Source organism: Microplitis mediator, chromosome 8 (assembly GCF_029852145.1).
Source record: "Microplitis mediator isolate UGA2020A chromosome 8, iyMicMedi2.1, whole genome shotgun sequence".
NCBI lineage: Eukaryota > Metazoa > Arthropoda > Insecta > Hymenoptera > Braconidae > Microplitis > Microplitis mediator.
Window position 1 is genome coordinate 22,186,415 of NC_079976.1, and position 144,179 is coordinate 22,330,593.

General features: G+C 31.2%; 8 protein-coding genes across 12 annotated transcripts; 4 read left to right on the forward strand and 4 right to left on the reverse strand.

Annotated features, from left to right (window-relative positions):
• Positions 1-12,470: 12,470 nt before the first annotated feature.
• LOC130673121 (serine/threonine-protein phosphatase 6 regulatory ankyrin repeat subunit C-like) lies at positions 12,471-52,572 on the forward strand. Of its 3 annotated transcripts, none has more exons than XR_008990833.1 (2): positions 12,471-12,652; positions 19,761-21,313. XR_008990833.1 is itself a non-coding variant. In XM_057478053.1 (2 exons), the coding sequence occupies exon 2, from the start codon at positions 50,974-50,976 to the stop codon at positions 52,372-52,374; it is 1,401 nt and encodes a 466-aa protein (XP_057334036.1). In that variant the 5' UTR covers positions 12,471-12,652; positions 50,615-50,973; the 3' UTR covers positions 52,375-52,572. The 3 variants fall into 3 exon arrangements, 1 of the variants encoding a protein (XP_057334036.1); XR_008990834.1 differs by lacking the exon at positions 19,761-21,313 and adding an exon at positions 19,510-19,752; XM_057478053.1 differs by lacking the exon at positions 19,761-21,313 and adding an exon at positions 50,615-52,572.
• On the reverse strand, positions 25,068-27,083 carry LOC130673120 (mucin-2-like). Its single transcript, XM_057478052.1, has 2 exons — positions 26,671-27,083; positions 25,068-26,578 (listed from the first exon to the last, which is right to left on the reverse strand). The coding sequence occupies exons 1-2, from the start codon at positions 26,713-26,715 to the stop codon at positions 25,106-25,108; spliced, it is 1,518 nt and encodes a 505-aa protein (XP_057334035.1). The 5' UTR covers positions 26,716-27,083; the 3' UTR covers positions 25,068-25,105.
• LOC130673122 (uncharacterized) lies at positions 29,665-37,877 on the reverse strand. 2 transcript variants are annotated; one of them, XM_057478054.1, is made up of 2 exons: positions 37,785-37,867; positions 29,665-31,723 (listed from the first exon to the last, which is right to left on the reverse strand). In XM_057478054.1, the coding sequence occupies exons 1-2, from the start codon at positions 37,805-37,807 to the stop codon at positions 30,943-30,945; spliced, it is 804 nt and encodes a 267-aa protein (XP_057334037.1). In that variant the 5' UTR covers positions 37,808-37,867; the 3' UTR covers positions 29,665-30,942. The 2 variants fall into 2 exon arrangements, with proteins under 2 accessions (XP_057334037.1, XP_057334038.1); XM_057478055.1 differs by having other exon boundaries at positions 29,668-31,723; positions 37,628-37,877.
• A 3,454-nt stretch (positions 52,573-56,026) lies between the features above and the next one.
• LOC130673935 (neprilysin-2-like) lies at positions 56,027-66,684 on the reverse strand. The gene is made up of 7 exons (XM_057479151.1): positions 66,591-66,684; positions 66,471-66,521; positions 63,487-63,744; positions 63,195-63,409; positions 58,399-59,365; positions 58,124-58,329; positions 56,027-56,353 (listed from the first exon to the last, which is right to left on the reverse strand). Exons 1-7 carry the CDS (start codon positions 66,682-66,684, stop codon positions 56,033-56,035), a joined length of 2,112 nt encoding a protein of 703 aa, XP_057335134.1. The 3' UTR covers positions 56,027-56,032.
• An 8,803-nt stretch (positions 66,685-75,487) lies between these two features.
• Positions 75,488-76,203, forward strand: LOC130673559 (uncharacterized). Its single transcript, XM_057478600.1, has 2 exons — positions 75,488-75,636; positions 75,723-76,203. The coding sequence occupies exons 1-2, from the start codon at positions 75,538-75,540 to the stop codon at positions 76,176-76,178; spliced, it is 555 nt and encodes a 184-aa protein (XP_057334583.1). The 5' UTR covers positions 75,488-75,537; the 3' UTR covers positions 76,179-76,203.
• Positions 76,204-78,913: 2,710 nt separating this feature from the next.
• On the forward strand, positions 78,914-82,658 carry LOC130673229 (uncharacterized). Of its 2 annotated transcripts, none has more exons than XM_057478184.1 (4): positions 78,914-79,073; positions 81,861-82,010; positions 82,073-82,222; positions 82,300-82,658. In XM_057478184.1, the coding sequence occupies exons 1-4, from the start codon at positions 79,005-79,007 to the stop codon at positions 82,450-82,452; spliced, it is 522 nt and encodes a 173-aa protein (XP_057334167.1). In that variant the 5' UTR covers positions 78,914-79,004; the 3' UTR covers positions 82,453-82,658. The 2 variants fall into 2 exon arrangements, with proteins under 2 accessions (XP_057334167.1, XP_057334168.1); XM_057478185.1 differs by having other exon boundaries at positions 78,931-79,073; positions 81,864-82,010.
• A 3,557-nt stretch (positions 82,659-86,215) lies between these two features.
• LOC130672950 (uncharacterized) lies at positions 86,216-88,074 on the reverse strand. Its single transcript, XM_057477767.1, has 2 exons — positions 87,925-88,074; positions 86,216-87,827 (listed from the first exon to the last, which is right to left on the reverse strand). Exons 1-2 carry the CDS (start codon positions 88,021-88,023, stop codon positions 86,754-86,756), a joined length of 1,173 nt encoding a protein of 390 aa, XP_057333750.1. The 5' UTR covers positions 88,024-88,074; the 3' UTR covers positions 86,216-86,753.
• A 2,305-nt stretch (positions 88,075-90,379) lies between these two features.
• On the forward strand, positions 90,380-92,673 carry LOC130673500 (uncharacterized). Its single transcript, XM_057478522.1, has 2 exons — positions 90,380-90,556; positions 90,651-92,673. The coding sequence occupies exons 1-2, from the start codon at positions 90,464-90,466 to the stop codon at positions 92,550-92,552; spliced, it is 1,995 nt and encodes a 664-aa protein (XP_057334505.1). The 5' UTR covers positions 90,380-90,463; the 3' UTR covers positions 92,553-92,673.
• Positions 92,674-144,179: the final 51,506 nt, after the last annotated feature.

Genomic DNA, 144,179 nt, shown 5'->3' on the forward strand with positions numbered 1-144,179 from the left:
TGTTATATATACAAGGATAATTACCATCTGATCAAATATTAAATTAAGAAAAAATTAATAATTAAAATAATTTTGAATTAAACATTTATTTTTAATTAATCAATTTTATCGATAATGCATTTAAAAAAAATGCATTCTTTGCAATCCTGCTCGTCATGCATGATTGAAAATAACTTTGCATGATCATGCAAGAAGATTTTTTCCCGGATTATTATTTTTTCCTTTTATCTCTCCATCAACTACTGGCAGCAGTACACTGAAAAAATGAAATATTTGTCCCAAATAAATTAATTTATTTGTGGCTTTTTTTTAAATATTTCTTAATGACAAATAAATATATTTGGTACAACAAAATATGACAGTTGATTCAAATAATTTTATAATTTGACGGAAATATATAATTTATTTGTGGTAAGTAATTGATATATTTGTGGTAAAGATATTAAATTTGTGACAAATAACCTAAAATTTGGCGATACTATACAGATATTTGAAGCCCTTATTTATTTGTAGCAATTGGATCATTTCTTTACCACAATTAAATCACTTATTTCACGCAATTAAACTACTCAAATATATTATATCTTTCTCACAATTAAATATTTATTTGGCCATATCCAATTATACGATATCTTTGGCTCAAATAAATCTTTTTTTCAGTGTACTAACCTAGCACTAGGATGAAAAAAAGAGACATCGACGACAAAAATGCGGAATATTTAAAAAAATAGTTTAATAAATAAAATTTCAACTGAAAATAAAAAATAAATAAATCAAATGAATAATTTAAAAGTCGAATAAAAATTCGTGAGAAAAAAAAATAATAATAATAAAAATAATTATTAAAAAATAAAATGAGCGGTTTAGGCGCGCACTTTTGGATTTTTCAACTTTATTAATTTTTCGAACAGTGCATGATTCTCATAATATAATATTAAAAATTATGAAACTCAATAAATTGCGTAGTAACATATTTGACTTGAAATAAAACTAATCTTTCATGTAATTTTTTCAGTTTCAAAACTCATCAGGTGGAAAAAAATGCTGTTTCTATCGTGAAAAGGATAATAACGACACGCTTTACAAATACGAAAATCGAGAATGAGAATATCAAAAATACGACAATCAAGAATGCGAACATCAAGAAAGTGCAGATCAAGACAACGACAAAATCAAACCAGAGAATTACGTAATCTCATGATGGGTATATCATTTGGAGATGAAAATTACATATATAATTTAAGAACCCACATATAAATATTAATCACGTATCGGACGTCTCTTCTCTACACATGGCTGTGGTGCTTGGGAATTATCAAATATTTCAACAGTTGATAGCAGAAAGCGGTGCTGATATACCCACAGATATACGTAAAATTAAAAATATAGTCTTACATGCTGCCATGATATCCTCCAATTACGATATCGTCAAGTACTTGATAGAAAATGGCATTGATGTTAATGCTGTGATGAAAAATTTTAGTTGGAGGACTGGAGAAACTGCACTGAGAAAAGAATTTATCAAATATTAATAAAATTTATCAATATTTGATAAACAGCTTACTTAGATTGTTCCCAAGTCGGTCATTATCAAATATTAATACAGTTTATTAAATATTAATAAACAGCTTATTAAATATTAGTAAATGTGTTTATTAAATATTAATAAACAGTTTATCAATTATTGATCGGTGGTTTATCAAATATTAATAAATACAGACTGATCTACACGGAGAAAAATGAAGGTTAAAATTCCATGAAATTTTATGTGAAAATCCATAAATTTTTATTATGCTAGCCGACTAAACTTGAAACCGTATGATATTCCAATATTTTATGTTATGCGTGTTGTTACTAATTGTATTGAAGCATAATAAAATTTCGGTGCGGCCGACAAAAATTTCTTTCTTGAACATAATGCATTTCGTATTGAGCATAATAAAAATTATGAAGTATTTTATAGTTATAATAACTGACACGACAAAAACTGTGTCGCTAGGATGCAATATTCACCGTCTTGTGATAACAAAATGTACCACTAGCATAATAAAAATTGTTTTAATTATTTTACTTATACGATCAAAATTATTTAAAAATTTATTGAAAAAAATAATAATTTTCATTTTTGATCTTTTACTCTTTAAATTAACTTTTATAAAAATTATATTACTAATCTAAAAAATTTATATAGACTCATTGTAAAATTTATGACACTAACATAATAAATTTAACGAGACTTTTCTTTACTTTGTAAATTCAATATTGCACGAATCATGAAATTAATTTTTGAACTACATTGTCAACTAATTTTACCAATACCAATGTTGCTAAATAAATATAAAATAAAAAATAGAATGTTTTGTGTTGATATTCTCATATGTTTCTATCAATTATCTTTAATAGTCTTATGTGTATATACAAAAACGTACAGTATAAATATTAAATGAAATTGATAGAAATATATGAGAATATCAACACAAAACACTCTATTTTTTATTTTATATTTATTTAGCAACATTGGTATTGGTAAAATTAGTTGACAATATAGTTCAAAAATTAATTTAACGATTCGTACAATATTGAATTTACAAAGTAAAGAAAAGTCTCGTTCAAATTATTATATTAATATTATAAATTTTACAAAAAGTCTCATAACTACTCATCTAACTTAATAAACATTTATAAGGATGAAATAAAATAAATAAAAATACATCTAATTTTCCATAAAATTAAAATCCATGCGGTTTACATTTATTACTGTTACGTTCTGGCTTCAATTAAATTTAAATAAAAATTTTTAGAAATTTTTTTTTTGAAGTCTCGAATTATTTATTCGCCGCAGTGGGCGAATAAACGGTTCGACACTTCTTATAATCATAATTAATTAATAAATTAATAAATCGTTACTTTGTTGGCGATATTATTTTTATTCACCGCCAACAATGTAACGGAAATCTCTTGCGATAAGAGAGTCGCCGTGGCTCGCGGATAGTCTAAACAGATGACGATGCATGAGACTCGGGCCACGACGATTCTCTCATAGAAAACCTGAGATGCAACGTTAACATTTTGAAAATGTATAATACCAAGGAGTGACAGAATCAAGTCAGTCGTTAACAGTCAGTCGTTTACAAGGGAGTTGATCACAAGATCTGGTAGAGCCCAGAACTCTACACAAACCTGCTGGCTTGATCCTGTCACTCGGACTTGAAGCAAAATATATATCCGTATTTTATTTAAATACGCACTCCTTATTTAAACTTTGGGCGCCGCTACTGGCAGCCCAATACTCTCACCTGTTCCGGGCGCCGATACTGGCAGCCTGAACGCCTCCTTTCCAAACCCGAAATTCATGCTTCGAGGCCGATGACGCAGGAGGTCAGGATGTGCGGTACAGCTCGGTCGCGGGAGTCGAGGTGTTATCGCGGACCTCACCGAAGGTCGTCCGAGAATCAAGTCGGAGGAAGTTTTTGTTGAGCTTTCGAGCTCATGTGTTGTTGAGCTTTCGAGCTCGTGTGTTGTTGAGCTTTCAAGCTCTTGTGTTGTTGAGCCTTCATGCTCTGGTGGTTTGATCGACGAATTAAAATTGCTTTCCTCTACGAAGGAACCGAGTCTTCGGGGCTCATCTTGTTCGCGTTCAAAGGAGGCATCAAAGGAATTACTTGGGGCGAGCTATAGGGCCCATAATCGTCATCATGGTAAGTCAATAAACTTTTTTTTGCATAAAATAAAAGAAGGTTTACATTACATACATACATTACATACAATGATACATCAAATAGTTTTTTATTTTATTAAAACAAAAAAAAATATAATTTATTCTTATTCGTAAGTGTGTAATTTATTATCAAACGTAAAAATAGTTATGCAAACAAATCTCATAAGCATAATAATATTAAAATCAATAAGAATAAAGATTTTCACAATCACACAACCCCATAAAACTCAACTGAATAATTGACACTTGCTAAATAAAATGGATGCTTCTTGAATGAATTCCCGCGGAGTACTGATCAGGAAAATAACCAAATAAATCCGAACATTCAGAACAAAAGATTATTTTGTTTAAACACCGTTGTAAAAATTACTCAAAGACAAACAAAAATTATTGTCAAAAAATTATAAATAGCTGTATTTCAATTAAATTTTATTAAATGGGTGTAAAGACTGTTATTAATTTTTTAAACTTTAATGATTTTCTAGAAGTGTTGTTCCTCAACTGAGTGAATATCAGTTTAAATTTCACAAATTTTATTATGCTGGCACGAGAAATTTTGCATTACTGATAAAGTAGAATTTCTACTGATCATATAATGAAACTTATCAACTGACAAAACTAAAACTTTTAAAATTTTAAGAATTTTTATTGTGCTAGCTTTAGAATTTTTAAATGAATCAATGTTCGAGAATTTATACCCAGTAAATAATAACAAAAATTGAAGTAAATATAAATATCATAACAAAATCTGTAAATTTTGTTATTCTATTGTGGCAATTATTATTTTTAGTTCTTATTAATTCTTGTGTGATCAAAAATTGTAAAATTTATATAATATAAAACAAAAAAACCATTTTTTCGTAGAAAAAATTTTACTCAGGAGTTTAAAATGTAACGAATTTATTTTGAATTTAATACTGTTTGAAATAAATTTTTTCATGCTGAATATAATTTTTGATACAAAATTATAAAAAATTTACAAATCCATAATTAAAAAACTATAATATATAACACATAATAATTTTTATTTACATTTCAATTAATAGCAAACGTTTATCAAAACTTTATTCTCAATTTATAAAATTTCAAGATTTATTTTGATATTACTTTCATAGCATAACATATTTTATATTTGTTGGTTATTAAAAATCAAAGACTTCAAAAATCATTATGCTACTCTATAATTTTTTTTGCGTACCTATTACTTTCTACTAATTTTTCATAAAAATTATCATAATTTATGATTTTCTAAACAGATCTAGTAGAAATCGAAAATCAGACAGTATTTTTTCGTTTATATTGAGCTTCATTTCTCTCCGTGTATAGTTTACGTTTCTACATATCTTATATACTATCGTGATGTGTAAGCAGTTTGTTTAGTTAATATAGGTTAGGTCGAATTTAGCAAGCCCCACTCTTTTAATCATTTTTCTATAACACTTTATTTTATTTTTTTTTTATTATTTCAACAAGCATAAAAACAATTTATTAGTTGTAACGCATGTATAAGGCAATATGTTAGGTTAGAGGGTACAACGCCACCACACTCATTAATACTATATACAAATCTCACATATCAATAGTTGATAAAAGTTTATTAAATATTAATAAATTCCTACTAAATATTGATCAGCGACCTATCAAATGTTAATATCAATTTATTAATATTTAGTCGATGGAAAGATCGATATTTGATATGTGTAGGATAGTATTTAATAAATACAGTTGAATATTTGATAAATCAATTTATCAAACATTAGTAAATTTTTCTCTCAGTGTGCATTGCACATTGCCGCCGAGAGAGGAACAAAGGAAGTTATAAAATTATTATTAGATAACAATACTAATATTAATGCTAAATCTGAATTAGGAATCACTCCTATTCTCAGAGCTATTCAAGCTAAAAATCATGGTTCCATGGATGTATTAATAAAATATGCGCCTGATCTCTTTTGCACACGGAAAAAAATGTGTAGTTAAATTTACTACAAATGGAGTTCCATTTACTACACTGACTAGTAATATATAGGATAACTACACGTTTAGTAACAGTTACTAGTACACTGTGGTACACAACCTGTAGTACCATTTACTACAGTAAGTAGTAATAAAAAGTAGCATTAAATAACCACTGTGGTTCATTTTACTCCACAACATAGTCCCAGTAAACACATTGACGTAAATTTGACGTCAGAGTGACGTTACGCTATGTCATCATTTACGTAAGATATAAGTCACGAATGAGTCAGGTGTGACTCATTATTTCCCACTTTTTTACGTAAGATTATGATGTAAAACTAATGACGTATGCATGATGTAAATGTGATGTCTGTGTGACCTTCTATGACGTCAATATGACATATGGGTTATGTCAAAATTATCAATTCGGAAAAAATATTTTGAAAAATAAAAAAATAAAATGTAATACCGAATTTTTGATTTGATTATTACCGCGCGAACGCATTGTGAATTCTGAAACAAGATTAGATAACGTTAAATGATGAAAAAATCCTGGGCGTCTGCTGGGTTCGAACACGGCTCCTCTTGGCTGGTAGTCCTGAACGTTGCTCACTGGTCCACATCACGAGAGTTCAAATCTCGTGCTTAATTGATGTATTTAGAGTAAAATGCCGGAAAAGACAGAGTTAATAAGTTTTCGTGATGGATTTTTACAAAATTTAAAAAACTCCATGAACTTATATGAAATTTTATAGAAGCAATATTTGTCGGCCTCGATGATAATTGTATAAAATTTCACTAAGTTCATAAAAGTTTTTAATTTTTTGTTGTGATGTGAAATTTAAAAAATCTTGTATAAAATTTTGCGAAACATTAAATAATTTCACAAAATCGTATGAAATTTAATCGATTGAAAAATTGTGATACTAAACTTTAAAATCATAATAGCAAAAGAGTTCAAACTGTCGTGACATTTTCTTTGTCATCCTAAATGATATTTTCGATATATCATTTAAAAAAATAAAGTTAATTTTTTTATGCTCACGCTAATGTTTTAATCTAAAACGTCTGAATGATCTATTATCGAGTTTATCGATTACTTTGACCCCAAAAATGTTCGACGTTTAGTTGTTATTTTTACACATTTACACATATTTGAAAATTCATTCTATGATTGTTTAATTTCAATAAATAGATGATAAAAAACTATGACTCGGAAATTACATCAGCATTGCGTAAAATACTGACTTGTCACTGATGTAAAGATATGATTTAAGAGTGACATCCATATTACGTATAACCTTGACTTTGCTACTGACATAAATGTATGATTTCAAAATTACGTCATTATGATATACGGATAATGACTTTATTACTACATAACAATGTGATGTAGATTCTATGTCAAACGTACGTAATACACAAGTCATAACTGTGACGTCGTACAAGAGTCATGCTTACATCAATATGATGTCACAAGCTTTACATCATATTAAAGTCATGTAGATTGACATCAAATTTACATCAGATGTCGTGACATTGCTATGACCTACGTATGACGTCAAAATAAGGTCATGTGTTCACTGGGGTAGAATATATTTTATTCGTAATGTATTAATTAAATATCTGTTAGTTAACGATCATTAGTTTTTATGATATTGAAAACGTTATAAAAATATAAAAATTAATCTTAGATTCTTCGGACTTACAGTATATCAAATTAAAATGATATAAAAATGAATTTATTAATGAATAACTTAAAATAATAAGGACTCAAACGTATTTTCGAGCTCGAAGAGCTTGAAAATGTATTCACAATAATGTTTTCGAGGTTCTTGAGCTCGAAAATAGCGGGAAGTTTTGGGGCTGGCCCGCAGGGTCAACTGACAGACCGATTTTTTTGTATTATATTTTTTATATATATATTTATTTTAAATTATATATATTATAATTGCACGCCTCGATTTTTATTATTATTTATAATGTTTTATAATATTATTTATAATATTAAATACACTGACACAAGTTGAGGATACCCACAGAATGGAGTACAAAAGTTGTAGGTGGCGCTGTTATTTTCTTCTTTCGATCATTCTACCACACATTGGAGTAGATTGTACAAGTAATCTGGTATTGTATACTCCAAAAATAGTAACAGATACCAATTCATATAAAATTGTGTGGTTCCCAAAACCACAAAATAAGTATTTTATACTACATTGAGTAGTTGTGGAAACTATAAAGTTTTACCACATTACAGTAGTAAGCAGAACTCCTATAGTAGTAAAATATCACGCACACTGTGGCTTATGTTACTACGGTCGTCATTGCGGCGACCACAAACTGTAGTAAAATTTTTACTAGTTTGGTGTGGTAAATTCTACTCCAGCATTTTTTCCCGTGTGAGTACATAGATTGCTAGATAGATCTAAAAAAGTCATTAAGTTAATAATTGAATGTAAAAAAATAATTAAACTTGATTAAAAACTCCACTTGAATCCTATTGGAACTAAATTGGATTCAATCAAGACATAATAATTTTTATCGATCATTTTTCTGAGTGAAACCAATCGATAGTCAATCGAAAATTTTTGATTGAATCCAATTAGAATTTTTCAATCAGTGTTTTTAGTTAGGGATCAGTTCAAAATCTTTACCTTTCTACAAATACCACCAGAAAATATAAGATGCTGATAAGGATTCAGATATTTACGGCGAAAATTTGGTTCAAATCTGAACGTACCATCGACATTCATTTGTGATGAATTGTCGAAGTACTTTGTAAATTTAGGACTAAAAAAAGCCAAACATTCATTAAAGTTGGTCCCAAAGCTTTCCGTTTTAATGATAAATTTTATGATTTCATTTTTTTATTTTCGATTTGATATCGAAGATGTGGTTGGGCTAGCGGTGACATCAGAAAATGTTTATATGCTAAAAAGCTCACAAAATTATTTGGCAAATTTTTTCGAAAATCCCGACCCATCTGACCTCTCACAGAGGGGTAAGGGACTAATGTTGCAGCTAAAGAAATTCTGTTGATAAACAAAAAAAAACCATTGATAACTCTCTTTAAAAACTTTCATAATATATAATAGATTCTTGTTAATTCTCATAGAAGTTTTATGAAAATGAATAATGAGTTTAGTGAGATAGTACTATAGCCAAATATAGATCTTAAATATAGAGTCCTCGGAATCTATTGTTTTTCTTTAAGCGGGAAAAAAATTAAACATAAGAAGACTAACAACATGTTAAAATATAAGGAGACTATTCCTATCCAAAAGTTCACATAGAATCTATTCAAATTAGTCAAAAATCGCATAGAAACCAATACGTCTATTGGTTTTTATGCAGTTTTTTTACCCATTTAAGTGGATTCTATGGGAAGTTGTGGATGGGGATCAAGGGTTGTGTCGATTACTTACCTTGAAATGAGTGCGTCGTATTCTGCTGATAGTGCACTTAAAAGTGGCATCGTTTTCGCGCGATTTTTTTTGTCCACTTTAAATGCGTGAATCGGTAGAACGCGTTCTTCACGTGGACATTCTTGTCTGTGGACTTCTGACACGACGATTTCCTCCCTTCCATCAGGGAAAATTGTCAGTTTCCCACGTCCAGCACATCCGTAACCAGGACTGTTTTTATTGGACCTCTGATTGCATCTGACATACCTACAATATAACAATAAAAATTACTGTTGTGAGAGAGATGAAAATGACATTGCTATTTAAATAAAAAAAAAATTTAACTTACTTTTAATTATAAAATTGTTATTATTTTTTTAAGAAAATGTATTATAATATCATATACATACCAGCAGTTAGGCCCAGCAGAAGAATGGATATTATATGTATTTCCAACAAAATTTTTTGAATTTCCTGCTCGGATTTTACGTTTAAATACCATAATTATTATAACTTAATACTTTTATCATTAAAATTAAAATTGGTTTTTAAGACATTTCAAAAAGCAAATTAAATTGCACTACAATAATCACGTTCAGTTAGTTAGTAAAATCCAAGACGCTGAATAAAAAAACAATGATTGTATTTTGTTTATAAAACAAAAACCAATTGAAATTTTAAAAAACAAATGAATCTAAAAATCTCGTTCACAAGAAAGTATGTTAATTAAAAAGAGATATAATTACCTTTTCCAATATTGTACTTTTGTTATAAATATTTTCCACAGTTAAAATCCGAAAACGAACTTTCACTCATTTTAACAGAGAAAATCACCTCACAAAACTAATAATTTAAATAATATTATTATTGGATAATTTGTATGGTGCGAATTGCCCAAAATGTTGATTTGCGCAATATTATTATTGGGTAATTTGAGTGATGCAAATTGCCTAACGGAGCTAATTGGTGTAATATCTGATTGGGTAATTTGAATGGTGCAAATTACCCAACGAAGTTAAATGGTGTAGTATTCTTATTGGGTCATTTAAATGGAGCAAATTGCCGAGAATTCTGTAGATCGGCTTGCAGGCAAAATCCCCACATCACATTCTGACCAGTGCATATTTCGCCTAAACGTTTCCACGAAGGAACAAAATGCCCAAATCATAAATAGTCAAAGTGACAAAATGTTCAAGTCAAAAAATGCAAATATTCCAATACGTTGGAATAAAAACGCGCCTAAGTAACAATTTGACCAATTGAAAAAATGTCAAAGTTAAAAAATCCTGAAATCATACTTCGCAGAATTCACGATTCGTCCAAGTGACAATTCGTCAAAGTTATAAAATGCCAAAAAAAAAAAAAGGGAGAGATAACTTCAGTCAATAAATTAGAATTCTATAGTAAAATTAGGATTATCATAACAGTGACCAGATGATAGATAAAAAAAATCAGCGGTAAATTTAAAAACAAGATAATTGTATATCATAATAATAAATAGTGCTTTTTGGAATTGAACAAGAAGTAAATTTATCATCTTTTATATTTAATAAAAAATAAACTAATTACAGTAATTTAAGTAAAAAATAATTATTGAAAAAACAAAAAAAAATTTTTTTTGGAAATTTGAAACGAATTACTGAAAGTAATTACCAAGTCCAAATAAGACATAAATATACAAATAATTACAACTTGACTCATTTCTATACATTATTTTTACACGTACCTTTAAATTTTCAAGTCATAAATATATCGTTAAATTTTTTTTTTACTCTCTGTGAATCAAAACAATTTTTTTAAATATTAATTTTTAAGATAACAATTATTTAGAAAACTTTATTTTGAACTAAAAATTATTTTATTTTATATACGATTAATTTCCAAATAGTAGAAATTTCACAATTAAAGAACTAATTGAGATTATTACAAAAAAATTTACACTTCAAACTTCAAATCTTTATTAATCAAATGAGTAAATTTATAACAATTATTTTAGAAAATCGAAAAAATGGTTAACAGTGAATTTGTCAATAAAGATTTGAAGTTTGACTCTAATTTATAAAATGTGTAGAATACACTTCAAATTTTTTGTAAAAATCTCAATCAGTTTTTGAAAAGTTAGTAAAAAAAAAATTTAACGATATATATATGGCTTGAAAATTTAAAGGTACGTGTAAAAATAATGTATAGAAATGAGTCAAGTTGTAATTATATGTATATTTTATATTTATGTCTTATTTGGACTTGGTAATTACTTTCAGTAATTCGTTTTAAATTTCCAAGAAAAATTTTTTTTTGTTTTTTCAATAATTATTTTTTACTTAAATTACTGTAATTAGTTTATTTTTTATTAAATATAAGAGATGATAAATTTACTTCTTGTTCAATTCCAAAAAGCACTATTTATTATTATAATATACAATTATCTTGTTTTTAAATTTACCGCTGATTTTTTTTATCTATCATCTGGTCACTGTTATGATAATCCTAATTTTACTATAGAATTCTAATTTATTGACTGAAGTTATCTCTCCCTTTTTTTTTTTTTGGGCATTTTATAACTTTGACGAATTGTCACTTGGACGAATCGTGAATTCTGCGAAGTATGATTTCAGGATTTTTTAACTTTGACATTTTTTCAATTGGTCAAATTGTTACTTAGGCGCGTTTTTATTCCAACGTATTGAAATATTTGCATTTTGTGACTTGAACATTTTGTCACTTTGACTATTTATGATTTGGGCATTTTGTTCCTTCGTGGAAACGTATTTAGGCGAAATATACACTGGTCAGAATGTGATGTGGGGATTTTGCCTGCAAGCCTGTAGATCTAATACAAATCTAACCCATTTTTTGAGTAATTTGAATGGTGCAAACTGCCCAAAGTATTGTAGATCTATGAATAAGTATATTTAATGTTGAGTAATTTGAATAGAGCAAATTGCCCAGAGTATAGTAGATCTATCGCTAAATATATCTAATGTTGGGTAATTTGGAGTGATCATATTGCCCAATTATTTTTATTTTAAATTCAAATCATTTCCGAGTAGTGGGAATGAGTTCGCATGATAAAACAGATTTTCTATTTTGCTCTGACGCTAGTGATCCCAGCTCATTTTAGTTTTGGGCAATATGCACACTGGGTAATTTGCGCCATACCGGTAAATAAACATAAAACAAAATAAAATTAGTTTGGTGAGAGATAGTTTAAAGTTACTTATATAGATGGCATTACTTCCAACAAAAAGTTGTGATAACTCGGGTATCCCAGGCATTGCTGCCAGAACGCGGACGAAAAGTTCCCCTTCCCAAGCATCGTTTAGGATGTATGTGATGCTAAAGTGATGCTTGGGAAGGGGAACTTTTCATCCGCGTTTTGGCAGCAGGGATCCCAGGTAGAATTCCATGAAGCGATCTATCCGCTTTATTTGGCCAGCAAAATCTGAACAGTTACTCGTCTCCCGTCTATTGGAAGTTCATCTAGTGTAACACGTATTTTAAAATTTTATTTTAAACTATAAATTTTCACATTCAATATTTTAAACAATTATTAATCTACACTTCTGAGGTAAATGAATTTTTTTATTGAATATTTTTATTAATTAAAAGTTTTATAATTGTTTCTTCAACTTATGCGCGCTATTCACGTTTTATTATGTCTAAAATTCGAACCATGGATAATAGAGACTTCATATTGTCTATATAGAATACATACATATATAGAGAATAGAGACTTTATATGTCTTTATTCTTCATGATCCTAACCCTCAATGGCCGTTTACCGACTGGTGACGAATTATTTGTCAGAACGCATTGAAGTTGCTACAGTCTCAGCCATTGTGACGTAATAAAAATAAACGTAACTATTTTTCGAGCTCTAACGAAATATTAGGTAATTATAACTCCCTGTTGTTACTCATTGAGTGGTCAAGATTGTGGTGCCGAATGTTTTTAACGTAGAGTTAAAACTTTGACTTATAGAATTTGAATTCCCGTTCAATTAAATCTACATCTCTACCCTAGTTGCAATATCGATCAATTCTAGAGTGAATCTTGAGCAAATCAAGGAGAATACAGCAAAATATTATATCTATACCCGTATGAAAAAGCGATATATGAGCTTCAGTATAATTCAAAAAAAAGGCCATTCGGCAGCCGAAATGGAAGTAGATTTTTCATTAATTAATTTTTTTCACTGTTCAAATAAAAGTTGATAATGAAATAAAATTTTTTTTGACATTTTCTTGAAAATTCTCGAGATGATAAAACAAAAAAATCAAAAAATTATAAGTATAATGCCAAAAATTGAAGCTAACTAAATGAGCTTCAGAAGAATTTTTGATGATAATGCACTATATGTTTTGATTTGACGTTATTTAAAGATACCTATGCATATATTCAAACTATCGGACCAATGGTATTCCGGACCCTATTCGAAAAATTATGATAGATTATGGTTTTAATGCTCGAAAATTCTAGCAAAAGGACAAAGGCGATAATTTGCTTTCAATAAAATCTACTAATAAAATATTCTAAGATTAAAATTTGATTGTGATATATCACAGTGTCATGCTTGAAATTAGTACTAATATTTGAAATAAAAAGCCTATTACAATATCAAACGACGAGTAGATATGGAAAATATTATCATCATAACTAATGTTAATCTTGTTATTGATATATCATATCATTTATACACTGTCGGTAAAACAAAATTGTATATACCCATTGAATTGAGATGTTTGGATTTTATAAGTGTCACACTGCGATAATATGAATTTAAGTAGCTCCATGAATTTACTAAGAAGTAGGAGAACTAATGCAATAGCAAAATTTCATTAAATGAATGGTAAAATAAGTAATTTCAGTAATCCAGGCATATGTATAGGCATGAAAATTAAAGCTTATTTGAAGAGCTTTCAGATGAATTTAATATAAAGTCGATAAGTTATCACATTCAAAAGATATTGAAGGAAGAATAAGTAAAAATATGAATTTTTGACATTTTGAAAATTTTGAAATGCTATAACTTCTAAACAAATCGACCGATTGAGCTCATTTTCAAACTCGAACATGGTAGTCACGCACAAAATACGTATACTAAGTTTTAAGGTGATCGGTTCGAAATTGTGGCTATAATCAAAGTGAAAACCTGCATAAAATTAGCTTTTATAATATTTTGTAAATGTTCAAAACCATTTATCTATTATAAAAAATGGTCCAATCAATGAGCTGTATAGTCAAAATTGTAGGCAATCGAACGAGCTTTTACATAGAACAAACGAAAATAAGCTATCTCTTTCCGTTTAGAAGTTACATCCAGTTAAAGCGGCAAACAAATTTTTTTTGAAAATTTTACAAAATTTCAATTGACCATAACTTCTAAACTTATTGGCCGAATCAGCTCATCTTCGAACTCATCCAAGGTAATCGTCCATAGAATAAGTTTACTCAGTTTCATTAAGATCGGTGTAGAATTGCGGACGCTATCGTTGGAGAACGGCGCGTTATATTGTATATATATATATATATATTGTATATATATATATATATGTATATATATATATATATAAATACATATATAAACTTTTGAAGTGAATGTATTTCCTGACTCAGCTCGCCGAGCTGAGTTTAGGGGTAGCAAAATTTTTCGAAAATTCCATCATGAGGACAAATACAATAGTTAGATTTTTATGAAATCTACTAATATATGATAAATTATATGGAATTATAAGAAGTCATATATGGAGCCATATACAAAATTTTGCCGAAATATTATATGATTTTATAATTTGCAACATATATATCGGTAATATATTTTTTTTACATGCTAACTTATAAATATTGCTTATAATATTTTATACTATACTTTAAGTTATATGATAAGATATATGATTTAATTATATGACTGACATATAAAATTTATACATGTAAATATATAATTGTATAAACATATGTTCACATATATTTGTAGAAATGTATGTAAATATATATTTATATAAATATATATTTATATATATTTGCACAAATATAAAACTAGAGATTTCAAGCTATAAAATGCTTTTTTTTAAATCTCGATACGATTATTTTTCATGAAGTTACAGTCTTGCAAAAATCACTAAAAAATTTCTAAAATTTTTTTGTTCCTTTAATTTTTGGTATGAGTGTATTTTTTAAATTATTTATGCATAATAATATCGAAATTATTATAATATTGAAATTATAAGTTTATATATAAAATGAGAATGTAATTTGAGATGCAATATCATATGTATACAATTACATGTATTCTAAATTATATGGACTATAATAATATTAAAATAATAAATTAATTTATAAGATGAAACATATATTTTACGTTATAAATTAATATATAAAGCGGACATATAATTTTTGATACAATATCACATGTATATAATCACATATATTATGAATGATATGGATTATTATAATATTAAACGTATAAATTATTATATATGATAAATCATATATTAATCAATATTAATAATTTTGCCACCATATATGTTCAGTTATTTACCATATATTTTTTTATATATTATCGACAGTGTATGGTTTTTTCATACGGGTATATACTAGGGTGGCGCAAAAAAACCGGCTATTTTTTTTTTTCGATCTAGCATGGAAATTTGTTGGTTTACGATGTTTTGAGAACCCTCTCCAAAAATCAGCTCGACAAAAAATTTTCAAGAGGTCGCTCACGAATTTTAAAAATTTCAAAAATAATCGAAATCGGATTTTTATTTTTAAATTTTTTTCTTTCTCGTGGCAGCAATAGTTTACTTTTGTAAAATCATGACTACGCTGAGAATTTCAGCCCAAAATTGAAATATTTAAACGTTCAAGAATTTTGAATGCTTTCAAGTGCTGTCTTTTGGACGTTTTTGAGCGACCCTTAAATATTAATAATGAAGCTTCTCGATTTTTTCACCATCAATTTGCATGACAATGAATGAAAATATAACCCGAGAAATAGAAATAATAAGTTTTTTACATACTTTTTTATTTTTTAGTTCAATATGTAGGTTTTTTCGCTTATTCAAAACTTACCAAATTTTATTGTTTAAGACTGTCCTGTATATTTTTGGTTATGCAAAAGTTATATTTAAGTGAAATGACAATAATTGAGTTATAAAAAAATATAAAAACTAATTCAAACTATCAGTTAATATTCAAAATTCTTGAGCGCCGTTTAAATATTTAAATTTTGGGCTGAAATTTTCAGCATAGTCATGATTTTACAAATATAAACTATTGCTGCCGCGAGAAAGAAAACAATTTAGAAATAAAAATCCGAATTTCCATCATTTTTGATATTTTCAAAATTCGTGAGCGACCTCTGGAAAATTTTTTATCGAGCTGATTTTTGGAGAGGCTTCTTAAAACATCGTAAACCAACAAATTTTCATGCGAGATCAAAAAAAAAAAAGTAGTCGGTTTTTTTGCGCCACCCTAATATATAGTGTGATTTCAAGATCGTAACTAAGATAGGTACTAGGGCATAATTTTGACATATTCTTAGTATTATAAGTTTTTTTTTTAACGTGTCGCTAAACAACTATTAAGACTTCGCTTTTTGGACAGTTAATAAAACATGATTAGCGCACATGAGTTAAATAAAATTTTGGGTGCAACATGTAGGCTAAGTCGTAATCCGTCACCCACAATGTGTTTAGCACTCGACTCCGTTGCGCAGTATGCACTTGCTTCGCTCGTGCCTGCTCACCTACGACTCGTGCTAACCACATCGTGCTGACACATTATCCCGACTAGAATTTTTCATGAGGGCCTGACGAGGTCCTTATCGGGTTAGCCTTATTTCAAATAAGGTCCCGATTAGGGTATCCTGACGAGGATCCTGATATGGATGTAACGCTTAAGACCCATGAGGTCCTTATCGGGATTGCCTTATCAGGACCTTACCAGGATATCCTCATCAAATCCTTATCAGGATTACCTTATTAGTAATTATTTTCAAAAAAATATTAAATTGCAAAAAAAAAAATAAGAGAATTTTAATTCGATCGAGAATGTTATCTATCGTATTGAAAGCATTAATTAGAGGAAGTAAACATATTTTTTATTGATAAAAAAATCCCGATGACTGCTGGGCTCGAACCTGCGTCCTTCCTATTCAAAGTCCTCGATGCTATTCACTGTGCTGACATACACATGTGATCTTGAAAGTGTAAATATAATATTCATTATGATGTCAAAGAATAACTGATGAAGAAGTAAAAAATCTGTGCTGCAATGATTGACGTGATTTTTATATAATGTTCTTTTGTACTTTGTTTAATTTTTAGCCTGTAAATGGAATATTCGAAGGGATGGGATAACTTTTTTTTGAATAAGGATATCCTGACGAGGTCCTGATCAGGAACTCGTCAGGTTGACCCGATGGCCAATAACTTTTTTTTGAATAGAGATATCCTGATGAGGTCCTGACAAGGAACTTGTCAGGTTTGCCTTTTTATGGCAAACCTTATATTAACCTGATAAGGTCCTTATGGTACTTCAGGCAAATCAGGAAGAAATTCTAGTCGGGATGAATAACTTACCCTAGTAGTTACGCCAATTACTATTCATGCACTGGTCACAAAAATTAAAAGATTTCCGTTTGAAAAGTCGTAAATATTTTTTAGTTATACATGTTTTTTAACCATATGTTGTATTATATATTAGTATTGCACTGCGATCATTTGTTAATGAATTACAGCTTTTTAAAAATGTCACATACAAATTTATGGGTTTTTTTTTTATTCAAGTCCTTCAATTCTTTCGACTAAAATGATTCAAATCAAATAAAATTTAAAACTACACTGTCAAAAAAATTGTTTGAATTTTCAAAACATTGTATAGAACGCAATAAACACATACATTTGTGCTTGAAATTTCATTACTAATTTCATATAGAATTTAAAATACATGTTTTTGAATTTTCAAAGTAACACTTTGAATTTTCAAATACTTTTTTTTTAATATTCAAATACTTTTTTTATAATATTCAAATACTTTTTTTTGAATTTTCAAATACTCTTTTTTTAATTTTTAAATAAATGTACACTTATCCAATAAATTAAAGGAACAAAAAAATTTTATAAATTTTTTAGTGATTTTTGAAGGCTGTATTTTCGTTAAAAATGATCGTATCGGAAAAACAAAAAAAGCAAATTGAAGCTTGAAATCTGTAGTTTGAAGATCTTCCAGCAAAATATTCTTTCGAGCCATGGTTTTTGCGGAATCATAAGAAAATGGTCGGGACAAAATTTTTCTAAATTTTTTGGTTTTGTTTTTAAGGTCTACGGGGCCGGGAAAAATTTTTTCAAAAAAACGAATTCATGGCTTGCTTAGAAAATTTATTGAGCTACAATTTGCTTTTTTTGTTTCTCTGTACTTCAATTTGCTGCTGAGATATCAGCCTTCAGATGAAAAAGGATCCTTTTGTCTTTGATTATTGATATCTCAGCAAATAATGGCCGCACAGTAATTTAAAGGGTACACGGTGAAAAATTTCCACTAAATTTTACTATGGGCGCATCGTAACGCTGGACTATAAGAAACTGGTACAAAATTTACAAGTGTTCCATAGTAAACGTAGGCGCAGATTACACGATTCTGGCCTATGCGCATACGTTTACTATGGGCCACTTGTAAATTTTGTACCAGTTTCTTATAGTCCAGCGTTAAGATGCGCCCATAGTAAAATTTAGTGGAAATTTTTCACCGTGTAGTTTAAGGAACTTGAATAAATTTCTTACAGGCTCCATTTTCGATTTTTTCAAAAAAAAAATTTTTTTCATCCTTGATATCCGTTTGAAAAACCCTTAGAAAATGGCCATTTTCTGGGTTTTTAGTCGACTCATGGCTACTCTGCAAATATTGATAAAAAAAATTATGTTGCCAGGTAATTTTACAGCTTAATGTACCCTCAAAAACCCTGGAAATTTTCAGATTGATCCATTGAACCGTTTGTCCGGGCCGATTGCTCAAAGTTTTACAAAACAATTAAAGGAACAAGTTTTGCTCCTTAATTTGTGTAATCGTTATCAAAATAAAAAAATTAATTTTTTTCGGATTTTCTTTCATTTTTGCGTTAGTTATTCAGTAAATGTAAGGTAAAGAGAAAAAAAAAATTTTCCGAAAAACGAAAAAAAAAAAAAACTGAACAAAACGTGAAAAAAAAGTAAAAAAATTCTTGTTTTATCTCGTTTTAAATTTTTTTTTTTTTCTCTTTACCTTACATTTACTGAATGTACATGAAAAAAATTTTTTTTTGAAAAAATCGAAAATGGAGCTTGTAGGGAATTTATTCAAGTTTCTTAAACTGCCATTTAAATTACTGTGCGGCCATTATTTGCTGAGATATCAATAATCAAAGACAAAAGGATCCTTTTTTATTTGAAGGCTGATATCTCAGCAGCAAATTGAGGCTTGCAGGCAAAATCCCCACATCACATTCTGACCAGTGTATATTTCGCCAAAATACGTTTCCATGAAGCAACAAAATGCCTAAATCACATATAGCCAAAGTGACAAAATGTTGAAGTCACAAAAAGCAAATGTTTCAATACGCTGGAATAAAAACACGCCCAAGTAACAATTCGACCAATTGAAAAAATGTCATAGTTAAAAAATGCTGAAATCATACTTCGCAGAATTCACGATTCGTCCAAGTGACAATTCGTCAAAGTTATAAAATGCCCAGAGTGAGCGGAATTCTACCTAAAAAAAAATGCAAGTGAAATAAGGAATGATTGCGAACCACTGGGATCTCGGAAGAAAATATGTGGCGCCGTCACGACAAACTAATATCTATGTCGATGAAATAAAATAAGATTGGTACGAAATATAGTTCTACATAAGCGAATAGATGGCTGCTATTCTACACGTCAAATTCGAATTTCGATGAAATGCTACAATAAGCGAGCTTTCGATTTGTACATATAAATATTATAAAAAAATTACAACGCCAAAAATTTGATTATTTTATTGCCTACAATAGATTTGTACATGTACATTTAATTAATAAAAAAAACTCTTGTCTCATTACCGGTTGATTTTTTTTTAATATGTATTCTGTATTTACTTCGTACTTGTACATTTATTCGATAGACAACACTCGCCTAATTGCCTAGTGATTTTTTATTGAATAAATTGTTATCAATTGCCTCGTACATGTACATCTATTCGATAGACAGCTCTTGTCCCAATACCCGGTACTTTTCATTGAATACATTGCTATCGATTAGTTTAGATATTTAGATACATATGAAAGACACATCTTAGCTAATAACGAGGTCATATATTATTGAATTAATTACAATCAATCAGTTCGTACATGTACATTCATTAAGCTGTTGACTAATAACTGGTAATTTTTTATTTATTAAATTACTATTAATGATTTCGTACATGGAAAATTTTTTATTGATAGCACTGGTCTAATTGCCTCGTACATGTACATCAGTTCGATAGACAGCTCTTGTCTAATTACCTGGTGATTTTTTATATATTGAATAAATTGCTATCAATTGCCTCGTACGTGTACAGCTATTCGATAGACAGCTCTTGTCCAAATACCCGGTACTTTTCATTGAATACATTGCTATCGATTAGTTTAGATATTTAGATACATATGAAAGACACATCTAAGCTAATAACGAGGTCTTATATTATTGAATTAATTACAATCAATTAGTTCGTACATGTACATTCATTAAACTCTTGACTAATAACTGGTAATTTTTTATTGAATAAATTACTATTAATCATTTCGTACATGGAAATTATTTTATTGATAGCACTGGTCTAATTGCCTCGTACATGTACATCAGTTCGATAGACAGCTCTTGTCTAATTACCTGTCACCATTCACTAAACTCTTGACTAATAACTGGTAATTTTTTATTGATTACATTACTATTAACCATTCCTTACATGGAAATTTATTTTATTGATAGCACTGGTCTAATTGCTTCGTACATGTACATCAGTTCGATAGACAGCTCTTGTCTAATTACCTGGTACTTTTCATTGAATACATTGCTATCGATTAGTTTAGATATTTAGATTCATCTGAAAGACACATCTTAGCTAATAACGAGGTCATATATTATTGAATTAATTACAATCAATTAGTTCGTACATGTACATTCATTAAGCTGTTGACTAATTACTGGTAATTTTTTATTTATTAAATTACTATTAATGATTTCGTACATAGAAAATTTTTTATTGATAGCACTGGTCTAATTGCCTCGTACATGTACATCAGTTCGATAGACAGCTCTTGTCTAATTACCTGTCACCATTCACTAAACTCTTGACTAATAACTGGTAATTTTTTATTGATTACATTACTATTAACCATTCCTTACATGGAAATTTATTTTATTGATAGCACTGGTCTAATTGCTTCGTACATGTACATCAGTTCGATAGACAGCTCTTGTCTAATTACCTGGTACTTTTCATTGAATACATTGTTATCGATTAGTTTAGATATTTAGATTCATCTGAAAGACACATCTTAGCTAATAACGAGGTCATATATTATTGAATTAATTACAATCAATTAGTTCGTACATGTACATTCATTAAACTCTTGACTAATAACTGGTAATTTTTTATTGAATAAATTACTATTAATCATTTCGTACATGGAAATTATTTTATTGATAGCACTGGTCTAATTGCCTCGTACATGTACATCAGTTCGATAGACAGCTCTTATCTAATTACCTGATGATTTTTTATTGAATAAATTGCTATCAATTGCCTCGTACGTGTACAGCTATTCGATAGACAGCTCTTGTCCAAATACCCGGTACTTTTCATTGAATACATTGCTATCGATTAGTTTAGATATTTAGATTCATCTGAAAGACACATCTTAACTAATAACGAGGTCTTATATTATTGAATTAATTACAATCAATTAGTTCGTACATGTACATTCATTAAGCTGTTGACTAATAACTGGTAATTTTTTATTTATTAAATTACTATTAATGATTTCGTACATGGAAATTTATTTTATTGATAGCACTGGTCTAATTGTCTCGTACATATACATCAGTTCGATAGACAGCTCTTGTCTAATTACCTGGTGATTTTTTATATATTGAATAAATTGCTATCAATTGCCTCGTACATGTACAGCTATTCGATAGACAGCTCTTGTCCAAATACCCGGTACTTTTCATTGAATACATTGCTATCGATTAGTTTAGATATTTAGATACATATGAAAGACACATCTTAGCTAATAACGAGGTCATATATTATTGAATTAATTACAATCAATTAGTTCGTACATGTACATTCATTAAACTCTTGACTAATAACTGGTAGTTTTTATTTATTAAATTAGTATTAATGATTTCGTACATGTACACTTTACTGTACAGACGGCTCAGTTGAAGTATCCACCATTTTCCATTGATTAATTAGACATCTATTTATTCGAACATGTAAATATAAATAATAAAAAAAAAATTGGTGCAATTTTCTTAGCGGAAAGTTAAAAATTAGTAATTATTTAAAAAATGTTGTTAGATATAAAGCATGCAATTAAATTGCATGTATACATCTGATTTAAACAGCGTTAGAGTCTGATTACCTGAGAATTTGTATTACATAATTAGCTTGAATTTAATTCGTGCATGTACATTCGGTTCAAGAGACGGCCCAAGTCTAATTATTTGCTATTTTCTATTAATTAATTAGCTGCTAATAAATTCGTTCATGTACATTTGATTTAATAAATGACTCTAGTCTAATTAAATACCATTTTCCATTGACTAAATAGCTATCAAGAAATTCGTACATGTACATTTAATTATATAGGCGGCTCTAGTTTGTGTCCACCATTTTCTATTGGCTAGTTAGCTATCGAATAATTCATACATATTTATTTGACTTACTATACCGCTTTTTTCTATTTATTTACGATTTTTATTTTACTAAATAGATCCCAATTTATTCGTACGTGTACATTTGACTTAAGAAACGGCTTTTGTCTAATTTAATACCATTTTCAATTGATTAATCAACTATCCATCCATTCGTACATGTACATTGGACTTAAGAAACGGCTCTAGTCTACCATTTTCAATTGACTAAAAAGCTATCAATAAGTTCTTAATTGTATATCTTATTTAATTGGCGTTTCTGGTATCATTACGTAGTAGATTCTTCAAAATTAGTGGCTATTTATCAAATCGTACATGTACATTTATACGATAGACCTGGTATAATTTTGAGCAAGTAAATTAACTACTTACATTACGGACATGTACATTTGACTCGAGAGACAGCTCTAGTCGAATTATCGGTGATGATTATATGTGTATAGAGTATGTAAAAGCAATGAAGAAGTAATTAATTGTTTGCTATTATGAAATATCTATGTTTGGATTGGTTGTATAAATAAAGGAGGTCTCCGTTTACTCTAAGTTTATAATTATTTTATGTATTTTTGTCAAGAGCAATTATATAATAATAATACTTATATCAATAATAAATATAATAATAATTATTACAGTAATAATTGTAGTAATAAGAATTATAGTAATAATAATAATAAAAATTATAATACAGTAGAACCTCGATAACTCGAACCTCACCGGAGGGAAAAAAAATTTCGAGTTAACGAGTTTTCGACTTATCAAGTATTTTGAGAGATAAAGGTTGTAATGAATGAAATTTCGAACTGTAAAGGCATTTAAATCAAGTTGAGTAAATATTATTTGTTTTAATATAAAAAAATTTATAAATTTATATAATCAGTTATATTTTTCTGGGTTAAAGAATTTAAATATTGCTTGTCTATAGTATTTTCAAGTATGAACAAGGCATCAAATACTCGATCATCGACATTATTACATCTTTCGATGTAGATCCGTAGGTTCTTGATTGCCCCTTGAGCCTGTGTATTTGATACAGTTAGTTCAGTACTCAAATCTTCATCATCGCCGTCATCGTCATCGAGGTCCTGGTTTTGATTAAGCAAATTAACAATTTCATCGTCAGTCAAGGTTCCAGTCGTAGCGATATCAGCATCACATGATACATAATCTTCAAATTGGACGTCTGCAATCGGTAGTTTATTCCACTCTTCTAATGTTGTATCATCGGGTGTCGTTTTCAGGGTTGATTGTGTCAGTTCCTCTCTTTGTGTCGTTGTAAATCCACATGTTCTGAAGCAATTAACTATCGTACTTTCTGATACGTTTCTCCAAGCTTTATCAATCATCCTAATGGCATGCAAGACGTTTATGGCGGGCACAGTTTTTTGTTCCATATCAGCAATAATCCATATCTACTTTTTCACGAAGAGTTAACGTTTTTAATTTTCTAGTGGTCATTTTACAGAAAATGTTATGAGACGACTAATATACTTCTAAACACGAAACTATTCTGATAATAAATTTCTTTCAAGCTATGCATTAAAGAAAAAGTAGGGAAAAAATAAGCCAATGTCAAGGACAACATACCTTCAATTTGCGATAAGGAAAACATAAATTGACAAGATGACATCATCAAAATTACTTACTTCGACATATCGAGTCTTTCTTTGGAACTTCGAGTTATAGAGTCAAAATTAATATAAATTACACGTCACGGGGTAGAATACATTGTTCGAGTTACAGAGTCAAGAAAGTTCGAGATATCGCGTATTTTGGGTCTGAACGGAAGGGAATCGTATTTTTCTTCAACTTACTGAGGATTACGACTTAACGAGGTTCGAGTTATCGAGGTTCTACTGTATTAATAATACTAATTATCATGTCAGTTTAGAGTGGAAATAATAAAAATAATTTTTTTTAAATTTGAAATAGATCACCATATACAAATGTTTCCACAGAATTCATTTACAGGGGTCAAAAACGTCATAGAATCAACTAGATGTATTGGATTCTATAAGGTTCTTGACTAATTATAATAGATTCAATGGAAACTTTTACATACGGCAGTATTATTATTAACTATTATATTATTATTTTTTTTTATTCTTCTTGCATATGGTAGTATGCAGTGGATCGCTCGTTTTTTTGTTTTTGATTATACACTTTGAGTGATACCAAGTATTGCACTTGTCACACATTTGCATTTGGATTGCGCTATTTTTATTACAGAGCGCACATGTCCAATTTTGACTCTTATATTTTTTATGTGTAAAAGTTGATTTTTTACATTTTCTGGTTCTTTTTCGGGTCAAAACTTCTCTGCCATGAATAAGTGAAGCTAGTGGAGTCTCATCACTATGATTATCAGGTACATGTGAAACTGCTGGCGTAATCTTAACGGGTGTTTGATTTGTTTCAGGTGTAGCTGCTGGAGTTTCATCACTATGATTATCAAGTACATGTGAAACTGCTGGCGTAATCTTAACGGGTGTTTGATTTGTTTCAGGTGTAGCTGCTGGAGTTTCATCACTATGATTATCAAGTACATGTGAAACTGCTGGCGTAATCTTAACGGGTGTTTGATTTGTTTCAGGTGTAGCTGCTGGAGTTTCATCACTATGATTATCAAGTACATGTGAAACTGCTGGCGTAATCTTAACGGGTGTTTGATTTGTTTCAGGTGTAGCTGCTGGAGTTTCATCACTATGGTTATCAGGTACGTGTGAAGCTGCTGGCGTACTCTTAACAGGTGTTTGATTTGTTTCAGGTGTAGCTGCTGGAGTTTCATCACTATGATTATCAAGTACATGTGAAACTGCTGGCGTAATTTTAACGGGTGTTTGATTTGTTTCAGGTGTAGCTGCTGGAGTTTCATCACTATGATTATCAAGTACATGTGAAACTGCTGGCGTAATCTTAACGGGTGTTTGATTTGTTTCAGGTGTAGCTGCTGGAGTTTCATCACTATGATTATCAAGTACATGTGAAACTGCTGGCGTAATCTTAACGGGTGTTTGATTTGTTTCAGGTGTAGCTGCTGGAGTTTCATCACTATGTTTATCAAGTACATGTGAAACTGCTGGCGTAATCTTAACGGGTGTTTGATTTGTTTCAGGTGTAGCTGCTGGAGTTTCATCACTATGATTATCAAGTACATGTGAAACTGCTGGCGTAATCTTAACGGGTGTTTGATTTGTTTCAGGTGTAGCTGCTGGAGTTTCATCACTATGGTTATCAGGTACGTGTGAAGCTGCTGGCGTAATCTTAACGGGTGTTTGATTTGTTTCAGGTGTAGCTGCTGGAGTTTCATCACTATGATTATCAAGTACATGTGAAACTGCTGGCGTAATTTTAACGGGTGTTTGATTTGTTTCAGGTGTAGCTGCTGGAGTTTCATCACTATGATTATCAAGTACATGTGAAACTGCTGGCGTAATCTTAACGGGTGTTTGATTTGTTTCAGGTGTAGCTGCTGGAGTTTCATACTCTTTCAACAGATTTTTTAGTTTTACCATGTCTGTCACTTTTTTGTTCATGGTATCATAAATAATTTTGATCGGAGTCTGGAATTATAATAATAATAATAATAATAATATTATTAATAATAACAAGAATAATAATAATAATAATAATAATGCTGGTGATGATTACTTACATAATCCGGATCGTGATTGTGTCTATCCTCAAATTTATTAATCATCAACGTGGAAGCATCGACAGCTTCGATGATAATTTCCGCTGCGCAATTGATTTTGTCGCTTCTGGAACGTTAAATATAATAAAAATCATTTAACTTAATTCATGCTTTTAAAGTATTTTTTTTTTTTAATGATAATTTTCAACAATAAACTTACTTGAAATTACTGCCCGGTTGTACCCGTGGAGGCCCACCCCTCTCGCATTGCAACCATATTTTTTTAAAAACAAGATTGGTGTTGTAGTCTTTCAACTTAGAAATGGGTTCCGTACGCTTTTTATTAAAACTACGTCCCGTTTCTATTTCATACAGTCGTTGTTTATCGCGTAATTCTTTATAAGAATTAAATGTCGCACCAGGCCCAAAGTATGACGCCATTATCACTCAATTTTAATATAATTTTTATTTAAATTTCTTCACACTTAGCACATTACGAAGGTAAATAAAAAATGGCGCCGAGCGTTGTAGAGGAGAAGACCAAAATCACTCCGGTATAGAGTCGCGGTTGTCTCGCGTCGCTCATGGACACATATGTGTTTGGAAGTGTTTTGGCGCGAAACATTTCCGTGTCTCAGAACATAAATGTGCGATTTGGTACCTTTAAGCCGTATACGCAACAATAAATTTTTCAACGATATAGAACGAACGATACGACGGAAAGGTTCTGGCGCGAATCAGATAGCATTTTTATAAATTTAAATATACGACTGTAAAATACATAGTTTGAAAATATACCCAATTTTTAAAAATGTACCTAAACATGAATTTTTCTTAATAACAAAAAATTAATTACTTCTTAATCATTTTTACATACTCGACAGATATAATAATAATTTATTACACTTAACTTAATAAAAGTTGATAAAAAATAGCGTATAATTTGACTATAAAAAAATTTTTAATAGTTTTTATCATAATACAAAAGTCATTAACATTTTTTGACTGATACTCGATTTTTGGAAAAGTTCAACGATAAAAATTCAAAATAATACTCAATTATATTTACAAAAGTAATTTTGGAATGGTTAAAATACATTTAAAAAATAAAATTTTTTGAGTGTCGAAGCATCGACAGCTTCAACCGTGATGTCTGCCGGGTAATAGGTTTTGTCCCTTCTCAAACAACAAATAAAACAAGTAAAAACAGTACCCCATAATTAGACATGAGCTGTCTATTGAGTAAATGACATTTACGATCTAATTGATAGCAATTAATCGATAAAAAATTAACAATTTATTAGTTAAGAGCTGTCTATCGAAAAATGTACATGTACAAGTTAATTAAGAGCAATTTATTTACTGAAAATTACCTGGTAATGAGTCGAGTGCTATCGATTCAATAAATGTACATGTACGAACTAATTGATAGTAAGCTCTTAATTAATAGCGAGGTCATTTATTATTGAATTAATTGTTATCAATAACTTTGTACATGTACATTTATTCGATAAACAGCTCTTATAAAAAGCAGATATAATGAGATCTGATCATCATGTCTAAATATTTGATCTGATCAGATATAAATAGATCTGCTAAGAGATAATTTTTTCTGATCAGATCATTTTATCTTTATCATTATTCCCGGGTACATGCACATTCATTTGATAGGCAGCTCTTAATAGATAGCACTATTCATTGATACGAACATTGCATTTATGTAACAAATAGCTCTTAAATAATTACTAGGTAATTTGTTATTAAAATAATTGCAATCAATTAGTTCGTACATGTGCATTTATTTGATAAGCAGCTCTTAACTAATAGCAAGGTTTTGACTAATAGTGATATGATAGACAGCTCTTAATAGATAGCATTCGTCTAATTAGCAAGTAAGTTTTCATTGAATCAATTGCTATTCGTTAGTACGCATATGTACATTAGGGTTAATGTACATTTATATAATAGACAGCTTTTCAATAATTACCAGGTTATTTTTTATTGAATCATTAGCTATCAGTTAGTTTGTACATGTACGTGTATTCGATAGACTTGGTATTTTAAAGGTAATAAACTACCTACTTATACTACGTACATGTGAATTTGACTTAGCAGACAGCTCTGGTCTATTTATTCGCTATTTTAAATTAAGTATAAGTAGTTAGTCAAATAATTCGTTCGTACACATATTTAATTTACAAGACATCCCTAGTCTAACTTACCTGGTAATTTTAAGCAAATAAATTACCTACATACATTTCGTACATGTACATTCGACTTGAGATAAACCCTAGTCCAATTATCCGCTATTTTTTATCAACTTTTATTAAGCGAGTAGCTTTTCAATTCCTTCGTACGTATACATTCAGTTCAAGAGACGGCTCTTATCTTATTACCTGTTAATCTCAATCGAATAAAAAGGTATAAAGTTGTTTATACATTTACGTATAATTCAATAGACATCCTTTTTTAATTACTTGATATTTTTTATTACGAAAAATTGTAGACACAGCTACGTTTAAGATGCTGTTAATTTTTGTTAGATATAAACCCTGCAATAAATTATTATATCTGTTGAGTATGTAAAAACAATTGAGAAGTAATTTATTTTTTGTTATTATGAAAAACTTATGTTTGGATTGGTTGTTTCAATAAAGAAGAAGGTTCCTATCGACTCCGAGTTCATGCTCATTTTATGTATTGAAACGTAGGGTATTCGTTCAACTGCACTTATGGTGTAGGCGTGCAGGTTTCGTGAGTCAATTGCCAGGCTACTTTCCAAAATGAGACTCTGATTAAATTTAATTACCCGAACTGGCCGTATAAAACTAAACTACTACTAGTACTTAGCCTAATTTTAGTATTCGGTATAGTTGTCCTCGATGTTGATGGACTTGGCGATTGGTTTGGCCCTTGGAAATCGCCTCCTTGGACCTGACTCCTCTCTCAGATGCTGCTACTTCTATTATTCACAATAGGAGGTGGATGAAGCAGGGTGAATTCACTCAAACACTGGTTCAAGTACTTATTTACTGATAATTATATTTTATTGAGTAATTATCAATAATGCCACAACGCACACAATCTGATTACAAAGTCATTGTATCACACAACTAACTGCATGTGATACTGTCGTTACTGCGATTCACACTCGCATAGCTCCATTACCCAATAATTCAAGTATAGTATTTTATGAATTATTGATTCGATACTGTTATTAGAATTATTAACTAATTGCAATAATTATAATTAGTTATTCGCCGAGTTAACTAACTGTAACTCAGTTTAACGCGATATACTATTCACAGCCCGAATAACTAATCTGGTTATACTCTGGTATCGTCTGATTGAAAACGCGATCCAGGTTCTACTCTGGTTTTAGCTGGTAATAACGACTGAGAAGCTATGAGCTAAAGCTGGTAATATACAAGCTACTATACAAGGTGCTGATGCTAACAAAAGTAAAAACTAAAGCTAGAGCTATGCACGTGCTTATATAGGCCGAAGCACCATGCTGGAGCACGTGACAACCCCACCCTAGATCATTTGGAGGCGAACGATGCCCACATCGTAACACCACCCCCCTTAACTTTAACCCAGGTGAGTTTAAATCGCAAAAAAATAGACCGGTTGAAGTTAAATCTTACCGCGCCGACAGTAACAACATTACCACATGATTCACTCAATCGTTCACACTGTGGCTAATTTCTGGTAATACTGCTGTACAATGTAATAGCTAGTATTCCAGCATAAAAAGAAATATCATTATATAAACATTTTTTTATAAAGAGATAAATATTAAATATAAACAGTATACATTTCTATGTCTCTATTGAATACTGACTGGTTCAGTTTTGGACTCATCAATGTCCTTCTACGCTATTCTATATCTTTACAGGCACACACTTCTGGTAGCAATAAAGTACAAAAATAAAAATAATAATCATATACCAATACAAATGTGTATAAAAATAAAAAAATAAAAAATGAAAACAAAACTAAGAACTGACCAGTTTTTCCATAACTCAAAAATAATAATTTGCAATTTTTTTTTTTTTTTTTTTTCACCAATTATATGGTTGCATGTGTCTAAATCGAGAATATTGAATTTATGCACAATAATAAAAAAATAAAAATAACTTTTGACCAAAATAAAAAATAAAAATGAAAAATAAACAAAAAACCGGTTTACAAATGAAATCACTATTGTTGGATGTCACACTGGTTGTCTTGAGCAAATCTTGGTCCATCTCTGGTTGAGCTGTGCATAAATCCTGGTCTTCATCTGGATATTTACGGAGGCAATATCAGATATGCTCCCCGTGCTGCTTTCGTCACCTGACTTCTCAGCCTGCAGTCTACACAGGAGTCGTTCTCGAACGGGTACTGCGTTGAGCAGCGACGGCAGTACCCTCTCATAGCTTCGTACCCCTCGGTACGCCATCTCTGGTAGGGACAGTCATTATTGGTGTGTCCTAAACGTCTGCAGTTAGTGCAGTAACAGTCACCTTGCAGCTCGTTAGGGCATTTGTCGAAGGAGTGCCCTGTTTGTTTGCACTTTAGACACCCTGGGTGAGGAGCTGATGTCAATCTGGTCTCCACGGTTTGTGTTGCTACCGTGCGCCTTGTCTTTGGGCCTAGTTCGGCTGCCATCTTCTGTACTGCTGCCTGCCACTCTTCGTTGGTCAGAATGATGTCTAGTCTCGTGTCAACACGCTGCATGTGTTGACCCACTGCCACATGGACGCTGATTGGAACCTCAGGTACCGCTGTCATTAGTACTTGAGTTGGTACCTCCTCTGGTTTCTCCGGTACTACTAGCACTGAGTCCTTTTCTGCGTATAACAATACTTTGCTCAATCGTCTATGAAATCCAGACAACAATGTAATGCTGGTTGTCACTGGTATATCAAAGCCTAAGTATCCTGCTGGCGTAGCAAATACTGGATGTTTCCAATATGACTGTTTATCACCCACATTACCGTGGTACCGCTGCTTCTTCAGTAACTGGTGCGCATCCTGTTGTTCGGACGGGATCTTCGCTTTTGACCACAAAAGTTGACTGAGGTCCATTCTGTAAGAATACCGTAATTAGACTACGCACAGTACTAGTATTCGCGTTTCCAATTTTTGATGTACGAGTTGTCCCTGACCTACGACTCATTGTTCGACTTTAACTACATGTCTATTCGACCTACGAGGTATTTTAAGATCACTAATACTAAATGTACCTACTAATACATTATTCTGATCACAAATGTTTACTAAGCTGTTTGAATAAAAACTATGTACATAAAATGGCCCTTTTCTGGGTGCCGCAAGCTTACCTGCGAATCCATCAGCCTTTTTACTCAACTGTTTATTTTTAATAAATACCTCTGCTCCAATTTTTAAGTCTATATTTGGTTCTGGTACCAACTCGTCCTGTCTATTCTGGGCTCTAATCATAAACGACTCTACATAATGTCTTAATTCGTCGATCAGTGCTAAGACCGTACTACGATGACTCTGGTCTTGGAGCTCTGATAAAACTTTCCCTCCACGATGTAAGTCTAAATACCTCGGATCACGGCCAAAATTTAAGTATGCTGGACTGACTGTCAGCGAGCTGTGAACAGATGTATTATAAGCATAAACGAGTTCTGGGAGATTCTGGTCCCATTTGGAATGTTTATCTGTAAGAAAAGTGCGAATTAGGGATTTTAAATTTCTGTTTATTCTTTCCACAGGGTTTGCCTGCGGATGATAAGTAGGAGTCAATTCATGTATTACGTCATTACCCTGTAAATATTCTGATACTACCTTATTCACAAATTCTGTTCCATTATCTGTAACTACCACTCGTGGGTAACCCCAACGATTGAAAACAGAACGTAAAAAGAATACTATCTTACTACCTGTTGGTTCCGAGATTGGCTGGACCTCCAAGTATCTTGAGTACATGTCACACAGAACAATTAGGTGAGTCTTCTGGTGTACCGTTCTGGGCAATGGTCCCACTGTGTCTACTGATACACTTTCCCACAATTCGGTGATAGGTCGATGTCCTGGTATGACTTGAGGTGGATTAGTATCTGGTTTGTGCAATTTACAGGTTTCACAATTATTCACGTAGTTCACTACGTCGTGATAAAGATTTGGCCAATAATAATGATTTGCCACGTGGCTGTACGTCTTGCTGATACCACCATGTCCGGATACGAGCTCATCATGCGCCTTGCGAATTATTGATCGACGCTGGTCTGGATGCGCTACCAGTTTCCAGTGCTCTGGCGCATTCTCAAATAACTGAGTAGGATGCCGCGGTCGATAGTAATATAGGTTACTATCAAGGAATTTCCATTGAGGAAACCGTGTTGGAGTAGCCTTGACCTCTTCTATTTTCCTCTCGTACCACTGCTGTCTGATGTCATTCACCCGGCAAATCTTATCTGTCTCTGGTTCAACGCCCTCGTAAACTCTCGAGAGAGCGTCAGCCGCTTCGTTGTTTATTCCTGGTCGATGGACTATAGTTATTGTCCAGAGTGAGTACTCTGCAATCCATCGGGCTAGTCTTCCTCTGGGATTCTTGACGTTCTGGAGCCACTTTAAACTCGCATGATCGGTTACTACTGTCACAGGATACTCGTCATAGTACCCTCTTAGCTTCTGGTATGACCAAATGACGGCCAAGCACTCTTTCTCCGTCGTCGTGTAGTTCTTTTCATGCTTATTTAGTGCTCTACTGATAGCGGTGATATGATATTCTCGCTCTAGTCCTTTCTGAGTGAGAACTGCTCCAATCCCTGAGTCACAAGCGTCTGTGTAAAGTATGAATGGCAGATTATAATCTGGTACTGTTAACGCTGGAGCATTGATGAGCATCTCTTTGATCTGGTTGAATGCCCGAGTCTGGTCTGGACCCCAAGTCCATACTGCCTTTTCGCTGACCAATGATGTGAGTGGTCCTTGGATCTTGGCAACCATTTTCATATGTCTCCTGTACCAATTTACCATTCCTAAGAAACGTCTTAACTGTTTCTTACTAGTCGGTTCTGGATATTCTTCTACTGCGCGCAGCTTCTCTGGGTCAGGATGTAATTCGTTCCCCTTGATGACGAATCCTAAATACTTCATTTCTGCAACACAGAATTTACATTTCTCGCGTTTGATTAATAAACCCACCTCTCTGAATACTTTAAACAATATTTCGAGGACTTGTACGTGGATTTCAAACGTAGGTGTTGCTACTACCCAGTCATCCATGTACGGATGGACATAATTAATCCAATAAGCTGGTAGATTTAGCTGGCGTAGTACTGGTTTCATTGTCTGGATTATCAGATCCATCTTCCTCTGGAACGTCCCTGGTGCTGTTGATAGTCCAAACGGCATCCGTATAAATTCGAACGATCCCATACCTTCTACAGCAAACGCTGTAAACTGCCGATGTTCTGGTTTGATCACGATCTGATAATATGCATTCGTGCAATCGATTACGCTTCTATAAGCGCCTTCTCTGATGACTTCCAATGAAGTGTCGATACGCCTCATCGGGTAGTTGACCATCTTCATGACCTTATTGAGTGGTCTATAGTCGATGCACATTCGCCATGCTTTAATATCGTCTGCGTCTTGGCCTGGTAACAGTTTCTTCTTAACCATTACTGGTTGGAAGCTCCATTCGCTTGTACTGGGCTGGATAGTTTTCTGGTCCAGCAGCTGCTCTATGATTTTATGCAACGCTTCTGTTACCTTAGGTGATCGTCTATATGGCTTGACGCGTATCGGTGTATAATTGTTTAACTCAATTTCGTACTCAACTCCTTTTAGTGTACCAAGGTCGGCTTGGTCCATCAAGTTGAATTCAGCATCTAGAAATCTATTTAATGTCTCTGTCTCGCTCGCATTTAACTGTATTGTACATAACTGATTACCTGGTTTACCTGGTTCACATCTTCTGCGTTCTTGATCATGTTTCCATGTCCAAGTCATATCATCAGCATGTAAATGTACCCCATGGTCTGTCAAAAATCTCATTCCGAGTATGATGTCATCCGGCATCTGGTCAAACACTTCAAACCATGCGTTTATCTCGACTTCGTAGATTTCGAATGCGACGAATACCCTGTAAAGGCTCTGTATTGCTGAATTGTCTGCTAGAATAAACGAACTTTTAATTGAGTCATATTTTATTTTAATTATATTGTCCGGTATTTTCTCTGCAATTAATTGTGTCATAAAATTTCTGTTCGCACCTGAGTCGAACAGCGCCGTGCATCTGGTATTATTTATGTCTACGGGACACGTAAAGTATTTACTTACAGCAATCGTTGTCTGTTGTGTCCATGTTGCCCCAGATGGTATAACTATGACGTTGACTTTTCCTGCTCTATCTACTGGTTCACGTCTCTTATTCGTTGTCTTGTCTGTGTGCTCTGGTGGTGGCTCGAGATAATCATTTCCACAACTCGTTGCGATACAATTCCCGAATCTAACACAGCAATTACCCATTTTATCACTACAATTAATTTTATTTACTTCCGGTGTGTAATTGTCCGCGCTCACGTCTGTGTCGGATGAAGTCGCGTTATCATCTGAAATGCTATCTGTGTTATATTCATAGCGGACGCTCGCCTCACCCACCCCTTGTGAGCAACGTGGTGCGGGAATATCTATATCGAGTACTAGCTCCCGCTGCTGTTCTCGTCTTACTAGTTTTTTTCACAATTACATTTAGTTGCTGTTTCACCTATTTTGAAACATCGCACACAAATATCAACTCTTTCTTCTTTGCACTCTCTTGTTTTGTGCTCTCCTTTTTTCCCACAGTTCAAGCAGGTGTAGGTGCCACCCACTGATCTACCTGATGATCTTGATGTCGCTGAGCCTGATCTTGTACTGCGATCGTTTGACTTTGACCTGTCTCTGTAATTGTGTCTGTCGTTTTTATTCAATACGATATTTAATTTTTTATCGTTCTTATTCTCAGTCAATTTACTTTGCTTGACTGGTTCTTTCTCTATTATTTTTTTCTGGTATCTCTTAATTTTCTTTTGTATCCTTCTCACTCTTTCATTTTCTTCCTCCGTGTCGGAATCTGTTTCTGACCCTGCTACTGAGTTTTTTGTTGACTGCAGCCTACGTACCATTGATCGTCTATTCTCTCTCGATCTTCTTACGTCCGCAACTCTGTTCTCTGCCTCTGCCAATGCCTCTGTTAATTTTTTGTATGATGTTATCGGCATTAATATATGCAGTTCCCTTTGGATCTCTGCATCCAACTTTGGAATTATTATTTCCAACTGCTTTTCCATTTCCATTGGGCTTCGCAGCTCGTCAAACTTTGACCTCATTTTTTTTATAAATTGTTGCGAGTCTTCATTCTTTCTCTGGTACGTTGAGAATATTTCCTGCAGTATATCTGCATCTTTTGTTGCTTTACAGAACGTTGTTCTAAATCCTTTTTCCACATCGTTCCAGCTTTCCCATTGATCCATATTTTGTTTTATCCATTCCCTTTCCATATTTAACGCCATTTTGAATAATTCCAATCTGTCGTTAAAGTCGAGTGCTTGTTCCTGACACACTTCTGTTATCGTCTGGATCCATTCTTTGGGTTGACTGTCTCTCGTGTACTTGAGTCCTTTAACTCTTATTAATGTTTCCATTAGATGAATTTTGTCTGCTGTTCTTCGCATTGATTCTTCTCTGTAGCTTGTTGTTAAATTTGGTCTGCTAACATACGTCGGTTGATAATGGTTTGGATACTGGTGACCTTGATTATACTGGTTCACCATATCACTTTCCGGTATATTGTATGGTGTTGGTAGATAATGCGCCGATGGTCTACCCGTGCTTCTCTGCTGTTCATATTGCGGCACGTTTGCGTGCGTTCGTGCTCTGTTGTCAGATTGCTTCTGTTGAACTTGCGTTGAATTTTGTATTCTGTCCAGATCTACTGTTTCGTCGAATAATTGCATCCCTCTGGTGATGTAATTTACTATATCATTTTCCCAGTTTCCTTCTATTTCCTCTCCTATACTTAATTCAGTCTTCAGAGATTCCATCTGGTCTTTGTCTTTTATATGGGGTATCGACTCGACTAGTTCGATGCGCTTTTGTAGATTTTTTTCTCTTCTCACTATTTCCCTGGACCATTGGATAAACCTTGCGGTAGTTTTGCACCATCTTTGTATTTTATCATTCATTTCCCTATTTTTTTCCATATTTTCCATGAATATTGCTCTTTTATAGTCATCCAACATCCATATTTTCTCTTCTTTTGTGAGGAAAGTTTCATCCCCTCTCATTTGTTTTTCATATTGGGTTGGACACTGATGTATTACAACATCTCCTTCTTCTTCGACGTCTTGTTCGAAGTTGAAATTCTCCGCTGATTTCCAGTTTTTTTGGTTTTTGTCGTTTCTTCTTAGTTTCAGCCGTTTTTCTAGTACTTTATTTTCCACAATTACCGGTATTGATTTTTTTCCTGGTACTGTTTCTGGTGCTGATTTTATACTTTCATTTTCTTGTTTCTTGCTTTTAGCCAACTCTTCTTTTAATTTGACCATCGACTCGTTTAACTCTTGCACGTGGCGTTGTAAGTTTCCTACTTGCTTCCTGGTTTTAACCATTTTGATTTATTATGCCCGTAGGGAAAGAATAAACAGAACATGAAATAACTCGAAAAAAAAATAAAAATTTCGACAAAAAAAAAAATGAAAAAATAAAAGTTGTATAAGTTTTCTGGTAACCAAAATCTCCGTTGTCTCTGCTTTATACACCTGTTGACTTACAATAAATTTATATTAGTATCACGGTCACGTTTCAGTCTTAACCCAAAAAAAATCAATTTACTTTTTTTTGATTCAAAATTTTAAATATTAATTTACTATTTTTTTTTGAAATATTTTAATTTATTTGAGAATAAAAATGCTGATTTTAATTTTAAATATTTCTGATTTTAATAAAGAGAATTAATTTTAAAATTTAATACCTGAATTTTTCTGCACGTGGATAACCTTGGAATGTAATTGTATATCTGTATATTTTTAATATTTGTTTTTAAGCTTTATTAGCTTTTGCTTGATTTTTATATGTTGTGCTTTTAGTTTTATTTTATAAAGAGAATATTTTTATTAAAATATATTTACTTTAGACTTTTTCTATTTTGCATAAGATCGTGATGCGTAACAAATTTATACTGTAACTGACTATACTTGTGTCTCTTTTTTGTTTATCTGGTTTGCTATTCTATAGATGGCAGTAATTTGTTCTATGGTAACTTATCCTGTTAATTTCTGTGTTACCGACGGTAAGGCTGATGAATTCCTAGGCAGACTTCTGTAACAAACAATTCAAATTTTAAAATTTTGCCGCCTTTGCGGATTATCGCCTATTCTGTTTTTCTGTCTTATTCGTGTATATAATAATAATAAATCTAACGCGACAATGAGTCTTCCTGGCTGTTCGGGTATTTGTCGTGTTTTATTTTATTTTATCCTCTGTTGCTATGTAATTTATTATTATTATTTTATTCTTTTACTCTAAAACTTAAGTTTTTTTTTTCTCTCTAAACCTCTGTTACTAAGCAAACTGTCATTATTATTTCTTTCTCTTTATGGATTTATAGTCCTTACTGCTTTTAGTTTCTCACAAAGATTTTATTTAAGTTTTCAATCTGTTATTTCCGGTTTTCAATAATCTTATTATCAATTTTTTTGTAATCTTATAAATCTATTTATAATTCAAATATACTTAATTACTAATTATATATCCAATTATTACTCAAATTAATTTTACAAAATTATTTATACAAACTTAATTACTAAATTAACAATTTTAATCTAATTTTCCTGGTATTTCTTTTAATTCTTTTACCAACAGAATGCGAGTTTTACACACAAATTTTTTTAAATTTTATTTTTACGGTGCCCGGGCAAAAAGAAACCCTTAGAAAAATTAATCCCGGGCAATTTTTCTTGTGTAATTTCTAATTTTTAGAAATTTTAAACGAAAAAATGAAATGAAAAATTAGTTTTTTTCAAAAACTAATTCCAAAATGCAAATTAACTAATAATTTTAATAAAAAAATATAACTTTTACGTTCCAAATAAAAACGTTGAGTGCGCGTTTTCTTTCTGATAAAACGCGTAAAAGTCAAGGCTTTAGGAATTTTCCCAGGAACAATTTTATTGTAATTGAACCCGCTTGATAACTGATAAGTTTTTATCCGATGTTTTTCTTTTATTTCGCAGACTCTACTCGAAATTTACTGGTTTTATGTCTGATAGAATCTAATTATACAGTGATTATTCGAATTTATATAATTGAATGATGTTAATTGTTGGCTTAATTAATTAACTAACTAATTAAAACCCGTTGGGCGCCATTGAAACGTAGGGTATTCGTTCAACTGCACTTATGGTGTAGGCGTGCAGGTTTCGTGAGTCAATTGCCAGGCTACTTTCCAAAATGAGACTCTGATTAAATTTAATTACCCGAACTGGCCGTATAAAACTAAACTACTACTAGTACTTAGCCTAATTTTAGTATTCGGTATAGTTGTCCTCGATGTTGATGGACTTGGCGATTGGTTTGGCCCTTGGAAATCGCCTCCTTGGACCTGACTCCTCTCTCAGATGCTGCTACTTCTATTATTCACAATAGGAGGTGGATGAAGCAGGGTGAATTCACTCAAACACTGGTTCAAGTACTTATTTACTGATAATTATATTTTATTGAGTAATTATCAATAATGCCACAACGCACACAATCTGATTACAAAGTCATTGTATCACACAACTAACTGCATGTGATACTGTCGTTACTGCGATTCACACTCGCATAGCTCCATTACCCAATAATTCAAGTATAGTATTTTATGAATTATTGATTCGATACTGTTATTAGAATTATTAACTAATTGCAATAATTATAATTAGTTATTCGCCGAGTTAACTAACTGTAACTCAGTTTAACGCGATATACTATTCACAGCCCGAATAACTAATCTGGTTATACTCTGGTATCGTCTGATTGAAAACGCGATCCAGGTTCTACTCTGGTTTTAGCTGGTAATAACGACTGAGAAGCTATGAGCTAAAGCTGGTAATATACAAGCTACTATACAAGGTGCTGATGCTAACAAAAGTAAAAACTAAAGCTAGAGCTATGCACGTGCTTATATAGGCCGAAGCACCATGCTGGAGCACGTGACAACCCCACCCTAGATCATTTGGAGGCGAACGATGCCCACATCGTAACAGTATATTTGTTTATAGTAATTATAATAATACTCATATCAAAAATAATAATAATAGTAGTTGTAGTAATAACAATAATAATAATAATAATAATAATAATAATAATAATAATAATAATAATAATAATAACCATAATGATTTTTTTTTCAAAAGTTTAAAAAAAGTCGTTTGAAAAAAAATCACCTTATCCTAAAGTTTCTATAGAATTTCCAAAAATAAGTCAAAAATCGCATAGAATTCCACAAACGTATTGGTTTCTTTGCAGTTTTTTACCTTTGAAAGTAGATTCTTTGGGAATTTTTACATAGGGCATTAATATTAATCAATATTACATTATTTATTTATTTTAGGATTTTGTCCATCTCTGTTATCATTATTTCCTGTTCGAGAAGTTGAAGATGTTGGATCGAACTTAGTCCATTGATTAATTCTAACCCGTTGACATTATCTTCACCTACATTTTCAATCTTTTCGTCTAACATGTCCCAAAAATCTTCCATCTCCAACATTTTTTCCGTCCTTTGTGCAACAGGTTTTCTTGCCATGTATTTATTTAGCTTTACTGAGTTTTTAATTACTCTGGCATCCAATGCCAAGTACTTGATTACTTCTATCATAAAAATTTAAATATATTAGTGCAATTATTTAAATTTGGCTATACTTCGCGATTATTTACATCTTAGATTGGTGAAAACGATTCAAAATGATTTACTTAAATCGGAAGCAGTATGTACCCTGCTTAAAAAATCCGATAGATTCTTATAGCTATATGTGTAGGGCCTATACTTAATCATAGCACTTCTCATTGGATCATTTCTCATAAAAAGCATAAAAATTCATGAGAATATATTGGATTCTTTTGGATTTTTTAATCAGGTATTAGTTTTGGATCGTTTTCATTTTTTATTTTTTTTTATGAGAAGTTATTTTTACCTATAAATTGATTAGGATGCGGGTTTTTTTTCAGTAAATCATTTAAATTCCTGTTGTATGATTCTTCATAATTGTCAGTTTTATCATCTCTTAAATTATATACTGAAAACCCTGAAGGTTTAATTGTTTTCATCCAATATCGCTCATAATAATCGAATAAACGATCAAATCGATGTCCGAAATCACGCGTTACCACCTCTTTCAAGTTATTCAAAGTTGAAATAATCAATTTTGGTGGTAACAAAGCCAATGCAATTATCTGCTTTACAACCACATAGATTTCGGGGTGTGTCGTTGGTTTAATGGTTGTTTTATTTATTAAACCTAAGTCCCTTGCATTTTTGTTGATCGCCTAGAATTAAAAATGAATAAAAATGAATCTTTATAGCGACGATGAAATTAATCAGCAGATTATCGCTCTTACTACCAAAGTGGCAATATTGATCAATTCTGGAAGAAAACCTTAAGCAAGTCAAGGAGAATACAGCGAATTATTATATTTATATATACTGTGATTTCAAAATCTTGATTAAGATAGCTACTAGGGTACTATCGATACTTTCTGGCAATAACAACAATTGGAGCTAATTATTTTATAAAATTATGAAATTTTTTTTAAAGTAAATTTAATTACTTACTTGAGCATAATGGAAAAAACAGTGATTAGCATCAATATTTGGAAATGCAGTTTCCACAGCATTATGCATGCCAATCTCAAAATCAGACATGTAGAACTTAGGATTAAAAGATGGGAAGTTTGCTTTGATGAAATTAAAGACTCTTAGATAACATTCCTCACCCTTATTCGTCATAATAGACCAAAATATCGGTACAGCCTGAAAAAATTATACTGATGGTTATATATATAGCATAGAATATAATCGAGAATAATTCGTACACGTAGATTTAATGTATGTATGCAGCTCTTGTCTACTTGTCTAGTACTTTCTTATAGAATAAATAGCTATCAATTAGATCGTACATGTACACTTCATGAGTAGACAGCTCTTAACTAATGACCTGGTAATTTTTTGTCAATTGATTGCTATCAATGAGTTCGTACATGTACATTTGCTCAATAGAAAGTTCCTGTCTAATTATCAGGTACTTTTTAATGAATAAATAAATAGCCTACAATTATTTAATTAAAAATAAGTAGCATCAGATACTGATAGTTTTATTCTGGAATGAAGCTTGAAATGGATTCGTACATGTACGTTCATTTTGATAGACAGCTACATAGTCGATGATCTGATAATACGATTATAAATGTATGCTTCCATTGAACCTAGAGAAACATTTCTGTAACACAAAATTTTATAATACTTACAGCACTTTTACTTTTGCATTGCCCTTCAACTTTGGCCATTACTGTCAATAATTGTAAATTTTTTTTCAGAAAGTGTGGTACAGCTTTAAAAGTTGCATCAATAAAAATATTTTCAACAGAATCACTTATTTCTGTTAAAAAATCAGCATCAAATAGGTAAACATTTTGAGCATCCTTGTGTGTATTGTTAGTGATAAAAGTGAATTTTTCATATCTGGCAGAAATCTTCCACCGGTTATCTCTCCCATATGATAATTCACTTTTATTTATGTCTAACATTAAAGATTGTGCAAAAGCTTCGATGTCATTTGCTTTATCACAATAAATTCGAGTCGCTAAAGGCTGCTCATTTTTTTTATATTTCTGAATCAAACTTCTACATTTTTGAAAAGGATTTCTAGATGCAGCATCTGGATCTCTGAAATATTATTATGGCAATATTAGACAACCATCTTTAATTTACATGTATAATTATAAATAATATAATAATTACAGAAGATGATATTGAGAAATACAATTTAAGTTTAGAAAAATAAAATTAAAGATATTTACTGGATTTCTGAGGTAATATAGATCCGTTTTGTAGATAAACCAAAATGTTTACTTGCATCTTTTAGATTTTTACGAAAATCTTTATCACCTTTCAAATAAGGATCTGAGTCATGATTATGCTTATTATTAGTTGGGCTTGGGATGAACTCACCGTCCACGAATTTTCCCGATGCCGTACATCTACACGAAAGGTCACTATTTTTAGGCATAACATATTTAATGCATCGAACATATCTAAAACAATAAATGGATACCCTTTTAGGAAATTCATGTGGGATTACATGGGAACTCATAGGAGTAATAATCTATAAGAATTAATGTAGGAGTGTATGAATTTACTAAGAATCCATGTAGGAAACGATGAGTATCTGGATTCTTATATGGGATGTCCACTTTGGAACTTGTATATTCTATTGGCAGGATATTTTTTAACAGAAAACTAATTAATTGATGCTCTTTATATTAGTATTTGTAATAAATTAAGTTATTAATTAACTCAAGGAGTATTACATCTGTATAGAAATTACAAATCATTTAGATAAAACACTAAAATAGGAATCTCACAAAGGTACTGTACTCCAAGTAAGTTTATGAAAACTCATACGCTTTTAGGGTATTTGTATCATACAAGATTTTTGTATAGATTTTGGTATGGTGCAGGTTCTCATAGGAAATCATCGTATAAATTCACATAGGAATCCATGCTATATTTTTATATGGATTTGACATGGTGTGAATTTCCATAAGAATCCTTGTGAAAATCTACATCGGGATGTATGCTGAATTCATGTAGAAAATCACATGGGAATCCATCCGAAAAAGCCATGTAGGAACCCGCATAGAATCTAGGCTGGATTTCCATCTGGATTTTTTTGCCAGGGTAAGAACATAATATTAACTTAAACATATCTATTTTTTTTCAGGCAATCGGTACCGGGAATTATTTGTAAATGTTTATAGACTATAAAACTAGCGCTAAATTCGTACAAGTACATATAGTACAAAAAGCAATAATTTTTCGACTATCTAATAATTTTATTTGGATATAAAGCCTGCAAATAATTTGTTCATGTAGATTGAGTTTTAGATAAAATCATTTTTAAATTATCTCATTTATTAAATTAGGTATACAGCTATCAATTATATTGCACATATACATCTACTAAAAAAAATCTGCGATCCAGCAATTGTTTTATGATTTTTATAAGATACATAATTTGTACGGAGCTCGTATAAGTGCATTCCTTCCGAAATATTGCAGCTGAGATTATCTCATTATTGAAATGCCTATAAAGCCTGCCATTAGTTCGTGCATGCACGGTTGTACAATAATCAGCGGTTTAGCTATCATTTAATATGTTTAATTAGGAATGAGATCTACAATTGATTCATACATGTATGGTGCTGCAAAAATCTACGACTTACCCATAATTACAATTTTTTTAAATTAAATATGACATGCAACTGACTCACTTGTACTTATATGTACGGTTCTTCGAGAAACAACGACCTAACAATTAGAAATAAGACCTGTAATCAAATTAGACTCGGCGACATTAATTTGTACCGGTTCGTGTTGCCCTCGGCTAGATGGTTCTAAAGGAGATGTATTGAAATATCGAACCGAGAGCAACACGTCCCAGTACAAATTAATGATGCTGAACAGCGTACATGTACAGTTCTGCAAGGACCGGTGTTCTGGCCATCATTTAATTTTTTTTTTTTTAATAAATATGACTTACAATAAACTCATGCATGTACGGTTCTGCAAAACACAGTGACTTCGCCATCATTTGATTTTCTTATAATTAAGTACAAGCCAGCAATTATTTTATTATTTCATCATTTTCATTGTATACGAAATCGATAATCACTTGGTAAATATCCATTGTGTTTATAAAATTTGTGATACTAATTGTCCGAAAATGTGAATAAATCAGATTTTGCAGTTAGATCAGAAATGAGACCTTAGTCAAAAAATTTACAACATTAAGAATCCGATGATTTCAATTAGATAGAAAATCTGTAATAATTCCGTACATGAACGGATGTGTAAATGCCTTCGTTTGATAGATACCTGTACATGCACTTAACATCTTAAGTAAATACAGTCAGACCACGTTATAAGCCTATCATTCTGTCTTTTTCATAAACCAGGTATCACGATAATTTGAAAGAAAAACTAATAATCTTATAAGAAGGCCCTACTGCATTCCAACTAAGCGAAAATTATACTAATATTCTCTCAAGAACTTGAATATATAATATAAATTAAATAATAAAAAAAACTAAGTTGCCTAATTTTTGTTGTATTAATGGAAGCGATAACTTACACGACAAGCTGTCCATGTTTATTAAATGTAGGAGTATTTATTTGATAATAGGAAAACCCATTAGCTACCCATTTTCGATCCCATGCTTCACCTGAACGGGTCCTTTTTAATTTTCGCGGTGTTTCTGAATCCATAATTTTTTTGATTAATCACGGCACTCGATTAAATTATATTTGATGCAAACACGAAAAAAGCATTAACAATCTCTACCTATTTAGATCTATCGTGAATAAAATGAAAAATTATTTGACTGTCATTTGTTTTAAATCAAACAAAAAGACAGTGCCGTATATTTTATCAAGGCCATTCTCAAACAATGTTCCCTTTTTTCAGTAAAAGTTTCCATTTTTTTAATTAATTAATCAAATCTTAATACAGTTATAACAAGTAAAAAGCTTTTTATATTTTAAAAAATTGAGTATATTTTTAAAGATTGGGTATATTTTCAAACTATGTACTTTATAATTGTATATTTAAATTTATAGAAACGCTCTCTGATTCGCGCCAAAACCTTTCCGTCGTATCATTCGTTCTGTATGATTGAAAAATTTATTGTTCCGTATAAGACTTAAAGGTGCCGAATCACATTTTTATACAGACATGGAAATGTTTCGCGCTAAAACACTTTCAAACGCACATTATTAGTTAAGAGCTGCCTTTCAAATGAATCTACATATCTGAACTAATTGATAGCAATGTATTCAATGAAAAGTACCAGGTCATTAAACAAGAGATGTCTATCGAATAGATGTACATGTACGAGGCAATTAGATCGGTGCTATCTATAAAAAAAATGTCCATGTACGGAATGATTAATAGCAATTTATTCAATAAAAAATTACCAGTTATTAGTCAAGAGTTTAATGAATGTACATGTACGAACTAATTGATTGTAATTAATTCAATAATATAAGACCTCGTTATTAGCTTAGATGTGTCTTTCATATGCATCTAAATATCTAAACTAATCGATAGCAATGTATTCAATGAAAAGTACCGGGTATTTGGACAAGAGATGTCTATCGAATAGCTGTACATGTACGAGACAATTAGATCGGTGCTATCTATAAAAAAAATGTCCATGTACGGAATGATTAATAGCAATTTATTCAATAAAAAATTACCAGTTATTAGTCAACAGCTCAATGAATGTACATGTACGAACTAATTGATTGTAATTAATTCAATAATATATGACCTCATTATTAGCTAAGATGTGTCTTTCATATGTATCTAAATATCTAAACTAATCGATAGCAATGTATTCAATGAAAAGTACCGGGTATTTGGACAAGAGCTGTCTATCGAATAGCTGTACATGTACGAGGCAATTGATAGCAATTTATTCAATATATAAAAAATCACCAGGTAATTAGACAAGAGCTGTCTATCGAACTGATGTACATGTACGAGGCAATTAGACCAGTGCTATCAATAAAATAATTTCCATGTACGAAATGATTAATAGTAATTTATTCAATAAAAAATTACCAGTTATTAGTCAACAGCTTAATGAATGTACATGTACGAATTAATTGATTGTAATTAATTCAATAATATATGACCTCGTTATTAGTTAAGATGTGTCTTTCAGATGAATCTAAATATCTAAACTAATCGATAGCAATGTATTCAATGAAAAGTACCAGGTAATTAGACAAGAGCTGTCTATCGAACTGATGTACATGTACGAGGCAATTAGACCAGTGCTATCAATAAAATAATTTCCATGTACGAAATGATTAATAGTAATTTATTCAATGAAAAATTACCAGTTATTAGTCAAGAGTTTAATGAATGTACATGTACGAACTAATTGATTGATTGTAATTAATTCAATAATATAAGACCTCGTTATTAGCTTAGATGTGTCTTTCATATGTATCTAAATATCTAAACTAATCGATAGCAATGTATTCAATGAAAAGTACCGGGTATTTGGACAAGAGCTGTCTATCGAATAGCTGTACACGTACGAGGCAATTGATAGCAATTTATTCAATAAAAAATCACCAGGTAATTAGACAAGAGCTGTCTATCGAACTGATGTACATGTACGAGGCAATTAGACCAGTGCTATCAATAAAAAATTTTCTATGTACGAAATCATTAATAGTAATTTAATAAATAAAAAATTACCAGTTATTAGTCAACAGCTTAATGAATGTACATGTACGAACTAATTGATTGTAATTAATTCAATAATATATGACCTCGTTATTAGCTAAGATGTGTCTTTCAGATGAATCTAAATATCTAAACTAATCGATAGCAATGTATTCAATGAAAATCACCAGGTAATTAGACAAGAGCTGTCTATCGAACTGATGTACATGTACGAGGCAATTAGACCAGTGCTATCAATAAAAAATTTTCTATGTACGAAATCATTAATAGTAATTTAATAAATAAAAAATTACCAGTTATTAGTCAACAGCTTAATGAATGTACATGTACGAACTAATTGATTGTAATTAATTCAATAATATATGACCTCGTTATTAGCTAAGATGTGTCTTTCAGATGAATCTAAATATCCAAACTAATCGATAGCAATGTATTCAATGAAAAGTACCAGGTAATTAGACAAGAGCTGTCTATCGAACTGATGTACATGTACGAAGCAATTAGACCAGTGCTATCAATAAAATAAATTTCCATGTAAGGAATGGTTAATAGTAATGTAATCAATAAAAAATTACCAGTTATTAGTCAAGAGTTTAGTGAATGGTGACAGGTAATTAAACAAGAGCTGTCTATCGAACTGATGTACATGTACGAAGCAATTAGACCAGTGCTATCAATAAAATAAATTTCCATGTAAGGAATGGTTAATAGTAATGTAATCAATAAAAAATTACCAGTTATTAGTCAAGAGTTTAGTGAATGGTGACAGGTAATTAGACAAGAGCTGTCTATCGAACTGATGTACATGTACGAGGCAATTAGACCAGTGCTATCAATAAAATAATTTCCATGTACGAAATGATTAATAGTAATTTATTCAATAAAAAATTACCAGTTATTAGTCAAGAGTTTAATGAATGTACATGTACGAACTAATTGATTGTAATTAATTCAATAATATAAGACCTCGTTATTAGCTTAGATGTGTCTTTCATATGTATCTAAATATCTAAACTAATCGATAGCAATGTATTCAATGAAAAGTACCGGGTATTTGGACAAGAGCTGTCTATCGAATAGCTGTACACGTACGAGGCAATTGATAGCAATTTATTCAATATATAAAAAATCACCAGGTAATTAGACAAGAGCTGTCTATCGAACTGATGTACATGTACGAGGCAATTAGACCAGTGCTATCAATAAAAAATTTTCCATGTACGAAATCATTAATAGTAATTTAATAAATAAAAAATTACCAGTTATTAGTCAACAGCTTAATGAATGTACATGTACGAACTAATTGATTGTAATTATTTCAATAATATATGACCTCGTTATTAGCTAAGATGTGTCTTTCATATGTATCTAAATATCTAAACTAATCGATAGCAATGTATTCAATGAAAAGTACCGGGTATTGGGACAAGAGCTGTCTATCGAATAGATGTACATGTACGAGGCAATTGATAACAATTTATTCAATAAAAAATCACTAGGCAATTAGGCGAGTGTTGTCTATCGAATAAATGTACAAGTACGAAGTAAATACAGAATACATATTAAAAAAAAATCAACCGGTAATGAGACAAGAGTTTTTTTTATTAATTAAATGTACATGTACAAATCTATTGTAGGCAATAAAATAATCAAATTTTTGGCGTTGTAATTTTTTTATAATATTTATATGTACAAATCGAAAGCTCGCTTATTGTAGCATTTCATCGAAATTCGAATTTGACGTGTAGAATAGCAGCCATCTATTCGCTTATGTAGAACTATATTTCGTACCAATCTTATTTTATTTCATCGACATAGATATTAGTTTGTCGTGACGGCGCCACATATTTTCTTCCGAGATCCCAGTGGTTCGCAATCATTCCTTATTTCACTTGCATTTTTTTTTTAGGTAGAATTCCGCTCACTCAATGCCCAGAAAAAAAAGGGAGGATAACTTCAGTCAATAATCTAGAATTCTACAGTAAAATTAGTATTATCATAACAGTTTTATTATCTGGTTACTGTTATGATAATACTAATTTTACTGTAGAATTCTAGATTATTGACTGAAGTTATCCTCCCTTTTTTTTCTGGGCATTTTATAACTTTGACGAATTGTCACTTGGACGAATCGTGAATTCTGCGAAGTATGATTTCAGCATTTTTTAACTTTGACATTTTTTCAATTGGTCGAATTGTTACTTGGGCGTGTTTTTATTCCAACGTATTGAAACATTTGCATTTTGTGACTTCAACATTTTGTCACTTCGGCTATATGTGATTTAGGCATTTTGTTGCTTCATGGAAACGTATTTTGGCGAAATATACACTGGTCAGAATGTGATGTGGGGATTTTGCCTGCAACCCCAAATTGACGTACAGAGAAACAAAAAAAAAGCAAATTGTAGCTGAATAAGTTTCCTAAGCGAGCCATCAATTTGTTTTTTTTTAATTTTTCCCGGCCCCGTAAACCTTAAAAACAAAACCAAAAAATTTAGAAAAATTTTGTCTCGACCTTCTTCTTATGATTTCGCAAAAACCATGGCTCAATAAAATATTTTGCTTAAAGATCTTCAAACTAGAGATTTCAAGCTTCAATTTGCTTTTTTTGTTTTTTCAATACGATCATTTTTAACGAAAATACAGCCTTCCAAAAATCACTAAAAAATTTATAAAATTTTTTTGTTCCTTTAATTTTTTGGATAAGTGTATTTGAAAATCTGAAGCGTTTATTTGAAAATTCAAAAGCGTGTATTTTAAATTCTATACGATCGTTACAATGAAATTTCAAACACAATTGTATGTGTTTATTGCGTTATATACAATGTTTTGAAAATTCAAACAATTATTTTAACAGTGTATATCACATTTAATACTGTATCATTTTATCATTTATTATACTGTCAATGATGTTCAGTTCAGTCACAAGTTTTATTTACTTTATATTATTGAGGAAATAAAAACTTAACAATAATAAAGTCTGATGTACACCTCTCACATTACTCACACAGATATTATATATTCCACTACACAATCCTTGATTACTGAACGCGCAGCACGTCACGCGCGGAAATTTCATATACAAGCATTTGAATTTTCAAATAAGTATTATGAAATTTCAATTGGAATTATTAAAAGTCAATATGTCTTAGAATTTTCAATACTTGCTTTGAAAATTAAAAAAACAAGTATAAATTTTAAGTGCGTATATTAAAATTCATATTTTTTATCTTAATTTTCAATACCAGCTTGATTATTAAATAACGTATATTAAATTTGAAGCTTTTTTATTGAAAATACAATTCAAATATCTAGTTATGAAAATTTAATTCCTTTTGTATTGTAATTTTCAAATTATTTTTAACAGTGTATTAAACTTAATAAATTACACAATAAAATTTTGGACTTGAAATAAAACTTTGATCCTTTTTTTTCTGTTTTAGATCCCAACAAGTGCCAAAACTTCTCGTTTCTATTGTGAAAACAATAATAAAAACCCGAGTCGAACATTTTTTTTTGTATTTTGATTCATAAAAAATTGGTAATTTCATGAGTTATGATTTTACTTTAACATAACATTGATTAATTAACTTCGATATTTGTAATCACAATTGTTAGAACTTCGATATGATAAAATATATGAACAGATATAAATATATAGTGTTAAAGATATGTTGAATAAGTTAAAACCGGTCAAATTAAGTTTTTAATGTCCAAAACGGTAAGAACATTCAATTTACGTCTATTGTTTTGACTCGGGAGTACGTGTCACAAGTCTACATCAGAAATACAAAAATAGAAAATGCGAAAATCAAGAAAGCAAAGGTCAAGAATACGACAATCAAGAAAACAAAAACTGAAAATGAGAAAAACAAGCATAGGAAAATCAAAATGCGGAGATTCAGCCAGACTATTCCAGAATCTCATCTCCTTTATAGAATTTCGAAAAGTCGAAAATGTAACAAATATTAAGATCAATGGCACTTACCGACATTACGGAACTCCTCTACATATGGCCGCGCAAATCGGGAGTTATTATGTATTTAAAAAGTTGATAAAAATCGGTGGTGATATACACAAACGGATACCAAAAACTCAAAAAACGATATTACATAGCGCTTTGCGATCCTCCAATTACAAGATCATCAAGTATTTGATAGAAAATGGCATAGATGTTAATGTTGCGTTGGAAAACCATGGTGACACTACTGGAGAAACTGCATTGCACCTTGCTGCTACGACAGGAACAAAGGAAGTTATAAAATTATTATTAGATAACAATGCTGATATCAATGCTAAAAATATAAAAGGAATCACTCCAATTATCAGAGCTGTTCAAGCTCACAACTACGGTGCCATGGATACATTAATAAAATATTCACCTGATCTTTTTTGCACATATGAAGAAAATGGTGTTACTAAAACAATTTTTCATGCAGCTGTTGATTTTAATAACTTGAAAGTGTTATTTGATTGGTTATATTTATTCGCTGACACGGTTGATGTTAGTAATAGCTATAATAATTTTTTTTCATTTTTTGAATCTCAACGGTTACTTCATTACGCTCTCATCAGGTCTATCGAGGCCGATGAACTAATTATTTCACTTCTGCTTGGTGTCTGTGTTGATGTTAATGCTCTGGATTCTAAGGATAAGTTAGCTATCGAGTATGAATCCACATCAGAATGTAATTTACGTTGTATTTCAGCTATTAAGAAACACATTGTAGAATTAATTGCAGCGGGTTTTTATGTCTGTGATCGAAATATTACAGCCGTTAGTAATATGAAACGATTTGATCGTTATTTAGTTGAGTGTCAATTAGAAGTTGAACGAATGAAAAAAAATTATATAGAAGGCAGTAATATTACATTTATAGAGGTTTTACAAAAAAATGAGCGATACTTGGCACCGCGTTTGAAGTCTGTTAATTTGAAAAATATAGTCGAATGTGAAATTCTATTTTTAGAGTATCCATTATATGAATTTAAAATTTTCCAGAAATTGCGGAAAACTATGAAAAGAGTAACTTACATAAAAGATTCTGAGGAAGTTATTCTAAATATTTTTCATGAATTACATCTTCCAGATACTTTTATCGAAGAATTGTATTTCTACTTGTCAAATAATGATTTAGAAAATATAATTCCACCCTCTACACGGAAAAAATATGGGCTAATTATAGAAGAAATGTATATATAGAATAAAGTTTATATATAATCAATAACCACAGTATTAAATGCCCGATAGAAAATAATTTTGTATAATTACATATGATTTTACAGATAATCAGGTCTAAAAATTTGCCAGATCTGATCATATATAATTATATATAATCATGCATGAATGAATATAATAATTTATAAAATTTCATTTAAGTGTGTTGATCGTAAGATACAAGCAGCTAAACTTTTTACAATAAAAAAATTTTGTACCATGTCAAGCTTGCAAATTTTTTTTTTACTGTAATATGTTCAACTGCGCGTATCTTAGGGGAGACCGGGGCAAGACGGCCCACCTAAGCCGGTTATTATTCTTTGTGGCTTTTAACCATCAAGTCGATTTACTCTTGTCCAACTTGAACTCAATTCACCAAAATGTTGGTGAAGCTCCTGAAAAAAATTTTTTTTTTTTGGGGCAAGACGGCCCCCTCCGAAAAAAAATGAAAAAAAAATTTTTTTTTTTTTAATTGTGAAAAAATTTCCCGCGTAACAAATGTTTATATTTTTCTCTTTAACAACTGTATTTACTTTAATATTACTCGAAATAACCTTTTTTGATATAATACGAGTCATTTTTTCACTTCTGTAGAAAATTGATTATTGGTTTTTTTAACTTTTTCAAATGTTCTATTTTAATCCAAATCCATATAATTAACCAAAAAATGATATTTCTATTAAATTAATCATGACTAGTTTATAATACTATGAAATACATTTTCTTTTAGAATTTTTGAGTGGTTCATTTTGCCCCAAGTTTCACGTATCGGGCTAAAAATGAGTAAATAATCTAAATTTGTGATAATCAAAAAAAAAACAAGAAAAAAAATTTTTTGGTTAATTTTTGAGGTGGGCCTTCTTGCCCCAGGTGGGCCGTCTTGCCCCGGTCTCCCCTATGACCAATTTAGCAATATTCACTTTAGCAATATAAAAGCAATAAAAAATTTAATAGAGAACAAATTTTCCTAAAAGATTGGTTCTATGCATGTTTTTTGCAAGATGAATCGTGCTTATTCACCATTAACAAAAATTTGTGAAAAAGGTTAAAAAAATTGCTTTTAGAAGCTAATACAATCTACATTAGACTGGGCCAAAAAAATTGACTATTTTTTTTTCTTAGCTACATCAAGAATATTATTCAGAATGACAAAAAAAAATTTCATGAAAGTTTGAGCCTTTAATATTCATTTTAAGAGGTCTATCATCGCTATTTTTAATTTTAATTCATAATTTGATGTTTTAAGTCAGAAATGCTAAAACATTGAAGTAAAAAAAATTTATTTCCACTTATTCTTATGTAAAATTAAATTCCCTACAAAAAAGGTCTGACTAAAAATTTTTGTCAGACAAGCCGTTTTCGATTAATTAAGCTTAATAAATTGATATGATTTTTCGATTTAACATTTGTACTTTCGAATTTTGTAACTGACGAATCAATAAATATCTAAAAAAGTCCATGACAGATTTTTAAAGGAAATTTAATGCTCTACAAAAAAGGTCTCTTAAAATTTTTTGTTAAATTCACTTCTTTTTTAATGTCCCGCTAAGAAAATTGACGATTTTCGAAAAATTCGGGAAGTTATTGTTTTCATTCCGATTTTCGAAAGTCAAGTTTTCATCAGATGTCGACGTTTTGAGGTCCTAGGAAGCTATTCTGACTATTTTCAGAATGATGTCCGAGTGTATGTATGTGTGTGTGTGTGTGTGTGTGTGTGTGTGTGTGTGTGTGTGTGTGTGTGTGTGTGTGTAAACTCTTTGTAACTTTTGTCCTATTGGTATACTCTTTTTCTCACCTCCGGGCGGAAAGCGTCAACTTTCGTCCCGCTGTGCAAAACGAAGTTGTCGCTTTCCGCCTCCGTCGAGGAGAAAAATAGTATACACTCCTCGGGAAGTAAATAAGAAAGCCTCAGATCACATGTTTGTTGACCTCGGCTTCGCCTCGGCCAACAATTACATGTGATCTGAGACATTTCTGACTTTACTTCCCTAGGTGTGTAATATACTATTTTAATGAATTGGTATTGCGGATATAATATAAAAAGTTTAAGTATTATCGAAATACTCTGTTTAAGTGAGTGACTTATATTTTCCGTACGATACTGTAGCAAGTCCAGAGAGTATAGTAAGAAAAGTAAGACTCAGCGCGTATGTCGCATCTTTTTTCCCCGTGTTTATATTATACCTTTAACCTGCTTTAACCTATACATCGTTCTTAAGAGCATTCAAAAGATTAATTACATGATTGGAATTAAACATAATCATTTATGGATTCCTTTCTGATTTTGATTCTGATAAATCATTTATAATTGTACGATCTAACCATTATTAAAATTATTATTTCATCTTTAAATATTTTAAAAACTAATTATATGAGTATTAATATACCTTGTCACATCTAGGGTTAATACTCTGTGACTTATATTATAATTATAATTATTATTAATTATTTATTAATTTTTAAATAAATTTCATTTTTAAATAAATATAGCGATATTTATTTCCATAACCTTTCTTTTCTAATTCTGTCAATTTATAAGTGTAAGCATTAGAGTGTAGTGCTTATATGAGTTTTGCGGTGGCGCTAAAACTCGGTTTAAGCGTATGACTTAAACTCGTTTAAGTCATACGCTTAAAAATATTGCGTTGAGACTTATATTTGGTATGAGTATATTCGCAATTCCAAGTATTGCGATATCACTTAAATTTATAAGCGTGGGACTTATACTTTTTTTTCAGTGTAGTTTTAAACATATTGTCAGCAAAAAATTGAAAAAACCCAGTCTTTAATGTTTTTCTCGGATATTCCATATATTATTGCTTTGACTTAAGTCAAAACTCATTCAAATCTTGATTTTGATCACTAACATTGATTTCTGAATCAATACATGTACTTCAGAGAACATAATCGAGAATAAAAATTTAAAAGCCGCTTCTTCATTAACGATTTTTGATTCTTAACTTTTAAACTCTAGCATAAAACGTTACTTGTTAGATCTTGAAAAGCTCATAAAAAAATGATTGCATGTAATAGCATTTTCGAGCTCGAAGAGCTCGAAAATACATTCACAGTGATGTTTTCAAGCTCCTTGAGCTCTAAAACAGCGGGAAGTTTTGGGGCTGGCCAACAGGGTCAACCGATAGACAGATTTTTTCTTTATTATATGCCCCTGCTGCGGGCGCTATGGACTCACTCCAGTTTCTCAACGACCCGCCTGGACATGATGTTTCAAGGTCAAGCGCTAAAAGGCTAGAGTACAAAGGGTCAGAAAATTCTAGGCCACTTCGATGTCTACGTATTATTGCTACGCTCCAACGAATCGTAATACTCTAGTTTCAATTTTTCCTAAGACCTTAAAAGAATGGTATCTGCTGGAAATTAGAATTCTGGAAATTGAACCGTCATCGATATCGTCTGTTTTATAGGAGTTTTTTTCGTCGCAATGAGCAAATGTAATTAAATGATTAATTACAAATCTAGGGTTTATTATTGAAAACATTATAAACAAGAATCTGACGTGTAGGTTTAATAAATAAGATTTAAGCTTCAAGATGAAATAATAATTGAATCATTTTACATAATTTTTTATTGAATAAAAAAATATTTTGTAATGACATGTGAGTTTGATACTATGTAGAATTTTTTATAACAAAATAATGCACTTGTTTTTGGGATTCATTGGAGATTTTAAGGAACAATTGAAATCTTTTGAGAACTCTGGGATATTCGAAAGTGGCCAATTCACACGCTTATCATAAGATGTCTGGCTAGAAGTATAGGTCCAAGATTTCGGTGAGCAATTTATATTCCCGTACGCCAACCAGAATAATTGATTGGATGTATACAGTCGAGCTAAGTTCGGTTCTTCTCCATGTTCTTTAGCCCACTCCTGATATGCTGAATAAGCCAATTCAACACCCATTTGTTGAGTGATGGTGCCCTTCAAGTTAACTATACCGTATGCCTAAAAAATAATAATTTTAGTTTCTCGACCCTACACGGAACGAAAATTATGGAAAGTTTAGCTATGCATTATGGGAATAGTTCCCATAATGATTTGGGAATTGTACCCATTCTACTATAGGGATGGTTCCCATATATTATGGGAACCATCCCTATAATAGTATGGCAACCAATCCCATAATATTATGGGAACCGTTCCCATACCACTATGGGGACCATTCCCATAATGGTATGGGAACTATTCCCATACTATTATGAGAACTATTTCCATAATGGTACGGAAACTATTCCTATAATATTATAGGAACCATTCTCATAATATCATAAAAATTTTTTTTCTTGATCCCCGACCCGAAAGTACGGACTTTCTGGCTGCTTCTTGCTCCAGAAAGAACGACTTTTGTGGCTTACACGAATTACAGCGCGCTCTGGTGGACTACGTTTATTTTCTGGCTCAGTCCTGCAACTATATTCATAAGCGCGCTTGTGTCAGTATACTCACACTATGAGTTATACACTTAAAGTGTATAGTATACAGTGCCGGCGTACTGACAGCTCAACATAACCAACAACATAACCAACACTGATCATTTTAAATCATGATAATTATTATAATTATTAAGAGTTAATGGCTTTCAACGATTATAACCGTATGAAAATTTTATTAATTAATTAAAAAAATTAAAACTTCAATTGAAAAAAGGAGAACGTAGTTGTAATTTCACCGAAGTATATAATTTTAATAAAATTACTTGCAATTGATATCAATCAGGAGTTAAACGAAATTTGTTGAATAAATTTTAGCCTATAAAATTTGAAAATTGGAATTATAAAATTGACATGAAGATTATACTGAAATTTATTTTACAAATTTCGTTCAGCTTCCAATTGAAATCAACTGTAAATAATATTTTTTTAAATCTATATCTTAGCGAAATTACGACTACGTATTTCCTCTTTTACTTAAGGTTTTAATTTTTTTTTAATTAATTAATATAATTTTGATACGGTTAAGACAATTGAAAATTTTTAAAAATTGGGGACACTATCTGAGCTCCAGGATGGCCTGCAGGGTCAACTATTTTTCAGATTATTTTTTTTTTTAGCCCGCCCCGACCAGCAAAACCTCGGATTTGCAAAAGTCGGGCAAGCCGCCCCCTCCCCCCACCTTTGTCTGTATTTCCGTACTATCGGTTGGAAATCAAGAAAAATAGTATACTACCCACGGTCAAAAATTTGGATGCTCTGACGCAAGGAATATAGATGCCTCGGTTTCGCCTCGGCATCTATATTCCATGCGCCAGAAAATCCAACTTTCTGGCCTAGGGTAGTAATATACTATTTGCCAAATAGTGTAGAAATTTCCCTCATGATATGGAGAGATTCAAATGAAGCTTCTTCGACGCTAAATTTGATGAAAAAAAAAAAATTTTGTTAAAAATTTTAATGTTTTTGCCGAATACAAATTTTTTTTTCAATGTTTGAATTTTAGTTTTTATATTTGATAATATTTCTGTGTATTGTAAAAGTGATTACCACACTTTTCTTTAAATTAATTTTTTCATGATAGTATGGGTATCATTCCCATAATTATAGGAACTATTCCTATAATTATGTGGAAACATTCCTATAATTATAGGAACTACTCCCATAATTTATAGTCGTCATTCCTATGATGGTATAGGAAAAAATTTCACAAAATTATGAGAACAGTTTCCATAATTTTCTTTCCGTGTACGTGGATTCTCCACAAATTTTCACCAAATCGTACTTGGGTTCCGTATCCTCCAGTGTAGTTGCTGTACTTTTCAACGATACACTTCTCCGTTTCATTATTCAGATACTTTTCTTCGAAATCAACTGAAAAATCAACAGCTCGACCAACTTCATAACCAATAAGGGCTCCAATCGCACCGTAGTTCGTGTAGTTATAACGATTTGTGTTGATCAAAAATTTGCTCAGCCAATCTGTTATGACTGCAATATAAAAGTTAAGAATATAGTTTGTGAGCCTGGTTGAAAAGAATAATTAAATAACACAATTACCAAGAATATTTTCACGTCGACAATAGTAAGATTCTTGAGCTGTACCCATGGTCATGATTGTAAAAATATCTTTCCAGTCATACAAATTATTTGGCTTACCAAATGCTGTTAGTTTCCGGTTCATTGTAAATGATTGAATACTCAAAAGATTACCCAAATAATTATCCTTAGTGATTTTAAGATCTTCGAAATATTTATCTAATTTTTCATCGTCCAATACTTCCTCAGGATAACCCACAACAGCCATTAAATTTTCAATTTTTTTAATCATTTTTTCTTTAGTGTGAGCGTCCAAATTTTTCGATTTTAGAGTATCCAGCAATTTTCGTTTAATGTTTGAAAAAATAAGGCCAACATTTTGTTTAACCTCTTGATTTACTGGATAATTGCGTGCATAGTGAGCTCGTGCGATACTCGGTAAGTAGGTTTTGGCTTCTGCGAAACAGTCATGGGATCCGATGAGTTGCTGTTTGAAGAATCCGTAAGTTTGAGCAAAGTTATACAGAGTCACGGATTTAATGAAAGGTATCGAAAATTGAATTGTTTTCCAAATTGCGTAGTTTGCTTGTACCCTTTTCGAAGTTTCATTCATCAACTTTTCAAAGTTTGTTATGTATTTTTTATTCCAAACAGCTACAAGGGTTTTGTCGTCATGAGAAAAGTATGGGAGCAAGTGATTATTAAAATATTCAGCCCAATTTATACTGGGCCATGTTTGTTTTATTTCGCCAAGTGACATTGAGGTGAAAGTTATGTTAACTGACGAGTAGCTGGTTGCTTGGTTGGTTCCATAAATAAGTTGCTTTTCGAATTCAAATGCTGCCCTAAGATCTTCTTTAGCTCGTGTTGCGTGAGCTCCCAAAAATTTAGCAACATTGATCATATAGTTGTAGTAATAGCTCATTAAACCGAAATTCTGGACGTTTTTCACATATTCATAGGAAAATTCTAGCTGTGGTGGATACAACTATTTGAACCAAAAATAAAATTATTTTTATGAGAACAGAAATAATGGCAATGGTTTCGAATCATCTTTAAATAAACAAGTATTTCCGCATGAAAAAACTTTATACGTGAAAACATATATGATAGAATATATGAATATCATAATGTGATATATTGTACAATATATAAAATAATATTTATATTTTTGCCGTATTAATATATGATAATATATTGAAAAAAAATATATATTGCTAGAATATATTATCAATATATTTATCAATATATGACTTTTTATGTATGTTTTATATATATATTTTAATATATCTTTTTTATATTGATATATTATATTGAAAGTAGTATATTAATTAATATATAGTATTTTTTATATTTTTTATATATGTTTTCCAATATATTGCAAAATATATGGTTTCCAATATATTGTAAAATATATGTCACTTTTTTTACTTTTTTTAGGTTATTGCCAGTAAATATAAGGTCAATGAAAAGAAGGAAAAAAAATAATAAATTTGACTTTTTTTGTGGAATTGTGTAGAAATTGAAAAAGTATATTGAAAAAATAAAATTTTCAATATATTGCGAAAAATATAAGTTTTAATATACTGGAAAAATATAATTCCAATATACCGCGAACCATATATTTAATCATACAAATTCGTTCATATATAATCAATTATATAGAGACCACACTGAAAAAAAAGTTTTTTTCCTCCCAGGATACAAAATATTTTTATCCGAGTATTTTAATATCCAGTATAAGTTTCTTAATATTAAAAAACTGGTATTTTTCCCCTGAGAATACCTAAGTTTTTTCTAGAGCTAAACCTTAATGCTGCGTTACCATCCCTGTGGAAAAGGTCTTATAAAATCTCATAAAAAAAATTGGCTATGAGAAAACGATCAGTATTTGTCCGCGAAAAATCTCAAAAATTCTGATACAATTATTTTCTCATAGATGGTGCATCAAAAAAAATTTTTTCTCAAAATTCTCATATAAATTATCAGAATCTATAAGAAACAGAAGGTGTAATATTGTGATTATAAGTACTTATAAGTTTTCGAAAAATGTAAAGTCTACAATTGAGTAGATTTTGGAAATGAATAAGATTATATGAGACGATTTCTGAAGTAATCATACAAGATTTGATACTGATTAATCAATGTGAGTACAGTGATTTTCCATATAGTAACGAAAAAATTTATGAGATTGATTAAGTTATAGTTTCTTTAGTATTGATTGAGGTTTATATGCTAAATTATTGAATTTTTTTGCATGAATTCAAAAAGTTTTTATTATGTATACTCAAGAATATTTGTATGAGTATTTATGCGGAAAATCCTTAGCAATCTATTCACGAAAAATCTATGAAATTGAGTCAGTTTATTTATTCATCAAAAATTACTCAAGTAAACATTAATATTAAATATTAAAGTCATGATGTGTTATGGGATATACCATAGTACAACCCAAACAGGTACCTGTTGGTCTGTCAAATGACAGATGATTACTCAAATAAAATCGTATTGAAATTTGGAATATAACACTTCTGAAATAAATGTCTTACCAGGGACACTACAAATCGTAGGCGCGATCTCGTGGCGAGCACCGAACTACTCCCGCTGCTGCTGCCTAGCACCGGTGACTTTCCCCTTTTCCATATCGATCTTTTCTCCCGAGAAATTTTTTCTCTTGGCTTAAGCAACTTTTGTTATTTTGGTCGGAGTATACAAAAATACTTGCTTGAAAAGAATAGTACTTGTTCCGAGAAATTTTATTCTGTTTAACCAAAAAAATGCAATATTGCTACAAAAAAATAAATGTATCTTGCACCAAAAAAAAAAAATGGGGTAAGATACATTTCTGGGTTTGTAAAAAATCACATAAAAACTTATATTTTCACTCATCTCCGAACAGTTAAATTATTCAAAGTGCAAAAAAAAGTGATAATATTAGTATTTTTGGTGTAAATTCTTATAAAAAAAAATGAAGTTAAGCAATTATTTTTGAATGTATCTGATAAAATTAATATTTTATGTGAATGGAAATTATTTATAAAATCTCATAAGTACTCCATAATATTTTATAAGTAATAGCCTTCTAACTAAAACTTACAAGAACTCATAAATCACATAGCTTTTAAATTAAAATTAAATCTTTTAAGTTTTCACAAGTTAATTCGATTATAGATTTTCTTACTAATTCTCATAAAATTTTTATGAGAAAAAAATCTGCATTTGTCCATGTGATTTCTGATTCAGTCTCATAAAATTTCGAAGAAATACATGTTAAATATTTTCTCATAAAATATGACAAATATTTTATGATATTCAATAAGATATTATCTCCTAGGATAACTCTTACTAAAACTTATAAATTCTGAAAATTTCGTATAAAAAATTAATCTTATTGAGATTTTGTAAGTATTATAACATCGGAATTCGCCTGATCAATTCTTATTGAAAATACATTAGAATAAACTGTAACAATCTTATAGAAGTGAAAGAACTTATTCAATCTCATAATCGTTGGCGGAATTCGAGTCACAAAATTTCATAAATTAAAAAATCTTACTTATTCTTTTGAAAATCTAGTACGGAAATCATGATAGGAAAACATCAAAAGCTTTGACTCATAGATTCTTATAAAAATTCATATGAGAATTTTTTTAAATCTTATAGATATTTTCGAAGCTCATAGATTCTCATAAAAAATATTCAATATCTTATCAGAATTTATGAGAGCTTTTCCACAGGGTATAGCAACCGCAGTAATTATAATTACATCCTAATCACTACATTTTATAGAAATTAAATTTTCCAGTAATTTTATTATAAATACAACTTTTAAAATTAGAAGTTAATTTAATATTATTAAAAAAAGGCTCGTAGTAAAATAAACATTACTTAAATGTGTCAACTGAATGAGGTTAAGTCAGCCATATTTTTTATTTTGGTATTTTGCTGAGAAGGAAACCGAGTTTTTTAGCAATCAGAATACTTATTAGTGTGGGAAAAAAACTTTGGTATTTTAAAAACTAGAATACCAGGTTCTTTACGGGAGGGAAAAATTTTCTAGGTGGAAAAAAACTTTTTTTCAGTGCATATACCACTAATTATATGAGTCAAAATATATGGATATATACATCAAGTTTATTATATTATACTTATAAATTATATATATACTATCCATATATGACAAGAATATATTGAGCATTATATGAGATAATATATATAGAAAAATACAAAATATTTTATACAAGTAAATATATTATGATAAATATATAATTCAATATATGTAAAAAACATATATTTTTCAATATAGATATTTTTGCCGCTATATATTTATCACATATTCACCATATATTTTTTTATATACTTTTAACAATATGTAGCTTTTCCATGCGGGTTAACTTGCCGGTACTTAAATATTTCAATAAAAAAAATCAAAAATAAAATCTGAAGACCGCTCTACTCTGCGTGCAAACCCCCAACGTTCCGCTTCAGGCTCGCAAAAAGTTACATTTCACATTAAGATTTAAAATTTTAATAAATCGAAAATCCAAAGTAAACGAGCGTTATTTAAATTCTTGTTTATAATTATCTAGACTCGATTTTCGAAAATTGGACTAAAACCAATGACTTAAGTCAATTGATTGTTTTTTTGAAAATTTTCAATTTTCTTAGAGGAACGTTAAAAAAAGTTAGGTTAAACATCCAAATATATTTATTTCATAAAATAGATATTAGAAAAAACTCAAATTATTATTTGTACTGATAAAAATTTCGTTGAATTTCCAGTCCTAAAAAGAAATTTAAGACATTATGTGACTTACATTGAATGATACTGCGCCATCAGACATTGACGGCAAAACAATAAAATACATAAAACTTTGGCCAGACACATAACCGATATTTTCTGCTTGGCTAACGAATTTAATCCAATCAAAATCTTTTTCATTCCATTTATCACCTTCAACAACTGGCCACCCACCTAATTTTGAAATGACTTCTTTCAGAAATTCTAATCTATCCTCTTTTGCACCCGATTCTAAACAAAATTTGTATTCATAAATAAACAAATTAATTAATCATATTGTTTGTTTAAACTTCGAAGTAAAAATTTACTTGAATAATCATTATTTTGGTTAAGATTTTGACAGGAATCCATAAAATCTCTCAGAAAATTCAAAGGCTTCAATTTATGAGATGAACTTGAATAGAGTGTTAATGCGTCCAATGCCCCGTTCGCAGATGTTATAGATTCGAAAACACGATTCGTTAATTTTGGAGCATAAGGTAAATCATCAAAGTTACCACAGGCGAATTCGTAGAAATTTTCACAGGGATCAACACTCTCTTTTATATTTTTAACAACATCATATTCTAAAAACTTTTTCGATTAATAAATCATTCTCTGTAGAAGATTTTATCATTATGGAAAAAAACTAATGAAAACTATTGGAAATTCATCAGTATTAATAAGTTTTTATTGGTGACTATTAGTACTCCCGAGTCAAAATTAAAAAGGTGATTTGAGCTTCCAAATCATACATGATGGTAAAGAGGTTCAAATCATCTTTTTAGAATATGAACATCCATGCATTAAAAAGGTAATTTGAACCTAAACGTGGTAACTTTGTCCGCTTTTACCAAGTTTAGGTTAAAATCATCTTGTTAAAAAGGTAAAATAAGCCTCCAGAGCCTAAATTTATAAATCGAGTAAGAGTCTCATCGGATCGCGTACAATTGGTAAAGAAACAGAATGGAAAAGGGGGCCACTAATTAGAAATTGCTGCCATGATCGAAAAAAATTTGAAATTTAAAAATTCAAAAAATAATTTCTTAGCAATAAATGTTTTGTTGTGAGTTAAAAAATAACAAAATTTAAAATATTAATAATAAAAGCTAAACTTATATGAGTATGCGTTCAAATAGAATAGTACTATGTCATTCGAAATTCGAATTGAATAATTAGAGCCTTTGACTTATTAGTATATGATCAATTAATTATTTTATGTGAACAATAAATACAAACGAAGTACTGGAAAACGGAAACTGCCGAAGAATTTGAAAAAAACTGCTGAAACATAATCTGCTGCCGCCGGGATTTGAAACCACGACCTTACGAATATGAAGCACAACCACTGCCGCACTGCTACTCGGACGCTCACGATTAGTTGGAAATATCTTTATGTATAACAATAATATCATGCTAAAGAATTGAGCTCATTCGAAGTTACAGATTAAAAGTATGGTAGGCCATGGAGGGCTAAAATACCATTTTAAAAAGTGATTTACTCCCCCATACGCTAATTTTAGGACATCGAGGACTTAAATAATATATTACATTCAGCGGCAAGTGCAACATCAAAAGAACTGAGGCTTTGGAGGCTCAAACTACTGTTTTAATTTTGACTCGGGCTCCGACTAGCGAATCTTGAAACATTATTGGAAATGACATAGCATTGAATAGTATTTCATAAGTGATCACTAGTAATTCGATTAGTCTACTATATGGCATCACTATTGAAAGTATAATATCAGTGTTGATCATGTTACAAATAAAAAAACTCTAACCTCAAATTTTTAGATTTAACATATCTCTATATAAATACGTTAAAAAATTATAAATTGCTCATTCATCACGATTAATATCATTTGCATTATTAAGATCATTGAGATTTCTATGATAAATATGTAGATGTTCAAAATATTTCTAACTATTGAGTTCATGGTGTTGGCAGAATGTTACAAGCTTCAACTGATATGCATAAGGATTCAGGTTCGAGCCCCAGTAATGACGAATAATTTTTCATCGATAAAATAAATAATAAACATCAATAAATCAGTACAAATAGTAATCATAAATATATATGATTCGATCCAATTTTTTTTTTTATCGGGTTACACCATCGATCCTAAGAAATAAGTGCCATACGATTATGACAGTAAAAAATCGAGAACACTAACTAAGGACACTAATTATAATAAAGCATTCCCTGATTAAAAGAAACGATTCAAAACAATTCGAAACGGCTAATCTTTACTTCTACATAGACCCGGGAAAAAATGATCAGACCTGATGCAACATGAACAGGCATAAGTCTTCAGGCCTGATCAGACATGAAAAATGACCATGCCTGACCAGGCCTGATCAGGCATGTTCAGGTCTGATCATGTCTGTTCATGCCCATCCGGATAAAAAAATTATATATAAAAAATGGCCCTATATAATTATATATAATTATGTATAACTATATTCAATTATACATGTATATAATTATTGCTATAAAAATAAAAAAAATAAAAAATTCGGGCGTGTGCAGGATTTGAACCGTGGACCTTGCACTCGAAAGTGTAACTCGCTACCCACTGACCTAAGAGATTTAGTTGGAAAGTAAGTTTCGTATGAACTTCAAGTAATAAAAATCTTATACGTGATAGATTCTTGGTCAACAAAATTTTAGATCTATGAGCAGACATGAACAGCCATGAACAGACATGAACATATATGACCAGGCATGAACAGGCATGGGCAGGTATGATCAGGCCTGAGCGTATTTAACGCTTCAGACATGAACAGGCATGAACAGACATGGACAGGTATGATCAGGCCTGATCATGTCTAATTTCAGACCTAATCATACATGGACAGGCATGGACAGGTATGAACAGGCATGATCAGACCTGACTGTATTTAACGCTTCAGACATGAACAGGCATGATCAGGCCTGAGTGTATTCAACGCTTCAGACATGAACAGACATGAACAGGCATGGACAGGTATGATCAGGCATGATCAGACCTGACTGTATTTAACGCTTCAGACATGAACAGGCATGAACAGGCATGGACAGGTATGATCAGGCATGATCATGTCTAATTTCAGACCTAATCATACATGAACAGGCATGATCAGGTCTAATTTCAGGCCTGATCATACATGAACAGGCATGGTCAGGTCTGATCATTTTTTCCCGGGGACATACATTCATCAGTGAGTGAGGCGTTTTGGTAATCGAGGTTACTGCGCGAAAATACTAGATCATTAGTTTTTTTCAATAGCGCTCATTAGTATTTTTCCGAAAGGGTAAACCTTCAAGACTTACCGTATTTTATATTATCTATCAAGCATTCACGCGTCCTACAATTATATGTTCCTGTAAATATAAATGATATAAATTTTAACAAATAAGTAGATTTTCTAAACGATTATAGTTAAGGATTACCTTTATTATCAGGAAAATTAGGTATATTGGTTACGTTTTCTGTCACCACCAACGCTGGAAAAAATATTGCCAGCAAAATTGACCATATACTCATCCTGTAAAATTATTTAAATATTTCAGAGGGAAAGAAAAAAATCGTATACTAGATTGTAACTCATGATGCCGTGATCTTTACTAAAATTTGCTAAATTACTTTTAATACTTTTATTTATTTTATAATTGCTATAGTCAAAGTCTCAAATTAATTAGTTCATAAAACGAAGTTTCTGTCATAATTTCGACTAAGAATCACTTGTTAACATGCCTTTTTTTTCAGCAGTGGACAAAAAATAATTGTATTTAATAAAAAAAAAATCCTCGCAAGATTAAAAGTTTTTAGCTCAATTTTGCAAGTTTAGCTAACACAAAGGCAGAATCTATGTATAGAAAGCTAACAGAACCCTTTTGATCGAGATTATTTCTTCACGAACGTATAGAAAAATTATTACCTTGTACATGGAAAGAAAATTATGGGAAGTTTTGCTATGCATTATGGGAACCATTCCCATAATAGTATGAGAATAGTTCCCATACCATTATGGGAATGGTTCCCATAATGATATGGGAATGGTTCCCATAATGATATGGGAATGGTTCCCATAATGGTATGGGAATGGTTCCCATATTGGTATAGGAACTATTCTTATAATATTATGGGAACTATTCCCATAATAGTATGGGAACCATCCCTATAATATCATAAAATTTTTTTTTTGCACAATAGTGTAGAAATTTCCCAAAATTTGAATTTTCTCGAATGTTTTGTGCTGACAAAAAATTCTTGTTAAAAATTTTAATGTTTTTTTGCCAAATACGATTTTTTTTTTCAATGTTTGAATTTTTGTTTTTATGTTTAATAATATTTCTGTGTATTGTAGAAGTGATTACCACACTTCTTTAAAATAATTTTTTCATGATAATATGGGAACCATTCCCATAATATTATAGGAATGGTTCCTATAATAGTATGGGAACTATTCCCATAATATTATGGGAATGATTCCCATAATGGTATACGAACCATTCCAATTGCATTATGGGAACCATTCCAATTGCATTATGGGAATCATTCCCATAATATTATGGGAATAGTTCCCATACTATTATAGGAACCATTCCCATAATATTATGGGAATGATTCATATAATATTATAGAAAGTATTCCTATAAATTATAGGAACTATTCCTATAATAGTATGGGAACTATTCCCAGATTATGGGAATGATTCCCATAATGGTATAGGAACCATTCCAATTGCATTATGGGAACCATTCCAATTGCATTATGGGAATCATTCCCATAATATTATGGGAATAGTTCCCATACTATTATAGGAACCATTCCCATAATATTATGGGAATGATTCATATAATATTATAGAAAGTATTCCTATAAATTATAGGAACTATTCCTATAATTATAGGAATCATTCCTATAGTGTTATGGGTATCATTCCCATACTTATAGCAACTATTCCTATAATTATGGGAAACATTCCTATAATTATAGGAACCGCTCCCATAATTTATGGTCCATCCCAACCACTGCCATAATTTTCTTTCCGTGTATAATAAAGTTCAAAGTCGCAAATTTGTAAACGAGAATTTGGATCAAGTAGAAGCATTAAATACTTTCAAAAAGCTATTGCAAACATTAACTGTACTTGCAACAAACTAATTTATTAATTCTTACTACAATTTGTCGCTGCCCATCGTAAGCAATTTCCAGATTGCTTCCAATAGGTTCTTCTGACAAATCATCAACTCTTAAAAACTAGTAACAGAATTGAAAGAAAATTTTCTGTACAATTAGAACATCACTTTTTCCTTTAAGAACCGTTTTCAGATAATTTTGTCCAAGCTTTTCTCTGAGATAAAAACTCTAAACGCTAAATAAAGACACAGACCCGATGCTTTACTCTATGAACTAGCGAAGTGCACTTCAATTTTTTGACAACTTCCATTTGTTTACGAGAAAAGCTTGGACAAAGTTTCCATTTACTGTACAAGTGCAACAAAGATAGTACCGTTTATCCACTTGAGTGCAAATAGAGAAACAAATGAAAACGCGTCTTAATTGAATTTTTATGGGTATTTTATTATTACACTGTAAAAAATCACCGGGGTAAGTCCAAGCGGTATAGGTGTTAAAATTCTCGGTGTTAAATTCACCCCCGAAAGCGGTGTTAAAATAACACCCCAATTAGTGTAAATATTCTAGACCGGTGTTAAAATAACACCGCCATTGGTGTAAATATTCTAGACCGGTGTTAAAATAACACCGCCATTGGTGTAAATATTCTAGACCGGTGTTAAAATAACACCGCCATTGGTGTAAATATTCTAGACCGGTGTTAAAATAACACCGCCATTGGTGTAAATATTCTAGACCGGTGTTAAAATAACACCGCCATTGGTGTAAATATTCTAGACCGGTGTTAAAATAACACAGCCATTGGTGTAAATATTCTAGACCGGTGTTAAAATAACGCTGCAACCGGTGTAAATATTCTTTACCAGTGTTAAAATATTTTACTTTGTGAATAGTTTTACTTACTCGATCACTATACTCGTTAATAAATGATATTTTTTATTAATTTTCATAAAGAACTGACATTTTTTGTGTTTTATAATCTTTAATGTTAATACTCCAAGCGGACGCAATTTACCCCGCTTTTACAACGGTATTACTCCGCGTTTACACCGGTTACCCCGCTTTTACACCGGTTTTACTCCACTTTTACACTGGTTACCCCAATTTAACACCAGCATTTTTAATACCGGTGTATTACTCCTCCTACACCGGTGTAATTTCATTTTTACACCGGGCAGAGTTAAAACGAGTCCATTTTTAACACCGCTCTTTTTACAGTGTATAAACAATGTATATTTTTATCAATAAAGTAATAATTTATCGTAATAAGCCATATGAGAATCTTAAAATTACAATTATGAACGATATTCTATTACAGATAAAAATTAATAAAAAGATTAAATGCGAAAAGGGTCACAACGAAGAAAAAATTTGTTAGAAATATCGTTAATACCAATAGTTTAATGTTAGTTTCATTCCTTCAAGTATGAAAACTATTTTTGTAGATCATAAAGGTTCCTAGAAAACTTGAATTCAATGAGTTTCATGCATAGTAAAACTGTTTTGTAAGCGTTTAATAATAAATAAAAATGTATATTTTGAAAAAAAATTAGGTTCAAATGACTGCAGAAGAAAAGTGGCTGATTTTCTTTGTTCGATCAAAAGTTACTTTTGTAGAGAATTTAATCCCCTACAAAATTGCACCTTGGCCATTTTTAAATCAGTTATATTTAATGAGTTATAGAACATTAAGATGGGACAAAAATTTGTTTTCGGAAAATTCTTATTCGCGCGAGCGCTATGTGAAAAACGGTCATATCAAGCTGAAATTTGAACAGGATTTTTTTTTCGTGAGAGACAACCTAATTTTCGCATGAGACCGAAAAAAATATCTCGATTTTATTTGGCACACTCTAATATGAACACCCAGGTAGAAAATTGTCTTAGTCGGACAAGTTTGAAACTTCAAAATTGCTTTATTTTAGCTTAACATCTAAGTCTTGTTTTGTAAGTTTTATTCTAGGCTGGTATTAGAATGAATTCTACGACAAGTCTTTGAGTGTAACTAACTTTCAAATATTGGCAGGGAGCCTAGTATATGGTGGGGACAACTGAAACGATCGCAGCGCTCGCTGTGGATACAATTTCGTTAAATCATGCTCTCTTTGAATATAAACACATGAAAATTAAGTTTAAAAATAGTTCATAATAGTTATTGTGTCGTTAATGTTTGCCTTTGCTCATCGTTTGAGGTTGAAACAATATTTTATAATTTATTGATTCAAATCCGGTTTGGATAATGATTTTTATCATTGCCTAAAAATTATTTTTTAACCCTTCGTTACTCGCGCTTTACGGTGATTTCCTGTACAACACTACTCAAGCTAATAGAGTTGGCGTGAATATGAGTGAGACACTAGAGAAAGCGCGTGTAACGGAAGGTTAAAAAAACATTATGTTTTTTTAGTTACGATTTACAAGCAAATTATCATGAATTAAAATAAAATTATTTTCTTCAATTTTGTTAAAAAACTCAATTGACTATTCTACTATTTTTTAAACCATTATCATTGTAGTTGTCATATATTATTTGTTTTGATTTTATCGGTTAACCTTATTCTATTCTAAAATAATAGTGTTTATTATTTATTAAAATTTTTTATACTTAATTTTTTTATCGAAATATATTCAATTTAATTTTCTCTATCAAAAATACAATTACACTTTTTTATTTATATCATTATAAATTTTTATATTTTGATTTTATAACGAATTTTTATTTTTTACACTGATTTTATTTATCTTTTATAATTCTCGAGCATGATTTTTTGTAGCCATCAGATGTCGTTTTCGTCGCGCTCCCTGCCAATACCTTTCTGTTAGCTTTTTTTCCACGCGTATGATAAGATTCGTTCTAAGCTTGGATTCTAAACTTAAAACTACCTTATCTGCTAAAATTACTCCAAGAGTATTGAAAACTGAAGTTTGAGGTTAATTAGGAGTTTGTGTTATTGTTTATAAGTGATAAATGAGTTTAATTTTATTTGCAACATATATAAAGAAAAATATTTACTAAGTAAGTAAATTTTAATTTTTTAATTTATTGAATCTCAAGTTTTTAATGCTCATAATAAAAAAATTTGAATTTTTTAGAACGTCGTTACATTACAAGCATAAAACTGATTGCGTTATAAATTACTGTTAAAACCATGAATGACAACCATAGAAGAACATTTACTGTTTTATATTTCTAAAATATATATAACACTATACATTTAATGCCCAATATCTGATGTTTGTGTACAGAAAAAAAAACAATAAAAAATTTTTCTCTGTAAACATGTTTTCAAACTTAAATTACAAAATCTATTTTAGCTAAAAATAAAGTATATCTTTAACCTTATGGTAAGCTGAATTGTCACGGTGTATGCAAGCTAAATCTGCACACTGATAAAAAATTTATATTGACTCAAGAAATATTTTCTTGAGCCAAGAATTTATTTCTGAAGAAAACCAATTGTCTTGCTTCAAAAAATTCTTGTCTTGATTTAGATTTTCTTGGCTCTATAGATTTTGTATCTTCGATGGATAACTCTCGTGTCTTGACCCGAAACTATATTATCTTCAATCGATACTATCGAATTTTTCAAGCAAGACCACTTGTCTTCAACTAAAAATGTCGTATTATTATTTTAAGAACTTTACATTTTTGGTTCAAGTAATAATTCCTTAATAGAAGATGTTTTTAAAGTAATGAAAAAAAAAATTTTTTTTTTAAATAAATTTCTACTTTAACATATCTGAAGTAAATGAATGTAGTCCTAAAAAATCACTTTAAAACTTTTTATTTTTAAAATAAAAAAAAAAGTTTTTTTTCAAGCTGAGTAAATTAATATCTTGATTTAAAAATCGCGCCATTCTCGAAACGAGTCGGTAATGTCTTAAACCTACATTTTGCCTATCTTAATCTAAGAGCAAGAAATTCTTGAGCGAAATATGTCAGAATTTTGTTTCAAAACAAAAAAAGCTTCATCGAAAAATCAAATTCTCAAACAAAGAATTTTTTTTCTCTATCCGAGAATTTCAATTTTTTGGTTCAAGGATTTATTTCTTGAATTAAAACAATTAAAAATTTTGAAACAAGAACCACATTTTAAAGAAAAAATTTTTCTTGAATCAAGATAGTTTTTCTATCAGTGCAAGCTTTATGTTAGCGATCCAAAGCGTTACCAACTAACCTTGTGTTAACCATAGTTTGTTAGCTAATTTTAGGCTAAAACTGATAAAATTAGCTTAATACAAGCTAATTTCATTGATTACTTTCTACCTGGGCGTGTATACTATTAATTCGAAAGTGTATACTTACATTTTTAAAATGATGATTGAAAATTCGGTAGTCTCAGAATAACTCAGTATTAGACACCCAGCCTAAACAATGACGGCGTTGACATCAAAAATCGGATTCTTAATGTTCGCCTTTTGTTACACAATACCTATTTATATCACTGTTCTTTGAGTATGATAAGACGAAGCAATACTGAAATTTTATTAGATCAAATGTTCAATATTGAAATCTATTTTTTTCAACCAATGACTTAAGTCCATTAGAAATATATTTTATCTTTACGTAGGTATCTTTTTTTAATGTGGCTACCTTATGATTCCTGAAAAATATTGTTTCCAAAATTTTTATACCCTGGTAAAAAAATATTTAGCTGAAATCTTGCTAAAGCCGCAGAATGTTATTGGAAGAGGACGAATGTTCGTCGAAAAAACGACGAAATTTTCTTGTTCTTTTGGCTTGAATTTTTTTACCCGGGTACCTTATGAATAATTTTTAGGATAATATTTAAATGGGATTGTGGATCTAAGTAAAAGTCAGTTTAACATTTCGAAACGTATTAAGGTTTCCGTCAACTTAAATCATTTCCAGTAATTTTAATTTTTATTTTCATACGAAACAGCTAGAATCATTCAGTGCATGAAACCAAATTAAACTAGAAACAATAATAAGTTAATCGATTGCGAAATAAAAAAACGAAAAAACTAATTATGATAGAGATAATTAAAAAAAAAACAAGTATCGTTAATTAAAAAATTAAAAAAAAATGATAATAAAAATCTTGTCCCGAGTTTTAATTCGTTAATTAAAGTGTCTCTCTATCATTATCGCTTTACTTGTTATTATTAACGATTCAGATGAAATATTTTCGATACCATCAACGTGATGATATAGTTCAGAAGGTGACAAAATTAATTATTACATTCGGAATAAAAATATTAAAAAAAATTTTTTTTTTTTTTATTAGTTGACTAATGACGCCATGGAAAAAAAACAATAATAATAATGACAATGAAATTTACCCTTTAGCCTTATTCGGATTGGAAAAGTAGAATTAATAGTTTAGTGGAACAATCAGAGTTTAAATCCAATTAAAAAATTTTTAAAGCGACTTATTGTATCTTAGATTTTTTTTATCGTCCTGAAATATAAAATATTCATGAATTTCACGGAACTAAACTCTGATGATGACAATGAATGTTATTCGGTTAACTTAGTATGGTATACGTCTGACACTTATAGGAAAAAACAATAGGCCCAAGCTTGGCCGAGGCTTGGCTCTTCGAGCTCGAAAATACGTTTGTATGCTGTTGTTTTCGAAAAAAAACGTTTTGTACCATTTTTTCTCCAACGATATCTCTCAAAGGAATAAACCGATTGAGACGGTTGAGGTGGCAATCGACGCGTTTTATCAAGTTCTAAAGCTGATCAAATTTGGAAATTGATTTATCAAGTCCATTTTCAGATATTTCAAAAAAACTAAAAAAAAAAAAATTTTTTAATTCTTTCGACAACGGTTTCTCTTGAACGAATGAAGCGATTTTGATAGTTGAGGTGGCATTCGACGCGGCTTATAAAGCTCTAAAGCCCAGTCCATTTTGGAATCAATCCATCAAGCACATTAAAAGTTATCAAAAAGAAACATTTTTGAAAAAACTTTATTTTTGGAATATCTCTAAACGAGCCTTACCGATCAAGCTCAATTTTCTTTCAGCTTTAAGGCATTGACAAGCCGCGTCGAATGACACCTTAAAGTTCAAAATCGGTTCATCCGTTCAAAAGATACAGGTATTTCCATACGTACGTACGTACATACATACATACATACATACACTCGGACATCATCTTGAAATTAGTCAGAATAGCTTCCTAGGACTTCAAAACGTCGACATCTGATGAAAATTCGATTTTCGTAAATCGGACCGAAACCAATAACTTCCCGAATTTTTGAAAATTTACAATTTTCTTAGCGGGAAGTTAAAAATCTGTCTATCGGTTGACCCTGCGGGCTAGCCCCAAAACTTCCCGGTGATTTCGAAAACATTGTTGTGGTTACTTTTGTGTGCCATTGTTTTCGAAAAAAACCGATTTTAGCATTTCTTTCTCCCACGATATCTCAGGAACGAATTGACCGATTTTGATGGTTGAGGCGGCAATCGGCGCGTTTTATTGAGCTCTAGAGCTGATCAGATTTTGAAGTTTATCGTATAAGTCGTTTCTGAGAAATCAATAAAAAACTAAAAAAAAAAATTTTTTTTTTTCGTAATTCGCCAATATTTTTGAGTCTACTTGATCAAATAATCTGAAACTTTTAAAAAAGTTGATGGCCAACAAGCTCTTTTGATTGCTGCCTTAACCATCCAAATCGGTTCCTTAGTTAAAAAGTTATAGACTGGTCACACACACACACACACACACACACACACACACACACACACACACACACACACACACACACACACACACACACACACACACACACACACACACACACACAAATTTCTCCATCAAATTTCGGGGGTACCCAATTTTGCCTCCTCCCTACCCCGTTTTGCCCCTTCTTCCCCTATGCTTCCAAAAAAATAGTACTCCATTTATTTACTCGCCAATTAAGACAGATTATTGCATATTTTCTTAAAGTATAAGTTTTGAGGCCTATTTCAAATGATATTTATTAAAAAAGTTTACCCAGATAATTTGATTTTTTTTTTTTTAAAAATATGCAATAATGATAAATAAAAAAAAGATATTAATAAAAATCATATCACTCACTTCGGTTAGTTAATTACATTGTTTTTTTCATCGACTCCACTCTACTCGTTATGATGGAATGCTCTGATAAAACGTCCTTGATATTATATAGAGAATAATGCCACTAAAATGATTAAAAATAAAAAATTGTGTTGGCATATACGTGTCAGTCAAACTTTGGTCAATAAAAAATACATAAGAGGTATATAAAGACCGTCGCAATGTCAGAAAAATTAGTTCCTTGCAAGCAAATATCGAGCGTCTTCACCATGAATATTTTAATGGCTTGTTTTGTTGTCGCAGTTGGCTTGGCTTGCCAGGTAAGTTTTTCACTGATAAAAGTATATTTATAACAAATATTTTTGTGACTGCTGATATAATTATTTAATCTTACTGTTGATAAAAGGCATCTTTGACTGCATCAGTTCCAACACATGGCAATGCCGGTAAACCAAGTTCTGGATCTGATGATATCGTGGTACGAATAGTGTCCCAGTTATCTGAACAAGTGAAATCGCTTGAGAAGAGTTTAAAAGATGTTGCACAAAATAATATAACTCCAGCTATCACGAGGGTAACTGATATCGCAAATGAAAAGGCAAGCCTTGTAATTAGTCATGAAACAAAAACTAAGATCTATAACTTGTTCGATTCTATTCGAAATAGTTTAACAGATATTACTAATTCAGCTTCTAAAGCTGTGAGGATCGAGGATTTATCTGGAATAATGAATTCTTTAACTCACGATGCGTCAGTAGCTTTCGAAAAGAACCGAGACTCTATTCCTGGTGGGAAAGAAATTTCGAATACTTTCAATAATGTTCTCAACAGTTTCAAGGGAGAAAGTAAAAAAAAAATGTAATTAATTTGATTAATGTTAACTCTGACAAAATGTATATCAAATTGTTATCAACAATAAATTTCTTAATAATATGAAAAAAATTTAATGCTGCAATGGTTGGTCAATTTAATAACGTAGTAATAATTTCTCGCCCAAGCCTGGTCACCATTACAATAGTTGTCTACGTCGTTATAACGCAACAACACGGAAAAAAGAGCAGTTGAAAAATTGAACTCATATCTGAGTTTTTATTACAGTTTCGTATCAAAGTAAAGCGCTTCGGCTCTGGAACTGTAAAAATTACATTTTTATCCAGACATAACAAATATTACAGTTTCAAACTCCATATTGTCCAGTTCTCTATAATAAACTAGTCCAGTCGAGTTAGGTCCAAAAAGAAACTCTTGCTGGTGATAAAGTTGGTGATAGTTTTAGCATATTCTGAATCATTCTGTGGAAAAATTAGTCGGCCAGGAATTATCACCAGCACAAATCCTTAACTCGACTGGACTAAACAGATTTGATAATTTTCAATTTTATTTTAAAAATTTCAATCTCACACTGTAATTTTTTCTAAAAATTTTTTTAATTCTATTTCCTGAGACAAAAAAATTTTATTTTTACAGTTTCATACAGTAAAAAGTATTTCTTTTGCTTTAATCTATACTCAGAAAATGCCAACATACGAAATATAAGCTATTACCCGGGTCATAATATCTAGCCTCAATCTAGCCTCATCGAACCCAAGTAAGCCTCAATCCAGCCTCACTGGGTAAAAAAAGCATTTTCAGCCTCAAATGATGCTCAAAGATCCTCAATAAACCTCGATGAATCTCAAATGAACCCAGTCTCGACTATGTAATTTAAATTCGATTAGTATTATTTGAGGCGATAATTTTTTGGATGCGTTACTCCCTGTTTCAAGTTTAGTCGACAGAATTGTAAAAATTGGTAGGTTTCGAGCCGACATTTTCTCTGTATGACATCTTATTATGGAAGCGCATTAGCATGTTTTAAATACCAAGAAAATTAAAATAAATTAATAAATCTAGATTATTATTATTATTTATATTTATAAAAAGTCCTGTATTTGTCCTTAAAAACAATTGAACACAGACTAAATATTATAGAAAATAAAGTCTGTTTTTGTCCTTAAAAACAATTGAACACAGACCAATAATTATAATAAAAAAGTCTGTTTTTAGTCTAAACGCGATTTAAAACAGACTGAATATCATACGAAAATAAGTCTGATATTAGCCTGGATAAGGAATAGTACGGGCAAAAACAGATTAAATTCTTATATGTATAAAATAAATGCGATTTATAAACTTGAATTAAAGGAAAAATATTTGAATTTATCATTTATTTTAAAACAGATTTAATTTTTTGACCCGGGCACTACTGAGCCTTAATTTGAAAAACTTAATGTTTTGTAGTGATCATAATAAGGCAAAAATAGTTTCTCAAGTGTAGTTAATGTAACTATTTTTTCGTGCTGATTGACACTATAGTATATAGTCCCAGTAATAATAAAAATTGGTTAGGGAGATTATATTTTTATACCTGTAGCTGAATAGTTCAAGTTACCAAGCACCCGAGAAAAAATGATCAGGCCTGACCATGCCTGTTCATGTATGATCAGGCCTGAAATGAGACCTGATCATGCCTGTTCATGTATGATCAGGCCTGAAATGAGACCTGATCATGCCTGTTCATGTATGATCAGGCCTGAAATTAGACATGATCAGGCCTGATCATACCTGTCCATGCCTGTTCATGTCTGAGGCGTTAAATACAGTCAGGTCTGATCATGCCTGATCATGTCTGTTCATGGCTGTTCATGCCTGGTTATGCCTGAAGCGTTAAATACGCTCATGCCTGATCATACCTGTCCATGCCTGGTCACGTCTGTTCATGTCTGAAGCGTTGAATAAGCTCAGGCCTGATCAGGCCTGTTCATGCCTGGTTATGTCTGTTCGTGTCTGTTCATAGATATAAAATTTTTTTGACCAAGAATCTATCACGTATAACCCGGGAAAAAAGGATCAGACCTGATCAGACATGAACAGGCATGAGTCTTAAGACTTTCAGTACTTGAAGTTCGTACGAGACCCATTTTTCAACTCAATCTCTTAGGTCAACAGGTAACGAGGCGAACTTTCAAGCGCAAGGTCAACGGTTCGAATCCTAGACACTCCCATATTTTTAATTTTTTTTTCATTTTTATAGAAATAATTATATATAATTGTATATAGTTATGCATAATTATATATAATTATATAGGACCATTTTTTGTATATAATTGTTTTACCAGAATGGGCATGAACAGGCATGAACAGACCTGAACATGCCTGATCAGGCCTGGTCAGGCATGGTCATTTTTCATGTCTGATCAGGCCTGAACATTTTTTCCCGGGCACTTTTCTCTCAGTAAATGAATAATTACAATGATGTCAGAGATATTCGAAAAAAATCGTTTTTTACTATTTCTTTTTTCAACAGAATTATAGTTTTTTTTTAAATTGATGTAAATAATCTCCAAACACAAATCAAATTATATAAAATTAGATTATGACGATTATTATTTGTGTTTCTATTATTTATTGTATGTGAAAGGATTCCACATCCTCTTCCTTGATTCATTTGATAAATAAATTAATTACAGATTCTCGACCAAGATTTGATTAAGCAATTGTTAACAATGTGTCACAATGAAAAATTGATACACCAGAATTGATTACGAGATTAATGATATAAAAGTAAATAAAAATAGTGAGGAAAAAAAAATATCATCACTTTGAATTATAAATTGTTCATAAGTCTTAGTTACTAGTAACTAAAATCATGAAGCCTTTGTCGATTCAATTTTCAATTATGACTATTTTGTCACTCAATTTAGCGCTTGGACAAGATGTAAGTTTTTAAAAATTTTTAATTTATTTGAAAGTTAAATAACTAATAGTAGAAAATAAATAATATGAAGATAGAAATAACAGAATAATTTTTTATAATAAACACTCATGCCATAAATTAAAGGGACAGAAAAATTTTAGAAATTTTTTAGTGATTTGTGGAAGGATAAAACTGTGAAAAATAATCGTATCGTGATTTAAAAAAAAAACATTATATAGATTGAAATCTCTAGTTTCGGTGCATTTTTATGAAAATTTTTTGAGAGCTCCGGCCATTGCGCAAACATGAGAAATACCGCGAGACAAAAATTTTCTAAATTTTTTCTTTTCTTCGAGAGAGTCCACGGGCTGCGAAAAACTTTTTTTATGATACCAGCATTGAAACTTGAAGTTTCAGTGTCTCTACAGCTCGTCGAAACAAGCTAGTTTCAAGCAGATGCTGCAAACAACAACTACACGGAAAGAAAATTATGGCAGCGGTTCCCATAATTTTGTGAAATTTTTTCCTATACCATCATAGGAATAACGACCATAAATTATGGGAGCGGTTCCTATAATTATAGGAATGTTTCCCATAATTATAGGAATAGTTGCTATAATTATGGGAATGATACCCATAACACTATAGGAATGATTCCTATAATTATAGGAATGGTTCCTATAATTTATAGGAATACTTTCTATAATATTATAGGAATCATTCCCATAATATTATGGGAATGTTCCTATAATAGTATGGGAACTATTCCCATAATGCAATTGGAATGGTTCCTATAATAGTATGGGAACTATTCCCATAATATTATGGGAATAGTTCCCATACTATTATAGGAACCATTCCTATAATATTATGGGAATGGTTCCCATATTATCATGAAAAAATTATTTTAAAGAAGTGTGGTAATCACTTCTACAATACACAGAAATATTATTAAACAAAAAAGAAAAATTTAAACATTGAAAAAAAAAATCGTATTTGGCAAAAAAAACATTAAAATTTTTAACAAGAATTTTTTTCAGCACAAAACATTCGAGAAAATTCAAATTTTCGGAAATTTCTACACTATTGTGCAAAAAAAAAATTTTATGATATTATAGGGATGGTTCTCATACTATTATGGGAATAGTTCCCATAATATTATAAGAATAGTTCCTATACCAATATGGGAACCATTCCCATAATAGTATGAGAATAGTTCCCATATAATTATGGGAACCATTCCCATAATGGTGTGGGAACTATTCTCATACTATTATGGGAATGGTTCCCATAATATATGGGAACCATCCCTATAGTAGTATAGGTACTATTCCCATACCATTATGGGAACCATTCCCATAATGCATAGCAAACTTCCCATAATTTTCTTTCCGTGTAGCGAATTCGTAATTCAAAAATACCTTCATACAGCGGGCAGAAACAATTGTGTTTCTTCCCAAGGTAAGAAACACAATTGTTTCTGCCCCGTGTCAGTTATATTTAATGTTCATTTGCAGCCTTATTCCTCTCATTTGTTTACTTGTCACTTCAGTTTACTCATTTTGTTTTTAAAGTGACAGTTTTAATTAACTAAATAAAATTACTAAAAAAAAGAGAAAATAATATTTTTGTTTTATTTACTATTCAATAAGTGACTGTAAATCACATATTTCTCATTCTCTAACAGATTATAACATAATTATGCTTGCTCAAGCATGATCATGCCTGAATATTTGCCAGCCATAAGCATCCATGATCATGCATGAGAAAGCATAATCATACCCGACCAAGCATGCTCATGGTCGGTGAATATTCAGGCATGGTCATGCATGAGATTAACGCATGATCATGCATGATGAGGTCTGATGATTTGTTCCCGGGGCATTTACTAAATACCCTAACAGACCCAAATTACGGTAAATTACGGTAAACCCACCGTAAATTACGGTAATCCACCGTAAAATACCGATTTACCGTAAATTACGGTGGATTTACCGTAATTTACGGTGGTATTGCCGTAATTTACAGTGGATTTACCGTAATTTACGGTAATTTGGTAATCCACCCGAATTTTTTTACGGTAGATTTATCGTATTCGACGGTAAATTTACAGTATACCCGCCGTAATTTACGGTAATCCACCGTAAAGTACCGATTTACCGTAAATTACGGTGGATTTACCATAATTTGAGGTGGTTTTACCGTAATTTGCGGTGGTTTTACCGTAATTTACGGTGGATTTACCGTAATTTACGGTGGTATTACCGTAATTTACGGTGGATTTTCCGTAAAATACGGAAATACGGTAATCCACCGTAAATTACGGTAATTTGGTAATCCACCCGAATTTTTTTACGGTAGATTTATCGTATTCGACGGTAAATTTACGGTATACCCGCTGTAATTTACGGTAATCCACCGTAAAGTACCGATTTACCGTAAATTACGGTAGATTTACCGCAATTTACGGTAAATCTACTCGAATTTTACGGTATTCTACGGTAGATTTACGGTAAAAATACCGTGAATTTACGGTAACTCAGGTCTGCTAGGGTAAAAAAACTCTTTAAGAACTATTTTAAGGGTATTATTGAATTCGCTCGATGGCGTATTCAACATCTTGAGAGCTTCTTATTGACTTCATTCAGATGGTAAATCAGACGTCCTAATTATAAACGTGAACAAATTCGGAATTTATTTCAACGTAATATTGTTGTCTGGGATATCTTACATTTAGATTTATTTATAATGAAATTATTATCAAAAGTGTTGAGTTTATTAATAATAATTATTAAAAAATTATTCCAGAAGACTGCACAAGTGAAATTAGAAAAAATAACAGTAGATATTGCGCCAAATAATCCATACTTTGAGGATTGGTCTGGCGAAATATTGAGTCCTGGAAATGCATTCTCTCTCAAATGCCCAATAAAAAAAGATTACCCTGAAAATATGATGGTAATTTATTTAAGTATACTCAATAAATAATTTGATTAATTAAAAAATGAATTTTAAAATAGGGAAAACTAATTGCTGAATTTGAGGGCAATGTAATTGTTGAATACGACGTAAAAGTATGTGATGGGTACGAAGATGATGAAATTCGTCGAGATTTTTTCATAAATGGAGTGTTTAGTGAAAATTTTCCCAAAAATTGTCCAGTCAAAGCTGTAATCAATTTTATTTTATTTTACAATTAATTACTTTTGTTTAAATTTTTTTATTAAATTATTTTATTTAATTACAGGGGGACTATGAAATAATCAAGTACACAATTCCAACAGATAAATTACCATCAGATTCACCAGATGGTAAATTTGTTATAATAGGGTCTATATATGAAACTGGTAACGATCCATACCTATCAGTCCGTTATGAAGGTGAAGTAATTCATCAATAATTTAATGTTTATTGAATTCAAACGTTCAATGTTATTAGTTTTGGTTGTGGTTTTTTATTCGATCTTTTTTGAATGCACAGCAACAAAAAGTTAAATTTATGTAGATTTTTGTTGCTTCATTGCTGATTATTATGCAGCAATAATTATAATTTCACATGTTCAATAGATGATAAGTTTGGTTGAGGAAATAAAAAATGTAATGAATTTTTGTTGAGTTTTAGAATTATTATTATTTCTTTACTCCCTTTCATTTTCGTCCGGTTGTAGAGGAAAAATACAGTCAAAGTGCATTTTGCGGCCTCGGCCACAAAATAAAGACGGTAAAGTTGGGTCTCTAGAAATAAGTTCCTTTGCGAACGCCATACCGTCCTCGAAAATTCAATTTCCTGGGCAAGTATGGCTAAAAATAATTACTAGTATTTGTAGTTGACACCTCCAATTGTCGTAAATTGGATCACAGTTTTTTTTTACCTGTAGAGTTGTAATATCCACATACGTGAATTGTATTTTATTGTAAGATTCAGAATTTTTGAAAAAAGCATAGAGTTGCGAAGTAAAAATGTACGGAATTTACAATTTTTAACTTCCCGCTAAAAAAATCGACGATTTTTGAAAAATTGGGAAGTTATTGTTTTCACCCCGATTTAGGAAATCGAAATTTCATCAGATGTCGACGTTTTGAGGTCCTAGGAAGCTATTCTGACTATTTTCAGAATGGAGTCCGAGTGTCTGTATGTATGTATATATGTGTATGTGTGTGTGTGTGTGTGTGTGTGTGTGTGTGTGTGTGTGTGTGTGTGTGTGTGTGTGTGTGTGTGTGTGTGTGTGTGTGTGTGTGTGTGTGTGTGTGTGTGTGTGTGTGTGTGTGTGTGTGTGTGTGTGTGTGTGTGTGTGTGTGTGTGTGTGTGTGTGTGTGTGTGTGTGTGTGTGTGTGTGTGTGTGTGTGTGTGTGTGTGTGTGTGTGTGTGTGTGACCGGTCTATAACTTTTTAACTAATGAACCGATTTCGATGGTTAAGAAGGCAATCGAAAGAGCTTGTTGGCTATCAATTTTTCTGAAAATTTCAGATCATTTGATCAAGTAGACTCGAAAATATTGGCGAATTACGAAAAAAAAAATCGGTCTATCGGTTAACCCTGCGGGCCAGCCCCAAAACTTCCCGCTGTTTTCGAGCTCAACGAGCTCGAAAACATTATCGTGAATACATTTTCGAGCTCTTCGAGCTCGAAAATACTTTTGTGTGCCATTGTTTTCTAAAAAACCATTTTTTACCATTTCTTTCTCCCACGATATCTCGCGAATGAATTAACCGATTTTGATGGTTGAGGCGGCAATCGACGCGTTTTACTAAGTTCTAGAGCTGATTAGATTTTGAAATCGAATGATTCAATTTTTTTGTAGATATCCGAAAAAAAACGTTTTATACTATTTTTTTAATCAACGATATCTCGTAAACGAATGGGCCGATTAAGACGATTAAGGCAGCAATCGACGTGTTTTATCAAGTTCTAAAGCTGATCAAATTTTAAAATTAATTTATCCAGCTGTTTTTCCCAAATTTCAAAAAAACTAAAAAAAAAATTTGTTTTGAATTCTTTCGTTAACGATTTCTCTTGAACGAATGAACCGATTTTGATGGTTGAGATGGCATTCGACGCGGCTTATAGAGTTTTAGAGCTGATTAGATTTTGGAATCAATCCATTGAGCAAAATAAAAGTTATCCAAACAAAACATTTTTGAAAAAATTTTATTTTTGAAATATCTCTGAATGAACTTTACTGATTAAGTTTAAATTTTTACGGCTCCAAGGTATTAACAAGCCGCGTCAAATGACACCTCAAAGATCAAAATCGGTTCATCCGTTCAAGAGTTATGAATATTTACATACATACGTACGTACGTACACATATACATACACTCGGACATCATCGTCAAATTAGTCAGGATAGCTTCCTAGAACCTCAAAACGTCAAAATCTGATAGAAATTCGGTTTTTGCAAATCGGACCGAAACCAATAACTTCCCGAATTTTTCCAAATTTTAAATTTTCTTAGCGGGAAGTTAGAAATTTATTTTTTTAGTTTTTTATTGAATTCTTAGAAACGACTTATACGATCAACTCCAAAATCTAATCAGCTCTAGAACTTTATAAGCCGCGTCGAATGCAACCTCAACCATTTCAATCGGATAATTCGTTCGAGAGTTATCGCGGGAGAAAGAAATGGTAAAAAACGGTTTTTTGCGAATATCTTCGAAACAACTTAACTAAACAATTTAAAAATTTTATCAGCTCTAGAACTCAATAAAATACGCCAATTTGCCGCCTCAACCATCAAAATCGGTCAATTCGTTCCTGAGATATCGTGGGAGAAAGAAATGCTAAAATCGGTTTTTTTCGAAAACAATGGCACACAAAAGTAACCACAACAATGTTTTCGAAAACACCGGGAAGTTTTGGGACTGCCCCGAAGGGTCAACCGATAGACAGATTTTTTTTACAGTGTAGAAAAAATCTTATTAATAACATTTTTTTGAGATCTGTTTCTAAAACAAGATATCTTTATAATAAACCTCACCCTAGCAGATCCGAATTACGGTAAATTACAGCAATTTACCGTAAATCACCGCAACTTACCGTAATTTCGCCGAAAATCTACGGTAATTTACCGTATATTACCGCGATTTACGGCAATTTACCGTAAATTGCGGCAAATTACCGTAGCTTACGATAATTTAGGTAAATTACCGTAGATTTTCGGCGAAATTACGGTAAGTTGTGGTAATTTACGGTAAATTGCTGTAATTTACCGTGATTCGGATCTGCTAGGGTAACATCTAACACCGCAAAATAAGATCATACTACGGGAAAAATAGCGTAAATATACTGGAATAAAAATACGGCATTCTATATTGATGAATGTAGATCAAATTATTAATTTTTTACATTTATTAGAAAAAATCAAAGTAGATCGAAAAATTAAAAAATTATTGAATTGTATAGATTCTAATCTATACCTTTCATGTGAGAAAATCTAAGTTATTTGAATACTTGTAATGATATCAATGTAGATCTACAATTTGAAAGTTCGGTCAACACTGATGAGAACAGATTTCTTTACGATTTGAATAATATCCAGCACTACACAATACCAAATCTGAAAGACACGGTACCGAAATGTCAAGTAAAGACAGTTGTTTACGGTCAAATATCTGATTATCAACAGACATTCCAGTGAAAAGCTTCACATTACAGTAAAATACAGCAAATTTACCTTAATTATATGGTGAAATACCGCAATTTAACAAAACTTCTACGGTAAAGTACTGCACAGTTACCACAACTTTACGGCGAAAATGTGGCATTTTTACCGTAAACTACCGTACTTTCACCGCAACATTGCCGCAAATTTACCGCAGCTTCATCGCAAATTTGCCGTAAATTTGCGGCATTTCGCCGTAAATTACGGCAATTTACCGTAATTTGCCGTAGATTACCGTAATTTACGGTAAATTGCCGTAATTTACGGTTATTCTGCTAGGCGCCGTAAGTTACGGCAAATTACGGTAAATCACTGCATTTACCGTAATTCGGATCCGCTAGGGCATCGAGGTATTCATAAAATTGAAGAAACAGTGCGGGTACAGGGAAACAATAGAAAGTGTTGGTGGTGGGACATAATATATAAACACTTAATTGAAAAGAAAAACTCGTAAGTAATAGTTCAATTTTATAGATATAATTTATTTAAATCTCAGTAGTAATTCAGGCAAATCGTAAACATTCGGTGAATAATTTACAGTTTATAATACATTATTCATGAGAACTTGATGAAATCCCTGTTTAAAAGTTCTAAATCACCCTCATGAAAAAGAAATCTCTGATTCATTCTTATTGAAAATGTAATGAAAATCAATCGCAAGTTTTGGATTTTCATGCGCTTGAATTCGAGCTTTTAAACAAAGATACTAAAAAATACTGGTTAATGAGTATTTCAAGAATGAGGACTGGATATCACAGCCACACTAACACATGCACGGACTATCTCAATGCCAAAAGATCGCTTAAGAAAATATCTTACGTCTTATTATCATCGACCAGAATTTTTATGCGTCCGAATTTCACAAAATCGTGCACGTATCAATCTTCGATACACAGATTTATGTTGAACAATAAAATATCTATGCTAAGGTAATAATTAGACGTATGATAATTTATTGTATGATAATTTGGCATGTGATGTTTGATCGTGTGATATTATGACTGTGATATATTTAGGCAAGTAACCGTGTGTCATTATACTTAGAACCGCCATGTTCCTTGGATACCAACGTGAGGTTGAATATCCTTTCCGGGAAGCTTTAGTGCACCTCCTCCAGCACTAATTTGGCCATTTTTTCCTTCATAGATATTGTGCTGGTAGTCTAAATTCCAACTAGGACGGCGCTCTGGTCCACTCAAAGGTTTTGTGTGTTGAAAGACAATAGATCCTTGAGGTTCTGGGGAACGACGGAATCTCCAGGTTCCTTGGATGCCAACGTGAGGTTGAACGTCTCTTCCGGGAAGCTTTAGCGCACCACCTGCAGCGCTTATTTGGCCATTTTTACCTTCATAGATGTTATGCTGGTAGTCTAAATTCCAACTTGGACGACGTTCCGGTCCGCTCAAAGGCTTTGTGTGTTGAAAGACAACAGATCCTTGAGGTTCTGGGGAACGACGGAATCTCCATGATCCTTGGATACCAACGTGAGGTTGAACGTCTCTTCCGGGAAGCTTTAGCGCACCACCTGCAGCGCTTATTTGGCCATTTTTACCTTCATAGATGTTATGCTGGTAGTCTAAATTCCAACTAGGGCGACGCTCTGGTCCGCTCAAAGGCTTTGTGTGTTGAAAGACAATAGATCCTTGAGGTTCTGGGGAACGACGGAATCTCCATGATCCTTGGATACCAACGTGAGGTTGAACATCTCTTCCGGGAAGCTTTAGCGCACCACCTGCAGCGCTTATTTGGCCATTTTTACCTTCATAGATATTGTGCTGGTAGTCTAGATTCCAACTAGGGCGACGCTCTGGTCCGCTCAAAGGCTTTGTGTGTTGAAAGACAATAGATCCTTGAGGTTCTGGGGAACGACGGAATCTCCATGATCCTTGGATACCAACGTGAGGTTGAACATCTCTTCCGGGAAGCTTTAGCGCACCACCTGCAGCGCTTATTTGGCCATTTTTACCTTCATAGATATTGTGCTGGTAGTCTAGATTCCAACTAGGGCGACGCTCTGGTCCGCTCAAAGGCTTTGTGTGTTGAAAGACAATAGATCCTTGAGGATCAGCTGAGCGACTGTATCGTGGAGGGTTCGATGGCAATTTAGGACGATTCTATTATTGAAATATCAAAATTGTGATATAAGTATTAGAGGTAATTCAAAGTATTAATCGCAGTCGTTTTTTCGGTAATCGTGAATTTATTACTTACTATGTATGGAGCGGGTTGATGACCATCCTTATTATGAATTCCAGGTTCACTTGAGACGATTGCTAAAGTAACGGCCAGCCAAATAAAAGTAATTTTCATCTTGAAAACTATATATATACGTTATTATAATATTTTAAATGTATCAAACGTTTTCAGAAGATGGTGAAGAACTGTGATTGAACTATCCGAACGAATAGCTTATATACTTCATATCAAAGAATCATTTGGTATATGGGGAATCACCTTACACTAGTTGGAATGTGAGATATATCAAAAAATAGTAGGGAAGTGGGAATGCCAGTATAGCGCAGACAGTAAGGAATCCCCGCTTCTCTGATGTTAGCGTCGTATTGTATTTTCGTGCATGCGTATGTTCTTTTATTGATATACTTTTTATCACAAACCGGTTGTCTGGAGATCCATAGTTTTTTATGATATGTTTTGCATCCTAACTATCCTTGTTAAATACTTATACTATTCTTATGTTATTTGCAGTTTGAATTTAAAAATCAAAGAAGAAAAAAAATTTAGAAATTTTTTGTCTCACGGTATTTCTCGTGTTTGCGCAATAACCGGAGATTTTAACAATTTTTGAAAAAAATGCACCAAAACTATAAAATGCTTTTTTTTTTAAATCTCGATACGATTATTTTTTACCAAGTTACAGCCTTCCAAAAATCACTAAAAAATTGATAAAATTTTTCTGTTGCTTTAATTTTTTGCATTAGTGTATTTCTACATTACTAGGCAACTTTAAGAATTATTTTAATGATATGTATATCTTATAAAAATATTTAATAATATCGACAATTGTACAAAAATTAAACTTTGAGCTCGAAAACTTTTGAACCAATGGACTTGATGATAAATTTTTTTTTGGTATTCAAAAATTAAAAGTATACCTGAAAATAAAAATGTTGGTGCCAATCCGAGCTCTTAATAAAAATATTAAGGTTTGCCTCAATCCATTTTTCTATTTTCCATTTAAATAACATAGGAAAAAAATTTTTTTTTTCTTAGAATTTTCTAGCTTACAGACCACTTAACGGATTTTTATGCGCAATGGAATTTTATATGGGAAATTGAACGTTCTACAAAAAAAGTCTCTTATCATTTTTCAATAAATACCACTGTTCAGAAATTATTTAAGCTTCAAGTCAAATTTATAGTAAATTTTGAGATCTTCTCACTTTTCCGGCGAAACTATCAGTCTTATTACAAAATGTCATAGAAACTTTTTTGTAGGTAATTTTATTCCTTACAAATTATTACCAATAAAATTTTTCGAAATTCCGCATCGTTTTCAATTTATTTTCGTTCCAATGTCAAGCTCTTAAAATTAATCAAAAATCTATTTTTTTAAGTGCTTGACATTGAAATGGAAATAACTTGAAAACAACGCAGAATTTTTTAAAACTTTATTCGTAATAACTTGTAAGGAATAAAATTATCTACAAAAAAGTATCTGTAATATTTTTCGATAAGACTGATAGTTTCGCCAGAAACGTAAAAAAATCTCAAAATTTACTATAAATTTGACTTGAAGCTTAAATAACTTTTGAACAGTGGGATTTATCAAAAAATGATAAGAGACTTTTTTTGTAGAACGTTCAATTTCCTACAAAAACATTTACTGTGCATAAAAATCCGTTGATTGGTTTATGAGCTGGAAAATTCTAAAAAAAAAAAATTTTTTCCCGTGTTATTTAAATGGAAAATAGAAAAATGGATTGAGGCAAACCTTAATATCTTTATGAAGAGCTCGGAGTGATACCAAAATTCTTATTTTTAGTGATACTTTCAATTTTTGGATACCATAAAAAAAAAAAAATGTTTTTTTTTTTTTAAACACCCTTATATATATCAACAACTATCAAATTTTAACTCAAATCGCTAAAAATTTAAGTAAAAAAAATCTTTCCACTCTATTACAAATTATTGTCATCGTTCATTTTTTCGAAAATGGAAATATTTATATTCACACACAAACAAACATGTAAATGTCATCTTAAAATAAAAAAAAATGAGAGATTAAAAGCATGAAAGAATCTGAAAAGTGATAAGAATAACAACTTGAGAATTAAAATAGGGATGAGAATCGATTATATCCCCAACACTTTACGCATTAAGTTTTTTTTTAACGAAAAGTTTAAAAAATGTTAGTTAGTGCATGTAATAAAGATATCCGAGAGATGCATGACTTACAAGTACGTATCATTGACCTACAGACAGCTGCTCTGCGATAAGTGAGTCACAAACAAGACAACGCACATACTCACTCACACGATACAAAACTGCAATAAAAGAAACGGGGATTCCTTACTGTCAGCTCCTCAGCGGGGTTCCCACTCCACTATGATTTTTATAGAGCTTAACGTCTTAACATGTTTAAAGTGATTCCCCTGATATAATTCAAAGTATTAAAATGAAGTATAAAAGCAACCAGAGTCGATGGAAGGATCACAGTTTGTCAACGACTTCTTAGCTCATCTAATATTATTTGATTCAAAATAAGTATAATACAAATATAACTTCGAAAATGAAAGCTGTTTTAATTTGGTTTTTGGGAACTTTGGCACTTGTCTTAAGTCATCCTGGAATCAGAGACGGTCATCAACCTGCACCATACATAGTAAGTAACAAATTTAAAATTAGAAAAAAATATATTAGAATGGATACTCTAAAAATCGTATGATGATAATAACGAAAACTTCTTTTTATCAAAGAATCGTCCTAAATTGCCATCGAACCCTCCACGCTACAGCCGCTCAGCTGATCCTCAAGGATCTATTGTCTTTCAACACACAAAGCCTTTGAGTGGACCAGAACGTCGTCCAAGTTGGAATTTAGACTACCAGCACAATATCTATGAAGGTAAAAATGGCCAAATAAGCGCTTCAGGTGGTGCGCTAAAGCTTCCCGGAAGGGATGTTCAACCTCACGTTGGCATCCAAGGATCATGGAGATTCCGTCGTTCCCCAGAACCTCAAGGATCTATTGTCTTTCAACACACAAAGCCTTTGAGTGGACCAGAACGTCGTCCAAGTTGGAATTTAGACTACCAGCACAATATCTACGAAGGCAAAAATGGCCAAATAAGCGCTGCAGGTGGTGCGCTAAAGCTTCCCGGAAGAGATGTTCAACCTCACGTTGGCATCCAAGGATCATGGAGATTCCGTCGTTCCCCAGAACCTCAAGGATCTATTGTCTTTCAACACACAAAGCCTTTGAGTGGACCAGAACGTCGTCCAAGTTGGAATTTAGACTACCAGAACAATATCTACGAAGGCAAAAATGGCCAAATAAGCGCTGCAGGTGGTGCGCTAAAGCTTCCCGGAAGAGATGTTCAACCTCACGTTGGCATCCAAGGATCATGGAGATTCCGTCGTTCCCCAGAACCTCAAGGATCTATTGTCTTTCAACACACAAAGCCTTTGAGTGGACCAGAACGTCGTCCAAGTTGGAATTTAGACTACCAGCACAACATCTATGAAGGCAAAAATGGCCAAATAAGCGCTTCAGGTGGTGCGCTAAAGCTTCCCGGAAGAGATGTTCAACCTCACGTTGGTATCCAAGGATCATGGAGATTCCGTCGTTCCCCAGAACCTCAAGGATCTATTGTCTTTCAACACACAAAGCCTTTGAGTGGACCAGAGCGACGCCCTAGTTGGAATTTAGACTACCAGCACAATATCTATGAAGGTAAAAATGGCCAAATAAGCGCTTCAGGTGGTGCGCTAAAGCTTCCCGGAAGAGATGTTCAACCTCACGTTGGTATCCAAGGATCATGGAGATTCCGTCGTTCCCCAGAACCTCAAGGATCTATTGTCTTTCAACACACAAAGCCTTTGAGTGGACCAGAACGTCGTCCAAGTTGGAATTTAGACTACCAGCACAACATCTATGAAGGCAAAAATGGCCAAATAAGCGCTTCAGGTGGTGCGCTAAAGCTTCCCGGAAGAGATGTTCAACCTCACGTTGGCATCCAAGGATCATGGAGATTCCGTCGTTCCCCAGAACCTCAAGGATCTATTGTCTTTCAACACACAAAGCCTTTGAGTGGACCAGAACGTCGTCCAAGTTGGAATTTAGACTACCAGCACAACATCTATGAAGGCAAAAATGGCCAAATAAGCGCTTCAGGTGGTGCGCTAAAGCTTCCCGGAAGAGATGTTCAACCTCACGTTGGTATCCAAGGATCATGGAGATTCCGTCGTTCCCCAGAACCTCAAGGATCTATTGTCTTTCAACACACAAAGCCTTTAAGTGGACCAGAGCGCCGTCCTAGTTGGAATTTAGACTACCAGCATAACATCTATGAAGGGAAAAATGGTCAAATAAGCGCTTCAGGTGGTGCGCTAAAGCTTCCCGGAAGAGATGTTCAACCTCACGTTGGTATCCAAGGATCATGGAGATTCCGTCGTTCCCCAGAACCTCAAGGATCTATTGTCTTTCAACACACAAAGCCTTTGAGTGGACCAGAACGTCGTCCAAGTTGGAATTTAGACTACCAGCACAATATCTATGAAGGCAAAAATGGTCAAATTAGTGCTGCAGGTGGTGCGCTAAAGCTTCCCGGAAGAGATGTTCAACCTCACGTTGGTATTCAAGGTACTTGGAGATTCTAATATGTTAAGAATACTCAATAAAATGAAGTATTTATCAAATATTGTAAATAAATTCGTGGTTTTTACTACACACCTGTAATGTTTTTATACTAAAATAAATTGTACACTAATATCAATTAAAGAATCCAGTTTTTCATTTTAACCTTATAAATACATGTTCTTTGTTTTTATTCGTCACAACGATGAATAATAGTATAGTCACAACGTTTTGTTATTATTATTCACGATTTTCACTTAAATCAAGTATTTCTTCATCATCAAATTCTAGAATCAATTAATTGTATGAGCTAATTTAAAAACTCACTGCCGGTTCTAATTTCGAAAAGTTCGAATGCAAGACGGTAAAACTGATAATATACTTCAAGGCTTAATGCTAGGGTTATTATTTATGGTATATAATTGTTCTTATTAGTCTATAGCATATATATCTTAGGGTGCTTTGTTTAAAACGACTATTTTTTAACTTCCCGGTTAGAAAGTCGACGATTTTCGAAAAGTTCGGGAAGTTATTGGTTTCACCCCGATTATCAAAAATCGGTTTTCATCATGTGTCGATGTTTGAAGGTGAGATGCTATTCAGACATATTCAGAGCGATGTCTGTATGGGTGTGTGTGTGCGAATATGTGTGTGTGTGTGTGTTCGGGTGTGCGTGCGCGTGTGCATGCATATGTTCGGGTGTGTGAGAATATGTGCGTATGTGTGCGAATATGTGTGTGTGTGTGTGTGTGTGTGTGTGTGTGTGTGTGTGTGTGTGTGTATGTGGATGTAAACCTCTCATATCTTTTTAATGAATGGACCGATTCAGATGGTTCTTGTGGCATTCAATGAGTTATGGAACATCAAGATGGGACAAAAAATAGGTTTTCGGAAAATTCTTATTCGCGTGAGCGCTAACTGAAAAATGGCCATATCAAGCTGAAATTTGAACAGGATTTTTTTTTTTGTGAGAGACGACCTAATTTTCGCATGAACCAAAAAAAAAATATCGATTTTATTTGGCACACTCTATTTTTATCAACGCCACGAATCTTTATAGGTTTATTAAAAATAAAAATATTCTGTAAATTTTTTTTTTTAATTTCCGGTTTTTTTGTCATTCCTCGTTACCACTTCTTTTAATCCAAGTTTTTCCTTTATCGAACTAATCTCCAAATTTTTTAATTTATTAACTTCTCTTACTTTAACTTAGATACATTTTTTAGCGTCAGCGACATAAGCTGACAAATGGCCAGTAAATAATTCAAAATTGAACCAATAACAATTCGTGTAAATCCACTGCGGTAATGAAGTGTTCACTTTATCATCACCAGATCCTTTTGTTGACAATAAATTTAATAATTTTTCAAAATCTCTTACTATTTTTTCTTTTCTAACTGGCAAAGAATCAACAGCCGACATTTTATCCCGATATATTGGACGTCTTGACAGCCACTGAATTATTAATTTTTTATATTCAAATGTTGGCATTTCTGATGGTGTTTTTATTTTTATCTCAACATTTTTACTGTCAATCCATTTTATTATCAGATCAATGAAATATGGCGACGATTTAGGAAAATGTTTTGACGAATTCTGGCTATTGCTGAGGCAATAACACCGAAAGGTGTGAAAGAAAACACTCATAGTGTAATGTAAGTACACCACTTGATACACTGTGAAAAATCCGGAGTGAATTCGGAGTGAAATTAAATCTGAATTCACTCCGCATTCACTCCGCCACTCGGAGTTCCGGAGTTTTAAAAAAAAATCACTCCGTATGCGGAGTGAATTGGGAGTTTTTTTTTAGCGGAGTGATTGCGGAGTGACGCGGATTTTATTTCACTCCCAATTCACTCCGGTCCGGAGTGTTAATACTTAAATAAATTTATATTAATTTATATTAAACTGCTAAACAATGTGTGTGTATGTGCGAGTGTGTGTTTGCGTGCATGTGTGTGTTTGGGTGTGTGCAGGTGTTTGTGTGCGTGTGTGTTCGGATGTGTGCAAATATCTGCGTGTGTGTCCGCGTGTATGCAAATGTGTGTGTGTGCAAATGTGTACGTGTGTGCAAATGTGTGCATGTGTGCCAATGTGTGTGTGTGCAAATATGTGCGTGTGTGCACATGTGTGCATGTGTGCAAATGTGTGCATGTATGCAAATGTGTGCGTGTGTGCAAATGTGTGTGTGTGTGTGTGCATGTGTGCAAATGTGTGTGTGTGCAAATGTGTGTGTGTGTGCAAATGTGTGCATGTGTGCCAATGTGTGTGTGTGCAAATGTGTGCATGTATGTAAATGTGTGCGTGTGTGCAAATGTGTGTGTGTGCATGTGTGCAAATGTGTGTGTGTGCAAATGTGTGCATGTATGCAAATGTGTGTGTGTGCAAATGTGTGCATGTGTGCAAGTGTGGGCATGTGTGTACAAATGTGTGTGTGTGTGCAGATGTGTGCGTGCGTGTGTGTGCGAGTGCGCGTGTGTGTCTAAATATGTGTGTTTGTATCGGCTGATCAATTATGTAATACGCGAGTTTTTACTTCGATTTTATTGAGTGGAGTTATTTTTTATTATTAATATTTACAAAACTCCGTTTCGGAGTGAATTTCACTCCGGAGGGGTTAAATTGATAAAAAATCATCTACTCCGCGAAAACTCCCCTGCGGAGTGAATAATTAAAAATTCATTCACTCCGCATTCACTCCGCGAATTTTTTACAGTGTATGGGGCGGAAGTATTGATATTATTTATGTATGAAAAAACTTCGCGGAGTGAAATAAAAAAAGGTAAAAATTTGCGGATTGAATGACTTAAATGAAGTGTAGCAAAATTTTAATTAAAAAAAATTTTTTTAGTAATTATAGATAAATAAAAACATATTTATATTATATATAAATTTATTTTAACATTGAAATTCCGGATCGAAGCAGATGCGATTTAACATAAAATCTACAATGACATTGACATGATAAAGAAAAAAAATAATTTCTCAAATGTTATTTTTTTAGACGGATATTATTTGATGAGAAAAAAAAATTTTGATAATTCCATCCGAATATGAATATCTTACATACATATTTTAAGATCTAGTTGCTTAATTCTTATTTACCGTAATAGTTAAATGTTTTCAAGATTAATGAAAAGTAACAAAAAATTTTAATGTTTATTTTATGCATCAATTTAACAAGGGCAATATGTAGGTCGATGTGTAATTATTTTTCTGAAAATTAATTGGCTGCAATAGCAACATAATGTGCAGTTTTTATACAGAGTGAGATCATGAACGTGAAATAGCATAAATAGTTTGAAATAAAAGCTGAAACATGTAACGCATCGATTGACTAAAGGACACGTATCCTTTCCCATTCCCACTATATTTCATGATTTAATATATTTTCATTTGTTTATTTATTTATTCTGTCGTTAGTTACAGCTAAAAAGTCAAAGAGAATAGACGCACGTATTCCGCAGATCATTTCGCGATTAAATATTTACCTGTATTATGAAAAATATTTTAATAATGATGATGTTCTTAAAGTTTATTTTTTTATGTTTACTGTTTGTGAATTTCGTCAACTGCGATGACATCGAGGAGTCGTCAGAATCAACGAATTTTTCAGATTTTCAAAATCATACGGTAATTAATTTATTGTTAATTATAATTTAAGAAGGAGAAAGTTGGGCTGAGTGGAACATCATTTTTATGAGAAACAAAATTTTTTTTTTCTTAATGGTTAGTTACAGTTAGTCGGAAAGAGTCGGATAAATGATCAATCTAATCGATGCTTGCAATTTAAAATTTTCAGTAATAAAGAAAATATTTATTTTTTCAAGTGTTTGTTTTACTACACGGAAAGAAAATTATGGAAACTGTTCCCATAATTTTGTGAAATTTTTTCCTATATCATCACAAGAATTACAACCATAAATTATGGGAGCAGATCCTATAATTATAGGAATGTTTCCCATAATTATAGGAATAGTTCCTATAATTATGGGAATGATACCTATAACGTTATGGGAATGGTTCCTCTAATTATAGGAATGGTTCCTATAATTTATAGGAATACTTTAAATAATATTATGGGGATCATTCCTATAATGTATAGGAACTATTCCTATAAATTATAGGAATCATTCCCATAGATTATGGGAGCCGTTCCCATAACATTATAGGAACTATTCCTATACCATTATGGGAACTATTCCCATAATATTATAGGAATAGTTCCTATACCATTATTGGAATCATTCCCATAATATTATGGGAATAGTTTCCATACCATTATAGGAACCATTCCTATAATATTATGGGAATGGTTCCCATAATATCATGAAAAAATTAATTTAAAGAAAAGTGTGGCAATCACTTTTACAACACACAGAAATTTGATTAAGTATAGAAACAAAAATTCAAACATTGAAAAAAAAATCCATATTTAGCCAAAATATTAAAATTTTTAGCAAAAAATTTTTTTTTAACAAATTTAGCGTCGAAGAAGCTTCATTTGGATTTTCCCATATTATTCGGGAAATTTCTACACTGTTTTGCAAAAAAAAAAATTTTTATGATATTATTGGAATGGTTCCCATAACATAATGAGAATAGTTCCCATAATATTATAGGGATAGTTCCCACACCATTATGGGAATAGTTCCCATCATGTTATGGGAATGGTCCCCATAATGATATGGGAATAGTTCCCATCATGTTATAGGAATGGTCCCCATAATTGTATGGGAACTATTCTCATACTATTATGGGAACTATTCCCATAAATTATAGGAACGATCTCTATAATAGTATAGGTACTATTCCCCTACCATTATGGAAACCATTTCCATATCGCACAGCAAAACTTCCGATAATTTTTTTTCCGTGTAGAAAATTTTAAAAATTTGACTGAGGGAAAATGAACCCGATCGTTAAAAAACATTTTTTTTTTTCAAATGGAATGTAATCACTAGTTATAAGAAATAGAGTTGCTTGTGCGATTACAAAAAAGTTGCTCATTTGAATTAAAATCTAAATAAAATTATAAGAATATTTGATCGTTAAATAATTTTTTAATTATAGCAATTAATGGCTTCTTTGGTACTTCCCTGGCAGTTTTGAATCACCCTGGAAACACTCTGAGAGTGGAAACAGGGTGGAATCACGGTGGATCCAGGGTGGTTACACGGTGGGTTTGTGCCATTTTCTCACCGTGTATACACCGTGGAATCAGGGTGGTTACACGGTGTACCCACCCTGATTCCACGGTGATAAAATGAAAAAAACCCGGGTCAAAAAATTAGATCTGTTTTAAAATAAATGATAAATTCAAATATTGTTCCTTTAATTCAAGTTTATAAATCGTATTTATTTTATATAAGAATTTAATCTGTTTTTGCCCGTACTATTCCTTATCCAGGCCAATATCAGACTTATTTTCGTATAATATTTAGTCTGTTTTAAATCACGTTTAGACTAAAAACAGACTTTTTTGTTATAATTATTGGTCTGTGTTCAATTGTTTTTAAGGACAAAAACAGACTTTATTTTCTATAATATTTAGTCTGTGTTCAATTGTTTTTAAGGACAAATACAGGACTTTCTATAAATATAAATAATAATAATAATAATCTAGATTTATTAATTTATTTTAATTTTTTTGGTATTTAAAACATGCTAATGCGCTTCCATAATAAGATGTCACACAGAGAAAATGTTGGCTCGAAACCTACCAATTTTTACAATTCTGTCGACTAAACTTGAAACAGGGAGTAAAGCATCCAAAAATTATCGTGCTCTTACAAAAAATGATTATACTGTATCACATTACTTATTACGCGCGAGAAACTTATCGATGAGCTTCAATATCAATTACTACCATACATTGTAATAATTTTGATGCAGCATAATAATTTTTTATAAGAGCATAGTAATTTTTTGGATACTTTACTTTCTGTTTCAAGTTTGGTCAACAGCATAATAAAAATTGATAGATTTCGAGCCAACATGTTTCTCCGTAGCACAAGAATTTTGATGTTTTCTTATGCCAAAATATTTTCAATTTTATCCAGTAAATAAGAGAAAATTCTTGACATTTTAAGAGTTGCTTTATCACTTTTATTCAATGATATAAATATTCAATGAAGACAACTAAAAAATTAAGCTGTCAAATTTTCATTAACGGCCGACATTTTTAAACAAAAGATACTAAATAAATAGTAAATAAAACATAATCAATTCTGCAACTTAATATTTTTTCATAAATATTGCCCATAAATAAAAATTTTACAAGTCCATGATTTAATCTAGTTTTGTCCTTGTAAATTTTCAGAACTAAAATCTTTTAAAGTTCACGAATTAATCTAATTTAGTCTGCTCGTAACGCGTTTGTTTTTTAAAGTAGCAGGTTGAAAACAGCTTAAAATTTTTATAAAAGATCAAAATCAGATCAAATAGTCCAATCAGACTAAAATCAGGTCAAATTTTTCAGTCCGGGTAGATCAAAAACAGATTAAAATTTTTATCGAAGTTCAATAACAGACCAAGTAGTCCAAATACAGTCTAGTTAGACTTAAATCAGATCAAATTTTTCGACCCGGGAAGCCCACTGTGTAACCACCTTGGATCCACCGTGATTCCACCCTGTTTCCAGGGTGTTTCCAGGGTGATTCAAAACCGCCAGGGTTATACTAAAAGTACTGAGAGCGTTCCCTTCAGTTAACATAATACAATTTCTATACCCCACCGTTAGATAAAGAACAAGCTCTAGTGGTCTGAATATAGATTTACTATAGTTAAGTGATTGATGACAAATATTTTGCATAATTGATTATTGAATTTTTAAACAGAAACAACTACTTGAGCTGTGCTTTCCTGATAAATTGAACCCTGCAGTTATAACTGTTAACTTGATTGACATCATGTTCGAAATTTCAATAAACGAAGTTGTCAACGCGTCCATTGTAACGATCGATAATGATTTCGAGTCAACTGTGATGAAATGGCACTATCCGAATCACCCCTCGTACATTCTATCAGCAGAGTCTGATAGAAAACTAAAAGCTCTTCTTCACGAAATAAAATCGTCGATTATTTGGAACGTCGAGTCATTGGTTTTCGTTGTTGGTGAAAACTGTGGAAAGGCAATAAAAGTACTGAGAATGGTGTGGAATATCGAAGCCCTTGGATCATTTTACGTTTGTCGAGATCAAGTCAACAAAATTACGTTGGTGTATACCTTTAACCCCTACACTGATAGAGCACCAAAACCCTGGAGTAGAGTTAAGAAGAAGATGAGTGATAATCGATGGACATTGTACAAGCAGACATTTAAACACGGTAGGGTACTGCATTTAAATTGTGATTATATTTTTCTTAAATGTTAAATTTTTGTTACAGATTCGGAATCGTGTCAAAGTTATCATTTTGACAAAACCAGAATTCTGGACGGTTTTCCAGTAAAAGGTTTTGCACAGACTTTAACAGGTGATCTTGCATCAAATAAATTTACACCTGAAGCACTCAATTGGCAAATCGGAAACCCGTATTTCGTTTTTGAAAACATATTTTCAATGTTGAATGTCACACCGGTGATGAACTACTATATGGTTAATGATGTTCCACATTCTGTTAGAATTAAAAAATTATTTCAAAATAATATTAACGATGTATGGATAGATTTAAATTCACTCGATCTACTTTATTACGAATATCTCGATATTATTCCTCTATACTCGGAAGAAGAAGGCTACACGATAGTAACAAACTCACGTTCTGTTCCAATCCTTGACCAAATTGTCGACAATATGTTTAGTGATCAAACTCTGATACTCTCGATTATTATTCTAACTAGTATTTTTATACTTATTTTAGTCAATAATAAGTTCAATTTTATCGAAACCTTTTTCGATATCTTTTTGTTGGTATTGAATATGGGGATGACGACACCCATCGAACGTTTATTCATGCGTATAACTTTTCTATCTGCATCTTTATTTATCTTGATGTTTAATCTGGCATTAGAGGGTCAACTCATGGCTTTTCTGGCAAAACCGAATTACCGTAGGGTTGAAAATTTGAATGATTTACATTCACAGAAGTATAAAGTTTTCTTCGACGAAAGGGTCCGTGGTTACATAGAGGACACACAAATATGGTCAAGTGATTCTGATAAGGAATACTTGTATGAGCGATATATGCATGATGAAGATCAATGCTACTATTTCATTACGAGAGATCATTTAATTCCTGTAATAAATCACTTACTGATATTTGATTACTTCCCGGAAAATATTGCAGTTCCGCTAAACGATTCACTTTCAGTAAATGTTTCTTATTCGGTGGATGATTTCCGCTCGGTAAATATGTCAAGTCCGGTTAAAGTTGGATTTGCGGAATTTGACTCAGTTATGAAAGATTCTTTAGCTGCTTGTATATTTGCTTATAAGTATCGTGAGTCTGCATTAGGCGACGACTTATACATATCAAAGGACGTATTATTCAAATCGTACAACGTGTTCATGAGTCGTAAACGTTGGAGTTTAAAAAACAAAATTGATAAAGCAGCAATGTATCTTTTTGAAACCGGTCACATTCATTACGCCAAACGATTTGAACGTTATAAAGAAATAACAAGAAAAAGAAAACTAGCTGCTAGAATTGAATCATATAAAAGTGGATTCGATCAATTAGAGTTTGAAGATTTTCGAATAGTTTATCTTTTCGGTACATTGAGCTTAATGTGGACAGTCACTGTTTTTATTTTTGAAATAATGTTCAAAAAAATGACGGAATCATATGACAAACGTTTAGAAAAATTAGAAATGAAACGAATGAAAGTACGGCGAAAATTAGCGTTGATCAATAAACAAACTGCTGTTGCTGAAACACGGGTTTAATTATTCGTATTGTTGTAATACTGCGTGACTTTTATGACTGTTCATTCATTGATTTTACTCAGTGTCATTTAAGTAATCGACAGATATTTATAATACTTATCAGACATGTTATAAAGCACGAGGTTTCTCGCATAAATGAGTCAATGTTTTGAGTCTTAATCTGACATTTTGAATCAAAGTTTTATAAAGAATCGGTGAACCGATTTTCTAAGGATTCGATTTGCAGACCATCCGATACTACCAAATTAAAAACTGTAAAAATTTGCTTTCGTATAAAATTATTTAGTTTTTGATCATGAAATCAAACAACAAACCATTCTTGGTTTTTATTTTATGAATTTATGAAGTAATATATTGCATTTTATGCCCTTGCTGTCCTTCAACTGAATAATTAAATATTGCGTGTTGTGTTGTTTGACCTTATGGATCTATTGATTGATATTGTGTGTTGTTAAAATGATTGACTTTTCAATGAGATATATAAAATTCTGTAACGGGGTAAATTGGGTCATTCTATTGACCAAAATTGTGATTTATCACTGATAGCCACCTACCTTACCTGCTACCCCAATTAAGCATTCGATTAAGTTTTTCGACTTGTCGCCGGGCGCGCTAATAGAAAATACTCTCACGCTAGGCCCAATCATAATTAATTCAGGGAGGGGTTTTCCGATCATTGCCGAAAATAATCGAGAGGAATTAATGAAACTAGAAGACAGCAGCGAAAAGGAGAGTAGTGACCGGAACGACCAGACTGAACAGACGTTCAAGACAAGAGTCCAGAGGATCGGGCAACCGTCTAGACGCCCAAAGTTACAACCGGGAAGGATAGAGCCGGGATGACCAAGTAACCATCAGGACAACTACACGGACCAGGACAATTATACGGACCAGGACAACTATCACTGGACAACCAATGGAAAAAGAATCAACGTAAATCGTGATAGGTATTTTGTTAAAGATTTCCAAAATAGTTATTAATTAAATACGTAATTAAACGTCGTGTCCGCAAAGTATTTTCGGGTCTATTTTCGTGTAATATGCAATCGAAAACCGGTCTCAACATAAGTAGCTTTGTTATTTCCAGGCAGGTTGTATAAAGCATTGCCGGAAAATTCTTCTGGAATTTTCCAGGCAGGTTGCGTAAGGCATTCGCCGGAAAAGCAATTGCGATCTAGTCAGAATTATCTAGTCACTCATAATAGGATAAATTAGTTATAATTAATTTAAGTAATTAAATAAAATCAATTAATAAAATATAAACGTTAAGGGTGTCGTAAAGTAAAACGTGTTCAAGTTTTGAGTATTGGATATAGAGTAGGGTGGGTTGAAAAAAAACTTTTTTTTTGTTTTTCTTAGCATGGGGGTATAATTTGTACCTTATAAAAAAAAAAATTTTTAAGAAAAAAAAAATTTTTTTACTCAACATTTTGAGGTGGCCCAATCGTTTTTAAAACAAATAATTGATCAAACGGGGTAGTCCCAAAGAAAAAAAAACATGGTGTTCTAGAATCTCTAGGGTGTCCCCTTGAAAGCTAATTAAAAGTCAGGAGTTGAAAAAATTTTTTTCCTATTATTTTTGTAATTTAAGTAAAAAATTCAAAAATGAATAGTATATTACATACCTAGGCCAGTAAAATAAGAAAAGTCTCAGAGCACATGTAATTGTTGGCCGAGGCGAAGCCGAGGCTGACAAACATGTGGTCTGAGGCTTTCTTTTTTACTGGCCAAGGTGCGTATACTATTTTTCTGCTCGACGAAGCCGGAAAGTTGCAACTTCGTTTAGGGCAGCGGCCCGAAAGTTGCCACTTTCCGGCCGGAGGGCAGAAAAAGCATTTTCTTTTGAATAAAAATGAAAGTGAAGTAAAAAAAAATCACTTTCGACAATTATTAGATGTTTTCCACGATTTTGGACAAAAAAAAATTTTTAACTTCCCGCTAAGAAAATTGTAAATTTTCAAAAATTCGGGAAGTTATTGGTTTCGGTCCGATTTACGAAAATCGAATTTCCATCAGATGTCGACGTTTCGAGGTCCTAGGAAGCTATCCTGACTAATTTCACGATGATGTCCGAGTGTATGTATGTGTGTACGTACGTACGTACGTACTTACGTATGTATGTATGTAAATATTCATAACTCTTGAACGGATGAACCGATTTTGATCGTTGAGGTGTCATTCGACGCGGCTTGTTAATGTCTTGAGGCCGTAGAAATTTGAACTTAATCGGTAGGGTGCGTTCAGAGATATTTCAAAAATAAAATTTTTTCAAAAATGTTTTATTTGGATAACTTCCAATTTGCGCGATGGATTGATTCCAAAATCTAATCAGCTCTAAAACTCTATAAGCCGCGTCGAATGCCACCTCAACCATCAAAATCGGTTCATTCGTTCAAGAGAAACCGTTGACGAAAGAATTCAAAAAAAATTTTTTCCTTGGTTTTTTTGAAATTTCTCAAAAACGGCTGAGTAAATCAATTTCAAAATTCGACCAGCTTTAGAACTTGATAAAACGCGTCGATTGCCACCTCAACCATCAAAATCGGTTGATTCGTTCGCGAGATATCGTGGAAGAAAGAAATGCTAAAAAATGGTTTTTTACAAAACAATGGCATACAAAAGTATTTGCGAGCTCGAAGAGCTCGAAAATATATTCACAATAATGTTTTCGAGCTCAGCGAGCTCGAAAACAGCGGGAAGTTTTGGGGTTGGCCCGCAGGGTCAACTGACAGACCGATTTTTTTCATTGGAACTACCCCGTTTAATCAATTATTTATTTAAAAATCGAGTGGGCCACCTTAAAATGTTGAGTAAAAAAATTTTATTTTTCTTGAAAAATTTTTTTTTTTTATAAAGTACAAATTTTACCCCCATGGTAAGAAATACAAAGAATAAGGTTTTTTTCAACCCACCCTAATATAGAGTCGGTGATTTGAATGTTAAGCGGTAAAATAAAATAATCCTAAAACCGTCTTAACAAAATGATTAATTAAATTGATAAAGAAAGTGGTAGTGGTTATAAGAAATTAATGTTAATTAATCAGTGATTTTCAAGTGTAGTAATTAATTATATGAGAATTAATTTTAGTCGGAAAATAGGTAATGAAATTTTATATTGTAAAGTGTGTGAGAGTGGATAGTGTAATTATGGAATTTGTTAATAAGTAAATAAGGTTTTATTCACGTAGAGGGTCAACCCGACTAGAATTTCTTCCTGATTTGCCTGAAGTACCATAAGAACCTTATCAGGTTAATGTAAGGTTTGCCTTATTAGGGTAAACCTGACAAGTTCCTTGTCTGGACCTCATCAGGATATCCTTATTCAAAAAAAAGTTATTTGCCATCAGGTCAACCTGACGAGTTCCTGATCAGGACCTCATCAGGATATCCCTGTACAAATAAGAAGTTATTTGTCATCAGGTCAACCTGACGAGTTCCTGATCAGGACCTCATCAGGATATCCCTATTCAAAAAAAAAGTTGTTTGCCATCGGTTCAACCTGACGAGTTCCTGATCGGGACCGTATCTGGATATCTCTATTAAAAAAAAAGTTATTTGCCATCGGGTCAACCTGACAAGTTCCTGTTCAGGACCTCGTCAGGATATTCTTACTAAAAAAAAAGTTATTTGCGATCGGGTCAACCTGACGAGTTCCTGATCAGGACCGTATCTGGATATCCTTATTTAAAAAAAAGTTATCCCATTCCTTCAAATATTTCATTTACAGGCTAAAAAGTAAAAAAAGTACAAAAGAATATTATATAAAAATCACGTCAATCATTGTAGCACAGATTCTTTACTTCTTCATCAGTTATTCTTTAACATCATAATAAATATTATATTTACACTTTCAAGATCACTTGTGTATGTCAGGCCAGTGGATAGCATCGAGGACTTTGAATCGAAAGGACGCAGGTTCGAGCCCAGCAGTTATCGGAATTTTTTCATCAATAAAAAATATGTTTACTTCCTCTAATTAATGCTTTCAATACAATAGATAACATTCTCGATCGAATTAAAATTCTCTTTTTTTTATTTTGCGATTTAATATTTTTTTAAAAATAATTACCAATAAGGTAATCCTGATAAGGATTTGATGAGGATATCCTGGTAAGGACCTGATAAGGCAATTCTGATGACGTGATGAGGATATCCTGGTACGGTCCTGATAAGGCAATCCCGATAAGGACCTCATGGGTCTTATGCGTTACATCCATACCAGGATCCTCGTCAGGATACCCTGATCGGGACCTTATTTGAAATAAGGTTAACCCGATAAGGACCTCGTCAGGCCCTTATGAAAAATTCTAGTCGGGAAGGTGACCACGTGAAATAGTTATTAAGGTTTTGTAACCACGTAGAGGGTCCAGGGGACCGCGTGAATTAATTAGTCAAGGTTTTATATCGCGTAGAGGGTCCAGGGGACCGCGCGGGAAAATATTAGCCACGTAGAGGGTCTTGTCGACCGCGTGGAAAGTATTAAGTCGTGTGTGTGTATTATATAGTATAATCCAGGGGACTTAGTGTGAGTGTGTGTGTGTCATAGCCAAGGTAGTGGCTTTATTAGGAGTTTATTAATTATTGTTATAAGATAGTCAAAGGTAGTTGACATTGGGTGATAAGGTTTATAAAATAAAGGTCATAAGGTTTATAGAATAAAGGTTTAAATAAATATTGTCAAGGTTTCAATAAATAAAGGTTAAAATTGTTAATTGTGAAATGAATTAATTAATTATAAATTATCCTTCCTCTTCCTTCTCTTACAAATCAATTTTACACCGACCCTGACGATCCAAGATCCGGCTCTAGGAGGCCGTTATTACTTCCAGTGGCGCCCTTAGTAAGGACGACCAGAGTAGCAGCTAGGCCTGTTATAATTCGAAAATTATTAATCTCTTGTTGGTAAAAAATAACAAAATTTCCATATTTTTGATAGAATAAATTAAATGTAATTTTTATAAAAACTTTTCCTTGACGTATTATTTCTATAATAACCATATACACGGAAAAAAGAGCAGTTGAAAAATTACATTTTCGTATAGTAGTAAAGCGCTCCGAGTCTAAAACTGTAGAAATTACATTTTTTATCAGTAAATTTTACAGAAATAACAAATATTACAGTTTCCAACTTGATATTGTCGATTTAAACTGTAAAATTTGCTGCTTAAAATTGTATTAATTTTATTACTACACGGAAAGAAAATTATGGGAAGTTTTGCTATGCATTATGAGAATGGTTCCCATAATGGTATGGGAATAGTACCTATACTACTATAGGGATGGTTCCCATATATTATGGGAACCATTCCCATAATAGTATGAGAATAGTTCCCATACCATTATGGGAATGGTTCCCATAATGATATGGGAATGGTTCCCATACCATTATGGGAACTATTCCCATAATGTTATGGGAACCATCCCTATAATATCATAAAATTTTTTTTTTTGCACAATAGTGTAGAAATTTCCCAAAATTTGAATTTTCTGGAATGTTTTGTGCTGACCAAAAATTTTAATGTTTCTTTGCCAAATACGATTTTTTTTTTCAATGTTTAAATTTTTGTTTTTATGTTTAATAATATTTCTGTGTATTGTACAAGTGATTACCACACATCTTTAAAATAATTTTTTCATGATAATATGGGAACCATTCCCATAATATGATAGGAATGGTTCCTATAATAGTATGGGAACTATTCCCATAATATTATGGGAATGATTCCCATAATGGTATAGGAACCATTCCAATTGCATTATGGGAATCATTCCCATAATATTATGGGAATAGTTCCCATACTATTATAGGAACCATTCCCATAATTTTATGGGAATGGTTCCTATAATTTATGGGAATGGTTCCTATAAATTATAGGAACCATTCCCATAAATTATAGGAATGATTCCCATAATATTATAGAAAGTTTTCCTATAAATTATAGGAACCATTCCTATAATTATAGGAATCATTCCTATAGTGTTATGGGTATCATTCCCATAATTATAGGAACTATTCCTATAATTATGGGAAACATTCCTATAATTATAGGAACCGCTCCCATAATTTATGGTCGTAATTCCTATGATGGTATAGGAAAAAATTTCACAAAATTATGGGAACCGCTGCCATAATTTTCTTTCCGTGTATAACAAATTTCTAAAATTACAGTATAAGCTTTAATGTTTAAAGATTTTTGCCCCGAAAGCCTTTTTTATGGTAAAAACTGTAATTTTTCAACTGCTCTTTTTTCCGTGCACAGAAAAAAAGGAAATCTTGAAACAAGAAATAAAATGTCTTCGAAATTTCTTTCTTGAACCAAGCGAAATTTCTTACTTTACTAAAGTAAAAAAATTATTTGGATCAAGAAATTATTTCCTTCGCGGAAGACATAACTTTCTTAGTCTAAAACATAAATTCTTTAAACCAAGAAAAAACTTTCTTGGTCCCAAAAATTTTTTTTTTGGTTCGAGAAGATTTTTTTTTCAATTCAACAAATTTTTTTTTTGGCTGAAAATTCTTACGTTTTTAAGACAAGAAAAAATATCTTGAGCTGAAACGAAAAAGTTTTTGAACCATGAAAAATAATGTTTTAAACCAAGAACAAACTTTCTTGGCCCAAGAAAGTTTGTGCTTGGTTTAAAGCATTATTTTTCTCGGGCCAAGAAAGTTTGTTTTTAACTCGAGAAATTTACTTCTTGCCTGAAGACTGTTACCTTATCGAGTCAAGAAACAATGTCTTGAGCTAAAAAAAAAAGTTTTTGTACTAAGAAAAAAAATTTTTTAAACCAAGAAGAAACTTTCTTGGCCCAAGAATTTTTTTATTTATCGCAAATAAAAAAAAAATTTTCAGCCAAGAAATTAATTTCTTTAATTAAGCAAATAAATCTACCTATAAATTAAAAAAAAAAGACTTACTCAATTTTAGTAGTTTTTTAACTTCCCGCTAAGAAAATCGACGATTTTCGAAAAATTGGGAAGTTATTGTTTTCACCCCGATTTTCGAAGGTCGAGTTTTCATCAGATGTCGACGTTTTGAGGTCCTAGAAAGCTATTCTGACTATTTTCAGAATGGAGTCCGAGTGTCTGTATGTATGTATATATGTATGTGTGTGTGTGTGTGTGTGTGTGTGTGTGTGTGTGTGTGTGTGTGTGTGTGTGTGTGTGTGTGTGTGTGTGTGTGTGTGTGTGTGTGTGTGTGTGTGTGTGTGTGTGTGTGTGTGTGTGTGTGTGTGTGTGTGTGTGTGTGTAAACTCTTTGTAACTTTTTAACTAATGAATCGATTTGGATGGTTGAGGTGGCAATCGAAAGAGCTTATTGGCCCGCAACTTTCCTGAAAATTTCAAATCATTTGATTAAGTAGACTCGAAGATATTGGCGAATTAATGAAAAAAAAAAATTTTTTTTTTTAGTTTTTTAGTGATTTCTAAGAAACGACTTAAACGATTGATTTCAAAATCTAATCAGCTCTAGAACTTTGTAAGCCGCGTCGAATGCTACCTTAACCATCTCAATCGGTCAATTTGTTCGAGAGATATCGTGGGAGAAAGAAATGGTAAAAAACGTTTTTTTTCGATAATCTTTGAAGTGACTCATCCGATCAATTTCAAAATTTAATCGACTGTAGAGTTCAAGAAAACGCGCCGATTGCCACCTCAAACGTCAAAATCGGTTGATTAGTTCAAAAGATATAGGCGCTGAAAAGTTAAAAAAATAACATAAAATGTTATTTTTTCCGGATAAATCAGAATATAACGTGCTAAAATGTGTCTGAAATCATACCAACTCTTTCTCTTTATAGTCTCTTTCGATTATCAGATAATGTCATATAACTTGTTCCTTAGTTTTAAAGATATCATCAGCAAAAAATTGAAAAAACCCAGTCGTTAATGTTTTTCTCGAATATTCTATCTATTATTGCTCTGACCTAAGTCAAAACTTATTCAAATCACGATTTTGATCACTGACATTGATTTCTGCCTCAATACATTTATTTCAGAGAACATAATCGATAATAAAAATTTAAAAGCCGCTTCTTCATTAATGATTTTCGATTCTTAACTTTTCAAATTCTAGCATAAAACGTAACTTGTTAGAGATTAAAAGGCTCATAATAAAATGATCGCATGTAACAGCATTTTCGAGCTCGAAGAGCTCGAAAATATATTCACAGTGATGTTTTCAAGCTCCTTGAGCTCGCGAACAGCGGGAAGTTTTGGGGCTGGCCCGCAGGGCCAACCGACGCCCAGATTTTTTTTTTCTTCGATTATGCGGAAATCAATCAGATTTGTGATGAAATTAATTTTTAACCGAGTAGAAATTTTTAATTTAGGGAAAAAACGCTATAAATATTAACCAAACGCACACGATTTAGTAGGATTCGAACCCGGGACCTTACGCACGAAAGACCGACGCTTTAACGACTAGGCTACGCTACCGACAGTGACTACTAAGTTTACTTGTGCTATATGAGATTGAAAAGAATTTACCACTTTTAAATCACTAATCAAAAATAATTTACAACAAAATATCACAGCTATGGTGCGGCGGTGGTGCAGCGGTATGATGCAGTAGTGGTGCAGTAGTGGTGCAGCGGTGGTGCGGTGGTCGATAATAATTTATAATTTTTATATTAAATTTTAGCTTCTAACTATACCTCTCAGTGTTCAAATCGGTACCCAAAACTTGAACGAGATAGCGTTACGAGTTCAAGTATTGGGTCTATGTTATTTTCATAGCAGCAGTAGGTGAACAACGTAAAATTTATTCTAGTGCAATAAATAATAATTTAATTTAGTCATTTATTTTTTAAAAAATATATACGAAAATAAAGTATAAGTGATTCATCAACAATTAGTGTAATAATTTTAAGTGATTTCGTGTGAAAACGTATCTATTTCATCAAAATAAATTTTTATTATTTTCTAACCAAACAAAGTTCAGAATATATAGATAAGATGGAAATTGCGAATAACATTTATCTGTTAATAACAAATAATCCGTTACAATTAGTAAAATTTACAATAAAGTTTGTTAAATCCATAAAATTTCACGACTTAACAAAAAACTTTACGAAAAAATTAAACAAGAAACTATTTAGATCTAAAAGTTTAAATTCTTGTTCTGTCCTTGTAATAAAAAAATTATATTTATAATAAATAAATAAAAGTATTCATGATTTTCAATTCAGGTAACAGTTCATTTATTGTGTTGTTTTTAGTTCATAATAATTAATTCATTAGTAATAGAAAATGTAAATAAAAAATTAAATACAAATATTTCTCATGTTTAAATCATGATATTACGTATTCAGAGTATTATTTTTAATATAATTCAATAGTATATTATAATTCTTTTGATATTTCAATAAAACGTTGAACAATTTCGGTGTGCCTATTGCCATATATTTTATTAGTTCAACTACTGCTCCCGGAGTGATCAACTACTGCGGCTTGTCAGAGTTGATCGTTCAATTACTACTCCTTTCATAGTCTATCTTAAAAACGTTGTCAAAATATAAATATTCAATTATCTGCGTTATTTCGCGCTTCAATCAATTCAAAATTGTTTATATTTTCCTGAAAATCATTAATTTGAACTAATAATTACAACTTTATATATTAAAAGTAGGGTCAAATACGTTTTACTTTGATACCTGTTCAACTACTGGGTACTTTTCCTTAACCCTTTAGAGTCTGACCTTGAAATCCCACTCTTCGGTCTGGCGGAGCCCGATAGAATTAGAAAGAGCGCAAAGCAAAGGTGACAGGGCCGTATTATAAGAGAAAAAATTTCACCTAAGCGGGAATTAAAAATTATTTTATTTTTTATTTTTAATTCATTAAATAATAAATATCTAAGGACTTAAATTCAAAGTAAGAACAACATTTGGTTTCATTATAAATATAGTTAAGTAATATTGCAATTTCATAGCAATGTATAAAATTTTTTAAATTTTTCTAACCTCACTTTCGGAGACTATTTCCTCACGTCAACAATACTAACTACGGCACTGTCGATGAACGCAGCGCGAGATTCAAACGAGCGGAAGGGTACTCACAGGCACACTACTACTCTCACATGTCACTCATACATGCTCACGGACTCTACGATTCGCGCTCTCCCCACTAGTCTCACACGGAGACGTTTCGAGATCCTCTGACTCTTAAGGGTTAAGTGACTACAAATTTTGTTACTAAATCGATTTAGTACGCAGTATTAAATCCTTCTATTAGTGTATGTGTGTACGTATGTATGTAAATATTCATAACTCTTGAACGGATGAACCGATTTTGATCTTTGAGGTGTCATTCGACGCGGCTTGTTAATATCTTGAAGCTGTAAAAATTTGAGCTTAATCGGTAGGGTGCGTTCGAAGATATTTCAAAAATAATTTTTTTTCAAAAATGTTTTATTTGGATAACTTTTATTTTGGTTGATGGATTGATTCCAAAATCTAATCAGCTCTAAAACTTTATAAGCCGCGTCGAATGCTACCTCAAATATCAAAATCGGTTGATTTGTTCGCGAGATATCAAGGGAGAAACGCTAAAAAATGGTTTTTTTTTTTAAGACAATGGCATACAAAAGTATTATCGAGCTCGACGAGCTCGAAAATGTATTTACAATAATGTTTTCAAGCTCAACGAGCTCGAAAACAGCGGGAAGTTTTGGGGCTGGCCCGCAGGATTAACCGATAGACCGTTTTGTTTTGGTTGGTCTACGGGCGTGGAAAACATTTTTTTTTGATTAACCACTATAAGAATCGGGTACCTTCATCATTCAGATTTAATTTTGTTTTTTATGGACCTTGATACGTCCACTTCTCGCAGAGATATCGGTCATCAAATGGAAAAGGATCCTTTTGTCTTCGATTATCGATATCTCAGGAACCAATAATCGCACAGAACGTTAATGGTAGGTTTTAAAAACTTGAATAAATCCTCTTTAACGATTAGGCATCGCTTTTTCAAAAAAAAAAATTTTTCCTGTGTTACGGCGTAACATGTCAAATTCCAGAAACAACTAAAGATTTAATAATTAACAAAAAAAAAATAATAATAAAAGAGTATATTATATATTCAAGGTCAGATGATTGTTGAGACTGTTGATGTGAAACAAAAAAACGAGACCCCAGATAAAATAAGAAAAAAAGCAAATTAAAAATTGGAGACGCAATATTCTAACGTGCTGACGAGAAAATAAATAGGATAACCATTCATAATCTACATATCATGAAACCACTATAACATACCGCGACAGGAAATATAAATAATAATTTTGACGTTCTACAGATAATAAACCTCATAGCCACCTATTCATAACAACATGAGAGAATTATAATAGCCCAGCGGGTAACGACAAAAAACGCGAGATTAGGATAAAAGCTTATATACCGACTGGCTAAACAGTATAGATCAGTCAGGGAATCTACTATTTCGTTCCCATTATCTTTCACTAACACATATATAGGAATATAGTTTTGCCTCTAATGACTCAACTAAGTGTTGTATTTGACGCCTGCGCTTTCACGGTCTCTCCTCTTGACGCGTGCCATCATTATAAATTCTCCTTATTTGGGGATACGTGCTGCTTGACCCATCTTCTACCGCCCCTCCGTAAGATGTATCCCTCCGCCTCTAATTAACATATATGAAAATAGTGCTAATTTCCCCTTGGAATAACTCGATAAATAATTGAAATAATTACAAACTAAAAATGCCATAATAGTCCGCATTTCCACCTTAATTAATTAAACCAAAAATAATATAAATCTTTCCCATAATTATCTCATAATAATTAAAAATATCGTAAGACGACTTTACATTAGCTCTGTGAAGGTCAGCTCCAAGCTCCTCTACGCAATGTATCCCTCCGCTTCTCACTAACACATATGAAATTATTATGAATTACCACTTTGAATAAATCGATAAATAATTGAAATAATTATAAACTAAAAATGTCATCGTGACCCGAATTTCCACCTTAATTAATTAAACCAAAAATAATATAAAAATTATTCATAACTAATCCATAATAATTAAAAATATGAATAACATCTACACCAATAGTGATAAAAAGAAATAATTATAATCAATCGAAAGATAATAATAAGGAGATTAATAATCAATAAACAGCTATGCTTCAAATCTAATTAATAATCCGTAATTAATAATTTAAAATAGTCCCTATCTAATAACATGGGGAACGGGTGTATTCTTCTTGGTGGGGACATTGTTCTAGAAGCTTCTACCCGAAATGGTCACGTACGCCTTTATCCCACACCACGCCCCGCAATTCGTCAAATCTTCCAAATAACATTAGTTTTTGGTAACAAATCTCAAATCAAGGTCGCGCGTGTTACCCCTCGCCTAGAAATGCGCCTATAAAAGCTGCCGCGAATCAGTCCTCTGCGCCCATTAATTATCAAGCTCTTGATTACGCGAAACCTTAACATTTTAAATATCGAATTTTTATTTCTTGCTCGAGTCGTTATAATATTAAATTCAGAATTTATACAATTTAAATAGAATCATTTTAATTAAAAATAAATTCGATTTTTAATTCTTTTTATTCAATATTATAAATAATTTAAATAATTAAATTATTTCTATTGAATATTATTGCTGCTTTAATTTTTATTATTCACATTTAAATAAAGTTTCGTCATATTAAAAAGTATATTCAGACAGATTGTCAATTACCCAGTATAAGTACCCCCTTTTGCTCATTCACATCAACAAGTATCAACTTTCAAGAACCGTAACCAACCATCAAGCCACCTGACAACATCTCATTCTAAATCGAATTTCAATCAACAACAATTTCATACGAGTCGAATTCTAATCAACGATCTGGTCTCCAGCTCAGCCAAAATCTTGTATCCTGACATATTGTTATATTGAATAAACCAACTGTAAGTTTAATAAATTGTTCATTTATCTAGTGATAAGACACATCCATTCACCTCGTACATCCTATTTTCGTATATTGACATACTCGACACTAAATAGCGAGGTCCTCGCTACCCGAGTAAATGGCTTAAGTGCTTTGACTCAAAATTAAGGGACTGAAAAACGTGTTTTCGTCATCTTGGACGTAACACCTGTCGTCACATGAATTTAAAAATGTAACAAAAAAAAGGCTTTTGTTGGTTTTTTGGAAAATCGAGCGCTAAAACGAAAATATGGTGAAAATCGATAATGACAAATATGCATTTTACAGTTCAATATGTCCACAAAAACCCTACAAAGAGCCAGATTAATCCAACCCGTCATTTTTTTATTTTACTCGATCAAATTTTTGAAAAAATTGAAGGATCACGTTTTTTGCTCTGAAAAGCTCATAATCTTTAACAAGATCAAAAATAACATTTATTCTGAGCTTTGTCCTTATTTTTCTTGCAGACAGTGCTTAAATTTTCAAAAATTAAAAAACTTTTTTTTCAAAACAAAAATTAAAAAAAAAAAAAATTTGTCAAAAAATTTTTTTTTTGAAGTAACTTTAGGAAATTTAAAAAACCAACACCCAATCATTTTTAACACGTTTCCGCCGCTGCGTTCCGTGATTTTACTGATCTCTCGTTCATTAACTTAAAAAAAAAAAATTGTTTATATAATACATGCTCAAAATAAACGCCGTTAAATGCCTAACCTCGGCCTCATAAACTTTTTCATTAAACACTTATCACTTCTGATTGGTCAAATGCAGTGTTTAAACTTTCTTAAAGCATTTGTACATCCCTTCTACCGCGAAATTCGACGAAAATAGGCGTGATATATCCCTACTCTATAATCCAAGTTGTCAAAATGTTCAAGATAGGTTACCGGGGTGAGCTCACCTTAACTTAAAGCTGCATTACTAGCAAAGAAAATTCCCTAGCTTACACATGCGCATTAAATTGATTGGCTAACGATTGTGGATCGTCATTAACTGATGAATTTGTGTCACCTTAAATTTATAACCTGAACTCTAATTTTATCGAAAAGCGATTGAAAGTAAAAATAAATCCTACATTTTAATAAAATCAAATCAAAGGAGGATATTAATTAACCTTAAACTTTAAGACTTGTTAGATTTATATTAAAAAAAAATTTGTTCAAGTTTTTATTTTAAATAATACACATGTATTAGACTTTTTATTTGGTTAGTTTTCATGTTTATTGATTAATAAAACAATAATATAAAAATATTATTTTAATTTCTATTAAATAAATAAGTACGCAATTTGATTTTTAATAATTAAATAAATAAGCACTTGAGTAATTTTTATAAATGAATAACTTGAACAAAAAAAAAAACATTTATTTCTATAAAGACAAATTATTAAAATAATCCCGAGCGCATGACGTCGACGTTATGCATTTAACGACGTTTTAATTTTGAGCATTGATTATATAAAATATCGTAGACAACTAGTGACATCGAGTATAATACTCGATGGCGCTAGTTATCTAAGGTACTATTTTTTTAAATTTATTTTTTGAAAAATAACTTTTTTCTTTTTTGAAAATTTAAGCACTGCCTGCAATAAAAATGTGGACAAAGCTCGGAAGAAATGTTTGTTTTCATCTTGTTAAGGATTATGAGCCCTTCAGAGCGAAAAACGTGATCCTTTAATTTTTTCAAAAATTTGATAGAGTGAAATAAAAAAATGGCTAGTTGGATTGATCTGGCTCTTTGTAGGGTTTTTGTGGACATTTTGAACTGTAAAATGCACACTTAACATTATCGATTTACACAATATTTTCGTTTCAATGCTCGATTTTCCAAAAAACCAACAATAGCGCTTTTTTTGTTACATTTCTGAATTCATGTGACGATAGGAAAAAATTTTTTTTTCGAAAAAGCGATGGCTAATCGTTGAAGGGGATTTATTCAAGTTTTTGAAACCCACCTTTGACTTTCTGTGTGATCATTGGTTTCTAGGACGATAATCAAAGACAAAAGGATCCTTTTCCATTTGATGACTGATATCTTGGCAAGAACTGGACGTATCAAGGTCCATGAAAAATAAAATTAAAGCTAAATGGTGAAAGTATTCGATCCTTATAGTTAAGGCCAAGAATTTAGTTTTTTTAAAAGGGGGAGATAAACGATGGGAGGAGCTGAATTTCTGATTGGTTGAATTTTTATAGATTTGTTTTTGCTTATTTGAATGGAGTGAAAAGAGTGATGAAACACAAATAAGTTTAATCAATGCAAAACAAATATACTAGTCACATAACCATGTATATTTGTAATCTTGATGTGGAACTTCATTGGTTGAAACTCTAAAATACGCACCCAACTACACTTATCCAAAAAATTAAAGGAACAAAAAAATTTTATAAAGTTTTTAGTGATTTTTAAAAAACTGTATTTTCGTGAAAAATATCTGTATCGAAAAAATAAAAAAGCAAATTGAAGCTTGAAATCTCTAGTTTAAAGATCTTTCAGCAAAATATTTTTCGAGCCACGGTTTTTGCGGAATCATAAGAAAAAGGTCGAGACAAAATTTTTCTACATTTTTTGGTTTTGTTTTTTAGGTCTACGGGGCCGTGAAAAATTTTTTCAAAAAAACGAATTCATGGCTCGTTTAGGAAATTTATTCAGCTACAATTTGCTTTTTTTTGTTTCTCTGTACGACAATTTGCTGCTGAGATATCAGCCTTCTGTTATGTCGAAATAATTTTTTTTTTATTTTAATAATTATTTCTGAGCTCCTCTTTGCAAAGCGCGCAAAAACGCAGCGTCAGCTTATTCACTTTTTTTTTTATGTGGCAAAGAATAGTGGGAAGACAACTACAATAAGTTTAACGAATAAACAATAAACTGTCGTCACTTTCCACCAATGACGATAATTATTAATTCCCCATCTAATTGCCAAGCAAAGTTTATAAAAAGCCTGAGCACCCATAGCTCAGGGCTAGTCGGTTCTTAAAACTTACGGTCGGCAAAATTTCGAACGTCGAAATTTCGTGCACTTTTATTGCAGGAATCCGCCCTAGGCATAGAATAATCAGTAAGGCATTTAAAACTAAAATCTTTTGTATCCAATTATTGCAGGAATCCGTTTCGGCGTTGAATATTCAGTAAATGAATTCAAATTATTATTAAAAATCCTCAAATATTGATCAAAAATTCGATCTGACGCAACCGTAGTAATCGTGCGTCTAGTACAATATTTGTCGGATTTTAAAAACCATCCGGTACAATCTAACCAGTGACGCAAATCACGTGAATTTGCGATTCCATCTCGTGCCGAGTTAATTTGTGCATGAAACCACTTCTCGGGTGTGTAAAAAGGATGCATTAAATATAAATTAAAATCTTAATAAAATATTTGTTAAGGACAAATAATCCTATAATATAAATTAAATGTAAAATTGTGAAAACTAGAGTGAGTAAGTGACGTTTAGTTGAAAACGTTGTAATTTGAACCATCAAAATAAAGACAAAGTACGTACGTATGTATGTAAATATTCATAACTCTTGAACGGATGAACCAATTTTGATCTCAGAGGTGTCTTTCGACGCAGCTTGTTAATTTCTTGAAGCTGTAAAAATTTGAGCTTAATCGGTGGGGTGCGTTCGGAGATGTTTAAAAAATAAAATTTTTTCAAAAATGTTTCATTTGGATAACTTTTATTTTGCTCGATGGATTAATCCCAAAATCTAATCAGCTCTAAAACTTTATGAGCCGCGGCGAATGCCGACTCAACCGTCAGAATTGGTTCATTCGTTCAAGAGAAACCGTTGACGGAAGAATTCAAAAAAATTTTTTTTTTTTGGTTTTTTTGAAATTTCTCAAAAACGACTCTACAAATCAATTTCAAAATCTAATCAGCTCTAGAACTCAATAAAACGCGTCTATCGCCGCCTCAACCATCCAAATCGGTTAATTCATTCGCGGGATATCGTGGGAAAAAGAAATGCTGAAAAATGTTTTTTTTTTAAAACAATGGTATACAAAAGTATTATCGAGCTCGAAGGGCTCGAAAACGTACTCACAATAATGTTGTCGAGCTCAACGAGCTCGAAAACAGCGGGCAAGTTTGGGGCTGGCCCGTAGGGTGAACCGATAGACCGATTTTTTTTTTGGTCTACGGGCATGGAAAAAATTTTTTTTGATTAATCACTATAGGCCAAGAATTTGGTTTTTTTAAAAGGGAGAGATAAACGATGGGAGGAGCTGAATTTCTGATTGGTTGAATTTTTAGATATGTTTTTGCTTATTTGAATGGAGTGAAAAAAGCGATGAAACACAAATAAGTTTAATCAATGCAAAACAAATATACTAGTCACATAACCATGTAAATTTGTAATCTTGATGTGGAACTTCATTGGTTGAATCTCTAAAATACGCACCCAACTACACTTTTCCAAACAATTTAAGGAACAAAAAACTTTTATAAATTTTGTAGTGATTTTTAGAAAACTGTATTTTCGTGAAAAATATCTGTATCGAAAAAATAAAAAAGCAAATTGAAGATTGAAATCTCTAGTTTAAAGATCTTCCAGCAAAATATTTTTCGAGCCACGGTTTTTGCGCAGTTATTAGAAAAAGGTCGATGGAGTCAAGACTTCAAAGACAACAAAAGGTAATGAATTATTTATAAGTGCGACTATCTAGTTTCAATTAATTTCATATAGTTGAAGTGTTATTTTAGTGGATTGTATAAAAAACAAAAGTATGAGAAGGTTTTTGGAAAATAATTTCAATGTTTTTTATTGTTCTTCCATTGCTACGTATAAGAATAACTTCATAACTATTTATTATTAATTGAGTCAATAAGTGGTTCAATATTCTTATTTTATTTTATAGGTGGTATTAAGATCGATAGAAAACCGCGGACTGTATTCAGTCAGAATCAATTGGATGGTTTGGAGAGTTTATTTGCGGATAACAGATTCTTATGTCGTCCACGAAGAATTTTTACTGCAAAGCAACTAGGACTGGAAGAAAGACAGGTGAGAAAATTTTTCTATTTTTGCTATCACTTATTTACAAAATTTATCTTACATGTGTTTCAAACAGTTTTTTTTTTGATAAAATCTCGTACGGAGAATAAATTATTCTTGTTTGAAATGCTATAGTATCCTAGTAAAGCCGCAAAATTTTTCTACATTTTTTGGTTTTCTGTTTTAGGTCTACGGGGCCGGGAAAAATTTTTTCAAAAAAACGAATTCATGGCTCGTTTAGGAAATTTATTCAGCTATAATTTGCCTTTTTTTTTTGTTTCTCTGTACGACAATTTGCTGCTGAGATATCTGCCTTCAAATGAAAAAGGATCCTTTTGTCTTTGATTATCGATATCTCAGCAAATAATGGCCGCACAGTAATTTAAAGGGTAGTTTAAGAAACAAATAAATTTACTACAAGCTCCATTTTCAATTTTAAAAAAAAAATTTTTTTTTATCCGTGATATCCATTAGAAAAACCCTTAAAAAATGGCCATTTTCTGGTTTTTTAGTCGACTCATCGCTACTCTGCAAATATTCATGAAAAAATAATGTTGCCAGGTAATTTGACAGCTTAATGTACCCTCAAAAACCCTGCAAATTTTCAGATTGATCCATTGAACCGTTTGTCCGGGCCAATTGCTCAATGTTTTACAGAACAATGAAAGGAACAAGTTTTGTTTCCTAATTTGTGTAATTATTACCGAAATGAAAAAATCAATTTTTATCGGATGTTCCTTTATTTTTGCGTGCGTTATTCAGTAAATGTAAGGTAAAGAGAAAAAAAAATCTGGGCGTCGGTTGGCCCTGCAGGCCAGCCCCAAAACTTCCCGCTGTTTTCGAGCTTCTTGAGCTCAAGGAGCTCGAAAACATCACTGTGAATATATTTTCGAGCTCGAAAATGCTATTACATGCAGTTATTTTTTTATGCGCTTTTCAAGCTTTAACAAGTTACGTTTGATGCTAGAGTTTGAAAAATTAAAAATCGAAAATCCTTAATGAAGAAGCGGCTTCGGAATTCTGATTCTCGATTATGTTCTATGAAATAAATGTATTGACGCAGAAATCAATGTCAGTGATCAAAATCAAGATTTAAATACTAATGAATAAACGATGGCACCAAATCTCCGCGTTTCCCTTCACATTTTTCCAGGCTTAGGACTGGCAGCAGACGAAAATAGTAAGCTGGCATATTTAAAAACGCGATATACTAGCTAATAGCATTTCTTTTCAATTTCTTTGCGCAGTGTTTTCAATTTTCCACTTCTATATAAAACTATTTATAATATTTACTTAACTTTAAAAATATTCAAATATTACCTCGAAAAACTCTTTTTTGTTCTCCACATAATTCTTTGCAAATGAACCGATAATAATTGCTTATTTTTATCGTATTCAAACACTATTTTAACATCTACAACTTTAACATCAGACCAAGTATTATCAATTGTATCAAAAAATTTCATTTGAACTTCTCGAATGGTTCCATATATTGTACCATTAATTGTTCGAGGTTCAACGTCTTTTAAGTTAATTTCATAATTTTGGAATGTTGAAATTGTAGGCGGTAAAATATTGTTATATAAATTCAAATAAAAAGATCTATAATTTCCGATGGAGGAATTGTGATAATGTTTTAAACAAAATTTTTCGTACTTACTCTTTACCGCATCGTACTCCTCCATTCTTTTGTTATATTTTTCCATTGCGATATTAAAAAATTAAATTGGTTTAAAATTATATCACAAAAAAAATTTCTATAATTTAATCAAAGCGGTGTAATTTCACGATGTTGTTGGTAACAAGGCACTTTGTATACTGGAACTAGTGATAGCGTTCTCTTCAGTTAGCATGCGCTTCCCATACCCCCCACTATTAAGGTAGTTCCAGCATGGTATACTACAGTCAGAGTATTTACTATATAGTCTAGACGCTGTATTACCTTTTCGTAAACTTTTGAGGTCGGTGTACCAAATAGGATTATTTTAATGTTTTTTGACCCGCTGAAACCGAATATCGCAGTTGTTTTTTCGAAATCCCGGGCCATCGATTGTTTATAACCATTTGTTTAAACAATTGTTTAAAAAATGATTTTTTGGGAATCGGTTATTTTTTTATAGTGTTTTGGGCAATTTTAAGACGAAAGTCACACCGATAAAATTTTCCTAAAGTTGATAGTTTCAAAGTTATGAATTTTTGAAAATCGAAAATTCTCGATTTTCACAAGCTTTGATGATTAATTACATATAAATAAATTACGTAATACGAGGTTTCATTTACATGATCGTAAAGAAGAATATTCAAAGTTTTTATTAAAACAATAATATTCCGTTATAATTTGTATTAAGTAAAAAAAAAAGTGATCAAAGTTATTGCATCTATTGAGTGACTTCGCCGACTCGGTGGCGCATGCGCAAAGCAATTATTTACTGTCTCGCTTGCTCTTAAACGTCTAGGTAGCTGTTGGCCAGGCGCCTAAAATTTTAAATTTAAATGCATTATTTCTTGATAAAAAAATTTGTATGGTTAAAAAAATTATAAATTGTATGATATTAAAGAAATTTTCGAATTCATTAATTTGATAAATTAATAAAAATCACAAATCTATGGTTTTTCATGATTATAATGAACTACATTTAAAATTGTTTCAACTTATTTCATGTTTTAATTAAAAATTTTTTTTTATTCAACTAATCAATAAATAATAAAGTTCAAGAATTTTTCACTTATATTTATAATAATTATACTTCGGCAATAAAATAATTCCCATGAAAAAAATTTATAAAAATAAGATATGTTAAAATATAAAAAAAATATATTTTTATATATGTTTTTTATACTTCTATACTCAAATTTTTTATGAACTCTAAGATATATTTTTAATATATTTAAATTACATTTCAAATATATGAAATATATACGAATATCGGCCTAAAGTTAGCTATTTAAAATATATTTTTTAAACATATTTTTTACGTATTTTTTTCATATGATAAATATATTTTTTTTATATTATAACATATATTATTTTTATAAATTTTTTTCATGGGAATTATTTTATTAAAATTTGTAATTTTTTTAACCATACAAATTTGTGTATCAAGAAATAATGCATTTAAATTTAAAATTTCAGGCGCTTGTCCAACAGCTATAAAAGGAAAAAAACAAGTTGAAAAATTAGCAAAATTATCAGTAATTTAAAAAAAAAGTTTTAAGAAAAATCTGGAAAATAATTCGCACTTATAAATAATTCATTACCTTTTGTTGTCTTTGAAGTCTTGACTCCATCGACCTTTTTCTTATAATACCGCAAAAACCGAAAAATATTTTGCTGAAAGATCTTTAAACTAGAGATTTCAAGCTTCAATTTGCTTTTTTATTTTTTCGATACAGATATTTTTCACGAAAATACAGCCTTCTAAAAATCACTTAAAAATTTATAAAATTTTTTTGTTCCATTAATTTTTTGGATAAGTGTATGTATTGGTGTTGTAGTAACTCCGAAAAAATAGTTGAAGCGCTATTCAACTGTCATTTTATAGTTAGATTTACTGGAATTTTTTCTCAGTGCAAAAAATAGAATTTGGTAGGATTGGTTTTATACCCGCACAGCTACTGACACCGAGACCCCTCAAGACTCCTAACCGGGAAAGGGTTAATTTGTTAACTTTTCCACAATTTCAGCTTTAATAACTGATGACAAGTTCATACTAACTTTCTCTTATGGAATTAAATTTCTACTTAATACTTGATACGTACATACGTACACGGTGAAAAATTTCCACTAAATTTTACTATGGGCGCATCGTAACGCTGGACTATAAGAAACTGGTACAAAATTTACAAGTGGCCCATAGTAAACGTATGCGCATAGGCCACAATCGTGTAATCTGCGCCTACGTTTACTATGGAACACTTGTAAATTTTGTACCAGTTTTCTTATAGTCCAGCGTTACGATGCGCCCATAGTAAAATTTAGTGGAAATTTTTCACCGTGTACGTACGTATGTATGTAAATATTCATAACTCTTGAACGGATGAACCGATTTTGATCTTAGAGATGTCATTCGACGCGGCTTGTTAATTGCTTGAAGCTGTAAAAATTTGAGCTTAATCAGTGGGGTGCGTTCGGAGATATTTGAAAAATAAAATTTTTTCAAAAATGTTTCATTTGGATAACTTTTATTTTGCTCGATGGATTGATCCCAAAATCTAATCAGCTCTTAAACTTTATGAGCCGCGTCGAATGCCGACCCAACCGTCAAAATCGGTTCATTCGTTCAAGAGAAACCGTTGACGGAAGAATTCGAAAAAAAATTTTTTTTTTGGTTTTTTTGAAATTTCTCAAAAACGACTCGACAAATCAATTTAAAAATCTAATCAGCTCTAGAACTTAATAAAACGCGTCTATCGCCGCCCCAATCATCCAAATCGGTTAATTCGTTCGCAAGACATCGTGGGAGAAAGAAATGCTGAAAAATTTTTTTTTTTAAAACAATGGCATACAAAAGTATTATCGAGCTCGAAGAGCTCGAAAACGTACTCACAATAAAGTTGTCGAGCTCAACGAGCTTGAAAACAGCGGGAAGTTTTGGGGCTGGCCCGTAGGGTGAACCGATAGACCGATTTTTTTTTGGTTTACAGGCGGGGAAAAAATTTATTGATTAATCACTATAGGCCAAAAATTTGGTTTTTTTAAAAGGGAGAGATAAAAGATGGGAGGAGCTGAATTTCTGATTGGTTGAATTTTTATAGATTTGTTTTTGCTTATTTGAATGGAGTGAAAAGAGCGATGAAACACAAATAAGTTTAATCAATGCAAAACAAATATACTAGTCACAATCATGTATACTATACATAACCATGTATATTTGTAATCTTGATCTGAAAGTTCATTGGTTGAAACTCTAAAATACGCACCCAACTACACTTATCCAAAAAATTGAAGGAACAAAAAAATTTTATAAATTTTTTAGTGATTTTTAGAAAACTGTATTTTCGTGAAAAATATCTGTATCGAAAAAATAAAAAAGTAAATTGAAGCTTTAAATCTCTAGTTTAGAGATCTTTCAGCAAAATATTTTTCGAGCCACGGTTTTTGCGGAATTATAAGAAAAAGGTGGATGGAGTCAAGACTTCAAAGACAACAAAAGGTAATGAATTATTTTCCAGATTTTTCTTAAAATTTTTTTTTTCAGATAACTGATAATTACGCTAATTTTTCAACTTGTTTTTTTTTTCAATGTGTAAATTAGTTATCAAAATTTAGTTTATTATTTACATCAATTTATTATTTATTCATTTCTCGAAATCCTATCGCGGTGGTCTATCTAGTTTCAATTCATTTAATATAGTTAAAGTGTTATTTTAGTGGATTGTATAAATAACAAAAGTATGAAAAGGTTTTTAAAAATTAATTTCAATGTTTTTTATTGTTCTTCCATTGTTACGTAAAAGAATAACTTCATAAATATTTATTATTAATTGAGTCAATAAGTGTTCCAATATTCTTATTTTATTTTATAGGTGGTATTAAGATCGATAGAAAACCGCGGACTGTATTCAGTCAGAATCAATTGGATGATTTGGAGAGTTTATTTGCGAATAACAGATTCTTATGTCGTCCACGACGAATTTTCACTGCCAACAAACTGGGACTCGAGGAAAGACAGATGAGAAAATTTTTCTATTTTTGCTATCACAGATTTACGAAATTTATCTATGGTAGTAGCATAAATAGAAAACCGCGGACTATATTCAGTCCAAATCAACTGCATCATTTAGAACATTTATTCGCGGAAAGCGAATTTTTATGTCGTCCAAGAAGAATTTTCACTGCCAAGCAACTAGGACTCGAAGAAAGACAGGTGAGAAAATTTTTCTATTTTTGCTATCACAGATTTACGAAATCTATCTATGGTAGTAGCATAAATAGAAAACCGCGGACTATATTCAGTCCAAATCAACTGCATCATTTAGAACATTTATTCGCGGAAAGCGAATTTTTATGTCGTCCAAGAAGAATTTTCACTGCCAAGCAACTAGGACTCGAAGAAAGACAGGTGAGAAAATTTTTCTATTTTTGCTATCACAGATTTACGAAATCTATCTATGGTAGTAGCATAAATAGAAAACCAAGGACTATATTCAGTCAAAATCAACTGGATAATTTTGAGCTTTCATTTGCGGAGAGTAAATTTTTATGTCGTCCCAGAAGAATTTTCACTGCCAAGCAACTAGTACTCGAAGAAAGATAGGTAAGAAAATTTTTCTAATTTTGCTATAACCGATTTACAAAATCTATCTAACATGTGTACAAAAAGTTTTTTTTTTAATTTATTCATAAATAGCGAATGTTTGAAATGCTATAGTATCCTAGTAAAGCCGCAAAATTTTTCTACATTTTTTGGCTTTGTTTTTTAGGTCTACGGGGCCAGGAAAAATTTTTTCAAAAAAACAAATTCATGGCTCGTTGAGGAAATTTATTCAGCTATAATTTGCCTTTTTGGTTTCTCTGTACGAAAGTTTGCTGCTGAGATATCAGCCTTCAAATGAAAAAGGATCCTTTTGTCTTTGATTATCGATATCTTAGCAAATAATGGCCGCACAGTAACTTAAAGGGTAGTTTAAGAAACAAATAAATTCACTACCAGCTCCATTTTCGATTTTTTCAAAAAAAATTTTTTTTTCATCTTTGATATCCATTTGAAAAACCCTTTAAAGATGGCCATTTTCTGGTTTTTTAGTCAACTCATCGCTACTCTGCAAATATGAATAAAAAATAATGTTGCCAGGTAATTTCACAGCTTAATGTACCCTCAAAAACCCTGGAAATTTTCAGATTGATCAATTGAACCGTTTGTCCGGGCCGATTGCTCAATGTTTTACAGAACAATGAAAGGAACAAGTTTTGTTCCTTAATTTGTGTAATTATTACCAAAATGAAAAAATCAAATTTTTCCGGATTTTCTTTCGTTTTTGCGTTAGTTATCCAGTAAATGTAAGGTAAAGAGAACAAAAAAAAAAAAAAACTGAATAAAACGTAAAAAAAAAAGTAAAGAAATTTTTGTTTTATCTCGTTTTTCGGGAAATTTTTTTTTTTTTGATCTCTTTACCTTACATTTACTGAATAACTAACGCAAAAATGAAAGAAAATCCGATAAAAATTGATTTTTTCATTTCGATAATAATTACACAAATTAGGGAACAAAACTTGTTCCTTTCATTGTTCTGTAAAACATTGAGCAATCGGCCCGGACAAACGGTTCAATGGATGAATCTAAAAATTTCCAGGGTTTTTGAGGGTACATTGAGCTGTAAAATTACCTGGCAACATTATTTTTTCATGAATATTTGCAGAGTAGCGATGAGTGGACTAAAAAATCAGAAAATGGCCATTTTTTGTGGGTTTTTCAAATGGATATCAAGGATGAAAAAAAAATTTTCTTTGAAAAAATCGAAAATGGAGCTTGTAGTAAATTTATTTGTTTCTTAAACTACCCTTTAAATTACTGTGCGGATATCATTTGCTGAGATATCGATAATCAAAGACAAAAGGATCCTTTTTCATTTGAAGGCTGATATCTCAGCAGCAAATTGTCGTACGGAGAAACCAAAAAAGGCAAATTATAGCTAAATAAATTTCCTAAACGAGCCATGAATTCGTTTTTTTGAAAAAATTTTTCCTGGCCCCGTAGACCTAAAAAACAAAACCAAAAAATGTAGAAAAATTTTGCGGCTTTACTAGGATACTATAGCATTTCAAACGAAAATAATTTATTCTCCGTACGAGATTTTATCAAAAAAAAAACTAGTTGAAACACATGTAAGATAAATTTTGTAAATAAGTGATAGCAAAAATAGAAAAATTTTCTTACATGTCTTTCTTCGAGATTTAAATCAGATGCAGTCATAATTCGTCTTGGATGACATAAGAATCTGTTATTCGCGAATAAACGCTCCAAACCATCCAATTGATTCTGACTGAATACAGTCCGCGGTTTTCTATCGATCTTAATACCACCTATAAAATAAAATAAGAATATTGGAACACTTATTGACTCAATTAATAATAAATATTTATGAAGTTATTCTTTTACGTAACAATGGAAGAACAATAAAAAACATTGAAATTAATTTTTAAAAACCTTTTCATACTTTTGTTATTTATACAATCCACTAAAATAACACTTTAACTATATTAAATGAATTGAAACTAGATAGACCACCGCGATAGGATTTCGAGAAATGAATAAATAATAAATTGATGTAAATAATAAACTAAATTTTGATAACTAATTTACACATTGAAAAAAAAACAAGTTGAAAAATTAGCGTAATTATCAGTTATCTGAAAAAAAAAAATTTTAAGAAAATTCTGGAAAATAATTCATTACCTTTTGTTGTCTTTGAAGTCTTGACTCCATTGACTTTTTTCTTATAATTCCGCAAAAACCGTGGCTCGAAAAATATTTGCTGATCTTTTAACTAGAGATTTCAAGCTTCAATTTACTTTTTTATTTTTTCGATACAGATATTATTCACGAAAATACAGCCCTCTAAAAATCACTAAAAAATTTATAAAAATTTTTTGTTCCTTTAATTTTTTGGATAAGTGTAGTTGGGTGCGTATTTTAGAGTTTCAACCAATGAAGTTCCACTTCAAGATTACAAATATACATGGTTATGTGACTAGCATATTGGTTTTGCATTGATTAAACTTATTTGTGTTTCATCGCTCTTTTCACTCCATTTAAATAAGCAAAAACAAATCTATAAAAATTCAACCAATCAGAAATTCAGCTCCTCCCATCTTTTATCTCTTTCTTTAGAAAAACCAAATTCTTGGCCTTAACTATAAGGATCGGATACTTTCATCATTTAGCTTTAATTTTGTTTTTTATGGACCGTGATATTACGTCCACTTCTTGCCGAGATATCGGTCATCAAATGGAAAAGGATCCTTTTGTCTTTGATTATCGATATCTCAGAAACCAATGATCGCACAGAAAGTCAAAGGTGGGTTTCAAATACTTGTATAAATTCCCTTCAACGATTAGCCATCGCTTTTTCGAAAAAAAAATTTTTTCCTATCGTCACATGAATTTAAAAATGTAACAAAAAAAGGGCTTTTGTTAGTTTTTTGGAAAATTAAGCGCTGAAACGAAAATATTGTGGAAATCGATAATGTTAACTATGCATTTTACAGTTCAATATGTCCACAAAAACCCTACAAAGAGCCAGATCAATCCAACTAGCCATTTTTTTATTTCACTCTATCAAATTTTTGAAAAAATTAAAGGATCACGTTTTTTGCTCTGAAGAGCTCATAATCTTTAACAAGATGAAAGCAAACATTTTTTTCGAGCTTTGTCCACATTTTTATTGCAGACAGTGCTCAAATTTTCAAAAAAGAAAAAAATTATTTTTCAAAAAATAAATTAAAAAAAAACAATTTTAATGATCGAGAGATCAGTAAAATCATGGAATGCAGCAGCGGAAACGTGTTAAAAATGATTGGGTGTTGTTTTTTAAATTTCCTAAAGTAATTTCAAAAAAAAAAATTTTTCGACTAATTTTTTCGTTTTTAATTTTTGTTTTGAAAAAAAAATTTTTTCTTTTTTGAAAATTTAAGCACTGTCTGCAATAAAAATGACGACAAAGTTCAGAATAAATGTTATTTTTCATCTTGTTAAAGATTATGAGCTTTTCAGAGCAAAAAACGTGATCCTCCAATTTTTTCAAAAATTTGATAAAGTGAAATAAAAAAAATGGCTAGTTGGATTGATCTGGCTCTTTGTAGGGTTTTTGTGGACATTTTGAACTGTAAAATGCACACTTAACATTATCGATTTCCACAATATTTTCGTTTCAGCGCTCGATTTTCCAAAAAATCAACAAAAGCCCTTTTTTTGTTACATTTTTAAATTCATGTTGTTACGTTTTGAATAATTCCCAATATTCATTTTTAATGATTTATTAATTATTTGTATTGTCTACAAACAATGAAGACTGATCCTGGTCACAGTTACGTTTTGAGAATTACCCCAAACTAATTAAAAATAAAAATAATTTTTAATTATTAGTAGATTTCATAAAAATCTAACTATTGTATTTGTCCTCATCATGGAATTTTCAAAAAATTTTGCTACCTCTAAACTTAGCTCGACGAGCTATGTCAGGAAATACATTCAGTTCAAAAGTTTATATATATATATATGTATATATATATATATATATATATATATATATATGTGTGTGTATATTGTATACATACAATGCATTCGTACGGTGCCCCGTAAGATACCCTATACACTCACCCCTGAAAAGTGAAAGTCGTAACGAGGTCATTCGGTGAGTAGATTTTATACGTCATATTTTTTCCATACCGGGCTCCTTATATGAAAATCGATTTTTAAGGAGTAAACTCCAATCGTGCGTCGGAGCTGACACACACAATTTTTTTCTATTTATTTCAACTACCCTTTATTAGTACTTTTACACAATCATTCTTACTAAAATACTTAATCAAATAAATCCATTCAATCGGTCGGCACTTGAGAAAAGACCAATGAATAAATGATGGCACCAAATCTCCGCGTTTCCCTTCACATTTTTCCAGGCTTAGGACTGGCAGCAGACGAAAATAGTAAGCTGGCATGTTTAAAAACGCAAAATACTAGCTAATAGCATTTCTTTTCAATTTCTTTGCGCAGTGTTTTTAATTTTCCACTTCTATATAAAACTATTTATAATATTTTCTTAACTTTAAAATATTCAAATATTACCTCGAGTAACTCTTTTTTGTTCTCCACATAATTCTTTGCAAATGAACCGGTAATAATTGCTTATTTTTATCGTATTCAAACACTATTTTAACATCTACAACTTCACACTGAGAGAAAAGTCGATAGTCATTTTCACTAAAAGGACTTCAACTATTAAAAGTTAGTTATTGGTACTAATGCGTTAGTATGGCTCACTATTCAGTAGTTGCACAAACTAAAAAAAAATTAATTAAAGCAACTAAAATTTTTCTGTTCCCGAAAATTGTTGTTTTAACTGAAAAAATTTAGCTGATAGTATATGAATTTTAAAATTAACGATAACTTGATTTTTTTAGTGTAAGTAAATAAAAATTGTTTTTATTATAACTGCTGATTTAAAGTTAATATAAAATAGTTGTTATAAATATAAATCAAGTTAATGGAACTAAAATTTTGAAGTTACTGTAATTGAGTTAAATGTAGGCAGAAAATGGATTTTTGATTTTTCTTCAAAATTTAATGATTGAGTAAATAAATGTTTTCAAATCGCCAAAAAGTTTTTATAGAAAACTTTTTCCTAAACATATTTTTTGTTGCAAAATTATTTTTTTCTAAAAAAATTATTTTTCGAAGAATTTTTTTTTCCAAAAAATTTTTTTTCTTATTTTTTTTAAGGAACTTTAGTTGTTAAAAGTAATTTGAAAATAGAAATAAATATTTATATCAATTATTTAAGATAAATTGGAATACTTAAACTGCACTGTCGTACAAAAATTTTCGATTTAAGCATAAAAATATGTTGACTTGAGAAAAAAAATTTTGATTCAAGATAAAAATTATAAGATAATTAATTGCTTGGTGCAAGAAAATTTTGATGTTCCGAATCGTTAAAAAAAAGTGTTCTTTAATCAAGAACATTTTTCTTGATTCGACTTAACTTTTTTCGATGTAGTTATAATTCGCAAAGATATCGGATAATTTTAAAAAACATTTAGGATCAATATTAATAGCTGACAAATTTTTTTCTTTAACTAATAAGATTCTTCATTTGTTCGTTATGAAAACCTAAATGCGTCTTCCAAATTTTAGTTCCTCTACACTGTAAAATATTTTTGGACTCGGTGTAGTGCAAATGTTTGTGTAAAAATTGTGGTGTGAAAATTACACTAAGTATCGTATTAAATTTAGGCGGTGTGAATTAGAAATTTTTCCTCCGTCAAGCGTGTATAAGTGTAATTTATGAAAATTTTGCGTTTAAAGCAAAAATAATCATGAAAAAATTAAAATGTTCAAAACACGAGTTAATATCTAAATAAAAGTGCTTAAACCAAGAGAAAAATTTCTTGGGAGAAAACATATGTATGGAGGAAAAGAAAGTCACCAGTACCAGGCAGCAGTAGCGGGAGTAGTTCGATGCTCGCCACGAGATCGCGCCCAGCCGCTGTGTCGTGTCCCTGGCAAGATATATATCTCAGAGCTGTTAAATTCCAAAGTTAAAAACAATTTCGTCATCATTACATCTCTATCATTTGACAAAGTGACAATTACAATTTTGGATTGTATTATAGTTTATCCTATATTACATCAAGACATTAATATTTATTATTAATGGTTCAATAAATAATTTATTTTTGAAATTAAACTTGAACTTTTAAAAAAAATATTTAATTTTGATTAAAACTCTATAGAGTCTCTACTTAATAATTAAAACCATGTGAATGGTATATTTGCACGAAAAAAAAATATTTAACACTTCTATATAAAACTATTTATAATATTTACTTAACTTTAAAAATATTCAAATATGACCTCGAGTAACTCTTTTTTGTTCTCCACATAATTCTTTGCAAATGAACCGGTAATAATTGCTTATTTTTATCGTATTCAAACACTATTTTAACATCTACAACTTTAACATCAGACCAAGTATTATCAATTGTATCAAAAAATTCCATTTGAACTTCTCGAATGGTTCCATATATTGTACCATTGATTGTTCGAAGTTCAACGTCTTTTAAGTTAATTTCATAATTTTGGAATGTTGAAATTGTAGGCGGTAAAATATTGTTATATAAATTTAAATAAAAATGTCTATAATTTCTGATGGAGGAATTGTGATAATGTTTTAAACAAAATTTTTGGTACTTACTCTTTACCGCATCGTACTCCTCCATTCTTTTGTTATATTTTTCACGATGTTGTAAGTTACAAGGCACGTTGTATACTGGAACGGACCAAGTATTATCAATTGTATCAAAAAATTTCATTTGAACTTCTCGAATGGTTCCATATATTGTACCATTAATTGTTTGAGGTTCAACGTCTTTTAAGTTAATTTCATAATTTTGGAATGTAGAAATTGTAGGCGGTAAAATATTGTTATATAAATTCAAATAAAAAGATCTATAATTTTCTATGGAGGAATTATGGTAGTGTTTTAAACAAAATTTTTTGTACTTACTTTTTACCGAATCGTACTCCTCCATTCTTTTGTTATATTTTTCCATTGTGATATAGAAAAATAAAATCAGTTTAGAATTATATCAGAAAAGGAATTTATATAATTTAATGAAAGCGGTGTAATTTCACGATGTTGTAAGTTACAAGGCACGTTGTATACTGGAACTAGTGATAGCGTTCTCTTCAGTTAGAATGTGTTACGTCCAAGATGACGAAAACACGTTTTTCAGTCCCTTAATTTTGAGTCAAAGCACTTAAGCCATTTACTCGGGTAGCGGGGACCTCGCTATTTAGTGTCGAGTATGTCAATATACGAAAATAGGATGTACGAGGTAAATGGATGTGTCTTATCACTAGATAAATGAACAATTTATTAAACTTACAGTTGGTTTATTTAATATAACAATATGTCAGGATACAAGATTTTGGCTGAGCTGGAGACCAGATCGTTGATTAGAATTCGACTCGTTTGAAATTGTTGTTGATTGAAATTCGATTTAAGATGAGATGTTGTCAGGTGGCTTGATGGTTGGTTACGGTTCTTGAAAGTTGATACTTGTTGATGTGAATGAGCAAAAGGGGGTACTTATACTGGGTAATTGACAATCTGTCTGAATATACTTTTTAATATGACGAAACTTTATTTAAATGTGAATAATAAAAATTAAAGCAGCAATAATATTCAAATAGAAATAATTTAATTATTTAAATTATTTATAATATTGAATAAAAGAATTAAAAATCGAAATTATTTTTAATTAAAATGATTCTATTTAAATTGTATAAATTCTGAATTTAATATTATAACGACTCGAGCAAGAAATAAAAATTCGATATTTAAAATATTAAGATTTCGCGTAATCAAGAGCTTGATAATTAATGGGCGCAGAGGACTGATTCGCGGCAGCTTTTATAGGCGCATTCCTAGGCGAGGGGTAACACGCGCGACCTTGAATTGAGATTTGTTACCAAAAACTAATGTTATTTGGAAGATTTGACGAATTGCGGGGCGTGGTGTAGGAAAAAGGCGTACGTGACCATTTCGGGTAGAAACTTCTAGAACAATACCCCCACCAAGAAGAATACACCCGTTCTCCATGTTATTAGATAGGGACTATTTTAAATTATTAATTACGGATTATCAATTAGATTTAAAACATAGGTGCTTATTGATTATTAATCTTATCATTATTATCTTTCGATTGATTATAATTATTTCTTTTTATCACTATTGATGTAGATGTTATTCATAATTTTAATTATTATGGGTTAGTTATGAGTAATTTTTATATTATTCTTGGTTTAACTAATTAAGGTGGAAATTCGGATCACGATGACATTTTTAGTTTATAATTATTTCAATTATTTATCGAGTTATTCAAAGTGGAAATTAATGATAATTTCATAGGTGTTAGTGAGAAGCGGAGGGATACATTGCGTAGAGGAGCTTGGAGCTGACCTTCACAGAGCTAATGTAAAGTCGTCTTACGATATTTTTAATTATTATGAGATAATTATTGGAAAGATTTATATTATTCTTGGTTTAATTAATTAAGGTGAAAATTCGGACTACGATAGCATTTTTAGGTTATAATTATTTCAATTATTTATCGAGTTATTCCAAGTGGAAATTAACAATATTTTCATATGTATTAATGAGAAGCGGAGGGATACATCGTACGGAGGGGCGGTAGAAGATGGGTCAAGCAGCACGTATCCCCAAATAAGGAGAATTTATAATGATGGCACGCGTCAAGAGAAAAGACCGCGAAAGCGCAAGCGTCGAATACAACACTTAGTTGAGTTATTAGAGGCAAAACTATATTCCTACATATGTGTTAGTGAAAGATAATGGGAACGAAATAGTAGATTCCCTGACTGATCTATGCCGGTTAGCCAGTCGGTATATAAGCTTTTATCCTAATCTCGCGTTTTTTGTCGTTACCCGCTGGACTATTATAATTCTCTCATGTTGTTATGAATAGGTGGCTATGAGGTTTATTATCTGTAGAACGTCAAAATTATTATTTATATTTCCTGTCGCGGTATGTTATAGTGGTTTCATGATATGTAGATTATGAATGATTATCCTATTTATTTTTCTCGTCAGTACGTTAGAATATTGCGTCTCCAATTTTTAATTTGTTTTTTTTTTATTTTATCTGGGGTCTCGTTTTTTTTGTTTCACATCAACAGTCTCAACAATCATCTGACCTTGAATATATAATATACTCTTTTATTATTAAATTTTTGTTATTTATAAAATTTTTTTTTTTATTTCTGGAATTTGACATGTTACGCCGTAACACATGCGCTTCCCACCATTAAGGTAGTTCCAGCGTGGTATACTACAGTCAGAGTATTTACTATATAGTCTAGACGCTGTATTACCTTTTCGTAAACTTTTGAGGTCGGTGTACACATCCGCCAGGAAATTCAACTTTCTGGCCTAGTGTCGTAATATACTATATTTCGCGGTTGATAAATGATCGGCTGAAGGTCGATTCGCCCGGGAGTATTTGAATACTCAGCTGTATACACAGAAAAAAAGGATTTCTTTGCGCAAAAAATTTTTCTTGGGGTAAGATAAAATTTTCTCGGAACAAAAAAAAAATTTTTTAGGCGAGAAAAAAATTCTTGAGCCAAGAAAAATTTTTGTCTTCAATTCATAATACAAAATATTTCTTGCGTCAAGAAATTCTTTTTTTCTGTGTACGGTTGGGATTTTAAGAAGGATTTATAATTGGGTAAACTTGAACTGATTCTAATGTTAGTTACAATAAATTATACTTATTGATATTAATTTATAACAAATGTGTATTTTTAATGACAGGTAACTATTACAAACATCCAATTTATTCGTAGCTCTGAGTAGATCTGACTTGAAATTATTTCTCGTCCCAACAACTACTTTCTAAGGGGTGGAGCGAGTGGAGCCTTATCTCGTAGTGGTGGTGGCAAGTTGAGCCCCTCATTGGTCTCTTTGCTATGACGTCAAGGCTGGGTTCTGATGTAGGAGGGACTTCCCTCTCTGCTACAATGAAGCTCTTTCCTCTGCTTCCAAACGTATAGCCAGCTGCTGCTTTACCTCTGTAAGCTGAGTTTCTCCGAAGGTAGTACCATTTTATGATTGGATTTTCCAAGTTTCCAACGCTCGAGTATTACAATTTTATTAGGGTTTCTTTAATCAGCTTAAGTACCCAAACTATTTTTACATATATTACTTAAAATCAAAAGGGATAATAACAAATTTCAACAATTGCTTACTTTAGAGTATAATAGCTTAAAATATACAAATACTTCTCGTAGACTTGAGTTTTCCAAATCTTACATTTAAACTTAACCATTTATATTTCTTTACAAAAACTTTTTCGATGAGTGACCGGATGTTAAAATTATTTGGGTCTCTATTGTAAGCGGGGTTTTTTCAACGAATATTAGTGCAATCTAAAAATTCCTAGGGTTTTTAGAGGTACATTAAGCTATAAAATCACCTGGTAACATTGACCTTTCCATCAATATTTGCAAAGTAGCGATAAGTTGACTAAAAAGCCAGAAAATGGCCATTTTTTGGGGTTTTTCAGATTGATATAAAGGATGGAAAAAAAATTTTTTTTTTTTTTTTTAATAAAAAATGAATCTTGTAGGGACTTTATTCAAGTTTTTCAAACTGCCCTCTAAATTAAGAACGAAAAGGACTTACTGAGTTCTTATTTTCTATAGAAAAACAACTCCTATATAAAACCTCTAAATGTCGGTTACGGGAAAAAATGACACGTTCAGTCGTTAAATAGGCGTAAAAATTTAAAATTTTAAATACTTTTTAGAGCCTAAGCATACTCCAGAATTTTATCAAATCCTATTTATTCTATAATGGTCAAGGTATTTTTAGAAAACCTATATGTACTCCATATCCTAATTAAGACCTAGGAATTCTACATTATTCATTAGGACCTACTAGATCTATGGTTCTACTATATTTGGTAAGAGGATATCACTTTATAATCGATGTACATTTCTCCATAGATGTAATGTAGATAATAATAATATTTACTTAATATCTACTCTCTAAAACTAAATTAGTGAAAAACCACTAATTACTTGTGAATATTCACTAATCTAAATTGTCCAAAGTATACGACTATGAATTAGTGACTATTCACTTTTTGAATTAGTGCACTGATAGAAGGATTTGTTTGTATTTAATAAATCAATTTATTAAAATCTTTTTCAGATATTTTTTTGGGTGAAAAAAATATTTTTTTACTATTAACAATATTCGTTAGTATTAACAAAATCTATTTTTTATGAGAACAAAATTTTTGTAACTATTAAGAAGCTTTAATATATTGAAAAAAATATTTATTTCCACCAAATAAGATTTGTTAATAGTTAAAAAATATTTTGTTGGTGGTCGGTGTTGATAGATGGCTATACTTAACGCGTAGTAAAAAAATATATATGCATATACATGATTTTCATAGGATAAGTTGCTTATTATTTTATACTTGTGGAAAACAATTAATAAAATGGAAGCTTTGCTACAATCGTGGGATTTATACTCGATTTTTTGTGGTAAGTTGACAGTTATATATAAGGTATCCCTAGTAGAAACGTAATCAAGTATCTGGCCAGTAACTGGCTAGTTTAACTAGACTTAAGCTAGGAACTGGCTAGTATAATATCCAGTAACTGTCTAGTAACTGGCCAGTTTTATTAGATAGCAAATAAAACATGGCGACTCTTGTTGATCTTGAGGTTATTGAGTTTAAATATTGATTTTATTACAATTAAAAATTATAATAATAACAACAGCAACAACAACAATAATAATAATAATAATAATAATAATAATAATAATAATAATAATAATAATATACGGAAAAGTTATAAAATTTATTTATTAATTTATTATATTATATTTTTAAATATAAAACGAGAAACATTCATAACATAAAACAATAAAAATGATATTTATTTTTTTCAAATGATACACTGCATTTATTTAGAAATGTTTTTGCACACATTGGCAAATCTGGGATAACTCCTCGTAAAATTTTTAATAATTCGTCCAGATGACAATCTGGAGTATTTGTTTTGATTGCCCACAACCGTAATTTGTTTATTGTGTCGATTTTTTAACTTCATCCATTTTTTAAAATATATTACCGATTATTTTTATTTTGAAAGACACAATTTTTATTTTTTGTTAATTATTTGTATTGTTTCTTGATGTTTACTAAATATTATTCAACTTACAGGTTAAAGTGAAAAAATAAACATACACATACACTAGTATAAGTAGAACATCAGTGTGACCAATGTTTACGATTCAGTTATAGGTGGCGCAACTTCCAGTTTTTACCTAGTTTCACTAGCCAGTTACTGGATAAGATTGCTGGCCAGTTACTAGATATGAACGCTAGCCAGATACTAGACTTAATCGAGTAAAAAATTGAACATTTCTACTAGGGATATTCAGTAGCATCAGTACTTAACCTATTCATTGTCTTGTCATCCTATTTTATTTTTTATATTCCGTTTCTAAAATTAACACTAAATTTATGAATTTACTTTTGTATTCCCACTCTAGTAAACCATATAACTGACTTTGAAATCCTTGGTGAATTCCTTACTAAAACTCGAGAAGAGACCCAAAAAGAAATAATCCCTAGTGTTTGTTTACGACTTCGTTTAAATAAAAAATATAATGAATATGTAGGTTTCTTTTTTATTTTACAACTATTTATTTTTTTAATTTCAATTCATTATTCTCAAAAAATTATTTCAAATAATTTTATTATTGATAAATAATTTTATTTTATTTACAGATTTCCCATCACGAGAAGATTAATGTAAAACTTTTCTAAAAATAATAAGAGGAATTTTTTAAATATTAATAATCCAGTGTGTAAATACTAATAAATGATTTATTAAATATTAATAAATCATTTTTTATATGTTAATAAATCATTTGTTAAATAGTAATAAATATTTGGTTAGCACAAAAAAATCGCTGCTAATAAATGATTTATTAACTGTTAATAAATATTTGTTAAGGACCTATCCTCTAATAAATTATTTATTAAATACTAACAAATCTTTTTAAATACAAAAAAATCCTTCTATCAGTGTGAAAAAAACAACATATAGAATTAGTGAAAATTTCACTGATTGAATTAGTCAAAAATGTACTAATTCACTTGTTGACGAGGATTTATTTGGAAAAATATTGTATCGTTGCTAATAATATTGTATCAAAATATTATTATTATTATTATTATTTGTAATTGATTATAAAATTTTTTTAGCAACTTGATCGACTAAATTAACAATTAAAATTATTTTCGTATGGTAAATATTTATATCATAATTATACTCATAACCTGATTCTATTGTCAATGATGGTTTTGATTAAGGTTCGGTAAAAAAAGTTGGAGTAAAAATATAAAGCTATTAAAAAATAACAAGATGTATTATTTAGCAACTAAATTAGGTTTTATTTAATTAACTTACCTTAATTACTACTGTTCAGTTGTATTTAAAAATTATCGTAATTAATTTTGCCCTGAATTTGATAATTCTATGATAGAATAAAAAGTCCTTTAGCGAGGCACCACTAGTAATCATTGTAGAATCCGGGGAATCACTAATGAATTAGTGAATCTAATTCAAAATCACTAATTTTGTAGTGAATTTTAAGATCACTATTTCAATTAGTGAAATTTTCACTTATTTAGTTTTAGAGAGTATTGATAATATACGACAACTTTGCGTTTTTATGCAAATAGATGATGTCACGTATGTAGGAGTACCCTTTAATTGTTATGAACTAGAATAAAAACTAATTTTATAAAAAAAAAAAAATTACTTTATTAAAAAAAAATTAAACAAATTCCACCTTAGATGTTTCAGTTAAAATATTATAAGAATTTCTATGTCAATGAATAAATTTTTTTTAAACAGACACAAACTCAAACATTTCCTGGATTGTAATTTCTTTTACTTTTACTATCTTTCTTAAATTTGACCTACTAATATGACTATATTTCATTGATATTGTTATTACTTTCTATTATCGTTGATGATAAGAAAAAGATTTATAATAAAAAGTTATGGGTAACTGGGAGAAATTTTTGCTTTATTTACGGAATAACTTATTATTTTGAATTCGATTTAATTCGATACTCAAATTTGTATAGTTATTTAAACAATTTTTATAACAAAAATAAATAAATATATGATAGAATAATTAAATAATAATAAACAAATAAATTATTCAATGAAAATTTGTTATTAAGAATGTGAAAATTAAATGTTATTATTTTAATTTAATTTTTCTCTTTTACAGAATCTTTAGCACTTAATAAGTATAACTAGTTCCTTTAGATTTGAAAAACAAGATGATTTTTTTCTGTTATAAAATCTTTAGGCGCTATTTAGCGCATAGAGTACTCATAGGGTTTAGTTAGGTTCACTGAAAGATGTTAAATAAGGAAAAAAAAGTAACATAGAATTCAAAGAACTTATTTAGGAGTTGACGATTATTTATATTTAGGATACTTTGGTCTTAATTAGAAAGTTTAGAATTTATCCTACCTAATGATAATGAATAGTTTGTATAGGTTCTTTAAAGACGTTAAATTTCGATTTTTTAGAGTCCATAGGACCTAATAAGAGTATATAGTATGAAAAATACTTATTTAGGTCCACTTAAGAATCTCAAGTACTAAAATAGGAGCATTTAAGTATATTGAGTACTTAAAAAGAAGTTAAATTTCGACTCGGGTAATCAAAGTCAAAAGGATCCTTTTTTATTTGAAGACTGATATCTCAGCAGCAAATTATCGTACAGAGGAACAACAAAAAGCGAATTGTAGCTAAATAAATTTTCTAAACGAGCTATAAATTGGTTTTTTTCGAAAAAAATTTTCCCGGCCCCGTAGACCTAAAAAACAAAACTAAAAAATTTGGAAAAAATTTTGTCTCGACCGTTTTCTTATGATTCCGCAAAAATCGTGGCTTAGAAAATTATTTTGCTGAAAGATCTTTAAACTAGAGATTTCAAGCTTCAATTTACTTTCTTTCATTTTTTCGATACGATCATTTTTCACGAAAATACAGCCTCCCAAAAATCACTAAGAAATTTATATAATTTTCTTGTTCTTTTAATTTTTTGGATAAGTATAGTTTTCTTCTACAGTAATAATTTCGGGCCCAGATTGAAATAAAAAATTGCAACTATCGTTATTTTTTGGAAAGTATAAAAGTCAGCTACAGAACTTGACAAATATTTTTTTTTTATAACTTAAAAAAAATTCTCTGTTTCCGTGCTTTATCTGAATTTGGATCCGGTGTATTTGGCCCACGTTAACTTAGAGACTTGAAATTTTCAAGTCATCTCCAGAAATGTCCTAGTGACAGAGAAAAAAATTCAAAACTCCAGCGACGCAATTTTTGGAAATTTTTTTTCGAATAAATGACCGTTGTACCAGACATCGGCTGACTTTCGACCTGATATTTTTGGCCCGCGTCGATTTAGAGAGTTGAAATTTTTCGTACTCTTTTGAGAACATCAAAGAGACCGCAAAAAAAATTCAAAATGCTAGCGATGGAATTTTTCGAAACTTTTTTTGTGAAAAAATTACGGATTCGACAGACATTACTCGATTTTGGGCCTTATATCTTTAGCCCGCATCGACTTAAGCACTTGAAATTTTTTAGATAATTTTAAGAATATCCAAAAAACGTCTTTATCTAGACGCCATTCAGGATCCTTTAAGCCATCAACTATATTTTTAGGAGACCTGTAACTATTTTTCGCAGGAACTCAACTTCTCGACTAGACTAAAATAGAATAAAAAAAAAAAAAGGCCATTCGGCAGCCGAAATGGAAGTAGATTTCTCATTGTTTAATTTTTTTCACTGTTCAAATAAAAGTTAATAATGAAATAAAATTTTTTTTTACATTTTCTTAAAAATTCTCGAAATAATAAAACAAAAAAAATCAAAAAATTATAAGTATAATGCCAAAAATTGAAGCTAACTAAATGATTTTCAGAAGAATTTTTGATGATAATACACTATATGTTTTAATTTGACGTTATTTAAAGATACGTATGCATATATTCAAACTATCGGACAAATGGTATTCCGGACCCTATTCGAAAAATTATGATAGATTATGGTTTTAATGTTCGAGAATTCTACCATAAGGACAAAGGCGATAATTGGCTTTCAATAAAATCTACTAATAAAATATTCTAAAATTAAAAATTGATTGCCATACATCAAAGTGTCATACTTGAAATTAGCACTAATATTTGAAATAAATAGCCTATTAGAATATCAAACGACGAGTAGATATAGAGAATATTATCATCATAACTAATGTTAATCTTGTTATTGATATATCATATCATTTATACACTGTCGATAAAACAAAATTGTATATACCCACTGAATTGAGATGTATGGATTTTATAAGTGTCACACTGCGATAATATGAATTTTAAGTAGCTCCATGAATGTACTAAGAAGTAGGAGAACTAATGCAATAGCAAAATTTCATTGAATGAATGGTAAAATAAGTAATTTCAGTGGTCTAGGCATATATATAGGCATGAAAATTAAAGCTTATTCGAAGACCTTTCCGATGAATTTGATATGAAGTCGATAAGTTATCACATTCAAAAGATATTGAAGGAAGAATAAGTAAAAATATATGAATTTTGGACATTTTGAAAATTTAGAAATGCTATAACTTCTAAACTAATCGACCGATTGAGCTCATTTTCAAACTCGAACAAGGTAGTCACCCACAAAATACGTTTACTAAGTTTCAAGGTTGTCAGTGTGAAATTGTGGCTATAATCAAAGTGAAAACCCGCATAAAATTAGTTTTTTATATTTTGTAAATGTTCAAAACCATTTATCTACCAGAAAAAATGGTCAAATTAATGAGCTGTATAGTAAAAATTATAGGCAATCGGACGAGCTTTCACATAGAACAAACGAACATAAGCTATCTCTTTCCGTTTAGAAGTTACATCCAGTTAAAGCAGCAAACAAATTTTTTTTGAAAATTTTGCAAAATTTAAATTAACCAGAACTTCTAAACTTATTGGCCGAATTGGCTCATCTTCGAACTCATCCAAGGTAATCGTCCATAGAATAAGTATACTAAGTTTCATTAAGATCGGTGTAGAATTGCGGACGCTATCGTTGGAGAACGGCGCGTTATATTATATATATATATATATATATATATATATATATATATATAAATACATATATAAACTTTTGAACTGAATGTATTTCCTGACTCAGCTCGTCAAGCTGAGTTTAGAGGTAGCAAAATTTTTCAAAAATTCCATCATGAGGACAAATACAATAGTTAGATTTTTATGAAATCTACTAATACACTATTTAGGTATCTTCATTGATTCGTTGATTTACCATTTGATATGGTACACTGAAAAAAAGATTTATGTGAGCCAACTAAGATTTATTTGAGCCAAAGATATCGTATATTTGGATATCGCCAAATAAATATTTAATTGTGAGAAAGATATAATATATTTGAGTAGTTTAATTGCGTGAAATAAGTGATTTATTTGTGGTAAAGAAATGATCCAATTGCTACGAATAAATAAGGGCTTCAAATATATGTATAGTATCGCCAAATTTTAGGTTATTTGTCACAAATTGAATATCTTTACCACAAATATATCAATTACTTACCACAAATAAATTATATATTTCCGTCAAATTATAAAATTATTTGAATCAACTGTCATATTTTGTTGTACCAAATATATTTATTTGTCATTAAGAAATATTCAAAAAAAAGCCACAAATAAATTGATTTATTTGGGACAAATATTTCTTTTTTTGAGTGTATTAACCTTTTTCTTAGACTAGTGAGCCTTTAATTCTGTGCCTATTTAGACAGTCGATCTGAAGGAATAAACTCCAATCGTGCGTCGGAGCTGACACACACACTTTTTTTTACGGGTTTGTGTTGTCATAAAAGGCGGTATAAAAGTTTAAATAATTAATCTATAAATTTTTTGTTTCTTGGAGCCCTTTTTATAAACATACTCAACAAAATGACAGTATGAAAGTTAATACAATATTTTGATTTCAATAAAAGGAATAGCCACTGTGAGGATCGAAAAAATAGGTGATTTTCGGGAATTTTTTTGACTGGAATAATAAAGGAATTTGGGGATCGGGTTTTTTTTGTTTTCTAAAGTATACATTGAAGATAATTCTCCTAAATTTTCATTGAAAAATATCATGTTGTTACAAAGTTATAAGCATTTTTGTGGAGCAACGAAAAAATTTCCCCCGCCACCACGGTGTCATCTCTAACTCAAAAACGGATTATCAGAAACAAAAAAACCAAACGGCGTTGTAATCTGTATGCATGTGGTTATCGTTGCACATATGGGATTTTGAAAATTTGGATTTGAAAAAAAATGGCGACATTTTTTATCATTTAAAGACGCCGTAGAGTATATATATATATGTCGGAAAGTCATTACAAGCTTGGGCGTTATCCCGAGTATTGATCTCAATATAAATATCTCT

Coding starts and splice junctions, on each gene's coding strand:
- LOC130673935 (XM_057479151.1), bottom strand. CDS start 66,684: ATGAGTATATGGTCAATTTTGCTGGCAATATTTTTTCCAGCGTTGGTG. Junction 59,366..63,194: donor ATGGCGCAGTATCATTCAAT/GTAAGTCACATA, acceptor TGGTTCAAATAG/TTGTATCCACCACAGCTAGA. Junction 56,354..58,123: donor CTGGAGGATACGGAACCCAA/GTACGATTTGGT, acceptor ATTATTTTTTAG/GCATACGGTATAGTTAACTT.
- LOC130673121 (XM_057478053.1), top strand. CDS start 50,974: ATGCGAAAATCAAGAAAGCAAAGGTCAAGAATACGACAATCAAGAAAA.
- LOC130673559 (XM_057478600.1), top strand. CDS start 75,538: ATGTCAGAAAAATTAGTTCCTTGCAAGCAAATATCGAGCGTCTTCACC. Junction 75,637..75,722: donor CAGTTGGCTTGGCTTGCCAG/GTAAGTTTTTCA, acceptor TGTTGATAAAAG/GCATCTTTGACTGCATCAGT.
- LOC130673229 (XM_057478184.1), top strand. CDS start 79,005: ATGAAGCCTTTGTCGATTCAATTTTCAATTATGACTATTTTGTCACTC. Junction 79,074..81,860: donor ATTTAGCGCTTGGACAAGAT/GTAAGTTTTTAA, acceptor AAATTATTCCAG/AAGACTGCACAAGTGAAATT. Junction 82,011..82,072: donor ATTACCCTGAAAATATGATG/GTAATTTATTTA, acceptor ATTTTAAAATAG/GGAAAACTAATTGCTGAATT.
- LOC130672950 (XM_057477767.1), bottom strand. CDS start 88,023: ATGAAAATTACTTTTATTTGGCTGGCCGTTACTTTAGCAATCGTCTCA. Junction 87,828..87,924: donor ATCAACCCGCTCCATACATA/GTAAGTAATAAA, acceptor TTTCAATAATAG/AATCGTCCTAAATTGCCATC.
- LOC130673500 (XM_057478522.1), top strand. CDS start 90,464: ATGAAAGCTGTTTTAATTTGGTTTTTGGGAACTTTGGCACTTGTCTTA. Junction 90,557..90,650: donor ATCAACCTGCACCATACATA/GTAAGTAACAAA, acceptor TTTTTATCAAAG/AATCGTCCTAAATTGCCATC.
- LOC130673120 (XM_057478052.1), bottom strand. CDS start 26,715: ATGATTAATAAATTTGAGGATAGACACAATCACGATCCGGATTAT. Junction 26,579..26,670: donor ACAATCACGATCCGGATTAT/GTAAGTAATCAT, acceptor TTATAATTCCAG/ACTCCGATCAAAATTATTTA.
- LOC130673122 (XM_057478054.1), bottom strand. CDS start 37,807: ATGCAAAATAGAAAAAGTCTAAA. Junction 31,724..37,784: donor CAAAATAGAAAAAGTCTAAA/GTAAATATATTT, acceptor GTATTCTTACAG/AATGGACCTCAGTCAACTTT.